The sequence below is a fragment of the Melopsittacus undulatus genome, chromosome 9 (genome assembly GCF_012275295.1).
Source record: "Melopsittacus undulatus isolate bMelUnd1 chromosome 9, bMelUnd1.mat.Z, whole genome shotgun sequence".
Classification (NCBI taxonomy): domain Eukaryota; kingdom Metazoa; phylum Chordata; class Aves; order Psittaciformes; family Psittaculidae; genus Melopsittacus; species Melopsittacus undulatus.
The window spans coordinates 6,923,778-7,063,984 of NC_047535.1; the positions used below are offsets into that span (position 1 = coordinate 6,923,778).

The 140,207-nt window shown below is 44.4% G+C and overlaps 2 protein-coding genes across 4 annotated transcripts in view; one reads left to right on the forward strand and one right to left on the reverse strand.

Annotated features, from left to right (window-relative positions):
- Window positions 1-47,853: 47,853 nt before the first annotated feature.
- Window positions 47,854-121,126, forward strand: AKAP13 (A-kinase anchoring protein 13). The gene is made up of 30 exons (XM_031048621.2): window positions 47,854-47,934; window positions 57,451-57,532; window positions 61,263-61,399; window positions 68,057-68,400; window positions 76,541-76,724; window positions 77,894-78,002; window positions 81,230-81,355; window positions 85,281-85,323; window positions 86,603-86,708; window positions 91,735-91,906; window positions 95,056-95,123; window positions 95,901-95,967; window positions 97,166-97,301; window positions 97,836-97,954; window positions 99,103-99,249; window positions 99,882-100,132; window positions 100,961-101,086; window positions 101,174-101,291; window positions 101,820-102,068; window positions 104,970-105,046; window positions 106,411-106,592; window positions 106,681-106,763; window positions 107,092-107,271; window positions 107,985-108,149; window positions 110,196-110,266; window positions 110,789-110,833; window positions 111,944-111,994; window positions 112,258-112,707; window positions 114,417-114,729; window positions 115,516-121,126. Exons 1-30 carry the CDS (start codon window positions 47,854-47,856, stop codon window positions 115,563-115,565), a joined length of 4,332 nt encoding a protein of 1,443 aa, XP_030904481.2. The 3' UTR covers window positions 115,566-121,126.
- A 6,916-nt stretch (window positions 121,127-128,042) lies between these two features.
- KLHL25 (kelch like family member 25) overlaps window positions 128,043-140,207 on the reverse strand; it is an 18,372-nt gene continuing 6,207 nt past the window's right edge. For 2 of the 3 annotated variants that reach the window (XM_005148766.3, XM_031048654.2), the window contains exons 2-3: window positions 134,392-136,221; window positions 128,043-129,469 (exon numbers count right to left, since the gene is read on the reverse strand). In XM_005148766.3, coding sequence (XP_005148823.2) covers window positions 134,435-136,204 — 1,770 coding nt within the window. In that variant the 5' untranslated portion in view covers window positions 136,205-136,221 and the 3' untranslated portion in view covers window positions 128,043-129,469; window positions 134,392-134,434. Of the gene's footprint in view, window positions 129,470-132,278; window positions 133,594-134,391; window positions 136,222-140,207 lie in introns of those variants that run through there. The other variant, XM_034066048.1, reaches the window with a different exon arrangement.

Genomic DNA, 140,207 nt, shown 5'->3' on the forward strand with positions numbered 1-140,207 from the left:
GTCCATCCCACTGAGAAGGAGGCACATAACACCCTATGTGTTCCTGGGTACCGCGGACTGGTGGTCACATCATTAAAATGATCTTCAGTGGTTTTGTGCATCCATGATTGTTCCTCATATTGCTGCAGCATCACCTCTTATTCTCTTTTCTAACACATTAGTTAAGTTTGACTTTTTAGCATGGAAAAGTGCAGAATTACTGTGGACAAAGCTATGTGAGAATCACTTATGTTTTGGTTACCAAACCAAGGTCTTCATTCTTTAAGAGTTTGTCATTGCTCAAGATTAAAGGTATGGTAAGGTCATATAGCATGTCCTTTCAGCTGCAGGTTAGAAATGTCTCCACAATTACTGGAAACTGCTGGAGGACATTTGCAAACATTCCAGTGCCCTTCTTTTTAGCTTCCGTGTAACCTACTTAAGTTAGCTGTTGCTATCCGACAAGAGAAGTTTGTTTAGCATCAGTAATCTTAATCTCTGAAACACTAGGCTGGCATTACATGTGTTCCTCTGTTATCTCTTTAGACATCATTTTCATTAAAACAAATTGAAAAGAAAATGAGCCTTTTTCTCCTGTTTTCATCAGGGCATTTTCAAAACCCCACTATGTTCATTTGCAGTAGTCTCCCCCCTCACTGTTCTAGAACAGGAAAGTCTTCTATTGCTTAATAAAAAGAAACTGACCCAAAATTAACTGCACTGAACAGCACTGGTTAATCTAATCCTTCCAGCAGTATTATTGTAGGTATTTGGTTATCATTGCTCAAACACAAATATTTACTGATTTGTATTACTCCGGTACAGCATAAAACACTAAATACGTCAAAAGTCCTTAGTTCTTCTCCCAAAATCCATTAAAAAAGTGGACTTGTTTGGACCTCAAAGATTTGAATGAACCCTTTGTGCCAAATTTAACACCAGACTTTGTTTTTGTAGGACTGGGGCTTTGATGACAGGCTTTTTGTTCAGCAGCCAGTGGTATGGAGCATGGTACCCAGCCTGCTCTTGCCATTGACAGTAACACTCAGGTGATGGCGAACAGTGGCTGGACATCCTGAATCCTGATGGAAAAGATCAGAAAACAGAATCCTGTCTCTTAAACCATGTATCAGTGGTCTCACAGGTTTTCCTGCTTGCTTTTCAGTGAAAGTGTAATGCTCTTGAGCAAATTCCTTGTTTCTTTGCCCTTCAGATTTGATCCCGATTTAACTTTAATAAGGTGTGTAGGTAACAATCCCATTATGGAATATTTTCCCCTTTATATACATATATATAAAAGCTATTCTCTCAGACTTCTCATGGCAGCTCAGACAGGTAAAGAGTATGTCTGAAAGGTGCTTGGGCAAGTATGTCCTCACCTCCTCCCTGCAGGTTGCACTCCTCATCCCTTTTGTTCTGGGACAGTTTTATCCTTAGGGCTGTTCTCTTCCCCCAGCCATGCACTGTCCTTCTGCAGCAGGAGATTGCAGGTTCTTGCTCTTAATTATCTGACCATCTGTATGAACTCAAGTGGCATCCACCGTTTCAGAATATCCATAATTAAAGATTACTCGTGTTACCATGGTATTCCAGACACACACAGCATTACTTTCAGGTGCCATGTCATTATGTCCATCTTAATTATTACAAGCCCACTCTAACCTTCTAAAGAACATAGCTTTTACTGCTGTCAAAAGTAGGGTAATTTGCTGTTCTCAGTGGCATTTTTAAATGGAACAGATTGTTACACATTCATATGTAGAAATCAAAATGCAGTATGTATTCTGAGGATCTATGCAATGTAAATACAGGACTGTGATTTTCCTATTTTAAATGTCTGGAGAGAAAATCAGCAATCTAGGAAAGTAGAGCACAGTATTTGGAGGTGTGAGTAATGAGTGTGACTTGTTTGTGTTGCAGTGAGGGGGGAAAAGGCAGAGGAAGAATTAGGGAGGATCCAAGGCTCAGGTATGAAAAGCTTAGAGAGCCTGAGTTACCTAAGTCCTTGAGTTACCTAAATCCTTGCGTTAACTCATCAGTAGTAAACAGGTCACTTTCAGAATATGTTTTAAGTAATTAAGCCTTTGAGGAAACAGTGTTTTTGTCATTAAAAGTAAGTGGTAAAACCCAGAGTTCCAGTGTTGATTGTGTGAGCTTTCTGAGGCTGTCCTTGCAGGAGCTGGTTAATGTTGGCAGAGGGTGGTGGTGATCAATCCCATGGAGACATTCCCCTGGGAGCCTAAGGAGAAGCAGTCCCTTTGATAGTCAGCCACAATTACCAACAGATAACCAGGAGACCATCTCATTAGATAAGACACTTAACAGCTCCTTAACTTCAGGAACACAGTGACTGATGTCTTGAATATGTACAGCTTCCCAGAAGTGCTGCAGAGCAAACATCCATGTGCAGTAAATACTGCTTGAGAAATCAAACTCCCTGAGCTTACCAGATAGGAGGTGTTTAGAGAGGGAAATGCTTTGCCCTGGCTTGAAATAGCCTGAATGGATTTGGGTTAGGCATTCAATAACTTCACCTACAAACCCAGTAGGATTTCAGTATAAAGCACGGGTGTCACCATGATTAGAAATCATTTTGGGTTTTTAACAGAGAGAATGTCTGAAATAGAGACAGTAACCCAAAAAGTGACTTATTTGGAAGAAAAAAGCCTGAAAAAACTCTAAAAAGCTTTCAGAAATAGTAAAAGGAAATCAGATATTTGGAGCTAACACTTTTTTTCCATGGGAGGGTGTTAAAGATAAGCAGCTGATGATGTTTTTCAGATATAAAAGCTTTAATCTGTTCATCTGCTGCACTATTTCTAGTTTTTAGTTGAACCCTTTCAATGTAATGGTTACATGTATTCTTTTGGTTGGGCTTCATATCCTTTCCAAGCTGCCTTTTCTGCCCTCTGATAAAGGACTGTGTGGTATAAATGGGCACGAGCTTCTCTGTGTCAACAGTGCCAAGTGGTCTTTTCAGCTGTAGTCCTTGATAAGATGTAAAAAATCTTTTCCATACCTAAATTGAATGTCCTCTGCAATGGAAAATGGGAAGAAGAAAATCTTGTTCAGGCAGTGTACTCAGATGTACCACTCAGTCTGTGGCTGAGGAATCATCGGCATGAGAGAGCTTCTGTTCTCTTTGTTATTAGTGGGAATGGGGACAAGAAGATCCTTTGGGGTGCTCTGGAAAATTTCTTGTTTACTAGATTAAATAAAGGAATTACCCACACATCTTTTTATCAACAAAACTCATAACTCCAAACACATTATCTGTGCTCTTCAGTCGTGTTGTCTGCTGGAGCCTTCCTCTAGGACATGGGTATTAAGTGATAGCTTGTTTCTGTGTTTTGTTCCCCTTGTTTCTCAAGGATCGAACTGAACAGTGAGAACAGTTCAAGCAGAAAATAAGATCTTGAGGCGAGATTTCATGGTAGATCTCAAAATTGCTGATTATATGTGATTTTGGGTGAACACCAAGTGAAGATCAGCATCACGGGGAGACTAGCAAGAGATGCTAACCAGTCCATGACTGGCTGTTCCTTGAGATGTCACAGGGCATGGAGGATAAACTGTTAGGTATGGGTTACTCCATATATAGTGACTTTTAAAAGGAGCAGTATTTTTCTTCTGTTATTTGATCAGGATTAAGATGAGAGTTTGCACTTGAAGAACAGTTTGTGCTTTCTTGGATGTGTCATACCCAAACTTCTTTTTTTTCCTCCCCTCTTCAGTGCTTATTTGTTTTGTGCTAATAGTACCTCAAACCTTAATCCTTTACCATTAGCACAGTACATCTGACAGGCTTCTGTGGAAATTTTGTCCTTAGTTACGCAGATAAACTGTCTGTTCCTATGTCACAGCTAAAAAAAAGATGTAAAAATAATATATCTGAAGGCCTAGGTTTTGCCAGCTGGATTAGAGTGCCCTGCCATTATGGGACAATAATCATATGTTTCGACTCTTGCCTATTACTAGGAAACAAGGAAGGAACAAAACAACCTTGGCCTTTCCAATAGTGTGTGCCTTGTATTTCCACAGTTTCCTAATTACAAGAAGCTTTTTGTTGATATTCTTGACAGCCATTTTAAGATGAAGAGCTTGTGCTTGATAATGTGGGGAAAAAGAGCTCTCTCTATTGCATGTTAGAGTTCTGGTTACTCTTCCACACCTGGAGCATGCATTTTGCACTGTGACTAGACCCTGAGGTTATTCAGTGAATCTCCAACATTTTGTGCTATAAGCTTTATCCTGTCAAAGTCAGGAAGGCTGCAGGGATCCATGTTCCTCCTCTGCATCCAGCAACACTCTGTACCTGATGCAGACCAACTCTCATCTTGTTCTGAGCAGCACCATCCCCTAACAGGTGTATTTTTGATTATATATTAGTAGTTAATCCAGCCCACAGATGGCACACGCCTTTTTAATCATAGCCATGCAAGTTTTACACACTCCAGAACCTTCTAAGGCCATTGCCTGGGGCCCCTGCAGTTGTTGTATGTACAGTACTTTGTCTCTTCACTGCCATCATCTGTGCCCATCTGTTAGGATGGCCTCATGCCAGTATATATGTTAGGCAGAGCCTTCCAAATGGGCCTGGATAGTGAGCTTGTACGTGTAATATGTTCTGAATGGCAACATGCCATGTCCTCTTGTACAGGTCTTCTGTGCACGTCGTTGCTCAAAGGCATTGGGGCAGGGCCATATTCAGTTCAGTTATGTTTACATACACCTACATCTGAATGCTGGAACTACTGTGTCCAGTAATTAAAACAATCTTTTATGTTGTTTTAAAAGAATGGGAAGAAGGTGGGTTTCAGAAGTTGCAGCCATCCAAGCATATTACATGGGCATTTGGGACAACTGGGAGAAGAGAGCATTTCATCTGCAAATATGGGACTTACAGGGACACCCATTTGGATCAGGGACAGGATGCGTCTTCCAGGACATGCTGTTGGTATCTGTGTTTATTGGTGAATCATGAGTTGGTGAGTAGAAGATGCTTCTATCTAATTGTAAGGCTCTCAGGTGAACTAGGAAGCAGCATTTTGGTCCAGCAACCCATGCTTATGCTTTGCAGGGCTGTCTGTTTTAAATAGTAACATGATTTTCCCTTTGAACAAAGCAGCTAGAACAGGAGATCATGTGCTAGGACAGCTGTGGTCAGAGCAGGGCAACACATCCTTTATTCGGAAGGCAGTCCTGTTCTATAACAGGAGTGCTTTTGTGCTTCCTGCATTTCAGTAGGAAGAGTTGTTCTGCTTTAATTATCCTAATTGACTCTGCCAGTGTACAGGTAATGTGCACTGAGTGTACACTGACTGTACCAGTGTAAAGTACATTGAGTGAAACCTTGGGTGTCTGCTTTCACTCTTTGACTACCTGTATCCACACTTCCTTGTTTTGCAGCCTCATTGGTAGCCTTTCCCTTATTATGGTCTACATGATGTATTATTTTGCATTTTTCTTTAAATTCAGGGCTGACAACCACTGATTAATTACCTTGTTGTGTTGTTTATTTCTAAATCGTTACACTCAATAGCATTTAATACCCAAATACTTGTCATTGCTCTCCCACAGGCTGGGAATTTGCTTCTGAGTGAGCACAGCTATTCCTTTTCTCTCTGATCAGCTGGAACCTCCATTCAGACACGCTCATGTATTCAGGACAGCATGGTTTTGCTTTACGGTAATCAGGAGGACGCTAGCAGGGAAGGATTGGTTTGTAGCCCAGAGACCTAATTTTGGAGTCATTCGGAAGAGGGATGGTGCCAGAAAGCTTTTGGTTCTCGAGTACAGATTAGTTCTTCAGGAATTGGATCAAAAAACGTTGGGAAAAATTGTGTGTCAGGTAGGGAAGAACTGCCCTTTTTGGCTTTGTTTTGCACTGAAGGTCTTAATGATGTCCTTTAAGGAAGCAAGTAAGCAAGAAAAACAACAGTGCTTTCAAGAAGTGATTCCTCTTGGGCATATACTACTTGAGGGGGAAAAAGTTAAATCCTAAAGCCATCATGCACTTGCATTTTTAAATCTGCTATATAGGTTTGGCTGTCAACCAAATTAATAACCAGTAAATCATTGCTATGATACTAAAGGTATTATACCAAGTGTGCTCGCTGGCATGGTTTACTGAGATCCAGTTGGTGCTTTTGTGGTGGTGTTGTTGCTGCCAGTCAATATTGAAATCCTTTGTTAATTAAAAGAACAAATCTCTGTTTCTCACAGGTTGGTTTTAGCCCGCATGCTTTTGCCCTTCATACAGAAATAACAGGCTTTGATCTGAAATACTGTATTTCAGCAGTGCATCTGGAGCTCATTTCTGGTTGAAGCTTTTCAGAGCGTTGTTCTAGGGCTGCAGCTTTTAGAGTAGGGGGATCTGTTTCTGAGATGAAAGCTTTAGGCTCAAGAGTGACTTCTGCCAAATTAGAAGGTCACGGTTATTAAACATAAAAAGCAGCAGTGGAGGTTGCTAGTTTATAAATGCTGCTACTCGGAATGATAGAGCTACTGTGTAAAGCTGAGGAAAGCTGGTCTGAGGCGTAATTAAACCAGGAAAGCAAAGTCCTCACTTTTATTTTGCATGAGAAGTTAAACTGTTCTTTTCGCCAATTGCTTTAGGTTTGTGCTTCAAGTGTAACTGATTTTTTTCATGCCTTAGGACAAATCAGCACCCCACTGATGAACAAAGCCTCTCTGTTTCTAAAACCTGGCCCTGGGTGTGTGAGGAGAAGGCTTGGGCACCTAGAAAAGCCCATCTGACCATGCCAGGTTCTGTTTGGAAGCACTGCAACTTGGCCTTTGCCATGGCTGTTTATAAAACTGTTGTTTTCACATTGACTTCTGTGGTCCTGAGCACCTCCAGTCCCACTGTAACACGTCACTAGCTTTAAACTACTGGTCTCTCCTGGATATTGGCAGGCAGTGTGTTTTTCCAGGTGCTGCAGGTTCCTTGGCTTTCGGGCTGTCAGCTCCATGCCAGCCGTTGTGTGTGGTGTTTCTGGGAGGTGGGATGTGGCATTCACCTCACCCACAGCCTACAAATTCCCGTTTATTTAATTTTCCCCTTCTTGTTTCTTCCCAGAGAACATCCCTCGGGAAACACTGATGCATTTTGCGGTGAGGCTGGGTCTGCTGCGGCTGACGTGGTTTCTGCTCCAGCAGCCGGGGGGAAGAGGAGCTCTCAGCATCCACAACAACGAAGGGGCAACGCCTGTGAGCTTGGCCTTGGAGAGGGGCTACCAGAAGCTGCACCAGCTTTTGACAGAGTAAGGATGGTTTGATGGTTCCACTGCTAGTGTTCCATTCTGTATCATGCTTGTCTTTGCACGTTGTCACTGAAGAGTGCCCAAGAGCTAAACTCTACCCCTAAAGGCAATTTTGGCGTAATTTTGCTTTTACCTTTCTTGCTAGCAACAAGAGAGGCAGGTCCTTGGGGTTTAGGACAAATGCAGTCGTATTGTCTTGTTCTCCTTTTCTGTTGCAGTGTTCTGCTTCCAGCTGTCTCTTAAAGCCCAAAGTGAGTCACTGTAATAGCAACTAATTAAGACCTTTTACAAACATAAGTGAAAAGGCTTTTCTGTGAACTAACACAGCTGTCCAAAAGAGGGGAGGCAATGGGCGTTGTGGTGGTGATTGACTGTTGTGTTCTTACTTTATAGATTGCGAGGTTTTTGGTTAAATGAAATAATGGTAATTGATAATGATACTGAAATAAGGCAGAATCTTGTTAGAGGTTTTTACCAATGTAAGTCAAAAGGTAAGAATTAATGCAAGTATTTAACAGCAGAAACAGTTCTCTTCAGTGGCCTTGAGAAGCAGCCAGATGTTTCACACTCATAGCAAGTAACTAGTGGTGTTTCAAAAGGAATCCCTCAGTAGATGACAAGTTCTTTTTGAATAGCAAATGTCTGGAGATCTAGCTTTAAAAGCTGAGGCTTGTAAAGACAAAGAGCTTAAGTAAGTCCCAAGGGTGTTATTTGTACAGGAGGAAAGACTGCATGTCTGCATGTGTGTTGTTCTGATGCCTGGTTCTCTTAAGCTTTGTAATTAACTTTGTTTTTGTGAATCAGCTTTTCAGATACTTGGGGTTTAGGTTGAGTGACACAGTGTTAGGAGTCTGCTGTGTTGTCAATGTTATCATGCAACATTTCTCCATTGCGGGTTGTAAATTACTCTGCTTTCTATAGTTGTTGGGCAGTGTTAGAGGGCAGAAGATGTGATCTGTGTTGCTGGAGTGACTGCATTTAAGTTTAATCTTTAAATTCAACCAAACACATGTAACATGAGGGTGAAGGAGAAGGTGTGGGGTGGGACAAGAGCTATACTCAAACCTTTTCTTGTGCCACCCTTGGCTGGAATTAATACAGAGGTGATAACAGTGTTCCTGATTTCCCCAGTGAGTTTGACATTCGTGCTATGAGAACACACAACTCTTCCTCCTTCTTGTAAAGCTGAAATGTGCAAATTCATTCTATAACTGCAGCAAAGTTCTCCTAGGTGCAACTAACCACATCACAGCAGGCTTTTCATACTGTCAAGAAGCTTAAGTTGGCCAAAACTTAATTGTAGCAAACACTGCAGTCTGAATATGTGTGGAGCTGGTCATTTAAAAATAAATAGGAAGTAAAAGAATACTATTACAACAGCTATTCATGTATTTGTTGGAGTATTGCACAACTGGTTCCAGTACTGTAATGGCATTTCTCACGTAGTGGAGAAGACGGCTTGGGTTACCTGGCATTGCCATGTGCCATTCGCTTTAATGGATGCTGCTGGTGTATTCCAAGGGATTTCTCTGGTGACCTTTACAGTTCATCTTTGAAAATAAGACACTAGCAACTTAAGTAATGCTACCATCAAAATCCCAGCTCCTGTTCTTCTTAGTATATCCTGTATCTATCCTGTTCTTCTTAGTATATCCTGTATCTACAGTATATGCAGTATATAAACTCATTCCATGCCTCTGAAAATTCTGCTACCTCCATGCAGCCCAGAAAACAGAAATCTATGGATGCTGGAGGTCATGGACCCCTTTCTCAATGGGACAGTAGTGGGAGTACTGTGTGACATGGGGATGGCCGCAGCCCTTCACCATAGGAAGGGGACAACTGCAAAATAGGCACATCCCGATTCCTCAGCAGAGATTTATATTATCATTTTCAGCAATAAGATGGGATCGAAGCTTGAAAATCCCTATTGAGAGGAGAAATATTGAGTTTCAAAATACAGAAAAACAAATTCCATAAAGGGAGTATATGTCATTTATGTGCTGTGAAAACACAATAGACACTGTACAACCTCTTTTCTGTGCTCTGCTTATGTGCACTCAGTCTAATCCATGCACGCGAGTTTGGCGCGCAGCTTGTCCCACTCAGCAGAACACAGAGCAGCAACAATGCATGTTAGCCAGAGCCCATACAAAGGAGTAATTATTTTCACAAGTAATTAAACTGCACTATGCCAAATAAGTGAATGCAGCGAGTTTTGTGCTGCATTATCCTTGGGGAGGTGTGTGTGTTATTGTTCACTTGCTTACTAATATGCAAGCTGCTGTTGCAGTTCTGCTGGGGTTTGGTTGCAAAGCAGCTCACTTCAGCCACAGTGTAAATATTTTTCTCCAAAGCCATTTGCACTGATGACATTGGGAATTTCTGTTTGTCAGATGAGCTTTCCCTTATCAGCTGTTGCTGTTCTTCATGTCAAAAAATGAGACTCTTCCTATATAACTTTTGCAGCCCCAAAGGATTCATTTCTGTAGTCTCAAGCTTGTGCATCCTCTGTCAGGAAAGGTGCATGTGTTGATGCTTTTGAGATGGAACGGAGGAGCTGTGATAGAGTGCACATGGATCAGTGAGGTTGGAGAGCAGGATGCTGGTAGCAGTGTTTATCGGTTGTGTGTCATTCCTGAGGGTGCTTGGTTTATCTTTGAGATTAAAACATGCACCATATGAAGACAGGCTGAGAAAATTGTTCAGCCTGGAGAAGAGAAGCTGTGTGGAGACCTCATAGCAGCCTTCCAGTGTCTGAAGGGGGCCTACAAGGATGCTGGAGAGGGGCTCTTCATCAGGGACTGTATTGATAAGACAAGGGGTGATGGGCTTAAGCAAGGGAAGTTCAGGCTGGATATAAGGAAGAAGTTCTTTACTGTGAGGGTCAGGTGCTGGGAACAGGTTGCCAAAAGAAGCAATAAATGTTCCATCCCTGACAGTGTTCAAGACCAGGTAGGACAGAGCCTTGGGTGACACGGTTTAGTGTGAGGTGTCCCTGCCTATAGCAGGGGGGTTGGAACTGAATGATCTCAAGCTCCTTTTCAACCCTAACTATTCTATGATTCTGTGCACAGTGAACATTACCCTGCAGTGCAAATGGAATAGGGCAGTGCATAAGGGCAGGAGGGTTTTCAAGTGGGTGGAACTTATACGTACATATATATGAGCATTTTCTCTAGGTATATTCGTGTTTCTTTGCTAGCAGCTTGGTTAACAGTTGCTTTTTGTGTTTTGTTTTTTATTTTTTAATACAAATTTAACTACAAATTAAGATACAACTTAAATAAACTATCTTCTATGAAAAAGCTTTGGAAACCATAGGCAGGTTGCATAGCCACCCGCAGTGTGAGAGCCTGGTAGGAGTGAATTCCAAAGTAAAGGGTCCTTCCTTGCAGCCTGTTGCTTCCCTGTGTTTGAATTGGGCAATCTGGCTGCAGGGTGTTGGCAGAGCTGGGCTGCTCTGCTCCTTGGAGAAGGGCTGGCTCTGAAGAGGCAGCATGGTTTATTACCCAGGCGGGTAGTGCGCTCCGTGTGAGTAACTTGGCCCCTGCAATAGGACAGCTGCAGTTTGCAGTCGATGTTTGTAAATGCTCTTTGGTGTAGTAACATAATCCGCCTGCCAGCTCCATGTTCTCCAGTGCTCTGGAAGTCAGGCAAGGAAAATGGCTCCAAGAAATAGCGAGTGTGCAGTGTTTCAGAGAAGTTGGAAACACCGCTTTGTAAAGCACAACGTATGCTGGTTTTATTTCTGACTTCATTTCTGTAGAGCAGAGTTGTGTCTCGTAACCCAAAAGCACCGCTTTTCTTACCAAATGCTTGTATTCCGTCACAGCTGAGAGTGATTCATGTCCTCTGAAAAAGGGAAGGAAAAAGTAAATCCCATAAAAACACGCGTTGCATTTTTCTAAGCCCTGCAAAGAGGCATTTCAGGAGTTGTAACACTGATGTTTTTTACTGTAACACTAGTTCTGCTTTTGCTGGTTTCTCTGCTTGCTTATTGCTATAAAGCAGTTCTGCACAACTTTGGGATTGCACTTCCTTCAGATCTCCCAGTAACAACCAAGTGGCTCAGTGTAACTGTCAGTACAAGTCTGTATTTCCAGAACTGAAGTGCTATAATTAACACACAAGGAATAACTCATTGGGAGCAGAAGGGGTTTGTGGATGTTTTGCAGTCCATGATTATCACTTGCTATTGTTCTGATTTTACATAAGTAACTGGTAAAGTCTGTGCCTCTCAAGTGAGGATGCTTCTTCAGTAACTTTACTTTTATAAGTGCATATACTTCTTTTCTGAACCAGAGCTGCAAGATGACTTGCCTGGTACCTCATTTATTTGCACCCAAATTTAGCAAGTCCTTCAGGTGTGTGTTTAGTTTCAGAAGTGTCCAGTTCATGTTAAATGGAGAGATCTTAGTGTGGTCAGGATGATAGTTAAAGATGGGACATTTTTCATTTAGTTTTGATGTTAGGTTGTTCCATTAAATTCAGCCTTTGCATAGGCAAAGAGCCATCTGCAGTGCAGAGGCTTTTCCAAAAGCACTGCTTTCCTGGGGCTTGAAAACACTGCTGACTGCTGTGACTTCACTGCCAGGTCCTATGTAAACAGGCTGCGTGCACTACTGAGGATGTATAGGCTGAACCCCCCTTTCCTGTATACATCCTTGCCATTACTGTGAGGTCAAACCAAGCATGCGAGGCTCTGAGCCCCTCCATACTTCAGTTCTCCCAGTATTGGGAGCACAAGCAGGATGCAGCAGGGACATGCAGGTGGCCAGGAGGTTGCCACTACCCTGGCAGGTAATGCTGTGAATGTTTTTCATTCTATTTCTGGCTAAGCAGAATCAGGAGCTGAGGAGTTTATTGAAGTGATGCTGATGTTCCTCCCTCCATTCTTTTACCCCAGATCAATTCACAAAGCATCCTGATTGCATTCAGGGTCCTGGGGAGTAGGTTTAGTGTGTGGCTTGCCATGGTCTGAGAACAGAACATAGGAGATGAGAACAGTTGACTTCGTAAGTGCTGGTACTGAGTTAACACTTAAAGGGGGATTCAAAGACCTTAGAATGGCAGTGAAGAGGACTTGATGGGACATGTGTGTGTTAAGGAGATGCTGGTTAGCTACAGAAGCATGGGAGGAGCAGTGTTCTGACAGGGTCTGGTTTTGTGGCAGTGTATTGCTGAACTTCAAGATTATCATTGAATCACCACAGTTCAATTGATCATCATGATTAGAAAGATGCTAAGGTGCTGTGGGTTTCTTCTGGCCACAACAGAGGAGCAGACTCGGAGCTGGGAGAACCTGGGGGAACCAGGTGTGAACATGATGGAGCAGGAAGAGTTTGTTTCTGTTTTCCACCTACTCATCCACTGTGTGCTCCAGCTTTTACTGACTTCCTAATATTTTCCCACATCTTGATAAAGGCTTGTGTTTTCATTGGCTCATTCCTCTCATTTGTTTTGTATGCATCCACCTCTGAATATAGAAGAGAGAAGTGACTTTGCCCGTATGGTGGAAACAGCTTTTTATTATCTCTGATACCCAGCTTGGAAACTGGAAGTTCTGGGAGATGAGTTTATGTGAACAGGCCTGTGAGGAGCAGCAGAAAAAAGAGATTTAGAAGAGGTTTGAGAATAAGATTTGGTAAGATATGAGAAGAAAATGATTCCCCTCCTCAGCAATCCTGATCCAGAGGTGATCCCAGAAACAGTAGGAGCCATAAGCCTTGAACAGCCTTATGTGGTTGGTAAGTGGTGATGATAGATGAGCTTCATATCAGGACATATATAGAAAATGCAGGCAAGTGATTTTCCAGGGTTCTGTTACAGGGTCTGTTGTCACGCTCGCTTGCAGCATATGGAGATGTTCTGCAGAGACAAGTCTTCCTTCCACATCACTTGTCCTGATCTGAGGTGATGTTTTTATCTGTAAAGGAAAGAATTACTTGATGTAGTCTCCATTTCTGCATTTGTATTTAAAATACAACAGATGGCATCTGCTCTTGAGTTTCATAGATTCACCTTAAATTCCTTTTGTTTACTGATGAGACTCCACATTGACATTGAGGTCTGTGTTGGACCTGCAGCTCCACATCCTGACCAGGCTATAGGAAGTGCTGGATGTGCTCTCAGAATAGGTCCATCTTCAAACAGCCATTGAAGGACCAAGCCAGCTTTCTGTCTTGTGTGATTTTCTACTGTATAGTGTGTTTTTGGTGAATGGACTGAGGAGTTAGCATTAAGGATTTTGAATCCAGTTGTTTAATATTTGATCTGATATTGAAGGGCAGGTTATGCAATTCTGAAATCAGTTCAGTGTCTGTACCCACTGCAGTTCATGTTGGTGCAAAGCACCATAAGGGATTAGTCATCATTTCTACATCAGGTGAACTTTAACTCTTTACTTCAACATCAAAAGTATTCAAATTAGCAGGTGATCTATACAATTTGCTTATATAGAAACTCTTTTTTTCTACTTTCCTGGGGCATTTGGAACACTTCAAACACCTGCAGTATGAATGCTGTGTTTGTTAAGTATCTTTACCATCTACAAATGGTCAATTCCTTTTAACCCATTTTAGCATATTCTAGTTGCACGTTTTGTGAGTTTCCTATACTGTGCAGTGGTTACAGAAACAAGGAGGAGAAAGAAAGTGACTGTGTGCACTAGAGCTTTGTGTATCACTGCAGACTGTGTGTGTGAAGTTGAGCAGGCTGTACAAAGCCTCTATTACCCCAACACTTGTGCAAATAGCATTGAAGTTCTGTTCTGTCAAATTTCTAAGATGTGTTGGGTTTTGATCATAGGATCACAGAATGCTTTGGGTTAGAAGGGACCTTAAAGCTCAACCAGTTCCAACCCCTGCCATGGGCAGGGACACCTTCCACTAGAGCAGGATGCTCCAAGCCCCTGTGTCCAACCTGACCTTGAACACTGACAGGGATGGGGCAGCCACAGCTTCTCTGGGCACCCTGTGCCAGCGCCTCAGCACCCTCATAGTGAAATATAAATGAAGATTTGTTTTTTGAAAGGGTTTAAAGCCTTTTATAGAGCATAACACAGATCAGCAGCTTGAATATGAAAAGAAATTGCTATCTTTGTAAGCAGAAGTGATTATTTGATCCTGCCTTCCGTGTGAAGGTGGCAGATTGCAAGAGGGATTGGTGTGCCCAGAGTATTACAGGGCACTCTGCCTCTCATCTTGCTCCAGATTCAAAGGCTTTTGAAGCCACTGAGAGTCTTTTGAGGCTCAAGTCAGGCAGGCTGCTTTGTGGGTGATGACTTGAAGATGCTCGTAAGTGTCCTTGAAGCTGATGAGAAAGTGGAGCAGACTCATTGTGTTCTGTTCTTTAGTCTGGCTGATGCTGTTCCCATGAGTGGGTGAACATAGGATTTGTGCTGACTGCCTTGTTGTACTGAGCTTGGCCCTGAGTACAGTGGTTTCTCATATATGACAGCTGAAAAGGAAAATACTCCAGACAGAAATCTCTGTGTTTCCTTGATAAAGGAAGGTCATTTCTTCAGTCACTTGTAATGGCTCAGCTGACCAGTGCCTCCATGGATTTATACTGATCATCGCCAAAAACTGGACGCTTCCTTCTGTTTCTCTATGGAAATATTGATTCTGTTTAAATCAAGAGTAATTCTGCTGAAGTCAATTGAGTTACATGGTGAATGGCGGAAGTCAGAGATTTGCTTTGTCTGAATTTCCTTGCAGATTTAACCCAAAATGAGTCACAGAAGGGGGAGGGTGGTTGTGGCAGGGCAGAGCAGGGGCAGAGGTTGCTATCACAATTTTCTGCACAGGTTTCTCTGTCATATGGTGAAGCATCCAACCGTTTCCCCATCCTACTCTGCCCATTCCTGTTGCTGATCATAACTTGCTCATTATGCTTTCTAGATTGCTTGGCTTCTCAGAGAGGTAGCTATGTGGTTTCCTAGGTAGACTATTAGAAAGATGAGCTATTTTTACAGTAAGAAACCCATCAGCAAAGATGCTGAAATCTATGTGCAATTTTACCTTGCTGTATATACTTGCTGTATATGTACCTTCTTGAATTCCTGCATGCAATCACAGCTCTGCTCCTTCTAGGGAAATCTCTGGCTGCAAAGAGAGATCTGAGGATACCTGTTGTGACAGGCTGGTCTGCACAATGGGGAAGGGACATCATAGAATAGTTTGGGTTGGAAGAGAACATTAAAGGTCTAACCCCAACCTAGTAGATGCAGCCCTAGTAAAAGGAAGATGGAGAAGTTTCCACTTCTCACACCCCTGAGCAGGTCACTGTAAGCCCTCATTCTGGTAACATTGCTTCTTGGCTCCACGTCTCTCCAGGGGGATGCAGGGTTTGATCTTGTGCTGTGTGAGCTGCTCTGTCCTGGGTCGATGAAAACAGATGTTGGGTTTCCTGAATCAGTTCTGATTCAGAATAAAATCTGTAAACCTGAAGCTTTAGATGAACACCTCAGTAAGTGTTTCCTCACCCCCTCAGAGGGGCAGCAGAGCTGCTGTGCAGCTTAGTGAGACCTGAAGAATTACTGTGTTGAGTCATAAGCTTGTGCAAAATCAGGGGTTGACATTCAAAGAGATGACTGAGTGAATTTCTGTTGAATACAGGTAACTGCTGAGGTATTCTTTCATTCTGACCTGTGATAGCATGTTTTTTTCCTTTCTTTTGACTGATAATACAAGAATGCATGACAGTGCTGCAGGACAACTGCAATATTGAGACCTTCTTGCACAGAGGCAGTTTCACAAAGCAAGCTGAATTCATTTCAGGAGTGAAAGAATTGCTATGATTTGGTGGCTGTTGGGTGTTTGTGAAGCAAAGTAGCATGTGGTTTTGGTGTAGGCCTTATAACATCTGCATCATGACTATCCTCATTCCTTCTAACTTGTCCCTGCAGTTTTGCCTTTCAGGTGTCTGTTGTTCTGCTTTGATGATCTTCACCTACAATAAATTTACTTTAAAAAGCAGTTGTTGTGCCCTTTGCTGCCAGTCTGGGAATAAAATTCAGGTCTTTACCTGAGAAGGACCTTGTGAAATAAAGCTCGTGGCTGCATTAACTCTAAATGACATTAATTTTCAAGACCAAGAAGCATGCGTGTGTATTTGTCTGTCTGGCCTTGGAGCCTGTGCTCTGTTCTGCTCAGACCATTGATTAGATGATGTCCAGAGTGAAGAACAGCGTGCGTGTCCTGCAGTGCAGCATCCCTCCTTGCCTGCAGATTAACCTGTGCTTGTTCTGTTGCAGAGAGGAAGCCAGGGAACCGGACTCCTGGAGCACCTTGTCTCACACAGTGCACTCGGGGGACTACAGCGTGAAGCACCACCGTGGGCTTGATGTTTACATGCTGACGGCTGAAACCAAGGAAGGGGAAGCAGCCAGCTGGGAGAGTGACATACGGCACCTTCAGATGCACATACAGAGCCATCAGCACATGGTGAGGAACAGGGTGAGGTGATGAAGAGAAATGGAGCTGGCTAGTTGCAGCCTGGCATCTGGGGAGGACTTCATATGTAGGCACCCTACAGGGACATATTTACCTGTATGTTTTCTCTGGATGTCACTGTCAAACATCCAGGTGGACACCTGACTATTTTCCCCTCATTTGAGCATGGGGAGATCTGATAAAGCTGCATTAAGCATCAGACTTCGTCTCTCAGAAGAGAATCAGGTTCATGGCTGTGCAAGGCTGGCTCTGCTTGGCCTTGTGGGTTCTCTGTGCTCCCAGCCCTCTCTCTGCATTACGCTGGGACTCGGATGGGCAAGGAAACCTCCCTGGAGGCACAGTGTTCCCCCAGCCTGTCTGGTGGCTGTCATTATAAGGCAGGCTCTGGAGTGAGGCTGGATTTGAGGGGGATCAGCACAGTGGGTATTTCTCTGTTCAGGGTCAGAGGCCCTGAGAGGAAGGTCTCTGGAGCAAGTGATGGAGAAAACAGCCATTTCTTTAGCACCTTGGTGTAGACTGAGAGCAAGCCTGCCCTGACCACATGAAGTGCCTGTCCATAGCGGTCCTCTCACTCTGCTCCTCAGACCCCACAGTAATTGGTCCCCAGGAGCCATGAGGCTTTGGAAGAGCTTCCTCTCTCTGCTTTAGAATCAGTGCCACAGGGTCTTGGTTGGGATGGGAAGGTGAACCAGCAGATCACTTCTGTGCCTCTTCTCAGAAGCAGCTCCATGTCTTGCTCAGCAGGCATCCCCTGTGGGTCTTCCTTCATCAGCTCTGTTACAGAGGTGTGGGATCTAAATAGCATGCCACTTTTGTTATTTTTGTTCCTTTAAATAGGGAAGGGGAGAACTGTTGTCTGCAGGCAGTGGGCTGGGGTGGAGCTTGAGGTGTGGGCCACCCTGAGCTGTTTTCACCCTTCCCTGGGTGCCTGACATGTTAATCACTCCTGAACTCAACAGGAGCTGATGACATGAGTTGCAAACCCAGGCTAACCATGAAATCATTTCCTCTTTCCATCAAAAGACACTAAAGCATGGCTGGCACATCCAGCTTGGTGCTTGTTTGTTCGTGCAAGTGCCAGATGGGTACATTTTGCCTGGCAATGAAATCAGAAAAAGACTTTTTCTTTCCAGCACTGTTTCACTTCACATCTAATCTGATTTGAATTTGGAAAGCAGCCCTGTAATTATTTCATTTAGGTTCATTTCGGGTCAGTTAAAAGCCAGTTGGCTTCCTTTGGAGATGGCTCTATGTTTCAGGCTCTTGGCAAAGTGATTTATTTCACAGTGAAGATGCTGGGGCTGCCATGGTCCCTCTCAAGCAAGCATCACTGTGTCTGTCTGTCTGTCCATCCTGACTGTGTTGTCTGTGTCTCTCTGATCCTGGCTGGGAACCAGCATGTGCTGTGCTGTGCTGCAGGGTTATAGCCATCAGGCAGCCAGCACACTGTTGGATCCTGTTTGTTTGCCCTTGCAAATAATAGCAGCAGCCTGTGGGTACTGTTGCATGCAGAGCCTTGCATCCCGTCTCTGGTGCCACGTGATGGATGGAGATACCATGCTGCCTGCCTCTGATGCTAACCTGTCTTGGGTGGCAGCATAAATGGGAGCTGGATAGCAGGGATGTTTTGATAGAAGATTCTTGGCAGACAGCAGAAGTATGTTTAGTGGTCAGTGATTCAGGCGTGCTCATCACTTGCAAACCTCTGAGCATGGAAGGATGACTAAACACAATATCCTCAACGCAGCAGGGATGACAAGGGGTAACGGGTTGAAACTTAAACAGCAGATGTTTAGACTGGATATAAAGAAGAAATTCTTTACTGTTAGGGTGGTGAGGCACTGGAATGGGTTGCCCAGGAACGTTGTGAATGCTCCATCCCTGGCAGTGTTCAAGGCCAGGTTGGATGAAGCCTTGGGTGATATGGTTTAGTGTGAGGTGTCCCTGCCCATAGCAGGGGGGTTGGAACTGGATGATCTTAAGGTGCTTTCCAACCCTAACTATTCTATGAATATCCAGAAGTTCTTTCTGATGCATCAATAACATGGTGGCAATTTTAGAATTTTGGGAGAAAAGGGGTGCTTAAGCCGGTATTTTTGGTATGAAATTCTTTTTCAACTTAAAATTTGCAGGAACCAAAGTTCAGCTGCTGGGCTGCATGTGGGTTTGGGGAGCACTTTTACAAAGAGATGCAGAAAGCAGCAGAGCTGAAATAGTTCATTGGGGTTTTGTATTTGTGGAGAGTCACAGGCCCTTGAGAAGGAAACCATCATGACATCTGCAAGCTTATGGTGCAGAACCCCAAGTAGATCAAGGGAGCTCTGCAGGGTGTGCACTGAAAGATTGAGGTCACTCATTACTTTAAGTAGTCACTCTTTGTACGATGTGAACATCTGTGTGCTGCAGAGAGAAAATAAAACAAGGAGATATTGAAACAGATGAGGGTTTTTAAGTAAAGATTTGATTGTGTCAAACTATTGTAAGGTTGGGGGATCCTTGATGAAGCAGGCTCTGGAAGGAAAATGAAGACAAGGAATTAAATGTGTTGCTACTGCTCCATGGTAGTGCAGGTAGTAATTTAAATAGTATGTCAGAATTTTCTGGTCTTTATTTCCATTTAGGAAATAAAGTTCAGATATTTAATTATTTGGGAAATAAATTTTAGATATTTAATTATTTGGGAAATAAGTTTCAGATATTCAGTTGTGCATGCAATTACCAGGAATAGATTACACGGTTAGTTCAGTCCTGTTTGGACGTCATCAGCCCATTCCCGTGTCTGAAGTATTGTTTCCATCAAGATGGACAAGAACTGGGGAGTGCCATTGGGCAGGGATCTGAATTTGCTCTTAAGCAGCATTTGCACAAGCCCTTTGGGACTAGGCAGGTATATATTTGTATTATTTGGTAGACTGAATTCTGCTGTTTACTGATCTTGAATTTAAGTGCACTCGAGAAATATGACTGCAGCTGCTCAAGGAGCAGTTACAAATGTCACAGTTCTCAGTGGTGGCAGATGGTGTCACAGGGGGGTACAGGCATGAATTTCACCTTCGGGGTGTTCAGGCTGGCTCATAGGAAAAGCTTCTTCATGGGAGGGTGGCGTGGCACAGGAACAGGTTGCCCAGGGGGGTGCTGGTACTCTGTTATGGGAGGAGTATCTCTGGGGACTTGGCAAGATGAAGACCTGGTTGACCTGATTGCATTGGCAGTAGTCCAGCTTCATGAGGAGGCTGCAGTAGATGACCTCCAGATGCTTTCCATTCTCTTGTTCTGAGGATTTCAGTATTACTGCATAACAAACCAACACATAATGTACTTCAGCATGTTCGTAACTCTGTCCCAGGCAGCACCAGGTAGAGGTTCAGAGGCAGCAGGAGTTGCATGGGGTGGGATTATGTAGATACAGATCTTGTATGTGGTGGAGGCAGAGTAAATGTGTGACAGAGCAAACTAATCTCTTTTTGTTTTGTTTCTGTGCTGTTGCAGAGTTTAAGGCAGCATTCAGAGCCTGTGCTGGGAGATTCTGGAGACAGCTGTGCTAAGGGGGCAGAGCCAGATGGTCACCCGACGACTACTCCACAGAGCCTAGAAGACCTGGCAAGAGAAGGAAGGCAGGAAAGTCCATCCAATCCTGTTCATCTGGACGTTGGGCAGCTCTCAGACCAAACCCACCAGGAGGAGAAATGCAACAGCAGGAGTTTGGGAGCTTTTAATGATGTGCCAAATGACTTGCTGAGCCTGGGGGATGCACAGAACCCAGAGTGCTTCTGTGAAAGTAAAAACGTGACGTTGAGTAAAAAGGAAGAGGAGGGGCTGACCTCCACTGAAGGCTCTGGGACTGCATCGGATGGGAAGGACTGCACAGGGAGCCTGTTTGCAAGCGTAAACGGTGCCGTACATCTTCCGTCCTGTGGAAATACAAATGAGGAAGCTGGAATGACATCTGCTGGAGTTGTTCTGGATCAAGCTGGCTTGTGCGGTAAAGACGGGCCCCATCAGGAAGCGCAAGGTGCTGAGGAGCATTCAGCTGCTTCTGTGGTTGAAACTGCAGGTGAAGCCCCAGCTTCCTTGGAGGGCGTGGATGTGGCTATGGGCCAAACTGAGTGCAGAAACTGTGCAGGGGCAGCAGAGAGGGCTGCGGGCCAGCAGCAGGCAGAGGATGGGGTAGCTGAGGCCGGTGAAAGGCGGACTGCAAACCTAGAACAACAGTTGCCAGCTAAGGAAGAGTCAGCCAGTTCTGCTCAGCCCTTACTGAGTGCTTTTAATGGTACTGAGTGTGCAGATGGAGAGGATGAAGATGCAGGAGTGGTACCAGCATGTGATGATATGAATGCAAATGCTGGCACTGGAGAGCTCTCTGCTGACCTGTGCAAGACTGTTGATAACAAGGAGACTGGAGCAGACTCATGCACTAATCAAGTAAACAATGACTTCTTGGAAAGCCAAGGTGATGTCCATGTCACAGCATGTCAGGATGTTACTGTGAGCACTGGGGCAGCATTGCCAGCAGTGAATGGGGTGAAGGTTCCTGCATGTGCATCACAACCTGCTCCTGGTTTGGAAATCAATGGCAGTGGTAAGAGTGGGGAGCAAGAAGAGCAGGTGGAAGCAGGTTGCATGGACAGGAAATCCAGCTTGCCTTCACTGGAAGACAGTGTAGAAACTGATGGCTCTGATGCTAAACCTGAAAACGATGATGTTGGTGGATCTAATGAAAGCAATGCAGAACCTGCATGTGTCCGGGAGAGCAATAAGATCACTGAAGCAATGGAGGGCAGTGAAGGCCATGAGGAGGAGCCAGTAGGAACTGATACCAGCAGCAGTGGAGATGGAGGAAGCGCAGATTCTTCAGGCGGAGGTCAGGAAGTTGCTAGCGGTTGCCCTTGTGCTGATCAAACTGTTGTTAAAGATGAAATGGGTGACAGCTTCAAACCGGATGCTGCTCAAGAGAGCAAACAGGAGCCTGCATCGCTCCCTCCGGAGGATGCAGGCACATGCCTGACAGAAGATGAGCCTGCACAAACTGAGATAGCAGGAAGTACTTTGGAGCAGGAGGGGCTGAATGGCGACATGGAATCACCCAGAGGAGAGGGACCCTCTGTGAGTCAGGAGGGAGATGCTGCCATGGCACCTCTGGGGCAGGAGGCAGCTCTGCAAGGTAATGACCCTGGATTAGCTCCCTGTGCCAAGGATAATTCAGTGGGCACACCCTCTGCAATTCACATTGGAGAACCTCAACAAAACCAGGAAGCAGTGGCGGCAGCAGCAGGCTCGGCAGGGCTGGCCTGGCAGCGCTGTGGGGAGCATGGCAGCGTAGCTGCTGCTGCTGGGTGGCCTGGGGACCATGCAGGGGATGAGGGGTCTCCAGAGCAGAGCCTTTCACAGCAGGCTGAAGGAGGCAAAGCTGAGCCTGAGCAGGAGGCCTGTGCAAGGGGCAGGGAGCAGGTTTTGTTGGAGGAGTTTCTTGCTGTGGAACCCTCTGTCTGCAGTAAGGGGGGGCCTGTGGCAAGCAGCAGCGATGTGGATGCTGGGCTGAAAGGGGCAGTCTGTGCTGAAGAAGTGTGCAAGGCTGGGGCAGCGGGTGCAGGAGAAGGCATCATGCACAGACCTGCATCAGCAGGTGAGTCACTGGGTGTGGAGAGCAGCCCTGGTCCAGATACAGGGCTGCACCAGGAACATGATCCTGGTCAAACCCTACAGCAAACCTCCCCGTGCAGCGGCACCCCCGAGTTAAAGGATGCTTTGGAAATGGGAGCCCCAAGCGATGCCTGTGAGGGTAAGGAAGCATTAAGGCCGGTGACAATACCTCCCACTGCAGTGTATCCAGAAGAGCAGGAGGATAAGGAAAGTGTGCTTCCCCGCGCAGCGCTTCAGCCCATTGCAGAGGAGCCCACATGTGACAGCGACTCCAGCACTGACACTGTTTGTCCCGTCAGCGAGACCGATGCTGATCCTGCTGCAGAAACAGCTCAGGGGGAGGTCTCAGCTGAGCCCAATGGAGGGCAAAGCCAAGCTGTGCCTGCATCGCCCTTCTCACCGTGTTCGTGCCGTTTACGTGCTGTTGAGTCACTGGAAAATGTGGGAGTGAAGAGTTTGGTTTCGGCAGATGGTGGCTTGTCTCTGGATAAAGGTCCTAAAATGGTGAAAAGCTTTGATGCAGTGGTTTTTGCAGCAGAGACACCTTGTTCCCCTGAATTACCAGCCACAGAGAAAGCAGGGCTTGAGCCCCAGGCGACAGTGGATGTGGGAGCCAGCCTCAATGGAGAAATGGATGTAAGTCTCTCGACAAAGAAGAGGAACGGCAGCCCAGCAGTGCAACGACCTGAGCCTGTTACAGGTAGGAGGAATCAGCTGGCTTCCTGCTTTTTAGTTTTCCCTTTGTAGGTGTACCTCTAGTGTTTCAGCAGCAAAGGAAGGGAAGTAAGAGCAGGCCTGCCTTGCAGAGGAAGTGTAGGTGTTAGGGTTTTTCCTTCTGAGAAGGAAGAAATCTGAAGTTAAAACTTCCTGTTCATGTTGCTTGGCTGGCACTGGAGGTAGGGACAGGACATCACCTCCTGTGAATTTGCGTAGCATTTCTAGCATGTGAATCCTCCCTGGAGAAGGAATGAATGGGAGGGAGCTATTTACATCACTGTATCTTCAAGTTACAAGCTTCCCCACCGGGCACGAGGGTTGATTTGCTTAGCTTATCCTTTTGCTTCTCCCCTTTACTTTTGCTCACGTGGAGTCAGAGGGTACAACTGTGCGCTGTCGCGTTTCCTTTGCTTGTCTGCTTGAACCAGCTGCCAGTGTCCTTCTGAACTACACAAAGGCACTTCCCAATTGGCAGTATTAGGTCATTTCAACCAGCCAGCCCTACCCCCCGCCGCCTTTTCCGGCCTGGGAGGCTCTTTTTCTGTCGTGCAGAGCAGCCGGTGGTGTTTTCTGCTGCGTTGAAAGCAGTGCTGGAGCTCGGATGATGAGTTCTTCCCACTGCTGGGAAGCGGGACCTGTGTTCCCTGTGGATGAGTGGTGGGATCTGAGGGGCAGCGTAGAAGCCTTGTGCAACAGGAGCTAATAGAAAACATCACCAGGTAACTGCATAAAGGAGTAGATTAAAGAGGAATGGGTTTGTTGCTCCAGCCTGGGATTAAATCAGAGGTGAATTTGGTGCTGGAGCATGGGGCTAATCTGATCTCTGTATTCCACCTGTTCAGGCAGCTGTTAAATGGAAGCAGCTGAACTTTTTCAGTTCCCATTTTTTTTCTTTGCTATGAGAAAATGATTCAATGCTTCTTGCTTCCCGTGCACCAACCAAACAACATTTAAATGGGTAAAATGGAGTCTGATATAAATCAGGAGGTTGTAAAGCTGTAAAGCTATTCCACTGCTTTCACACTGAGAGCTGTTTCTTCAGTCTAAATGCAGAATGGGATGCTGGCAGAGGATTTGTTCTGATATGTGATAGCAGAATAACTAGGGGCAGGAGAAGAGATTATATGGGGGGACAGGGGTGGGTCCAGCAAATCCTTTTTGTGTTAAGTTTGGTATTTTAGGAAGTTTATATGTCGGGAGGTCACTACTAAACATTATTCAGGAGGTCATTAGTAAATAAGCAGGAGGATTTAAAGGTGGATTAGAAAGCTGTTTTCAGATAGGACATATTTCAGTGCTGTGAGAGTTTGGCAGTTCAATGGGATGGGAGTGGATGTCAGTCAATACCTGGTAGGGCCCCTTCTGGGAGCCTCTTGTGATGCTGGGGTCATCCATACAGTCCAGGTCTGTAACTCTGGCTGGATTCTTGGAGGCATGATGCTGTCTAGGTGAGGTTTTAAAAGGGGAAGGGACTAGACATTCCAATAAGATAGTGACTGAAGTACAAAAGTAATACTAAGGAATCATTCTGTGTTAGGGTATGGAAAAGGGAAGGAAAGGAGGTGATCCTGTTACTGATTTAAAGTAAAATGTCTTAGAATATAACAGTCTGACCTCTCCATAAGGAACAATTGTTTGTTTGCAATGTGATTTCAGTTAGAATATCTTCTCTTTAAGAACTTCTCAGGCAAAATGTTAGGGAAGCCCAAATCAAATACTGGCTTAAAGCAGAGGCAAGTGACTGCTATGAATCCAGGCTCACTGTTTGAAACATTTGTGCAACTCACCTTCTATAAGGCAGCATCTAGAGCTCTGATGTGGCAGTAATTCAAGAGAACAGATTTATTACTTATTGTTGCTGCTGTGTACATTCTCCATGTCGATGCCAAAGCTTTGGGTAGTGCATTCCATGTACTAGTTCAGTGGCAGCCTGCAATTGTCTGCTGTGTCAATGCCAAGGAGTTTTCCCTACAGCCTGGGTCTGTACAGGGTGTTTTGTAGCCATGCAGGAGCCGTCAGTGCTCAGAATGAATCAGATCTTTTTTCAATAGACTACAATAAAGCCTTCCCAAAGGAAGGGTAGGTCACAAGGCTGTTTCTCAGGAGCATGTGTGGTCAGAGGGTTCTATTGTCATTCTGATTTATCAGAGAAGTAACTGGCTGATAATTGCTGGTGCCATTACTCCAAATCAGCGAGGGTTTTTGGTTTCTTATTTATATTGTCAAACTGCTTTCAAATATTTACCTGTTTCTCTCATTGCCTTCACTTAGTTTCAGCCTACCCAAAAAACAGACTTCAAAGGACTATTTCCCTTATCCAGCCCAGTGTCTAGTGGCTGGTCACAGCGCTGAAGGAAGGCAATGAAGCTGGAAGGTCCTGCTTACATAACACAGCTCCTCATGCCCTTAGCTTTAGCCTCAGAACTGCTGAGTAATGGGTTCTGCAAGCACATTATTTGCAAGTCAGGCAGATAAATGGCACTCATTAAAAAAGCTGGCAGTTAGGATATGAAATCATACCACAGAAGGCAGGCTGGGTGGGAAGAGACGGCGTGTGTTTATGCTGACAAAACACCTCGGAGTAGATGCAGCTTCTTAAGAGAAAGCGACCCCAGCGAGGTTTGGTTGTATGGTTGGGGTTTGGCATCTTTAAGAGTTGTTATAATCAGTGCTCCCTTGGAGAAATATCCCTAGTGTGTCTCTTGGAGATCTCAGCATTTAAAGAAAATGTTCATTGCGAGATAGAATAATAGCATATCATTTTGAGTTTTATCAGTCTTCACCTCATTCTCATCAGTGGCATTTTCCCTATGGAAAAGCACTTACTCCAGCTTCCTTCCTCTGTTAGAACAGCAGGATAAACCGGTAGCATGTCATTAATGAGATCACACATGCAATGATAGCATTATAGTGCTTTTTGTTTGAGATAGAAGTTTAGGAAGAAGTGGCAAGAGTGCAAAAAATCACCCCCTTGAATTTCATTTTGAGGACACATCCTCATTCTCCAGCTCTTGGCCAGCCTGGTGTATCACTACATCACTTGCTTCTCTCTTAAGTGCATCAGAGGTTTCTTCCTTGTGTGTTCTGTCTTTGCACCAAGATCTGAACCATCACAGTGTTGCTGTGACCCTGAGCAGATCTCCTCATGACCATGGTCACTGCTTTGCCAATAAACAAGACTCAGAAATACGTAGCATAACCTCTGATTTGTGAGAGTCTGACCCCAAACCCATCTAGTTGAGACAAAATCATACCTATCTGACATAATGATGTCGGATTAGTTCATCCATGGAACACTGCAAAACCAGGTGGTCCCAAATCAAGGGTGGACTTTAAAACCCTTGGTAACAGTTGTTACAGCAATATCCCTGTGAAGCTGGGAGGCTTCTCTTGCTAAATCCCTGAACGGGTAAGCTCACCACAAGCATACATTGCCCGTAAGAAGGTGTTGTCATCCATCCAGTGTTTGTTTTTAGTAGAAACAAGAGAGGGAGCAGGATTAGAGAGGGTTTAACCCTAACACAGCCATTCTCCATCTGGGTGGCTTTGGTCAACTCTCTTTACTCCTCTGAAAGTATCCAGTGTGTTGTGAGAGTCGTAAGCTTAGGGTTGAAAGAGCATTAGGACATTGACTTCATGCAGGAAAAGGTACACAGTAGGGAACTCCAGGGGGATGATGACTAAGGAAAGCTTTGGGCAGAGCAGGCAGGTGAGACATGATGTTTGTATCACTATAGTGGTGGCACCAGCAGGAAGGAGAAAATGAGCTGGGACTTCCTAGTCCAGGGGCCTAATAGTGATCCTTGAGGCAGTACAGGTGAACTTTTGAAGCTTGTGATGTATTTTTCCTTCCAACACTTCAGATACCTGTTCAGAGAAGGCAAGGCTGGTTTCTTGCATTATCGTTGAGCTATGGTCCTTTAACTAGATGAACGAGAGCAAAGAGAATACACGGGCAAATCCATGGGGATATGTGCTCAGCCTCACCTGGAGCTTTTCAGGAGCTTTATCCTGTGCTTGCTGCTGTTTCATAGTTTCCTTCAGTCCCAGACATGATAGTTGTTAAAACTAACAGCAAACAAGCAGCGAAGTCGGGAATGAAACCAGATGTTGGAGTCAAGCAGACTTGTTGAAGGGGTTTTGGGGCTGGGTTTTCTCTTTCCTTTCTTTGAGGCTGGTTTGAATAAACAGAAGAAGATCAGCGGTGCTGAAAGGAGTTTGTTTTTCAATTGCCTGTGCAAACCCTCTGTTTCCACAGGGAACTTGGAAATGAAAACTGAGGACGAGGTGGATTTTCTGAAGGATCACGAGGAGCGTGCAGTCCGTGAGGCAGCGGTGAGTGCCACTGATGTGTTACGTGTCACCTTGCCTTTTTTCCATGCTCTTTAAAGAGCTGCCACCACTGCTGTGTCCGCTCACATAACCCCTTTCCTTTCTGTAGCATTTGCAAAGCTGAGCGGCACCCATCACCCTGATGTTGGTTTAGCCTTTTAAAAATAGTCTGGGCTTTTTTAGACCTCGTGGTTTTCAACCACTCGATTAAGCCCCATTTGTCTCAGTTGGTGACAGAGAGATTGACCCAAGAGGTTCGTCCTGAGGCAGGTTTGCACCAAGGTTTGTATATTACTTGACAAAAGCCATGCCCTGTAATGCACCTGGGGTTAAAGATGCTGTGTGGAGACTGGCAGCACCTTCCATGTCCCGGCTGCTGTCTGCACGGTTCTGGTGTGTTTGTCCATCCCTTTCCATGTATTGTCCATCTGCGGTTGTGGTCCATGTTTGTGTGTGCTGAGAATCTGAGGTCTAAAGGTGTCACTGGCTGAGAGCATGAGTGCCTTTGCTGGAAGAAAAATTGATAATGGAAGACATCCAGGGATTTAATGTGGGGGGACACCCTCTATTCCTCATGTTGATGAAACAGTGTAAAAAAGCCATGCCAGGAATCAAAAATCCATTTGCCATATTTAAGGCTTGTCTAGGATAAATATGTGAATATTCTGGTTGACAGGAACATAATTTTGCTTTAAAGCACCCCTAATACATACTCTGCTTTATCTTATCTTGCCGAGCTGGATTTGCATTTGCTCTGATGTTTATATATAGTTTCTTGTTCCTAAAGAAGAAAGCGTTTTATAAATGCCAAGTTGTCAGTGCACGTTGCTGCTGAGCAGCTGTGTTTGTGTGTTAGCGTACCATTATGAAGCTGTTAAAAGAGAAAATACTGTGGGGATGAGCTAACACTGCAGGGTGGAGCACAAAAGACTTTGCTCATCCCACAGTAAAGCTCTTTAGGCGGCAGAAGAGTCTTGCCAAAGCTTGTAATAAAATCAGGTTTATTATGTTTTTAACAAGTTAAGGCTTCATTTCTGTAGCTGTTTGCTCGGTGAGTTAGCCAGTGACTAGAGCAAGGAACTTTCCAAGCTGAAGTTTCTGCTGTCTGATAAGTAGGTCTTTCATTACTGGAGTGCATTAGTGCGAAGATGCTGATGATTTGATTTTACTAACCCTTTAATAAAGATAATTCTCATGACTAATACTTAGGTATCTAGTCATAAAGTAAGATATCTTTAGAAAATGCAAATTAAGGCACTGTCTTTTCCTTTCAAACAGGGGAAAGCCAGAAATTGAACATACTGAATTTGGCTTCCATTTTGCATGTTTTACTGGCATTTTGATTCTCTGTGTGTGTGCTTGCTTCTCTTCTTCCTCTCCCTCCCATCCCGTCAACCACCTCTTTGGAAATCTGGCTTTTCTGGTGCAGGAATGGGAGTGCCAGGGGAATGGAAAGTTTGCTGCAGGACTGACAGGGTTTCCTGTTGCTAAGTTCAACAGAAACAAAATAACAACTGCACTATATTAAGGTCACTTAAAAAAAATACGTATCGGTGGAAGACTTATAAATAGAGCTTAATTCACACGTGTAGGTTGGGCAGGGAGCTGGCTGCTGAAGCCATGGCGAAGTGTGCATCTCCTGCCACGTCCTGTCTCTGCTTTATTTAGTGCTGGCTTTCTGTAGCCAGAAGTCTTTCAGGTGCTCATTGCCTTCTCATTACAGAGCCATTTTGTGGTTAGTAAAAGTGGTTTCTTAACTGGTTGCCAATAGAACTGTTGTTGCTTGTACCTGGTCAGGAGCTGCAGGGATTCAGCAGTCTCAGGGGTGCTGTCAGCAGCTTTGGACCTGCGGAACTGCATTAACACCTGGTTTGTGGGTGAGGGTTTTGCATTGTTGTCCACCTCTATAAATATGCAATGTGGAAAGCTGTGGACTGTTAAAAAAAGATGTGGTTTGGGGCTTAAAAAGTTCAACTTCATGTGTGTGTGTGTATATATATATAGTGCAGTCAGACTGGGTGACAGTAAGTTTGAGCACACCGGAAAGGGAGAAAAGTACTTCTCATGTGTTGGCTTCTGAAGGCTGAGACTTAGCTGAATTTGTGATGCCAGTGTTCCATGTGCTAGATTGCATGTGCTGTCCTCTGTAGTTGTTTCAGAGTTTGTCTGAGTGAGGCTCGTGTGCATGTCAGAAAAGCTGCAGCTGAAAAATGTGTAGGAAAATAATGTTTGTAGGGTTATAAGCACTGAAAACAGTTAGAAAATAGTTGTTTTTTCAATTAAAATGGGGTTTGAAAGTGTCTCTTTAACTCTCCAGAATGTTTTCTCAGAGGTTGTATTTGTCCAGCTATAGATATTCTGGAACCAGCATTTCTCAAGCTCCTTTCATGTTGAGCGGTGGGTGCCCATCCTGCTGGAACTCCTGTAGTCCTTTTCTTCCTGTTTTGGAGATCTTGGATAGAGCTGGGTCAATAACTTGATGTGATCCATTAACATTAGACTTGAGCATTTTTTTAAGTGAGTAACTTTGGATTCTTAACTCTGATGAGAAATCTGGTTTGGCTTCTGCGTAGTGTGATGTTAAAATCATTTAGAAACGGTGCTCCAGCATTATGAAAGTAAAGTGACAGTGTGAAATGAGCTGTGCTCTGATATACTTCTCTTCTTGTGTTGATCCCAGAAATCAGTTATGATTCATTATTTGCTGAATCCTTGTCTCCATGTGGAGGATGGATAAGGTTGTGCTGCTGGGTTCATCCGAAGGCTTCGGTTGTCTGAGCCTGTGACTGACAAATTGTAGCTGGCTGACCCCAGAAAGAGAGTTCAGTGGGAAGTAGCCTTCTTATTGTATTTATAAATCCCATTAGTTAGTTCCTATTAAATTTAATGCATCCTACCTTTATCACATGAATTAGCCTTTAATTAATGTATTTCCAGAAGTTGTAGCCTACCAGCTTACAGTGGTATTTCTAATACCATTGATCCACGTAGTGCAGAAACGTGTGATGCATCAGCAAGGTCACTTTCTGGGGAAAGACTTGAAGTATTTTCAGGCATGATTTGGAAGATGGAAGTATGTTTATAACACTCTCGGATGACATCAGGTTGGGAGGGGTTGCAGGCACTTGGGAGAACAGGGTCAGGGTTCAGAGTGGCCTTATGAAATTGGAGAGTGCATCCAGATAAGAGATAAAAGCCACCACAGAGTGTTACATTTGCAAAATGAACTCAGACAGCACATTTGTTAAGTCAGGTTTAAGCTGGAGAGGGCTGAGTAGAAAAAGACTGAGGGTTTTTTAGTGGACCACAAATGAATCGCCAGCAAGAGGCTATTGCAAAAGAGGCAAATCTTGTTTTGATTTCTATTGAAGGAGTGTCCTCTGTAAGGTGCAGGAGGTGATTTACTCGTGTGTGGCAGTGCAGAGGCATCATCAGTGTCATCAAACCAGGGGTTGGGTGCCCTGCTCCAGGGAGGACACAGACATACTGGAAAGTGTCCAGAAGGGAAAACAAGAAGATGAAGAAACCTGAGCAGAGGTTGAAAGAATTGAATTTATTCAGTGCAACAAAAAGAAAACTATTGTGCAATCGAGCGTGCTGCCAACATGTAATAGTGGTTATTAAAGCCCCAGATTTCCATGGCAGCTTAATTTACTGATTTGCTAATTTGCCAGGATGATTTAGGCTGGATGTTGAGAAAACATCCTGTTACCATCATCAAACTGTTGCAAGACCACCTAGGGAGGTTAGGAAACCTCCTTCCCTGGAAGATGTTATGGATAAGATAGATGGTGCTCTGTCAGGATACAGCCCCAGGCCTGTTGTTGCCCATTACTTTTGCTTTGTAGAACTCCAGGTCTGTGTTTTGGAGAGAGAAGAGTAGGGAGCAGTGTGTTCAGGATCCAGAAGGGTGTGCAAAGGAAGGGGACAGAGATGGCAGGGCTGTATGGGATGGGCTGGACTGAGTGGAAGAGGGCTTGTGAGAGAGAGACCCACACAGCACTGGGATGGGTGTTGGGATGCACAATAGGTGTGGAGGATGCAGAGATTTTCCTCCCCACCTCTCAGCTGCAGTGTTCCAAATCTATCTTCTCTGAGTCAGCAGGTAATAGAGAAAGTTATGGCCAAGGTGTACAGTGTCACCCCCATCTAGTGGCCTGTCCTTAGGAAGAGAGCCTTCATGGCTCCAAACTGCTGAACCTTGTTGGTGTTGCAATGCCAAGGGGCTGTGATAGTTCTGCAGGCTCCAGGTTGTTTTCTTAAGAAATAACTCTAACAGCATTCAACTTGTCTGTGTGCCCTGAAGTCCATATCCTCCATCTGCATGTGTGTATTATGTACTATAGGAGGGTGACTGCAAATCCCTGTTTCCAGAGGGCCTGCAGATCAGCGTGGGAAGCTTCCCAACAGCATGGGCAATGTCAGAGTGAGTGTGGCTGATTATGTGATTGGGGTCTGGTGGTGGAAAGTGCAGCCTTAGCAATAGGCTGTGCCTCTTTAAGGTCGCTGTGTAACTCTCTCTTTGTAAATGTTGTCCTGTAACTCCAGTAAACATGGAAAAACCCAGCCAAAAAAGAACCTGCCCTAAGCCTGGAGTTAGTGCTAAAGGGTGACACACACAAACCCATCAGGACAGGGCTAGTCATCCGTGACGCCCTTTCTCACACCCACCAGCATCCTGTGTATGCCCTGGATGATCAAAGCAGGGGCTCGAGAGATGTAGGAGGAAATTATGTCAGACAGTCGGTCCCTGAGTAAATTCATCTCTGTGCAAGAGACATTGCTCTGGATTTTACCATCTGTACTGTGTGTTGCTGAGTAAGCTGCTCAGTCCACGGTATGTGCTGCAGGGAGTTAGAATAGGTTAGAATAGAATAGAATAGAAGCAGGGGGAAAGAAAAGAAAAAGAGATTCAGAGCAGGCTGGGATTCTTGTTTGGCCTTTGCTATTACTCATGCATTGAAATCTATAGCAGGAAGGCGTTTACACAGTTATTGTGGCAGGTTTTTTGTCCTGTGCTTAATTGCTTTGGTGCTGCAGTTCCGATGCCTTTTTCTCCTGAATGCTGCTAATCCTCAGCTGAAGACAGTTGTTTCCAAGCCCAGACACAGGATTCACGGATGTTAGCAAGAGAAGCAGGAACGCAGACATCGAGCCAAGTCCCCAGTTCAGCGCAAAGATGCTGTTCCCAGGTTTGGCTTGGTGTGAGCCTGCAGCAGGACGGGGCAGGTGAAGGTGCCCATGCCGTTCCTCTGGCTCATGCAAGGCTTGTGCTAGCCCTTGGTGATCTCTAGAGATGGTGAGTTCCTTCTCCTCCCCTGTGCCTTCCCCTTCAACCACTACAGTGTTGCTTAGAGGCAAAGATTGCTGCATGTAGCCCTGGTTTTTCCATCATTTCCTAATTTCCTCTAATAAAACATCTGACTCTGCCATCTTCCCAGTATCAGCTGCAAAGGAAGTTTATCTCTCAGCTTTCTGTTAAAAGCATCAAGAGCTACCTATGATTTTATTTACCATCTGCAAATACTGTTGCCTAAAAGGCAGAGCTGTGTATATATTCCCATTGTAGTCTAGAGATGGATGCAGATGAAAGACAACTGTTTAATATTTACAAATCTTCTGTGATGTTTGCTTTTGGCTTGCTTTAGAGGGATTCTGTTGTACAAATTATTTAGCATCAGTGTATTAAAGTCATTTTCTGAGGCCCTTTTTAGGATCTGGACATAGAAGTTTGTAAAACTCAGAGCTAAAGGATTTCCAGCATAGAAAATCCTGGTTTTTGAGTTCTCTTCCAGTGGTTAGATGCATTCATTCTTTTTTTATGCAGCCCTGAAAGTATGGATCCATAAAATATGGATGTATGAAACTGTTACTGTAGCAAAGGAATGGTGGCATTGAGTATTGTACCTTGAGAAGGAAAATACTGTGTTGGTTTTGAACGGTTCAGTCTCCTGTACCATATATGTGCTTTGTGTTTGAATCTCCTAAAGCACTGTGGTGTAACTGTTGTATGGTAGATGTGGTTACTGCACACTGAATTCCTGGTCTAAATATAGAGGAAATTAAGGTGGTAACATGGGAGACCAAATGTGAACTTTTAGATGGAGACTGTGTTGTTACAAGTGGGTGCTTCGGTGTATCACATCACTGGGGTTTTATCCTTCTGAAGGAATCTATGTAGCTCCATTCTCTTACTTTGCACCCTGCAGTGTAGAGGAGCCAGCACTGATGTTTTTACTGTAGACTTACAGTTGTTGCAGTTCAGTGGTAGTTACACTGCCTTGGAGGCAAACTTCATTCATATGAGAAATAGGTTATTAATCATATTCCCATAGATGTATTTTGGAGTTTGGCGAGGATTCAGGGACTGGTGCTACACTCACCACTATTCGATGTGGCAGGGTTTTTTAAGTATCGTTTTTTAGGATTTGGGAAAGCTGTTTGCTTCCAGTGTTGCCATCAGGAGTAAATGTCCTATGAGTGATACACTGCAGCTCTACATCAACAGCCAAACAGTGCTAGAACTGCTGTGGGGTTACATTGCCTGGCCTCTGTTACACTGGAGGTCTGTAAGGGCTTGCTGTTTGTGCGATACCTCCACATTAACAGGTGAGATCAAATGGTGCAATCTCAGAGACCCCATACAGAGACAAGTGTCTGAGATGAGCAGGCCTCTTGGCTGCTGATGAACAGTAACAGGCTGTAGCAGTATCCAGGCATGGCATTTCTGATTTAATCTTCCAGCAAGGGATGAAAAGAATGCTGTGAGTAAGAAGGAAAAAGTAAAGGACAAAGGAGAGAGAGCTTTGTGTAGAGCTAGAGTGCAGATTAGAAGGAATACTTGTACTTAAGTGTTTCCATTCATGCAGTGTGAATCGTTATGAAAACTTATTTGGCGTTTTACCCAGTACTGTTAAAAATCTTTCCATGGAAACATGGAATCAAAAGCATTTAGTCTCATGGTAGCTGCACAGATTCCCCTTTCTGTTATCGTTCTCAGCCTTCCCCTTCCACACACGCACCATTTTAGAAGGTCCATCTTCCTTTATTATACCATTTTAATGCAAAGATGGAAATCTCAGATTTGTTTCACTGCTGTTAACTGCTTGGTGTCCTGCACACATCCTGGTGTGTCCCAGAGTGACTCAGCTGTGTTATGGAATGTTTCTGGTATCAAACTGCTGTTAAAACGTCAGATGAGGTAAAAGCCTGGATGCTAACTAGATGTTTCTTTCCATGCAGCATCTTTGCTCACATTGAGCAGATTGATTTCTCTCTGGCTTTGGCAGGGATATCTTCCCTGCTGCCTGGTCTGTGCTGTGCAGAGCAGTAGTATGGGGCAGTTTGGTGGTGATGGAAAGGTCTTTAAGTTGGGATTGTGAGACAAGAATAGATGGTTAGTGTTGCAGTAGATGATTAAAATATCTCAGTCTACAGAAGGACTGAGCGATACGGTATCTGAGCATACGATATCTAAAAGAAAAGCACTTGACTGGTATGGAAGGGATTGGGTTTGGCTGAGCAGAGGCAGCTGCAAGTCAGAATTAAACCCCTCAGGGACAGAGCAGCGCGCTGTGTTGTGTTTGGCCGCCGTCAGCCGTGGCTGTCTTTAGTGTCACAGTAGCAAATTCATCAAAACTTTCAAGGAAAGGAAACATCTGAATTTGGTAGAAGATGTGTATTAATCATCAGTCACACTGGAGAAGGGGTGGTTGTCTCCAAGTGCAGATGCTGTAAAAAGCATGGGCAGTAGTGATCTTTCTATTAGGACCCCAAAGCAGGTAGGCATAAGGGATAAGAAGAGAGTTTCTTCTCACTGCTGCTTACCTCCTTCCATCGCTGGTTTGTTGTTTTTACTCCTGTGGTCTGTGTTTTGGACTTCTGCTTTGGAATATCCCCAACATGGAGGCTGGAACAAGAATGTGACCAGGTTTTGCAATAGTTTAATAAAATATACTTCATCAGCTCTATACGAATTAGCAAATGGGAGCAAATTCTGAACCGGGCCTTCTTTTGCACTTAGTCCCTCACAGCTAATAAGGTGGCTCTCCTTCCACCTTCTCTGCTTCGCTTATGCATTAAATTTATGCCTAAATAAGCATGTATTTGATGGAGCTAACTTTCTGATTTCCTCTTAAGCAATGGTGAACTTAGCTGCTCCCTCCCTTCTTGCTTACTTTGTTTATCATCTTAGTGCCAGCAATTTACTCAGTGAAAATGAAGGCGGTAGCTGTGCCCAAGAGACTAATCCAAAAGACAGAGCCAATATTTCTGGGTTATCTTGTTTGCTTTCTCTTCTGTTTATGTAGCTCTAATCAGAGGAACGGCTGCTAGCCTGTGTTTAACCTGAGTTATGCTGCTGTCTTTTCAGATCTGCAGAAGACTGATGTGTGGCTTTTGATTTTCTCAGCCTAGTTAGCTATTTCTTCTGCCTAAAGACTTTACCTTGATGTATACCCTGATAGCATTACAGCCACGATAATAGTAGTTTCACTGTGTTTATGCACTTAGTTATTTGGGAGCATATTCTTACCTGTGGGAAGTACAGCACCTTTGTCAAATACTGCATGCCTCTCTCTCCTGAATCATTTCCATCTTCCCTACTGCAAACACTAATCCTGTGTTTGCAAATACCATGGTGCTGGGCCTGCCTATCTTTTACCAACTGGCTGTGTTCTCCCTTCTTATGTGTTGTCCTTCCAACTGGTGAGATAAGAGGCAGGAACGTGAAGCCTCGCCCTAACTAACTCATTAGTCTGAGTGCTGGTACCAAGTCTGCTTAGCATCAAGTGACTTGTTTTTCTTCTGTCTGAGACTGTACTTACCTCCATAAATCACAAGAAGATCATAATCCTGATTTACTTGACACTGAACTTTTGCTTGGTTTCTTAGCACAGCTGGACACATTAAATGCTGAAAAGTGGTTGGGAGGGATATTGTTTCCAAAATCCACATTTTCAAAGGCTGGAGGTGCAGTTCTCCGAAACACTGGTTTCAATCTGAGATCCTGTGCTTGGGAACGCAGGAATCGCTTCAGTCCCTCCAAGGCACTACGGTGCAGATTTCAGTGGTTCTTACCAAAGGCATGGACAGGGGTGGACTGTTCGAGGCTGCTGACATTAAAGAAGTGTTTTTTGGTGGTTTGTTTCACTTATTTTAACTCAGTGACCATGACAAGGTGAGGAAATGCATATTTAACCCTTGCTGGAGGAGCTGGACAAGTCTTAACTTCAAATCCTTGCATGTAATGGAGCAGTAATGTACCTTTTTTAAGGCTTTTAAAAAGGAGGAGGGTTTCTTACTCCATTTCTTGATATTCCTACCTGCAGATGCCTAAAAGGAGGCATTGCCTGTAAAGTTTGAGGTCCCACAGTGTTAAAAAGGGAAGGGAAGAAGGTGAGTCCTTTGCTCCCTTCTGCATGGCCTAAAATGGGTCTTAGGGCATTTTGCAAAGTGGGGTTTAAAATGTGTTTTAAAGAGACTTGGAGAGAAACCTCTGAAGGCTTTTTTGTTCTTAGCTGGGTATTTGGGGTTAGATTTTGCCTAGATTTGGACCCTAGATTTTGCTTGTCAAGACTTGTTTGTTATTTCTTTTCTGTCTTTGAGGAAGCTGAGGTTTACATCATATGTTGTAAACGATGCAAAAGGCACCCAGAAGAGTGTATATGGATCCTCTGCCTTTGTTATAAATCTCAGTATATAGACTAAATAAATAACTTCTTTCTGGGCTTACACTGCACCAGACAACAAAAATTTGTGTCTTGGAGTAGCTCCTAGAATTCTTTAATGCTGAAATATCTCCTCTGCTTGCAAACCTGGGGCTCTCCCTCCTTTAGATGAGTGGTTTCTGTTTGAACTGGCTTTTCTTGTGACTGTCCTTTCGGGCTAGGGTTGGCAGGATTCAGTCAGTACCAGCGGTGACACTTGGAGTGCATGGCAGGGAATAAGAAGGTTTGAAGGTAAGATTAAACAAATCCTCTCTGTTAAAAAGAGCAAGGAGGGGGGGAATCTGTGCTCGGAGTATTGGCTTTCTCTGGCTCTTGACAGTTTGAATGTACACTGAAAAGTGACTTTTAGAGAACTTTAAGAGCTTTATAAGTTATTTCTTCTCTTTCAAAACACCAGAATTTATAGAAAAATGTTGCTTTAAGTAGAAGCTGAATTAAATGTTGAAAAATAGGGTGTTTTTGCTGAATTTAAGGTTTTTCTTCAGGTAAGCTTTAGTCTCCCGGGAAAAGTACATTCTGTTTTTATGCGTGTGTTATTGTGAGCAATGCGTGTTCTGTATCTGATAAGTAGTACTATCTGGAGCATCAAATACCTTTTGGCACCTAAAATATGTAGTGTGTTATCTTTGATGGAGGATGTTGGCCGATGTCTGTACCTGGCAGGGGAATAGCAGGAGGGGAGGCAAGGCAAGCCTGGGGTTTATTGCAGAGCACTGTTGGAAGTGGGAAGGGGAGCAGGGATATGGGCAGTGGAGTGTGCTGTGGCAAGGGGTTTAGCTCCTGTTATGTGGAGCAGAAAGGGGATGTTTTAAGCTAGTACTTAGGTGAATAAGTGAGATAAGATGTGTCCCCATTTGGGAGCTGTATTTCCTTTATTTCTAGTGTGAGGTTTGTGAACAAGACCAGACCTGGGGGACGTTCAGCCCTTTTTCTCCCGAGCTCCCAAGACAAGGGAGGGAATGGGGTGCTGACTGCAGCAGCTAAAGAGAAACCAAAGTCAGGAAAAGAGCCCGACTAATGCTTTCTTCCAGTCTTACCGATTGACCTAGCTAAAACCAGCATAAAATAACAACAGCTGTTGAAAAGAGTTTAGATTGTGTGCCTGTATCCACAGATGCTTCCATAAGCCATTGAATTTGAGTTTGTCTCAAATACAGCATGGGGGTGAAAAGGGAGGAAAGGGTAAAATATATCTAGGAGATGTTTCTCTCCTTTGTAAGCTGTCAGTGAAGCTGTAAGCAAAGTTGCAGGAAAATATATAGTGGCTTTTAGTTGAAATTGTGTCTTTTTGCTTGTTACTGGCTGCTTGGGTTAACAAAGAAAATATTTTTCTTTCAATAGCTTTCAGATCTTTCGCTGGGTATTTTTTCTTATGCGTCTGCATTAAATAAGCCCATTTAACAAAACCTGATCCTCTTATAAACATGGAATAATGACAGTCTCCCACATATGGGTTTCATTAATTTTTTTGCATGTTTTGAAGTTGCCTTTTTTTTTCCTCTCCGAAAGGCAAACTTCAGAAACAGCAGAGATTAATGCTATATAATAGCCAAAATGACTTGCTAAGCAGTCAGCAGTTCTAACTGGGGATAGTTAAAACATTTAACCATTGCATAACGAAAAGGATTGGCTTTTTCCCCTGTTCAGAACGATGCTGTGTAATGTGTACCCCTCCCAGTTGCTGTTACTGGTTTGCTTTGATTGAACTGGCATCAGTTCTGCTGATTATCTTTAAAACTTTCTTGCTTCCGAGTCTTGGAAATGTTTGGGATTTTAGCCTCGAGGGAGAACTTCAGGACATTTCCACCTTTCTTGCTAAGAAAACAAAACCAGCCCTTTGCTTACAGTCACTGGTGAGAAATTTCAGATGCTCCATTTTCCTTATCCCACAGCATAGTGACTTTTGCAGCTCCGGGGATAGTCTGAATCAGAAGGATAACCCAGGGAAATTACAGGGCTCTCAGATGTATTAAATGCTATTTTTTGACATTCTGGCCTCCATTATCGTAGAATCATAGAACAGTTAGGGTTGGAAAGGACCTTAAGTTCATCTAGTTCCAACCCCCCTGCTGTGGGTTGTCCACTGGCTTGTATTTCTTTTATCTATGGATCGAAGCTGTTAAACATGTGGAAGTGGAGCAGCTTTGCCGGTAGGGAATGAAAAGAAGGGAGCACTAACCCTAGTGACGTAAAGTTTTCCTAAAACATCTGTACTGGCCTGACATTCCCAGTGTTTGCAGGGACATTCCCTACTTTTCACTGAGTGGAGAAGAATGGGAGCAGGGATTGGATCCATTATTCCAGTTAGGAATTATCTTTGTCAACAGCAAATGTTATTGGAAAGGGATCTTTGATAAGTTGGTAGAGGAGATGCACCATATGTTAGTTTATAACCTTAGAAATAAGTATGTCATTATCTTCCTGGGGTAGTGTCATCAGCTGAGAAAATTACTCACTGATGACAATGCTTCCACATATCTGGCTGTTAATTATACATGTGTTCTATGTCCTGGAATTCCTTTAGGAATGTTTTCTAAATTGGGGCTTAAGAGGGGAACATATTCAGCATGTATTGGTATGGCGGTCCTTAATGATGGCTTTTTGGACGCAATGAATGCTCATCCTTGCGTATACATCTATAGACCAGAGGGATAAAAGTAGGGTAAAAAAAAAAGGTAAAACCAGGTTTCTTCCACTGGTTCAGCATTCTTTGCTGGGCTCTTGAGCTGTAAAGACATGTTTGTTTAATATTCTTTACAGAAGACTACCAGGGAAACGGATAAAACAGCAAGCAAATGAATACTCATGTGGTCCTAACGCAGACCTCCCAGGCAGGAGCTGGAATCCAAATGCCTCCTCTCCAAGTTTGCATTGGATTTTATTTCAAGTTTCCAAATGCATGTAGAGAGGGCATGAAAATATTGGTTGGATGAGAGTGTAGGTAGGAGAGTGTGCTGGAATATCTGTTATTGCTGGGGAGAGGGGGGCTTGGCTGCACTCAGAGCATCTCACCCATTGGGTCTGAGATGCTCCTCCCTACAAAGCAAACAGAAGCATTGGAAGGGCAAAACAAATACCACAGTGTCTTCAATCCCTGGCCTTCACTAGCAGCCAAGCAAAAAAACTGACCTGGAGATATGATGGGTGCCTTTGTACAGTGCTCTGCTCTCCCACCACCTCCCCTCCCAGGTTTTCAAGTTACAAGATGAAAGACGAAATAACTTCTTCCCTTTTGACAGAGTGCCCAGCCAGGACAATACACTGGGTCGTGTGTGCTCCCAAGGGCTGAGTCCTGGGGACTTCAGTTAAAAGGGGAAAGGCAGAAAAAAAAGAGGAGGGAAGCTGAATCATTTTCTGGCATGGTTTATTCGTTTGAATGACCCTTCTCTGTTTTTCACTTAGATTACAGGGCCTTAAACTGGAGGCATGAAAGAATGGTAAAAGTTGAATAATTTCCTCAGTTCAAGATGTGTCATTTTTATATTGTCTATTAATTTTCCTCACTGATGCCATACGTCATTTTTGTTGCGCCTTATCCGCCAGTTCATCTATGTAATCTGTTATCCTGTCTCTGTTTTTAGCTAAATACATAAGTTCTTTAGATAGAAGCATCCATCAGGCATATGATGGCACTGATGTCATGTTGTAGTGAGGCATCCCGGAGTGGCCCAGGCGATATCTGCCTGCTCCTATGCCTACAGAAAGGTATATCACGCTGTCATTCTGGAATACAGTGTGATGTTTTCTGCACTCTGCAAATGTGAGGTGGTCTGTTTTCCTGCACAAAACCTCATCCTGATTTTTAACCTCATATACCTTGAAATCTAAGGTTTATTCTTGCTGGAATTTGTTAGTCTGGGATAATGGAACATAAGTTTTTGTTTGAGTATATCAGTGCTTTCTTGTATCCTGTATTGATCCCAGTGATGTCAGAATATGCTTTTCTTATTACACATGATATAAAAATGAAAAATCCTTTTGAGTTTTGCATTTGTGAATGTTACAGATAATGAAACTTTTGCTTTTTCTTGCGTGCAAGACAAATGCAATGATCTCCTGTTGAACTCCTCTGTAGCACAAGTTGCAAGACATTGCTTGTTTGGGTATCCTGTGGATTTAGCAGGCCTTCAAATATTTGGTAGATAGCCTGTGCAGATCAATTTCAAGTGGCTTGTATAATATTTAGGGTGGTTTGAAATTCCTGTTTTAAATACTTCTATTTATATCATTATCTTTCCAGATCCCAGCAATTGTAATCCTGCCTTGAGAGGGGGAGGCTTGAATCACCATGATTAGCAGAGATGATTACTCATTGTTTGCTTGTAAAATTTGCATGTTAATTATCATCATCAGCTAAGATAATATGACCAACTGTAGTGCTGGATGAGGTTAAGGGAGTGAACATCATTTCTGATGACCCCCCTCAGCAGCAGCTTCAGGCTGGGTTGAGCCAGCTGTGAAACCAAAGCTGTATCTTCCATCCAGGTGTCTTGGTTGAAAATGGTATTATTCTTTACAAAATACTCAATTATTTTTGTGTTTTGCCCAATCTGTAGATCATTACACCCCATGCCCTAGTGGGAAGTGCCTGAGCATGGGATCAGTGTCCCACAGAACACAGGTTGCTTCTGGGAGACTGATTTGCTTCTGCAGTTCATAGCTCTGGTGCTTCTTGGCAGCCTGTTTTGGGGGCTGTTCCCACTTCATACATGCATGTTTTCCCCTCCCCATTTTCAGGATGCTGGAATTCAGAGGGCGAAACAACATGTCCAGTGTTTGACAGCATGAAGTACAACTCCCATAACAGGCTAAATAAATATCTGTGGTGTGGTCCAAAATCCCACAGCGCTTCAGCCAGCCAGACATCTCCATTTGCAGTTATTTTTGGTAAAGGCAGAACTGGATGTTGCAAACTGATGTAAAGTCAGCTGAGGGGTTGCTAATCTCCTGCGTGGGATGTGTTTCTCCTGTAGTCATTTGGGAGCAGTAAGATGGGCAGTTGACTTCCTCTGGAAGGATGTTCAGGCATTCTCTGTGGCAGACCAAAGCTGCTGCATTTTTCCGAAGGTTATTTGGACAATAGAAATTCCTGCAAAATGTGCACCAAGTCTCTGAGAAATATTAGAAAAGAGAAGGTCAGGAAATGGCTGAAGGTCTCTCAAGGTGGTTTTGTATTTTCTCAGACCACATTCTCCATGTATCTGTGTGTCCGACAGCTTTCCAAGCCTTTCCCGTTCCTCCCTCATGGATCTTGAGCTGTTTGTTAGAGGATTTGCCCCAAGGATTAATTCAAGCTGGTGGATATAGCGATGGTTAAGGACCAGGGTTGTGAAGGTTTGTTGCCTGCATCTCTGATCTTCCCCCTTAAAACAAGCAGCGCAGTGCTTGCTACAGATGGGATCCCAGTGAATCTAATCATGGGGGACTGCCCACATCCTCTCCATGACTCCTTTTCACACCCTGCCTCATAGGGGAATCCACAATCACAACCAGCCTTTTGGAGCCACCTCATGAAGATGATGTTACTTTGGTGGGACACTGGTGGATTGTGCTGTGGCTGGAGGGATGCGGCCCTGTACCAGTGTCACTGCAGGGATGTGGATGGACAGGCAGGGTGGGAGTTGGTTGGTCACAAAACTCAGCCTTGCTGTGCTATAGCAAAAACAAGCAATGCATTATCTAACATCCAGGGCTCCTTACCAAGAGCTGCTCGCTAGCGTTCAGCAACAGCCTGGCCTTCAAAATCCACATTCAAGCATCCATCTTTAGTCTTCTCTCTGCAGTACTGACCTGCCTCCCAGCAGACACGATGGATGTGAGCTCCCTTCCAGATTGGACGCGCTCCTCTTAGAGGTTTTGCAGTATTAGAGTGCAGATTTCCTTTGCCTTATTTAGTTTTAGGGGGAAAAAAAAGGGTTTGTTTTGTCTGTCCTTGCAAGTGCCAGAAACAGAAAAGTTTCAAAAGCCCTTTGGAAAAAGTTGATTTCTCTTCAGAAAAGAGCAATCGAAATTGTAATTCTTCCCTCTTACTTGTCTGATGAATTTATTATCTCCTGTGTTCAATGGCCAAAAGTGGGGTTTGACTTGCTTAAACGGGGAGGATTTTTTCCTTTCATCTACTGCTCCATTAGTTTCTATCAGAGCCGCAGTTGAAAACGTTAATACACCCGAGTATTTCTGCAGATTGCATCATTTTCAGTGTTTCATAACGATATGGCAAAAGTAATTTGAAACAGATAACAATAGTGCAGTCTGTTTCAGGATAACCATGATTTCCTTGTCATTAAGAGGTCTGTTAGCGGGTAGGGAAGGAGGAGTTTCGTCTGGATGAGTTACAGATCATATGGTGCGATCAAGTGCCTTTTTATTTCCCCCCCTCCCTTCTTTTCCTTCCCTTGAAATCCACAGCGCTGGACTTTGGTTTGGATATGAAACGATTGGATAGTTTCAAACTGCTGTCTGCACAAAGCGGCTCAGCGCTTCCAGATGTTTCCAATCAGGAACCCAGAACTGTCGCATCAGCAGCTGGTGGCCAAGGCTGCTGCTCGTGTCTCTGCTCCATTTTGAGCAACTCCATATAAAAAAGGGAATTATTTACTCATAGAAGTAGGGGTTTTTAATCCTCTTGTTTGGGGCATTATGTTTCTGAGCATAAATACTGTACGCTGTGTAAACTTGTGTATGGCATTCAGGGACTGCCTTAAATAGATGGACAAAGGAGACTTGGAAACCTTTGTTCTGCTTCGTTCAGGCTGAGTCTGTCTTCACGTCTGCTCAGTGCCCCTGTGTGTATATAAGGCTGTGTGCAAGGCAAGATTTCTAGCCTGAAACAATGCAGCCAAAGCCCCACCTAACGTGGGAAGAGAGTGATGGTCTCCCGAGGGAGAGTGTGTCTGGCACATTATCTTCCATTTGTTTATATTCCATTTCTTCCCTCCCCCCTGTCCTTTAACAGTAAAGTCTGGAAATGAGGATGAGATGGACTTTGGGTGTCTGTAGTCATCACTGGCCTCCTGATCTTGGCTGTGAGTCAAGATCATAGCCACAGAAAAACTCTTGGAACAAATTAGGGATTTGGAAGCTTAAATTGGAAAAGAAAAAGAGAAGGAAGAGGAGAGGATCTTTTTTGTTGGTTTGTTTGTGTTGATTAATTCCCTCTGTGGCTGAAGGTATAGGAGAATCTGGAGGGATCAGTTGGCAACTGTTACTAGGCCAAGACATGTAGTGATGGAGGAAGGTATGTCATTATCTTGATTCATAGGAGGGCATGGACATGGTAGCCAGCTCTGGCTACTTGCCTGCCTCTTCCACCTGTACGTTCTGTTCCCTCCTGCTCCATGAAGGCACATGTTGAGTTAACTGTGGCCTTTGGCCATACCATGATCCAGGAAAACTGTCCTCTTTTTGACTTCCTCCTGTGAAGGCTGCACATCTCCCACTGTGTCTCCCACCTTCTTTGATTAGAGATGTTTCTCATTTCTCCCCACCTGTAGGAAGGGTGAGATAACATGAGTCACAAAAGGCTGGGTGTTGATGCAGCTACAAATCAGATCTGTCTTGCATCTCTCTGTATCTCCATGGAAGATGCGCTGGTGCAGTAGTGATGCTCACATGGCAGCCTCCTCTGCAGGGTGGGCATGTTTTGAGCCCCACAGCTGAACATCTCTTTCTGGTTACGGTTCAAAGGTGAAATGCTTTACAAGGAGTGACTGGACAAAGCTGTGCAGTTGTCATTTGGATAAATCTCAGCCTTATACATCAGCAGCTGTGATTAAATGGGTTGGAAAACAAAATCAATGTTGTATCAGTTAAAAACATCCAGGTGCTTCATAAGGAAACTTTAGAGCATCCTTAAGGCACAGCAACTGGTGCAGATCCGTTTACCTGAACTAAATTCACACACTTTGTTTATAGGTTCCTGTCTGGTAAATTTAGATTTGAGGAAATCCCTGCCTTTTATGGTAGTGCTTGAAGGGCTGGAATGCTGTCACAGCCATTTCTGATTCCTCATCTCAATGGACACATGACTGCTGGGATTCATTACTTGTGGAGAAAACTGGTGGCTCCAGAAAGTCCCCCGAGTACTACCACATTTTGTGTGTGTCCTCATCCTGAAAGCAGAAGGAGAACAGAATCATTGGCTTACATCTTGAGTGGGGGACTGTAGCTGTGAAGGAGCCTCATAGGAGAGATCCTTCTCCCTTCAGCTGGTGGTGTGATGGAGATGAAGCTTTGGGTTGTGAGGGAGAGAGACTCGTAATGGAAGTGGGGGCAGATACTTCACATTGACTAGGTAAGAGCGTACCTGTGTCACTTACTCATCTGCTGCGAGTCCCCAGCCTCCTCCAGTGCATGAGGATGTGTTCATGGTGCCCAAAGGTGGATGTTTGAGTGCTGGCTGTGCCACCAAGCTGTGCCCTCAGCCTGCTTACTGAGTTGCCAGTCCAGAGGGTTGTTATGCTTTTGCATGTCTGACTGTATGGATTGGGGATGTCATATCCAGGAATAGCACTAAATGTTTCTATGAACTCCTGTTCTTTGGTGTTTTACCAAATAGGCACTGAGGGAAGTTAGCTCCTTTGTTACTCACAGGCAGTGCTATGTTCTTGGTCAGCCACAAGACTGGTTAGCACTAGGAAGAGAGGAACTGGAATGCCTGCTCCCACCAGGTGGGTTTAAGGAATAATAAGTTCTTTACTGTGAGGGTGGTGAGGCACTGGCACAGGCTGCCCAAGGAAGCTGTCAATGCTCCATCCCTGGCACTGTTCAAGGCCAGGTTGGACGGGGCTTGCAGCAACCTGCTCTAGTGGAAGGTGTCCCTGCTCATGGCAGGGGTTTGGAACTGAATAATCTTATTGTCCTTTCTAACCCAAACCATTCTATGATTCTGTGACTCCTCTTGTATTCAAATGCCGAACACTCAGTTTTCATGTCAGCAAGCTGCAGGGTCTGAGTCACCTTTGCCAGAGCTGGAGCTGGTGGTTACAAAGCACCTCATACAGCCTGGGGAGCAGGGCCACCCTATAGAGCTGGATGAAAAGCCCTACAAACCCTTCACGAGTGGAGCAAATCCCAGCAGCGGGAGGTGGGCCGGTTCACCCGGGCATTTGTGGCTCTGCAATTAAACGTTGGGTTGATAAGCACTGCTTCCGATGCCTCTGTTTCCTGCTTTGCAATGCAGGATTAACAGCTCCGGCCTTTCCCTGCTTTTCTACCCAGAAAAGGAGCAAGTTCTCGCTACAAGCTCCCAGCCAGAAACCTCCCCTTCCCCTTTTCTTCTCTTTAACCGCCCCCGTTCCCTTTTGAATCGGTGAATGAGAGAATGTCTAAAGCCAGGGAAGTATGGAAAGATTTCATCCCCGGAGAGGTCAGGGTGGGGTGGAAAGCAGAGGGGGCTGCAAGGGGGCAGTTTGAAAACAGGAAACCATGTGGCAGTGTGCGTGCAGGGCCCAGCTGATGTGAATGGGCTATTGAGAGGGGAGAGACGCTCTGACTGGCTCAGATGAAACAAGTTTAGGGTTTTTTTTTCTTTAAAGGAAAAAAGCTCTGCTTTCAGGCTGATAGAAAGAGGGAAAACTGTGTTTTCTAGGCAGCAAGTTGCTGAAAACTTTTGCTCTGCGTTGCAAACAGACAAGAGAACAACTAAATGGCTGATTTCCCTTTTTTTTTTGGTGTGTGTGGGTATGCACTGATTAAATCATAAGTTTCCATTCCTGTTTTGGGGAAGCGTTTGTTAAGCCTGAAGTTGTCTTTCATTCACCTGGCCTGGGGGAGAAGAGGGAAGAGTCTTTTTACATCCCCGAAAACACGTCTCTGCGCTTCTCAAGTCTCTTTCTGGACTGAGCAAACACACCAAGTGCCTGCAGCCGGAGGTGGAAGAAGCTGGCAAAGAAAAGCTGCTGCCTTTTCTTCCCCCTTTCCCTCCTCTTTCTTTTTCCCTTCCTCCCTCCGAAGGGATGAATCATGCTCCCACAACTGCAAAGAAATGCTGAAAGCCGGGAGAACACTGGTGCAGGACTAAAAAGGCAAGCGGTGACGTCCCAGCCCCAATCAGGAGGGAGTGGCTTTATTTCAGTATTTTCTTTTCCTTTTGCCCTGTGCTGTCATTAGAAACTTAAACTTAACGCAAACCCGAGCCCTGCTCTCTGCTGAGCGGTGGACTGGCTCGAGAGGAAGAAAGTACCTTTTTGCATTGTTCTTTCAATGCGTGAGGGCATGAAAGAGCAACGCCGCTGGTGACAGTATTTACACGGGATACGGTGATTGGCTTTGTGTTGTTCCCGAATTAGACCCATCGTGGCTGAGCCTACCTTCTGCCTTCTGTCTGGGAGCATCACGGTTCCTGCTGCACACATCTGGCTTTTGTTCTCTCTTCGGGCAGGATTTTCATTCTGGTGCTTTTTGGATATCAGAGTTGTCTGGAAAACCTTTTTGATTATTACTCTAACAGGAAGGCTGATGCCATTCTTAGCAGTTGCAAACCAAAATAATCCTGTATGTATAGAGCTCTCTTCAAATACCTTTTGTTTGCAATAAGTTCCTGCGTTGCCTGTACAAGCAAATCAGCTCAGAGAAGACTTTATCAGCTGGTCGCAGCTTTGGGATTTTCTCTTTCCTGCTAAGAGGCTCGGACAGGCTGAGACACGTATGTGAGAGGTCTGGAGCGCGCCTGGCCGTGGTCAGCCCTGGGTTCATGGTGGGCTCTGCTGCTCCATTCCAGCCTTTTTGGACAAAATGTACGAGCGGCACAAGAGGCGATACAGCTTGTGCGACATTTCCAAGGTGGACAGGACTGTAGATGTTGTGTTGTTAAAGGTATGGTATTCATGGATGCTTCTTTACAGGTTCCTTTCCCCATCTTGCAGCAGATCAATCTACTGCCTGCTTTACCCATGCCCCTAGCTCGACAGGGCAGAGCAGGGGAGCAGGTGGAAGAGCACTTGCCCTTCAGCATGAAGATGGTCTGAGTGCTGTCAAACCATTCCATGCCAAATGTTACCATCCCTGCAACCAGGTAATGTCTTGTGGCATGCAGACAGATACTCTTTCAGAGAGCCATCTTCCCTGTCCTGTGCCATTAAAAAGTCCTCTCTTTTGAACCTTCACTTGCAGGTGGGTTTTCTGTGTAAGGTGCAGTTAGTTTCTTATTTCCACTGGCCATTTTGGGGGTAGAAATGCATGAAAGATGTATTCAGCCAAAAAAGGCATCGTGGATTCTCCTTTGCCTCTGTTTTTCATTTGTGTTTGAAGGGTGTTGCTGTTGGTCTTACTGTTTGGGTGTGAGTTTTGTCTGAAGATGGGTTGGAGCAAGAGCCAGGAGTGGCTCTTGGCTAATTGTCCCAGTGTGTTCCTCCTCTAATCTAAAATTAGCAAGTGCTCCACCAAATGGCACAATGGCAGTCTGGGAATGTCCTGTCTCCGTAACAGCTTTTTGGAGCTTCAGCAGTTTCCTGGCAAAGTGGATGGAAATAGGAAGGCAGCCAGAGGGGCTGCAAAACACAGCCTGACTTAGAGATCTGAACTTCTGGAAGAGCATTTCCCTTCCATCTCCCCTTTCCTCTCTTTTCTGAGCTGAGGCAGTGGGTTTCTATATAATCATATGGCATCTTTTTTTGTGCTTCATGCCCTTATTTCTGAGTCAAGATAAGAACATGTATAAAAACTTACTTTAAAATTATTCTTGTTCTATTTTATATGCACTAAAATAGACCTAGCACTTGTGAACTTGCACTGTTTAGGCTTGAGTGTTTTCTTCTTTTAATTCAATGTATCTTTTGGTTTTTGGTGACACAAAAACTGTAACTTGTTTTCTCTATCACCTGAATTTCCTAGGTATTTTGAACTCATCTTAATGATGCTGGTTGAGGATTGAATCCCATAGTATTCAATCTTCTGGGCACCCTATGAGTCACTGAACGATATAGACACACTATGCACACACTACTTGTGTGAAATGACTGCTTAATAATTCTTAGGGCAAGACCTGGTACCCCTGACAACCTTCTTTATACAGAGTATGTGAATGCCTGGATTGAAATGTAATTCACTGTAATCATCTGACTTCAGTATTTCTGATGTCATCAGGTCCTTAAATTAGTTTTTCTTCAGCAGAGCTTGGATTTTAAAGCAAAATGTGGCTCTTGTTAGTTCCCACTAGTATTTTCCTAATGGAGTTTCAAAACTGTGGGTTGCACTGTCTGTTCCTCCAAGTGACTCAGTGTCCATATATGTGTGCATGTGTGCACACATTGCTGTCCCGAACATAGGCTCTACAGGCTGCAGATGGTTGAAATTGGAGGGGGCTTGTGACAGCTGTAGCTGCAATCGACTTTAGCTTGATTTTCAGTCATTCTTCGTGTTTTAGCTGGTTTCTGTATAACAGAACAGACAAAATTAAGTTTCAATGATCTGGGGATCCAAGCCAGCACTTGAGTGCGTCAGTGGCCGATCATCTCTTGACGTTACTGGGAGTTGGAGCAGACCCTTAATGATGGAGTTGGGGAGTGGCTTTTTTGTTGGGTTTGGTTTTAATTAAAAGATTTAAATAAAACTGTACCTTATCCTAGGTCATTGTATTTTGGTGAGTTAAGAGGACAGGGTTTCTTCACTGTCATGTGTTGAAAAGCAAGTAAATGTCCTTACAACAAAAGCAAACTCAAATGGGATCCATTAAGACTGTTCTGAACACATTTTAAAAAGGTACCTGCAAAATACTGCACTGCTTTCAGCTTAGCCTATAGACTGACTTGGACAATCTGTCTTTTCTTTGAGTGGTAGATGCATATGTTCTTTGCTTCATTTCAAGATGGGGAGCTCAGTAATCAGAGAATTGTTTAAGTTGGAAAACACCCTTAAGATAGTCGAGCCCCACTGTTAATCCAGCACTAAACCATGGCTCTCAGTGCCACATATTCACGTCTCTTAAATACCTCCAGGGATGGTGACTCAGTCATAACATAGGAAAGAAAAACAGCTGGTGGAGAAGGACAACTGGAACAAGCTGTGAACAGAGAGCATCTTGTGTCATTTCAGTTACTGAATGTTTATAGATGGGATTAAATTTGCATTGATTGCAACCATTCTTACATACAGTCGCACAAGGACTTTGGTTCCCACTGTTTTGCAATGCACGTGTCTTCTGAAGAGCCGGTGTGATGGGACTCAAGTTTTCCATGTTTAGATTTTTGCCTGAAACAGTGGCTTGTGAAGTTACCATAAAAACAACCCTCAGCAATTTAGGGAGATGATGCACAAATTATTTTTAGCTTTAACATTGTTGCTTCCTCCTCCCCACATAAGAAAAAAGTAAGACACAAAGGGAAATTAATATGGTAGATGCTGTGTTGGAGGCAGGACTTCATCTTTGCTGTAGCTCCTTTTGCTGCTTGCAGCAATGGAAGCACAATCAACATGGTTACTGAGCATAGTGCTTTGCTATTGTAGAAGGAAGCCTGGATGATGCAGAAATGGCATAAAAAGTTGCCATCATCTTTCTTGCTGGGATTGCATTGTAGCAGATGAGGGATATGATGTGAGACACGTGGGGTATCTGCTTGTAGGAACAATTTACTGAGCTCTGGGCAGCTACGTGCAGAGTAAAGCAGTCTGTTCTGTGTTATTCCAAGACCCAAAATGGGAAATCTCAGTGTGCCCATGTGTGAGCTGGCAGCCTGGTCTCATTTTTGTGTTGTGCCTGCTACCACAAATATAACTGTCTAGGGACAGAATACGGAAACCACACTGGCTGGCACCTTGCAAATGCATGTGAAGCTAGACAAACGCTCAAGTCTGGATGAACAGGCTGTGCTTTCCAGAGTTAGAAAGCAAGAAATGGGCTTGCTTTGAGAATGGGAGATGGAGCAATTGCGACTGGAAATGGTTTATAATTGCTCATTGCCTATATCTACATTTCACCTCTGTACCTGAATGCTCAGACTCTTTAAGTGCAGGCAGAAGGTGTAAGGTTTTTAATGACTGAGGAAGCAGTGTTTGCTTTAGCTGCTCTTCAGATGAACAGATGCCAGTCAGCTTCCAGTTAAAGATCAGAACTTGATTCATGAAATTAAAACCAGCCCAATGCTATAAAAATAATTAAGCCTTTCTGAAATTAAAGGGGCAGCATTATCAATTAGTTATTTGGTTCCTTAGCAGAGGGCTGCATTGGTAATTCTGTCCCAGCACTGGAGATACTCCTCTGGAATGAACCCTGTCCACCAATGACAAAATGCAATTTGCAGCATCCTCAGCTAAAAGTGGTATGGGAAGAAGGTCCTTAAATTAAATGAAGCTAAGGCTTCTTCCATTGTTTTATGCCTAAAATGCTTTTTCTTCTATATGTTTTTGGTTATTTGACCCATAAGCATCTTCGTTCCTTCTTTGGGGTTCTTCTGAGAGAAGTATGCAGTGTCTCATCGAACTTTGTGGCCATAAAATGACTCTTGAGCTTTAATCCTGTATCTGTCTGCACCAGTTTGGTTATTGAAGGAACAGAGCAGGAAAGAAATGTATTTATGATGATGTGGAGAACTCAGTTTTGTGTCTTGCATAGAATTAGAACTGGAAGGACAACTTCAATTAGATTAATGTGTTTTCACCTTAGGCACATGCGTGTTTGTGGGAATTTTGCACCTATTTTAGTCAAGAGATGGTTTTTATGAAAAACCATTGCTGTTATTCATAAAGCTTAATTAAAGTTTGTTGTTACCAGGACTCATAACTCTGCTGGGGAAGGACATCCCAGTGCCAAGGGCTGGAAAATGTTCTTGGGGCACATGTTCCTTTCCCCAGTTGGGACATTGCCAGGGAAAAAAGTGCACTCTAGGAATTCTGCATTGCTCTTACACCACAAAGTGCTAATTTATTCAGTCATTTGAACTGTCGTATGGTTGTAGGAGCTTCTTCTGGTGTAATCCTGGTGTAGTTCTCTTATAGCACTGCTCAGTTGTTGCTGTGAGCACAGTCACTTTGGACCTCCCTGAAAAGTTGTCCTCCTAGTGCCACTGATTCCATAAAGGTAAAAGGCTTGATGTAGCATATTCATTGTGCTAGAAGGTGAATCTCTATAGAGGTCATTGCAGAAGTGCAAGGGTTGTCACTTAGTTCCTTTTGATGTATGTTGGAGAATGGTCTTTGTGTTCCTCATCCATGTGGTATAATCTTCCTCTAAAACTAGGAAAATGCACAGTAAGATTAAAAAAATAAATTAAAAAATCTGGAATTTGCAAACAAATTGATAGGCCTGCTCTTAATAATATCAAATGATTGCCAAAGCAGTGATTTTTACTCTTAATAAGAGTTTTGTGTATATGGAGTGGTTTTGCATCAACAGCTGTTGAGGGAAGGCAGTGGAAATTCCTTCCGCCGGTGCCCCATCCCTCATGCTTCCTTTGAAAGAGGTTTGGAGGATCTTGAAAGGTGGCTTTTGTGAAGGGAGTGAATCAGCTGTTGCTTTAGTTTCTAGTTCAGGAATTAGAGGTGACTGGGTAATTCCATCGTAAATGGAACTGGAAATTTTGAAGTTGTTTGGAATAAACATTGAATTCCAGCTACATGTACAGATTTCCTCAGTGAAAACTGCCCTACAGGAAATCTTAGAATAATTAGAGAATAATCAAGATTTGCATTAAAAATAGAGTTAAAAATCATTGTATTATTCCCAATTAAAGTATTGTTTTCTGCTATTCGTGTTCTCCAGTGGATATTTCAAGTCTTTCCTCATGTCAATTACTGCTCAGCAGGATGCACAAGAGCTTAATGATAGACCAAGCAAGCTAGAATTACTCTGCTGCGTTTTTTCCTACGTGCAATGGTATTTGGTTTTAGCTGCAAGGTAAAACTCAGTCTGGAAGCTGGGGTGGGAGAAGAGAGAAATGGAAACTTGTAAATTTAAGGACAAAGTTGAAACAATGAGGGAAGATGAATCTCCTGAGGTTTGCTAGGAAATGAAAGTTAAAATCATCTGGTTCCTTCTGCTCTGGAGAAGGTGATTTATATCACTGCCGGTAAGGTTGACAAGTGCAGGCTTTTAAAATAGCAGAAGATTTCCTGAGAGGTCAGGTTGTTTTCTTTATTGTGAAATGGAAGGCAGGAAGAGTTAAGATTAAACCAGAGGGACAGAAAGAGGACTTCTCCATGGTGGAAAGGTGCACGGGTAGCAGTGACTAAGTGTTTCTAGCAAGGTTTCTGCTGTGCATTTCAAATGGCTTCTGAGAAGAGAGGTCCTGATTCTGGTTTTCATGGGCAGAGGACAAGTGCTGGAGGGGTTTAGGTAACTAAAGGGAGAGGAAGGAAGAGTCTGGGAACAGAGGTTTGCATCTCTCATTGCTCCCATATGATTGGAGGCATCCCAACCCTGTTTGCCTTGCAGGTTGTCCAGCACTGTTCTTTCCTTGTGGAGGGAGGTTTCTGCATTAAGTCCCTTAAGTTTCATATTCAGTGTCTGCAAGAAGATGTCTCTGAGAGTCAGGAAATACGTGCATGTGTGCCCAGAAAGAACAATCAAACTCCAGCTGGTGAACTAAAGCCCTCTTTGGACATTCAGTCTGCTAGTGTTTCACAGGCAAACAGAAAATCCTATGGGATTCAGTTTTTGGTGCCTGGGGATGTGCTTCCATGATTCATTCTGTGTCTGAGCTGCAGATAAACACATTCAGGCTTCTGCATGGAAAAATATCTGGTTCTCTCCTGGCGCTTTTTCAAAAGCTGTGCATTGAAACTCTGTTCCCAGAGGCTGTTTCGTATTCCCTTCTGCCATCTGAACACTACTGCATCCTCTGCTCCCACCACATCTTGGGATGCACAGAGTTGATGGGCTATAATCAGTGTGGGCAAGGCACAAAGCACATGGGGGTTTTATCATCTGTGGGCATGAGCCTGCGGTCCTGGTTGGGCTTCTCTTAGCAAAACAAGAGACTAAGGGAAAAAGGGAGGAATGATTTTGTTCCATCTAATGCGCACGTGTGCAAAATCCCAAGACAGCTTCATCTTGAATTTCTTCATACTGGTGCCTTCTCCAGCCCCTGATGTGCAGGTGCTCTTACTGTATATTATTGTATATTGTATATTACTGTATTTCCCCACAGCCCCAGCTGTCTCTACCTGCAGTCACTAGTCCTGTGTAAACACAAGTAGAATTCAGTTGTTGAGGAGGGATTCCAGTATTCAGTCTTAGGCTGTGGATAGAGAGGGGTTTGTGTTTCTGAGTGTCTGTGGACCACCCAGTTTCCTGAGAGCAAGCAGTAAACCTCCCTCAAATCCTGTCTGGGCTCGTTTTGGCATAGGGAATACTTGTATATAGTAGTGGTTTCCTTTGTTTGTGTTTTGATGATGATGATTATTATTATTGCTGAATTAGGGCTACTGAGATAAATATTTAGTTCCTAATGTTTTCTTTTGTGCAGAATCAGGTATATCTGAAACAACACCTTAAACCTCAGCGTTACCGTCTCATTGCCTTCTTTAATAGAAGAAAACAGACGTTTTCTGTACTTGGCAAAGGCACAGGGCTGAGGAGAGAGCTGGCTGGGTGATGGGAAAAATCCTCAAATCTTTCTTGAAAGAATGCCAATGTCTATAATGCATTTTCAGTGAATGACTCAATTGGTTCTATTAAAGGAAAAAATATATTGTTAATTCAGCCTAATATAGTTTTAATCTATTACCAGTCAACTGATAGGCTTGAGCCGCCTCATACTTTGCTTTCTTACTGCTCATTATTGAATAAGATGTTTCATTATTGATTGAATATCAGTGTAAATTAGGAGTAGTTCCCTTAAATTCGATGGACATGTGTTGGTTTAAAAGTGAGGAGACTCAGGCTTCCGATGATGAGGAAGGAGGTAGGTGCAGGCCAGCCAGAAGGAGGCAGAATTTGACTTCCTGTCTGAAACACATCGTTCCTTCATTTGTGTGGACTTGAGCACATTTACATTTCTCCTCTCTGTCTTCAGGCCTAACCTCTAGATTTGCCTTTAATAAAACACAAACTTGTGTGCTGCAAAATAGATTCTGCTTTGTCTGGACAGAAAGGAATATTAACATATTTATTGACTTTACAGTCATAACGTGATTTTTATTGGCTCTGCAGCTCTTTTGAGACAAAGAAAGTATGTCTAGATTCTGCAGTATGAAGTTTAATTGCTAAGGTTTGATACACTCAGCCTTGCTGGGAACAGGGGTATCTTTCTTCTGTTGAAAGAATCTGAACAGTGAGCCACTGTCCATGCAGCAGTTAAAATTCAACATCTTTATGTCACTTTGGAAAACAAAAAAATCATTGTTTTTAGCATTGGCTTACAAAAGCCTTTCTCAGACTTCAGGCTGCCTCTTTCCCTCTCCACCTCTCATTTAATGCACACGTCCTATGTGTAAATTGAGAAGATGGGTATGCAGGTGTGTGTGTGTTTGTGTGTTGAGGAGGGGTGCAGGGAAGGGTGAGATCTTAGATGTATTTACATATAGGAGTCTGATGAGATCTGGGATATGTGCATAATGCCTATATGTGAGCAGAGGCAGCAACATCATATATGTACGTCATATCTGAGAAAGCCTATAGAATTTGCACAGAGGTGGAGAGGTCACCCCAAGACTTGGCTGGTAGATAGAGCATGAGGTCTCCTTCACCTCTCTTGGGACACTCTGTCTCTTATTCCCCCTCTCTTCTCCTTCCCTGTCTCCCCCAGCAAGAGCTGCTGACTGGGGAAGGTCACATCATCCTAGCTGCTGGAGGATTTTAAGGGCATGTTGGATTATGACCTCTCATATTATCACTGAGCCTGACTTGGAGCAGCAGAAAGGGACTAGTTGACCTGTCAAAGGCCCTTCCAACCCCGTTTTGTCATCACATAAGTATGGAGGAGGACAAAACCTAAGGAAGAAAAATGCGCTGTAGAAAGTAGCTGATGGGTTGACTCTGCTGGGTGATGAGCAGAGGTGTTGGCAGGAGCCGCTCCACTGAGGGACAAGGGGATACAGCCAGACTGGTGGGTGAGGAGCACCAGCCAACTGCAAATAAACAGTTCCATGATCTCAGCAAGGAAATGAAGAAGGACATGGGTCATTAGTCAAAGCAGTAAGTCAGGTCAGGGGTAGGAGAGTGTTGTTTTTCTTTATTGAAAGAAAAAAGTAATAAAAAGGAAAAAGCAGTGAACTTCATAATGGGGGAGAAAGGAGAACAGTAGGGGGATGAGAATATGACAAGGGACTGCAAAAATGGAGCAGGGTCATGGAGGAGATCTGAGGACAGGTCAGAGGCAAAAAGGAAGTAATAAAAATCCCTGTTTGACAGAGAGAGGGAAAAGGAAATTATTGCAGAAAAGGAAAATCAGGAGGTTAGGAGATAGGAGAAATAATTTGCATAAATCAAAGTCTTCCATTTCCAGTAGCTTTATTTTAGCTACAACATAGCATGCAAGGTCCTGTGTGTTGAGGCAGGTCAGGAGGGGAAACTACCTCTAGATTTCATGGTGTGGGGCATGGGATTGTCCAGGTGAGACTTGCTTGCCTTTGACAAATAAAGGTGTTTGGGTAAGAGAAACCACGTTGCTGCTGAAGCAGAGAGAGCAAAGGGGCATCCAGGGGCTGTAGACAGGATTGATGGGAAGCATGCATTGGATGAGCTAAAGGTTGTGAATAGTCTAGCAGACTTCAGAGTCAATGTGTTGGACAGCACAACATGAGAAGGAGTAAAGCACAGGCAGAGAGGGAGAAGGCTGAGATCAGTCATCCTTCCTGAAAGACTGGATGTCACAGAAGGGCTGAGGAGCAGGGTGACATGATAAGGGCTTATGTTGAAACAAACCATGTGATGTGACTTAGTGTTAAAAAGGGGGTTTCTAACAGCATCATCATTTCAGTTAACGACAGCACAAAGTGCTTTGTGTTCTCACCATGACCTGGGCACTTCCCTAACCCTCTTTTCCACATTATCAGAGCGCCTTATTATCTTTAAGGTAATTATAGCAGTATAGGTGGTAGGGAATTGCTCTTCTGTAGATAGTGAGCCAAGGCGTAAAGCAGAGGAGTGTCTTGTCTGCAGTTGTGCTACAAATGGCAGTGAGAATTGAAGCCAGGTTTCTTCAATCTTCTACTAGCAGCTTGAACATTGTCTCATCCTTCCTCTGAACTCCTGCTTTGAGCGTGAGCCACCCTGAAGTCATACTTTCCACGGAGAAATGAAGTCTTTTGGAGTATTTTGATGGTTTATTTAGCGATGCTATAAAACAGAATTAAGCCACAACAATCTATCTTCTGCTCGATACAGAGTGACACTGCAGAAGAGGATAATGTTGGCCAGAGTGGCCTCTGTCTGATTTGCTCTGCTCTGTTTTCCAGATAAACCGTGAAAGCTGGTGTTCTCTGGAGCCATGTACTGATTCGTCCCTCCTGGAACGCAAGCGGACACAGGAGTCTCCAGGTGAGCAGTGTACCAGTGACAGTCCTGTGGTTCTCTTCATCTTCCCTTCCCTTCTTCTTTCTGATGTATTTGTCTCAAGGGAGATAAGATGTAAACTAAAGAAAATGTGTCATGGATCTGCTGTGAGTCATTGCCTTGCACATGGCTGCAGCACTTGACTTGCAGCGAGCTGTCTGCTGTGTCACCTTCTGACATAATTATGTTATTAAAGTACCTCGATATTTCATCTTTTCTATTAAAATGTGTGATGGGGCACACAGATGTGTTTTTTAGCTAAAAGGATAAAACAGCAAAAGCAAAACAACAGAAGTTTAAACTCCTCAATCCGTATTTAGATCCGAATCAGTGACTTGATTTTTTTCCTTCTTTTTTTTTCCCCTTCTGAAAGTTGCCATCATTTCCAGGCTTCAGGAAGCAGGAAGGCTGTTAAGAGCCATCATTCCCACACCCTGCCCACCAGCCATGCTGAGCTCCCAGCCCTGCGAGCTGGCTGGTGCTTTCTGGCTCTTCCACTGGGACAGAAAATCTTGTCTGGGCAAGTTTCAAAGAGGGATTGGTGTCCAAGATAAGGAAAAAAGCATTTCCTGTCATTGAATTATGCATGTTCAAAACAAAAGGAGTAAATTATGAGGGCCCTGAATAGGGACTTAGCTTGGACTGTTCACAGAGAGGACACTTCTTGCCTTGCTGTCATTACGAGCAGGGGTCTCGCATGAATCTCCTTCAATTTAAAGACTTGAAAACATCACTGAGTGTCAATGTGAAATTCAAACCCAGTCTTTTCAGGGTGTAGGCTAAGAAGGGATGATGCAGGTGACTGACCCGAGGGACTTATTCTAGGTAGAAAGTCTAGCTCCCATCAAAGATAAAGAACTTTTTTCATTTAAAAATGAATAGTGCTGTTTAGACTATTCATGAAGAATGAAGAGTTGTTCCAGGAGTGTTTTGCAGGAGAACCTGTGGAATCACCATACTGCTTCCTAACTGTGTCTCCAAATTATCTTGCCTCATGGTATGATGTTTTTACGCTTCAGGCAAGAGTTACTTGCTCCATTTGGTTGCAAAATGACGTGCACTCATTGACATGCCAGATTCGTAATCCTGTATTCATATGGATCAATATCAGTTAGATACTTATTATCTAATCCAGTATCATACAATAGAAATATAATATTTATTATGTAATCAGGTAGCCATATATAGCTATATATATTCATAATTACAGTAATATATGTCTGTAATGCAAGCAGAAAAAGGCAGGGTTTAAAGTTGCTTAATGTGCCCTCCAGTCAGACTGAAGCAGCAGTTCTGCAGGTTCTGGCCTTTCCAGAAATCACGTTGTTACTGCACATGCATCCCTCCAGCTGCAATGTTTTGCTGTGCAATATAGAGGGGGCAAGAAGATCTGACAGCACCTTACAGCAGTAAAACCATTATCTGTTGTAATATGGCTAACTTAAAACCATACCACTTACTAGAGAATTGGACCTTTTTCACCTGCTGAATAATCCAGCTGAAATGATTGTACGAGCAGAGTCCTCAAATCTCAGAAGTTAACTCCATAAACTGTAGCTTCTCATCTTCTGTCAGTGCTTTTGAAATGAAATGCCTTGGAGGGGAGTGTAGCAGATACGTAGCTATCAGCATGGAATTGGAGGGCTCAGCCCTGCCTTGGAGGATGCAAGGGTTTGGAAAATGTACGTAAGAGACTTGCTTGGAAAGTTTCTTCCTAGGGCTTTTTACTATGTAATTATTATTTGCCTCTATGTTACTTATGTGCAGCAGTGTGCTACCATCACCATTTTATTTTCCCTTGCACTTACACAGAGAGGAACAGATAAGCACAGTTGTGCTGTAAATGAGCCAGGGGTGTATGTGTGATGGGATTCACAGTCCCCATATCGTGGCAGTGCTGTCACCAGGGCTCACCAGGTCACAGGTGTGGGAGATAAGAGCTCAGTATTGTGCAATGCCCATACAGTTTAAAGCAAAGCAAGTAAACCCAATGAGCTAATAGCAAAAAAAAGGGAGGAGGAAGACTCTCCCCAGACATCCAGAAATAAAGGAGAGTGGAAGGAAGAGAGGGTTTGGGAATTGATTTCTCAGCGCAGACAGGTTGAGGTGTGGGGGTCCCCATCACACTCGTCCTCATCATCCTTCCCCATTTCCTCTGTCCCTCAGAAGCTGATGCAGAAGAGGCTTCACTGCCTCTTGTGATTTATCATCGGGGTGAGGTATCCGTCCCTTGGAGGAGCTGGACCATCCCCACTGATTTTCCACTGGAACGTGGCTGGAGCCCCTTTGCTTTTCAGTCTGGGCTGTGGAGATGCTGTGCCCGTGCCAGCTGGACAGCCGGCACCTCACAGCCTGCCCTTCTCTTTGCTTTTCCCTTCTGGGTTTTTTTCCCCCTCCCTTTTTCTCTTCCCCCTCCTTTCTCCTCCTCAGTGATGGAAAAGCAGTTCAGATTTTCCAGGTTTACCGAAAGGGGAACAGGCCCCGGGAGCAGCCGTGCTGCCTCCAATAAGTGCTTTTCCAATTCTCCGTGGTGTGGAAACTCCTCTACGGAGTAATGGGGTTTCCGACTGGCTTTGGCTCCCCTCTGCCCTAGACGGGGGCAGCCCCACTGCCATCAATAAGTTCCCATTATTTTCTCCAGCAGCAGAGTTGTGTGTTTGATAACTCCTGTCAGGAGCAGGCTAAGGATGGGGAAGGGAAAAAGGTGACTTGGAGCTACCTGTCATCATTGCATTGATGTCTAAGCTTGATGTCGCCAAGGATGGAGTTAGGTGTAATTTAAGAGTAAACCCAGCATTTTATTGCCCTGGCTCCTCTCCAGGGAGCTAAGTGTGGTTTGGATCTACCGAGTTAGGGGAGGTTGCAAGATAACACCTCTGGCTTTGAAATAAGCACTAATAATTAGAAAATATTTTAAGCTGGGAGCAAAGAATGTTCAGTTATTGCCAAAATTTTCATTAATGCTTTTGCCTGAAGGCTGAACAAATGAAATGACATCCAGGCATTCTTTATGCAAATACCTGTCTGTTAAGGGTTGTGGAGAGGGAGGCCAGTAGTGTTTTCTGTGCTGCTGATCCTAAATACAGAGAGCTGGAAGCATTTTGGTAAAAAGAGATGCAATGTGTTTGTATTTCAGTATCAGGAGTTATGAAAGCTGAGAATTAAAACCAAACCCACTTCATTTTTGAATCTTAAGAAAGTAAAGCTTGTCATGGGAGTCATACTGCTGATTTTTCAGTGACAATTATAGAAGGAGGAGTGAAATAATCATCCCAATGTGCATTTAAAGCACCTTGGCACTGAGAGGGAATTGATTCTTTAATTGAGAAAGCAAGCAAATATCGAGTTGTATTTATGTCTTTATTGAATATGACTCCAACTTTGTACTTGTTGCAATCAGTGAGAAGCATCCTGTTATTTTCAGCGTGGGGTACCTGATAGCATATTTATTAGCACTTCAAGGAACAAGCATGTATGCCTGTTTAGTGCAGAATCCTTGTTTCCACCATGTACTTCAATGATGTGCATTACAAAGGAGTTTTAAACTCTCAAATTAATCATTAGTAAATTGCAGGCACAGTTTGGGGAGATGAACATTATAAAGCTGTGTTTGCTCTTGGGTTTACATCCTTGAATTTACAGAGAGCCTGTGAGTTGGATATACTGGTGCTATAGAAAGCATCAGCTCATAACTCTTTCTGCTTTGCTCCTATAGAATGTGAGAACTTCTTGGAGGATGGGCTGAGTAGTGTCTGTGCCTCGTCACAAGGTGGTCTTAAAAGAGAGTCTGGGAGCGAGTCTGACCTCTTTCCCTTGCCTGGTGATGGGATGGAAGACCTTGTCTTTGGAAAGGTAGGAAACCCGGGTTGGGATATGGTTAAAAACATCTCCAGAGCCTCATTCAGTAAACCTATACTGCAGGTGCAGATTGTCTTGGTGAGCTAGAAACCTGGAAGCAATTATCCTAGAATGGATAGATGGGAAGGATCCGGTCCCCTCTTTGGATGCAGCAACAAAGGGATGTTTTTACTTGCAGCAGAATTCCAGAAATTTTGCAGCCCCCAATGTGAAATAGATAAAAGTAAATCTTGACTGTCCAGAAGTAAATCAGGCACTAGAGGAAGTCGAAGAAAAGGTGGATTGTCTCGCAAGGTCATTAGGGATTGGATAGATGATATGAAAGCCATCTTTAACTCCTGTAACAAAGAGCTTTTCTCTAGCAAACGATGACCTCTGTGCTGACACCTTCAGATTATATACTGTAATTCTCAGAGGAACCAGTGTTCTTCTGTAAATTCAGCGTGACTCCCTGGATAGGAAGGAAATATACTGAATACTGAAGGCAAATTCCAGTGAATAGTTTTGTTGCCGGGGTGACATACCTCCAATTGCGTGCAAGTAAACGTTTTCATGTTTGCTTAAAATCAACAGCAGAAGTTATTACTAACCTTAGTCATTCCTGTGCCCTTTGTGTTGCTCGCAGCTGAGAAGGGGAGGGAGGAGTTGGTGAGTCCTGTGATCCTCCTGAACAGGGGTTGCCATCCTGTAGCATCAGTCTTTTGCTGGTTGCATCAGAACAGCCTGGATTTATTCAGTGTGGTTCTGTTTTGCTTCTTAACAATCACCTTGCTGGTAATTTGGACTCTTCTTGACATGGGTAGGTTATGAAAAAACACCCAGAAAGAACGTAGTGATGCAGAATCAAAGGGGACATGAACCTTCTTTAGAGCAGCCATCACCATTGGCCTCCACTCCATGAAATCATAGAATCATAAACCCCATGCTTAGGTTCAGCTCCAGCATGGTTCCTGCTCTGAAAAACTAAACTTTCAGAGTAGTTTTCACACTTGTTTTCAGAGAAGTACATTTAACAGAACAAAATTCTGTTTAAATCAAATCAGATGATGGAGAATATTTTCCAGCGGGACGGGAAACACCACAGCCCAAGCTAAGTGATCTCATGGGCTATAAATGAACAGTATAGTCATCCTTAATGCATGTGGTAGGGCACAGAGCTCACCAGCCTCTCCCTTTCCCATCTTACCCTCAAAGTGATGTGGGACCCTGCATTGTGAGACTATAAGGCTGTTTGGCAGAGCACAGACTGTCTTCAATTTCCTTGTGTAGAGTGGCACGAATTATGACAGCTGACTACCATTTGAGCCTGATTTAATGCTTCTGTGGGGATGCGTGGGAGAAGAGAGCTGTGGGAACACAGCGCATTTTATAGTGTGCAGAATTCCACCTTTTCCCTTTCTTATGGGGAAAGCTTTGTTCTCCAACGGTGAGAAAGGAAAATCACAAGTTAAAAAGAATAGGTAGTGCAATGTAGTAGGGATGCTGCAGGGAAAGGAGGTGGTGGTGGGGAAAGCAGATCTTCAATTGCCAGTGCAGAGTGGGCAGAGGGAGTAAATTACTCTCTTTATAGAAAGAGAATTTGTTAATTTGGCAGCATTTGCATTGTTCTCATTATGCAGTGGATTGCAGACTTCATCTACAAGTGGGTTTGAAAGGTTGCTGAGTTGAGTTTAGGAAGTTATTCAAAGCTAATCCGGTTGCTTTTTCTTGTCTTGCTTTGCTGACTAACCTGATCCCTTGTCTCCTTTCTCAGAATTCATCTGAGTACCTTTTCTACAGTTAAAATCAGTTCTCAAAGGACCCGAGACACTAGTTTAGTCAAGTGAGCTCAGTCCTTAATTCATCTTTTGTTTTTAGACTACTGAGCCCAGCTGGTAGAAATGCAAGTTATAACTGTTCTTAATAACCACTAAAACAAGTGCTGGATGTAAGCTTACTTCTGAAAGATACTAAAAGATGCATGTCTGGGTCATAGTGGGTTAGTTCTAAGCCTTTGAAATATCACAATTTTCATAGCAAATTGGGAATTTAAGGTGTTGTTTAACAAAAAGAGGATCTCAAACCTTCCAGTGTCATGCTGATTGTTGTTATTGCTAGTCCTGTTCTTGTTTCCGTTTTGTATGGAGCAAGAGTTGAACCTTTCATCTATTAAGGTTGTTTTTTATCTTATAAATAATTTCTCTGTTAACTGCATAATAGATAAGGAGGAATATGCCATTGTTTGTCCAGGGTCTTTGGGCTGCTTCCATAAACATTGCTTGAAATTCAGAGATTCTAAGTCCCGGCTCTCTCCCAGGACCATGAAGAATTTGGGGTGTTGGGGTCACAAAATCTGCAGGTGCCTTAAGCGGTCCCTGGTGTTAGGCGTGTGCTCTTCTCCTTACCGTCTCCTTGTCATCTGTGTCTGTCCCATTTCCTTGCTCTGAAGGACATGAGCTGCATAACAAGAGCTGCTGGGTTCAGTGAGCGTTAGCACTAAAACTTGACTTGGTTTTTTCAGGCTTCAGAGACTGTCACTGAAATACAGAAATCACTTCCAATGTGAGGTCTAAGGCTTCGGCAGAAAGGTTTCTTCTCTTCCATCAGTGCTTTATCCCCTTTTCCTCATTATCCTGCTTTTCCTTCTCCATCTGGGCAGCCTTTGCAACACCCTCCTTTTGGAATGATTAATGCTGCATAAGGTCATTTCTCACAGTCATCTGGCAGCATCCTGGGGCGTAGCCCATGCGCTTTGCTCATCTTAACTTTTAACCTGCCACTGAAATTCAGTGTTACTGGGAAGTTTTTCAGTGTGCCTCTTGGGGAATGATTCAGACAAACAGCCCTCGGGAAGTCAGGAGCCCAGAGATCATTGTCAAAGAAAGGGGTTGCAGCTTGACCCCTTGAATGTTGTTTGATTTCTGCCTTTGTTTTGGTTTGCTCAAGGAAATGCACAAGGACATAAATATTTTGCATTTATTTTTGTCGGAATGACTGTTTCTCTTTCAAAAGCCAAACACAAAAGCCCAGCATCCATGCAAAAATACCAAACCCAAAGGAATAAAAGTTTGAAGAGAGTTTCCCTTTCACCAAGGGAAGACTCTTACAATCCAGATCACAAAATTGATGATAAATAATTAATAGAAGGCCACTGTTGAAGTTAATTTTAGGGAGCCTGGAGCCATAGACAAATGAATTAAAAAATTACTCTGCTAGATTATGTATCAGAGAATCATAGAATAGTTGAATTATAGAGTCATAGAATGGTTTAGGTTGGAAAGGACCTTAAGATCATCCATTTCTAACCCCCTGCCATGGGCAGGGACACCTCACGCTAAACGATGTCACCCAGGGCTCTGGCCATCCTGGCCTTGAGCACTGCCAGGGATGGAACATTCACAGCGTCCCTGGGCAACCCATTCCAGTGCCTCACCACCCTCACAGTAAAGAATTTCTTCCTTATATCCAATCTAAACCTCTGCTGTTTAAGTTTCAACCCGTTATCCCTTGTCCTGTCACTACAGTCCCTAATGAATAGTCCCTCTCCAGCAACCCTGTAGGCCCCCTTCAGATACTGGAAGGCTGCTCTGAGAGTAAGCTTGTGTCTCAGCTCTTCAAGTGTTGTCATCACGAAAATGAGTGAAAGAACATTTTAATTCCACTTATCAAGGCCTCCTACAGAGGGAGGGATTTAGTTGAAGTTATCTTATACCCCTGCCATCCCAGTGATTTCACTTATCCCTATTCTTGAACAAGTACAAATGTTCTTTCTCAGAAAACTCACTTTTATGCCTTATTTAGTTTCATTTTAGTAGCTTCTCACCAGCTATTGTTTCTGAGAGCAAAGCAAATGCCCATTAGTGCATGTCTGTAAAGGTTTTTAGCCATGAGTTTTTTGGTCACAGTTAAGGGTTGAATTCATTGAAGTCGCAATGCAGCAAGCCTAACTTGAAGAAAATATTTCTGTAACGTTTCTTTTTTCCTGTATGAAAAGAGCACATTAGAGAACCATTTCCATGCTGCAAACAGGGTATTTTCTTACTCAAATAGGATTAAAAGAGCAGCGCATATTTACTGGCACTTGGCCAGATAGCTAATTTCTTGCAGAGGTGGCTGCAATATAGATGTTTCTCAGATGTGTCAGTCACACTTGGCATTGTGCAGGCAGAGTTCTGGGCTTTAACTGTTACAGACCAGGATTAACTCTTGTGCTTTGTTTCAAACAAAACACCTCAAACCTGAAAAATAATCTAACTGAAGACAGAATATATTTAGAGGAATAGGCATGGGCCACAAGTTCAAGGGAATTGTTCACTGTGTTCTCCAGTCAGTCTGGTACTCGAGGTAGAAGTTAAAATGGACCAAATGTATTTCATATTTTTAATTACATCTCTTTTAATTGCACTTTACAATAGAAACCTTAAATCTTCCCTGCTAAAGAAGCAGGTTTTGTTCTGTGTTTTAAACTGGAGCCGTATTCTCATGTGGGAAATAAAAATCCCTCTTTTCCCTCTAATTCCTCCCTGTAGAATTTGACATTTTACGCTGCTGTTGCTAGATTTGCATCCAAGTTTAATGTTTCCAAACTCTCCCATCCTTCCACTGTACAGCTGGTGGGTAGTCCTCTCTCCTCCTGCTGTGCTGCCCTCATGTATAGCAGGATTTTCCTGTGTCTCAGAATGAAGCAGACTGTTTCCTCTACTGTTATCCAAATAATGACTACTTAATCTGTCTGGATTTAAGCAATTCAGTCAGTGCTCATCATGACTCACATAAATATCAGATTATCTTGAATAACACTAAACATCATCAAAAATTTTACAGGGCATCCATTTCAGCTCATTCTTGTTTTCATCTACTCTTCCTATTCAAATGTGTGATAAATCCAACACTTTACAGTGTGAGTGCACTATGAAAGTATTTACACAAATTCATCATTGATATTTGACATTCTTACCATGATACGAGTGCTTTTGGAAGGATATATTCCAATATTTTGTGTTTAAAAGGTAGATTATACTTTGGTGCTGTGCTGTTGATGCTAGGGTTTTGGTTTTCTTTTTCCTCTGGTGGATGAGAGAAAGGGAATAGTGTGACAGCGTTTATTTAAACCACATTAGGGATATGGTTGTGTACCTGTTCAACTGAAATAAGAATGAAGAATAGCCAAACTTGAAATAGGGCTTTATATTTGAAGTAATAGATTAGAATACTTTCTGAACATCTTTTTGTTAAGTTTAACAAAAAAGCTTTCAGTTATAACATGTGCCTGTCAAAAGATCCATGGAAAAGCAAAAGTGACTGGAGCGTTTAACACTACTGAGCCTGAACGAAGCCATAGCAGCAGGTTCTGAGTGAGGATGCCTTGGGGCAGCATCACTCCTGTGCATCCAGCCCTGTGTGGGTTTGGGTGCCCATCTGTCCCTTCAGAACTGGGTTTTGTAGCCCACTGTCTTATGCCAAATGAGAGCTGAAAGCCTGCAGCTCCCTGAGCACTGAAACCCACCGAGCCTGCTATTTGAAAACAATTAACTGCTGTGGCTTTGCTGAATAGTCTGTTATATGTGGTCTGACGGATCATTCTCCCTGTTATTATTTTAAATGATAGAGCACAGGACTCTGCAGGAGAATAAATTGAAACTTCCCATGTCAGTCCCTTGAGGCAAACACCATTTCAGACTGAAGGTGATGTCAGAGAGGGGCTTGTGTTTTTTCATGCTAACCATGTGGAGCACAGAGGGTGCACAGGCTCTTCTGCTGTATGGTCAGCATATGGCCTTTGGCCAGAGGGAACCAGTTTGGCTTACACTTACTGTTTTTGGGGCAAACTAAACCAGAAAATGGCAGTATGACTCAAGACGTGTAATACAGAGTGGCTGAGCGTCTGGAACAGTATTTGTCAATTACAGTTGGAATTGAAAAATGCTGCAAACCCTGGCATTAATTTCCTGCCTAATGGAAAGTAGTGAAGGATGAAGATTTAAGCTTTTAGGGTTTTTTTTTCCTGTCTGTTTTCTACTGCTCAATAATTGTCCCTTTTGTGCTGCATGATGTAGTGGAACAGTACATTGCCTTTGAGCTCTTGTGGCTGAGAGCTACCGACTCATCCCAGGTATCACAGAAGAGGCTGGAGTTTGTCATCAGGAGTCATGATGACCCAGTTCCCCATTACTTGCTCTCCATAAACCTTTGGCAGTTTGCTAATGCCTTGACCAATAACAGGTTTAGCCAGAAATGGACAGAAAGGCACAGCAATTGCTGTGTAGGATGGCATATGGAACCGGTGAGAAAGGCAGGCAGAGGATCCAAGCTGGGAGTGCAGGGTTATGGCAGCCAGGGATTTGAGGGCTGGAAGATTACTCTATAGAGCATTTCATCCCCTTCTGAAACTAGAGCAAAGCATCTCACTTTATGATGGTTAATTTGCATCTTACTATCACCTAGAAAATAGCTCAGCTCATGTGAAATAGAAAATGTTTTAATTCATTTAACATGTTAAATGTGCTCACTTTATTGGAACTATTCAAGGTTGGGTTGGACAGGGCTTTGAGCAACCTGATCTAATGAGTCAGGTCCAGGCCCATGGCAAGAGGATTAGAATAGATGATGTTGAGGTCCCTTCCAACATAAACCAGTCTATGGTTCTACTTTACTTTTTCTCTTCCACAGCAGCCTGAAGAGGAGCACTCTGCATGCGATGTCACTAGCTCCAGTTCCTCTGCGGATGACACCATGTCCCTGGAGAGGAACTCATCCCTGGGCAGCGACACATCCCTTCCTTTCCCACCGATGGGGAACTTTGTCCAGCCCAAGGACAGGCACAGCCTGGATGGCAGCTGCACTAACATGGTGTCCACAGAGGGAGGAGAGAAGGAAGAGGAGCTGGACAGTATCACAGATGTGCCCACTCATTCCTCTGTCTTAAGAAACTCCATGCGGCCACTGTCACCTTTCCGTCGACACAGCTGGGGGCCAGGGAAGAACGCCACCAATGAAGCAGAAATAAACCAGAGGAGGTGAGTGAAGGCTGCTTTGGTTTACTTTGCACCCACTCATAGATATTTATCAAAGCTTTAGACTCAGAAAAAAACAGATAAAAACAGATAAAACAGAAAACTGAGGATGTCACTTCTGATTATTTCTTTATCACTCAAAGGGGTGAAGGCAGTCTCCTAACCTATGTCTGTTTGTTTTCTTTAAATTAACTTTCAGGATTAAAGTACTTAATGCCTACAGTATGCTTGAGCTTTCCAGATAAAATGGAGTTACCCTGGGACAAGTCTTCCATTTGAACTGTCACTACCCCTTTCTTTAGGAAGGGCTTTGTTAAAGGAATTATTGGAGTGTTAAATCTCATTGATCACAAAATAAACACAACCCTGATTGCTCTGATTGTATTAAGAGATAGCACAGGCACCAGTGTTGTATAAATGAGGTGTGGAGCCTTCTCATAGTGGTGAGATGGGTGGTCCCTGTTTCACAGAACTGATTCGCCTTAGAGTCTCTTGAACAGTAACCGTCACCTAACCCATCACTGTTGTCCTCAGTGGTGCTCAGGAAGATTCAGAAGGGAAGTTCTTCCATTTGTTCTTTCAGAAGGTATGAAGGAAAGGTGCAAGATCCACTTCAGCATGTAGATAACACTGACTTGTGTGGGGAAAAGTGACCGTGGGGAGAAAAGGTGCCATCTAAGCAGGGAAAAAGAGGAAGCAAAGGGAGATACACACCAGTAGAGTAGTTGGTATAAAGGTTCCCTGCCATACTTTTCACCATTCAACATTTGGGCTGATGGACATTTGAGGTTAAATCCTGCTTGTTCAGAAACCAGTGGAGGTTTGGCCAGTGGTTTTACTGAATTGCAGTGCTTTTAGAGCAGGAATGGACAGTTTCAGCAGGGTCAGGGTGCTATATCCTCTGGTGTAGACTTGCAGCTTACAGAGGCTGCAAGCTGAGATGTGCAGCGCAGTGCCGCTATCCACACTGCCTGCTGCTGTCTTTATAGCCGTGGCTCTGCTTCTAAGATAAATGGAGCTGTTGCATTTGGTGATGCTATTGAGTTAAAACTGGCCATTTGCAATGGGTTCCTAATAAATTGTTAGTGACCCATTTGGAAAATCCTATGCAAGGCAGTAGCCTCCCATCAGACATGTGCATCCCTCGCATGTTAGGAGCTGTGGGTATCACTAAAGGAATATCATAGACCCTTCAGATTTTAAAGCCAATGGTGAGAAACATTCAGGACCCTCTAAGTAACATAGGGTGAAAGTTTTATTATCACTATTATTATTATTGTTGTTTACCACTGCCACCTTTTTTTGGCTTCATTCCTAGTCCCCAGGTAATATTTAAACACATAAAGTACTTTTTAAAGCTACCAAAGAGTCAGCAGAAGGTATACATGCAGGTTTTGTGATAGGATGAGTCCATAAGCTCATAAACTCATTTGGAGAGATTTAAGTATGGGACCTGTTTTATACAGATTTCTGAGGATAATAAACTGCATAGCTGGCAATTACTGCTAACAGTTAACAGCTGGGTTAAATTCTCCTGTGTCAGACTTTGGAGGCTGTTCCCAATATGGGAAGATCCATTCATTGTAAATGTAAGAAGATCGGAGTTAAAGGAAGAGTAATTGTTCTCGTATGCTCTTAGATGCAGCTGCTGCTACATAAGGATGGTTGTCACAGGTTAATTCAAAACGAAAAGCTGGGTGGGTCTCTGGTGCTGATTTGGTTCCTGTTTGCTTTTGTTTCTGTTACAAAAGAATTTGGATTGGTTGGGGGGGGTGGGTTTGTTCTTTTCATACGTGGCTGTTGTGATATGATTCTGGTTGCTTAGCGAGCAACAACAAATAGTGAGGAACTGAAGCCCAAATAAGTGACTTTCATACAAATCAGTTAGATTTGGGGTGGTTTTTTGTCATTTATTTCACATGCTGTAGATAGTTTTCCGTTTAAAGGAGAAATCCCGTTATTGTAACTTGACTTTAAGGAACCTTTGAAGTGAAACAACATGGAGCACAAGGCTTAGCGAAGATTTGTCCTGCTGATGGACAGGACTGTGCTGCTCCCACCACCTGCCACCTTTTGTCCATACCCCCTCTCATCCTCTGGGCACCTGTGGCAAATTCTTTGCACCCTGAGTGAGCAGGTTGTACTCCCTGAATGAGTAGAAAATTAACTAAAGTGTAATTACCACCAAATCCATTCCAAGGTTTAGAACTGGGCTTCACAGCCAGGAAAAAGATGGGGTGGCAGCTCTAAGAGGTGCCTCCTGCCCTAGCAAAGACTTGGTCCAGCCCCTATCCACACCAATAATAGTCTTTCCCCTTTGGCCAAGCTAGCTAAGTCAAGCTTAAGTAGAGCTGCTGATACAGAACTCAAAGGACGTGTGGAAAAAGAAAGTCAGTCTTTTATAGGATTTGGTCTTTTCCATTGTTACGTGTTTTATGTTTGTAAGAGGGATGAGCATAAATGTTCACAGAAAAGATCAGGAAAAATGTAATAATCTTGAAATGACAAAACACGCTCAGTTCCCCTCCGCTTCCCCCTTCTCTTCAAATGCACTTCACAGATAATCCTCATGTCTACATTTTGCTATTGGAGATGCAAAGAAATGTAACAGGACTGCCACAAAAGGATGTTCATCCTTCAGTTGATTCCTGACATTCACAGCGGATTTGCAATGCCTGTCTTTCAACAGTGATGCAGTGTTTTTGTGGTTGGTTCTGAGGAAACAGATGCTGCCATTTCTAACTGATGGATTAAGCTCTGCAGAACTAGAACTGGTGTTAAGCATGGTTGTGAGCAGCTTCTGTCAAATACTTGTCCTTATCTCAACTTCAAACCGACTTGGCTTTGGCAGCAGTGAAGTTGCGATAGGGTTGATACCTGTGAAACCTCCTTTCTGTACAAAAAAAGCCCCAACCAAACCCTAGATTTGCTTGTAAAAGAGAGAGGAAGAAAAGAAAAAGTCATTATTCCCTTTAGTGTCTGATTTTGTTTTCCCTGTGCATCCATTCCCTCTGCTGTTCATGTTTTGGGGGTATTATTCCTTCAGCTGCCGTGTGTTCTTTTCCATTCAAGCTGCTGACCACTCTCCGTGATTCATTTTCAGTTCAATGCGAGTTCTGGGGGATGGTATAAAGAAGCCTCCCATTCATAGGAGAAGGTACAAAGCCGATTAACGTGACTAACTGTTTTGTGTATGAGTGTCTACTAACTCCATACTGCCTGGTTAGTAAACCTCTAGTAGTACCCCTGGAAGCATTGGCATTAGAGCTGTGCATCCCGCTTGGTTGCTTTCCCTCTCCAGTCTGACCCAGGGCAGCTTTTCTGACCCACAGAGCAAATGCTCAAGCCATTTTCCTCAGGATATGCTACGTTAATAATGTGGAGAAATCTTAGACATTGTTTTGTTGGCCTTTGCCATGTGTAAGATTTGGAGTTGTGTTAAAATGATCCATTACTTACAAGTATTACGTGGCTGTAATTCAGATTTAAAGCACATCAGAGATTCCTGCCAAGACTTGCAGGGGGGTTACCTTGGGAGGGGATGCATCAGGCACGATCTCAGAGTTGGAGAATACTCTGCAGATCTGAAGCTGCTTGAATTAAACGGCCTTAATTTTACTCTTTTGCTGGTTTGGGGGAGTTTAGGGTTTTTTTTTTTCATAACCATCTTTCACATTTACTTCCATTTGTGTTTTTCTTCTGCACAGCACACTTTTAGGTTCTCGTCCATCACACAGACATGCAGGTTCACTCACTTAACCTTTGTGGTGTCTATTAACATATACAATAGGACATTTAATTTTGACATAGCAGACACATGAGCCATCTACACTTACACATTTTTAGGCTAAAAAAAGAGAAGTTTAACCTCTTCCCTTTAGTGGCTCAACCTCTTCTCGTCTCCCCCATCTCCTACCTCTGCTCCTGGAGCGTGTTAAGTCAGGATTTCACTTCCCGTGAAATGGATGGGGTTATGTGCGTGTATAAACAAACTACCATATTTCCACATATGGAAAAGTTGTTACCATTATATTATTACCAAAGAAATCACTGTGTCTTACCATGCATCAGCATAAATGAAGCCATATGAGCAGTGCTGTACAGTTCAGGAAAGGGCTCTTAAAAAAAGACTGTTTAAAACACAAGCAATAGCATCTTTTTTTACTTCTATGAAGCCACTTTATTTGCATCACTCCGTGCTCTGGAGGAAGTGCTCTTCTTCTCACCTCATGCAAATGAACATCTTTTTACCCGTTGTCTCTTCAGGCTCCTCTGTAGGAGCTGTGTTAGTACTCAGAGTCATCATATCTTGAAACGCTGAGCTTACAGTCTTATACAGGCAACCTAAAATGCCTCATGATATCTGAAATGTGTGGTAATTCTTCCATAAGCATTCTTTTAACTTTTCTGGCCTCCTAACTCTTTTGGTATAATCCTCTTTAACCCCAGTTGCAGAGTAACAGCCTGAAAGTCATTCCAAGTTTATGCTCTCCAACAAAGCTGATGTATATAATAGCTCATCCCCCCCCCTCCACAAGTGATCTCTTGTAAAGGGGTTTTGCATGCCCTGGTTGATGGTTTAGTTGGATGATGATGGGGAAGTACTTGGAAATACTGGCATGTCATGGGAAGAAGGTATGTCTTCATCAAGGAGGCTTGTGGTACTATGCTGAGAGCTACTGTTGGAGCACACCTGGAGCTTTGGGATGCAAAGCACAGGTACTTCAGGTGCATCCTCTCCCAGTTAACATCCTTAACAAAGCAGGTAGCAATTACCTGAATCCCACTGTTGAAAACAACCTGTCACACCCTTCCTGAATGTTTCCAGTGTTGGACTTTGCGTGGAAACTGTATGAGGACTTGGTATGAGGTGATGCAGTCAGTGGCTTTAAACCTTCCTCTGTGTCCTCTGAGGCTTCGGGCATTCACAAGTCCTGGCCATGGGGTGCTTATACTTGTTCTGCCCTTTTCATAGGCTCCTGGCCATGTGGATTGCAGGCCAGGGGCTGGGAGCAGGATTTGTGCAGTACTGCTCTGGTATATATGTGTTGATGCAAAATTCCCTTCAGACAACATATGTTTCCTGGACAGCTTTTCCAGGATTTAGGGATCCTTTATATGTGATAGCTGACAAGAAGATTGATTTCTCCATGTCTGCAAAACCTGCAATTGGGCCACAAGCTGGCAAAGAGAAAAAAAAATAACAAAAGCAGTATTTAAATTAACCACCAAACTATTTGCATCCTATATTTGCATTTCTGATATCTTTCAAGATGCAACTTGGGATTCTCTTGGGGTATGGGAGCGGGAAGGTTTTATAGGCAAAGTACTATTGGAGGACTTGATTTAATCCCAAGCTAGCAGGAAGACAAGCCTGTTTTTTTTTTCTTCTTTCATGTATTTGCTATGTAGCACTTAAGAATGTAGCTCTCTCCTTTTTTCCCTAGTGTAGCCTCAGGTTATTAATACTTGTATGGAGGGGACTTGATTAAATCTATGTGAAGGATTCTTTCTCTGATCTGGGGATGACAGGTCCCAGAAGAATGCTAATCATTACTAACACAACGGATGCATGTGATTACTTATGCAAAATTGGTTTGGGTGCCTTTCAGCCTTGTTTTCCCCCAGAACTTCTCTCCCTACAAGGAGCAGTTTCTCCGATAGGTTGTATGCTCACTAAGGGGATCGGTTTGGGGGAAGCATGGGCTGGCCTGCTACCCATTTGGTGGTCACCTTGGTCACTTGGGGCACACTGGGGTGTTGTGGCAGCCAGAAATATGCCATAGTTTCTGCATTATTTATGAGTTTGGGTTTTTTTAAGATATGCAAGAGTGAGAGTCGTTTAACATTCCCCTATTCCATAACAATCCAATAATCACAGCCCTTTTCCTTTCTTTGCCTCTTTTGATGTTCCTAGTTTGAGCTGGTGTCCCTCTGGCGTACAGTTCATTGCCATGGGTCCTGACTTTACTTGTAGAAGGTACAGTATAAATCAATGTGCAGCAGCAGCAAAGGAGCACTGCAAACAGCCTGTCGTCAGCTTTCTGTGCGTCACCTTTTCCACTGCTGCTCTGGCTGAAGCATGCACGTGTTTGTTTGCTTCGTCTGCTTTTCCGGCACTTAGACCTGGGAATGGGTCTTTGGAACTGGGGTGCAGGTGAAGGTGGTGGCTGCTTTTTGTTGGCCTCGGGCATTAAAGAAGCTGCATTGTTGGTTTGAGCTGCTCTATTCCATGATGATTTTAAGGCGTGTTTTTTCCACAGCAGTGATCATAATGATAATGGTGACAGCCAAAGAATCAAAACAAGAGCTAATGTGATTCAGTGCCACTTTATTCTGGATGGATCTCATAAAGGATTTGAGTTCATACAGACATGCTCTTTGTAAATGGAAAGATCTATTATTTTTCTTCAAAGGGCCTCATCATGTAAAACTTGCAGTGAAAACCCAATCTAGCAGCCACAGATGACAATTTCCCAGGCACTTAAAGCTTGAACCTTCTATAGAAAGTCCATGAGCTGAGATTGGTGCTTGCAGTCAAATCTTTACCTGATGCTGCCTGGAAGCCAGCATCCCTGATTTCATAGCTTTATAGCTTTCCTCTGGCAATTCTTGCTGGTTGTGGGTAGAGCTGTTATTGAAGTCTTTTTCTGAAGACTAGATATTAAGAAATTAATCTGTCCCTGTTGCATATTTGATTATGTTTGTCTGTATATACAAGCTACACATCAGGATCACCCACTGTCAACTGTTTTAATGGCTGATATTTGCAGTTTCAAGCTGTTTGTGTCACAACAAACTACATGATGGTTTTTCTGTACTGTGTGACATCGCTGTTAACATCCTGGGTTGCAAGGAAAATAATACTCTTCTGCCATAAATAATAAGTAGAAATGGGACTGACTTCTCTCTGCAGGTGTTTTAGAATAAACTTATAATGCCTGCTATTGCTATACATTGTTGAGTCAAAATCTTCTTTACAATTTAATATGTTCTAGCAGATTAAAGTGTAAATGCCTCAGCTTGTTTTCTTGCTCTCTAATTACCATTAAAAAATCACTGAGTCTTCTTATTCAAGGTTTATTCCTGTTTTTGCGTTGGTGATCAGCCACTTAATGCTTCTAAAGGGATGCAGAACATTAATCACCACTGTGCAAGTCTACCTGAAGTTAAAGCTCTTTTGGTTGTTTAAATAATCTGCACAGTTTATAGTGGTTTTTTTCCTTTCATTTGTTTAAATGCCAGGTTGTTGGCCACGGAGATGTCATGGTTAGCCTCAGGTTGAGATACATATCCAGGATAGGTCTTGCTTCAGACAAGCAGGACTTTGAGAGCATCAAATCAAACATTAGTCGTGGAGCTGTGCTAGTGTACCAGGAGGTGTACCTGTAACTCTTGCTCTTTAACCCAGACTGGCATTGGATTGGGCTTATTAGTGCTTTGGGATAAGGAGCAGGAGGGCTGGAAGCAAAGATAATGTCAAGAAGATATATCAAATTGAAATAGTCACGTGTGAAAGAGGGGGTGTTTTGTGTAGGTGAGAAGAGAACATATTAACCTCTTTCTTTGAGGTTGCTTGTCTATCAACAGAAAGAAACCAGCTTTGCCAGAAAGAAAGACATTATCAGTGCCAAAGCTTTGTGCAGTGGCAAGCGCTAAACCAATTCAGAGGATGGGTCTGCAGAGGTGAACATTGGGTGCTGGTCCAGGACAGGCAGCACCATGCTAATACAAGGTAGTTTAATTTGAGTGGCTTTATTTCAAGGGAGAGCCTAGTAAAAGCTAGTGAAGAGAATATGTGGAGCTACAGAAATCTTAAGGTGTTTCTAGATTTTCCTGTGCTCCACTCCAGGAGGAGAAAAAACCCAGTAAGAAGGGCAGTTGACCAGGAGTATGAACAGTTGTTCAAGCAACTATTGCGTCTTAGAGGTACAAAGATGTTGCTGTTTGGTCTGAAAAACAGGAACCCCTCCACTGCTGTCTTCACTTGGTCATTAAAACAGTAACATGCTGAGGAATAAAATCAGTATTTCCCTGCACAGTTTAGTGACTGCCTTGTGTTCTATACTTGAAGGTGCTATGTGCTGAAAGACACTGGTCCCTAAGAGTTTGTCAGCATCTAACCACCATGCTTTCTCTTCAGTTACAGCCTAGAAGGCCTTGCTGGAGACTCTGGTGAGAACAAGAAGCCCTCTACGAACCTGGAGGCAGCTTCTCTGAGCTCCAAAGACCTCAGACGGAGTCCACTTGCCAGCAACCAGTGTGGGTCCTTGGTCTTGCTCACTGAAGAACTCGAGCAAGGAGAAATGAGAGAGTACGATCACCAGGTAAGGCTGCCCAGCTATTGGTGGATGTCTAGATAAAACTACCTCAGGTTTTCCCATGTGAAGGCTTCCACCCTTTATATATGTATGATATTAAAATCTTCCATCTCTAACATGTAAGAATTTCCACTGTGTTAAACTTGCTGCTTGGTTCTCTGGGACAACATGGTTGATGCGCAAAGTCTGAGGGTTTTCTTCCACTGATTGCATGAATAATCGTGGAAGAGTTATGCACATTTTAGCACAGATGTAGGGATACCATCCATCAGAGGTGTTGTAAGGCTACAGCAGTGAATGCTTACACTCCCTTTTGCAGTCCTGAAATGCACACAAAGTACTGAGTAGTAATTTGTCTGCTGAAGTTTTCAGGTTTAGTTTCATAGTGTAGGAGGAGAATAAAGATCCTTTTTTTTTCCTTTCAGAGTCATAACCAAAATCAAAAGGTCCATTAAAATAAACAACAGCTAAGCAGAATTTTAATTGCATATTAGGAATATTAAGAGTGTTCTTTCTGGGGTGGAAGTCTGTGATAGCTGTTGGTGTGCCGCAATGCCATGAGAGTCTCTGCTTTTTATATTAATGAAACAATTACAGTCTTAAATACTATAAATACCCTGGATTTCTGAGTTTGAAGTTTCAGCCATAGTATTTTCTGGGTTCATGCCAGAATCATTAGCCAGCCAGTCTGTTTACCTCATAAAATCACTGCTATACATCAAGGCAGTGAACAGGTCCTACAAGATCTGGCCTGCAGAGCTATCATGTCATGACTCTCATGTCTTCTTTTGCTTTGAGGAATGGCATTTTTGGAGAGCACACAGCTAAGCATCAGATTTGTTACTACCATCTAGTTATACTGAGGCACTGGAATCACAGCAGTAATTCAAGTAGCCATCGGACAGTTAACAATATCTGTCTTGTAATACCTTGCAAGAAGATCAGGCAGCCAGAGTCTCACCATTCCTTGCATAAATAGTTATCTTACACTTAAAATGTTGCATTTTACCTGTGTGACACTGTTCATATTTTTCATGGTCCTTGCATTTCTCACCTATTAAATGGCATCACTGGCATTTTCCTCTGTTTGAAGGCGAGAATTTCAGTAAATGTGAGCACTGATCTGAAGCTGTTCTTCACATATTTGCTCAGTGTGGTTATTTTCTGTTCTGCAGATGCACCAAACATCACCTCCACAAGGATTTAATTTCCGCTCTTCTGCTGTTTCATCTCCACTGACCAAATCTATGTCTCTAATGTCAATTAGTAAACCAGTGCTGGACAGTGAGTAACACAGTTTTTCCTTGTCCATTCTCTCATCTGTATTATTAAGTGTATCTTGCTACCTTCCCAAGGCAGAATTTGCTAGTACCTGCTCTTGCTTTCCTATATTATGTGAAATGTTTCACTGCTGCATGGACTTGGGGGTGGGAATGCAGAATTCACTCAATTTAGGTTCTTCTGAACGTTGATAACATGGAAACTTGCAACTCCTTGTTGTCCTTGGGGGGCTTTGTTGCTGTTTATTTAGAGTTAAATGTTTGGGAGCAGTTGGGTGTGATTTATTGAATCTCATTCCTGAAGAAAATAATAAATGGTGACGAGGTGAAATTTTCCAGTTTAGCTTAATTGAGGCAATCACAAGAATTCACTCATTGCAGTGAATTCAGCAACATCACTGAATGGATCCTTGCAGCTGAAAAAGTCATTCAGAAGCTTGCAGCTGGATGTGCTTAGAAAGGCCATGTTACACATGCGTTCATTATGTTAATTGCCAGCCAGAAACGGTATTGACATTTTAGATCACTCTTGTCAATCAGGGATAGTCTCTGATTTTTTCCTCTTTATTAACATACTTCTTCCTTGCAAAGCTGAACAAGGGAAAGGTGCTGTTAAGAAGGGCGTTTTATTCATTCAGGAGGAAGCTCACAGAGATTATGCTTTGTAGGAGATGTTTTATCATCCTTTGCCATCGTTCTGTGATTAATAAGCACGTGGCCTGACGGATGGGCTCCTCAGCAACGGTAACCAAAGCACAGGCAGATCTGTCCCATGGAAAGGCCGGCTCCTGCTCTGTGCAGTGGCTTTCCTCACTGAGCTGAAGACATTCATTATTACTTCTATTAAGCAACCAATTTATTGCTGTTGGTAACCAAACACTATGAATAACTTGGCTATCTCCCAGCAAATGGGCTGTTGGTGGCTGAGAGAGCTTGGTGGCTGAGGTTCATCTCCCTCTCCCTTGAGACTTCCCTTCAGTTCTGTGGCAAGGCTTATGACAGGGGAGGATTTGTAGCTCCCTTTTGGAATTGGATGACCTTCCATCTGTCCACTTCTCTGTTCTTTGACTCATGTTAAAATGCCAACAAGGCCTGAGCTGGTGGTAGACAGGTTTGATGACCCCATCTTCTATAGATGGCCTAGGCACGATGGTCATGAAGAGAGGGAAGGAACAGATGCAGTAAGATTCCAGAGGGGCTGTGAAAGAAATACCAGGTTTAGTCTGTTGCTTTGAGGCAGATGTGTCTGAGTTTCGGACACTGAAGTTAAAAGTTACTAATGCTTCTGTGAGGTTTATTGTCTCAGTTGTTAATTTGTGACTCCGCAGAAGGGCCTCAGTTTTATAGGAATGTTGTTTCTGAAAAGTAATGGATTTTGGGCGGTTGATGTGAGCAACCAAAAAGATTGCTCTTCCCAAATCTGAGACTCTTTTCACAGGCCATGGACTCTATTTCCAGCTCTGACAATTGCCTGAATTTGAAACATCAGTAAATCACTTGATTCTTCCTCAGTTGCTTTCAAAGAGGAGTAAAGTTACTTGAGATGTGACCATAATACATGTGAAGCAGCTTAGTGCCTTTTACAAGAAGGTCCTGTATAAATTCCCTTGTATCATCTAGGTTTGACATTGATATTATCACCACAGAATACTTGAGAGATATGCAAGAATAAATCCTTGATTTTATGGAGGTGAATTCTAGGAAGACTTGCATAATTTTGTGGTAGGTGTTCAAAACCAAATGTGTCTGAATGGGAAGAAAGCAGCACGTTCTGCACAAAGCTTCAGAAACTAAACCCAAATTAACAAACACAGGGAGGGCTTTCTCTTGTTTTCCCTGTTTATTGTCATGTGAACTGAGGCAGGAGCTGCTTCCAAGACCAAGTTTCTAGCCTGCACTCCATCTGATGTCTCAGATGTTCCAAGAGCTGCTGTGGCCATTCACAACTGTTAATCCTTCAGCATTTTATAGAGAGAGGTCACAAGAGCTGTTGGCTGGAGTGCTCGGAAGACTGCTTTCAGCTTTGGAATAGCAAATTTCCAGTGTGGAGCATTGTTATAAAGCCAGGAACTGCTATAAATAAAACCACTGAAATGGAAGTTGAGTTGAACTGTGCTGGAGGAGGTGGTTCTATTTACAGTAAAGTATTATTGTTCATCTTGACTTTTAGTCTAAATAGACAGTAGACTACAGAAGAAAGAAAGCAGTGTTGGCCTGATCATGTTCTTCAGGTCTGGGACACTAAAACTGCTCCTTTGAAAGGCAGTCTAAACAAAACTAATGCACCACTCTTGCTTTGAATTGTTCAGTTTCATTGGGTCCCTCTAGGGTTGTTCTGCTTACATTGGAAAAGTGTGCATATAATTGTAGTCAAATCGCCTCTTGGCATTTGTGACTTATGGCTGAAGGAAAATTTCAGGGGAGTTTGCTTTGCCTTGCTTGAAGTGCACTGAATATCCTTGAATAGTATTTTTATATTATATCCTGAATTCAGTTTGGGGTTATGATACCAGCAATACAAAAAATTCTCTTTATATGTGACTGAATATTATATGTTTTGCTCAAAGAGAGTAATCATTTCTATTTTCTTCTCTTGTAACTTTAATACTGATAAGGTCTTTATCCTTTACACCCTGTTGTGCAAGTGAATTGATTTATCCATGCCATGGAATGACTTAAAAGTGCCTGAATATATGTGCTGAAGGTGTTTGATGTAGTTGCTTAATGTAGAACCCTTAGGTCTGACCTGTCCCTGGGGCAGCATTTCCCCAGCCCTGTCCCATCCATCTTTCCTGAGGACACACTGATGTACCATGTGAGTGATGGGTACCCAGTAACCTTGAGTTGTTCTAGTTAATTCCCTGGCAGTTATTTCAGGGAAGCAGATGCCCTTTGTCCAGAGATCCACTATGTTGTTGGTATTCTGTTAGGGAAAATAACTGTTCAAATTTAAATCTCCATTAAAAGGGCCTATAAAAAGACACCAGCAAAAATAAGGAAAGCTTGAACCTGGAGTTACTCATGCAGTGAGACCTGCATCCTCTGAAACCTGCATCCTTTGGAATTTGCACGTTCTCAGTTCTTTGTTTCTTGTGCCTTTTCTGAAGCCAGCTGCTTTGCAGACATTTCCTTTGCTTTGGTTTTAGTTTGCTTTGGCCGCTTTCCTCTCCTTTATGTTATTAAATGCATTTTCAAGCATGCTCTAATGTCTGCTGTTAACCCACTTCTCAGCCCAGGGCCGGACTCGACCATCGAGACGAATTTCCTTCTCCTTCAGCATCTCTCCACTCATTCCTAAGTCTAAAACTCTCTTTTCTATTGGCTCTTCTTCCAGTGATGAGGAGGAGGAGGTGGATAGTAAGTAACGGTTTTCTGTGCATTGCAACCATTATGGGTGGAAACGAAGAGAAATCTGGTTTCCTGCTTGAGACCTTGAAGTTTCACCTTGCAAACTTTGAATGAACCTTTTCACTGCATGTTGTCTAACAGCATTATCTTAGTCCTGTGTCTGAATGCTAACTAACAGCAGAATAAAAGGATTGCAATCCAAAGTCTTGTACATCAGCACCGCCACGTCTCATCTGGTTAGTTTTGGTCTGTATCCATGTGTCAGATACCATTGTTTGCCACTCTGACCATTATCTTTTTATTAAAACCAAAATACTTGAGATTGTTGCAGTGCATGGAGTTAACAGAAGAGGTAGATCCTTGCCCCTCCATAGGTAAGAACGAGTACAATGCTCAGTGGAAGGAAGGGAAGAGAGAAGCCCTGATATTAAATTCTAGAAGTCTTGGTTGCAACTCTTACTCCTGAGCAAAAGCAGACATTGCAGCCCAGCACCTTGTATCATCCAGGTGCTTGTGTCTGTGTCCTGATACTGGTTTTGTTGGGAAACAGGCAAGTGTTACATGGTGGAGTTTTTTTGCCTCCTGTAAACTCCATTGCTAAAAGGAGCCCACCTAATGCAAACGATTGAATTCAAGTCATTTAGACTCTTCATGGGTTTTTTAAACAGTCTTATCAATGGTAATAGAAAAAGTTTCCCAATTTTGAAGTGTGTTTAGACTGTTGAAGGAAACCAGAACAAATAATTCTCTACTTAAATAAAATTCAGAGTAGCAGCATTGGTTGGTTCATATCAAAGGTTTGCAAGGAAACTATCCCACATCCCTTCTGCCCATACTGGGATGGGGGAAATTGCTTTCCAGTCCAACAGATTTTGGTTGCTTCCTGAATTTAAGAATTCTACACCCCATCCACTTAGATACCTGTGCTCCATAGATATCCAAATTCTCCTTCTTTCCATTCCCACTGTTTCACTATTGGTCCCTTTCTACAAGAAAGTCCTGTGCTCTTCCCAGGTGTGATACAACCCATTTCCATATTTCAGCTTCTCCCTCCTTTCCCCTTTGCTCTGTCCTTCTCTTCTGTCTTCAACAAAGCGCTCAGTTCATGGTCCTCACAAAGTGAATTGCAAACACACAGCTGTGCATTGGTGTCCTGCTCCCATAGTTGAAAGTACTCTTGGCTAAACTTTTTGGTGGATTTGCTTTTCTTCATGGGTTTTTGCTTGTTTTGGGGGGGTTGGGGTTTTGGGGTTGAATTTATTTTTGTTTGGTTTAAGCATCCAACCAGTTGAATACTTCCTACCAGTCAGGTCAGGGTATAGAAGTTTTAGGGGTGTTTCTGTTGGCCAGTATTTATCCTCTTTCCCTCAACCAGTGCTGCTCTTAACAATGAGCATTTAAAATAATGCCAGATATTGTCTCAAACAAAAATGCTGCTTTCTTTATATGTGTTTTATTCCCTCATATTTGAGGGTACTGTGGTGACTTTATAAAAAGCTGGGTTTAGCCACAGCTATTCATAAGACTGCTTTGGCAATGGGCATTTTTCATGTAGTAATCCCAGACCAGTTTGTTTATTTTTTCACATGTTCTGGGTTCATTTCTCATGAGAGGGTGGATGTGTGCATTAGCATTGAGATTGCACTTGGATTTCAGTTTCCGCTCCTCAGCCTCTCCATGTCTGTTATTCACTAGAGCATTAGTTGAGTTTCTTCGATATCATGGTATATTTAAGCTGTAGATTTCAGGTGGCTGAACAAGCCAGTTTGTGCATTTAGAAAACTATTGTGAAGCCTTTGAATTTCTTGACTCACAAATGTTTAATTGCTGTCAGCATTAATGGGTTGTGAGCTGGTTTCTTTGGTCTGCAGCATCCTGATCCAGTTGCTGTTTTCTGCATAATGGACCTTGATTAATCATTTCAGGTCCAGCTACCATATAAAATAATTGTGGTGGGTGATGCTTAAAAGGTGCTCAGATAATACCATGAATATGTGACTGCAAGCCCATTTTCATTGCACACAGAAAGCAGTCTTGTCCCTCCAACAAAAACTATTTGTGTGGGTTATGAAGTCAGTTTTAGTATTTTAGGTTTGAACCTGGTCATGATAAGAAAAGCACAAAAATTGTGCTTCATTCCCCTCTTCTGTAAAAAAAAAAACCTGAAGGTGGGAAAATGTGTTGTTTCCTGTGCTTATCTTCATGGGGTTTACGGCTTGCAGCAGTGTTGATCATACGATGTTATACTGTAAGCCAAAACATGAGATCATAAACAGGCTTTTGCCTTGATTTTTGTCTGAATCTATTTTGCTTGAATCAAGAATCCCCCATTTTAAAGATAACACATTATTGCAGTAGAAGATAAATAGTACATAATTGAAGTTCACATGTAATGTACTTTGTTAAGGTGCTGACAAAGTCACAAATATCAAGTTATTATAGCTCTTGATTCAGTGTTCATATTTCTTACACTGACTGCAAAGACACTGAAGGGTGTATGAGATATTTAAATCCAGTCAAATTGATGAATCTATTAAAGAAAGGAAAGACTAAGGAAGTTTGCATGTTAAAAGCGAACTAGAACTGAAATGTGAACCAGAGTCACTGGAGCATTAACCAGGGATTTGGAAGTCTGTGTGTTGTTCGTGTGATCTTACTAGGCACTTAGGTAGTGGATGTTCTATAAAATCCCAGCACAATCAGGAAAGCAAGTACTAGACTTCATTTGATGTATGTTACAGTATTGCTAACTTTGATGTATTTGGCATAGATCATTAAGTAGATGAAAGATTTTGCAAGGGAGAGATACTAACAGAGATCCCCAAGCAGGGATTAGGTAATGGGGTATGCTTGTATTTTAGTTGTCTCAGTGCAAAGAAGTGATGTTTCCCAGGCTGTGTTGATGCTTGAATCAGTGGTTAGCAAAATGTGTATTTCAGAATCATAAGGCATAATATTATATGCAGAGTTTTTCCTAATGCACTTACTGCTTTTGGATAGAGGACCCTCGCTGCCTCTGATATCACGTGGCCCTTTTGCACTCAGCCTTAGCTTTAATATGTTAGCAGAATTTGAAGCCAAAGTATTGCTTTGCTTACAAAGCCTAATAAGATCATCAGTCATTCTGCTTCTTGAACTTCAGATAGGGTTGCAAACAGGGCTTGCAATGAGGGTATTTTGGAGTCCTGACAAGCCCAGTTAACCTGGAGAGTGCCCTTGCTTCAGTTCATCCTGGTTTTTCAGTATTCTTTGATGGTTCTGGTAAATGGTGTCAGCTACCTAATCTGCTCCAAATGCATTGTGCAAGCAATGCGTATAAAGAGAACTTGTGTCATTGGCAGGGCTTCAGCTTCATGTTGAAAGTCAGACTTTCCTCAAGCACAGTGTTTTGTGACTAAGCCCTAGGCTGGTAATGTTTCATGGAAAATGGAATAAGGCTTCCCTTGTTTCCCTTGCTCTTTATGAAGTGCTTCAGGATTTTGAAGGGAAAATGTACTATAATTTTATCAACTAGAAAAGTTTTATATGCGAAACGTGGATGTGTTTTATAGTAGGTTCTTTCTAGTGGTGTGTAAATTAAAGCATTGTGGCAGAATGATTCTCGTTTATACCTATTGTCATTGAATTGGCAGTTTCTTATTCACATACCCTGATTTACCAGCACATTTAACAGATGCCCATCCTTTGCTTAATAGCTAAAGAACAGTAAAAATACAAAGCATGCTTTCACCTCAGCACCTAATTTGAGAGCACCTAAGGATACAGGGAGCTGGGCTTTATCCTGAGCACATGAAATCTATTCTAAACACTCACTTCTGGAAAACATTTCCTCTTCCTCTTGAACCATCCAAATACACAAACTCTGTTATTAAACTCAGTGGAATAAGATTGCAGTCTAACATATCCTCCCCCCTGCCCCTCTGATCTTTTCCAGGTACGCAGGCATTCGGCGGCCCCACAGCTTCCTCGGTTCAGAGGTACAGTATTCTGGGGGTACCACGTCTGTGTTGGTGGGACTGCTGCAGTGGGCTCTGCTTCAGACACCCAGAAGCCTTGCTGGCACCAGTGCACTTCAGCTGAATTCACGTTGTCAGGCTGGTGAAAACCAGTCCTGTGTGTTTAAAGGCTTAAGCATATTATAGATCATAGAATATGAAAGTCTGTTGTAGGTCTAACAAGGCGCTGTGTTTATTCGTAGCTAGTAACATACCAGATTATCTGTTATCAAACAGTATCAGTCTACCCTGAGTTATATTTTACACTAAAAGTAGTTGTTCCTCCTTTTAGTCAATTCCATTTACATTTCTATGATGAAGGCCAAAAAGATCATGTTTTTGTCTGTTCCTTTTCATCCTTGCAAGCTGTAGAGAAGAGATAGTCTTTCTGGTGGGTGCCAGCTTTAAAAGCACTTCCCTGGGGGAAGGACATTTGTGGCACTGAAGGAGCTGGGTGTCTGGTATCTGTGTCACTCTGATAGCTTTGGCTTCGTTTTGTGGCTGGGAGGCTCTTTGCTTCTGCTCACTGCTGTTTTCCTTGATTTCATTTGTCTTTCTGTTGTTCTGCTTTGGGTTTGCATTGTACTTCCTATTGACAGACTGTGTGTCCTTTAATTCAGTGATGCTTTCCTCCATAACTTCTTATTCTTTTATAGAGGATGAAGTCATAAGCTTGTGCATGTAGAGACAGGCAGAAAATATCTGGCTTCCCAGAAATGCCTCCTTTGATACAAATAACTGTTTATTACTTGGTATTGGTAATTCTCATTCCTCAGGGGAAGCTTTGCAGTGTGGTTTCTGGTAAAGACACTCACTGCCTCTTAGGGCTTATTACATGTCGTCCTCTAGAAGGGGATTTCTCTTTTTAAAGGATGTGTGCACGTCTAGCCCTTTATGTCTAAAATACTGAAGATTAAATGCCAAGACTCTATATCTGCAGTATTTGCCATGTAACAGGCTGATGCTGAGCTGGTTGGTGGTTATTTGACCACAGGAGCAGCAGAGGGTGCTGTGGCATGGTTTGAGAATGGAGATTGCTTAAATAAAAGGATTCCTTGAAATGCATGACAAGCTACTGGGCTGGCATTTTGTCTTCACTTTGCCTTCTTTGGTAAAAAGAAGCATAAAGCAAGCATAAAACAACCCATCACTTTGTTGGATAATAAATTCATTTGTCCCTTAAAAAAAGGATCTATCCATTTAACAAACACTTTGGGATGAAAAGAATAATAAAAGCAACCTCTTTCTTCTTTGATTTTAGCATATCTGAAGAGAGCAGCAGTGTCCCCGCTGGTAAAGGTGCAACCAAAGTCAGTCGCACCTTCAGCTACCTCAGGAATAAAATGTCCAGCAGCAAGAAGAGCAAAGTAAGTGCTTCTTGTGATTTATGCAGCTGTGAAGGCTGCATAGGTAGCAGAGATGAATTGTGTGTTTCAGTATGTTCCCATAGGATGGTATTTATCTCTTTGCCTGACTTTTCCCCTTTTCCCTGTGGGGTAATAGGGAATAGCCACATGGGAACTCTTAGCACCCCAAAATTGAAGTGCACCTGAGATGAGTTTTCCTGTGCAATGGTTTTGCCTCTTTTCCCCACAGAATGAAGCTTCATTCATTATAGAGAATAGATTGTTCTCTGGGATGAGTTATGGCTTTGCAGTGATGGATGGGTCTCATTTTTAGAGAACCCAAGAGGTGCTTAATAAAATGAGGGCAGGAGCTGTAAGAAAGGACTGGCTGCTGAAGGCTGTGTTGTGTTTCCCTTTTATTTCTGCTTTTTGCCACAAAATCCCCATGCACTGCTGGAGAAGATACCCAAGCTGTGACCTTTAATGATGGCCAATATTTACATTTTTCCCTTTTTTCCATCCCTGAAAACCTGGGATTTAATTTGCTGAAGCTCAAGCGCTGCTCAGCACAGCCGAATTTCCTGGAAACAGCATTGGTTACAGAAATAACTGCATTAATGCTGAATACTTCACACACACAGGCTGCTGTTGCCTTAGGTTGTTCCCTGGAGATTAATATATGTTTGAGGAGTTTGGCTTGGTTGGATTTTTTACTTGAATCTCACCTCAGTTCATCATGTCTGACAAGCTCACTTCACTGTACCTCACAATAGGCTGTGTGTATTATGCAGTTAGGTGATGTGAAGCTAATATGTTGGTGAATACTATTGGAAGGCCTCTGAGATGCATAATTACATATTCTGATGAGTGTCTCAATAGAAAACAGGAAACAAAATGTGGCATAATAAGTATTGTGTCTATAGTGGAGTAAGGCTGTGGGCTGAAGCATACACATATGGAAGGAGACACGTTTCATCTGCACAAAATAACTTGATTTTAACCTTTTCCAACATAAGCGCTTGATGTCTCAGCCTGAGGTTCCTCTCACATAGCTGGGTTTGTGTGCTCTGATGCTCCAACGCACATTTGGATACTTATTTTTGGAAGATTGCATCACCTTCACAATGAGGTACCAGCTCTAGTGAGATCAGTCATTCTGATGCACAGTTCCTCTTTATGGCTCTGCCTTTCAAGATGCGAGCAAGAGCTGCTGCTCTGCAGCTTTAAGACAATGCTGTTCCCTGCTGCACAGTACAGTGTAAAATCTGTCTACATAGAAACCTCTGTGCAAACCACTAGTGAGAAGTGAAGGAGCACGTTGCACAGCCTCTGAAGGAGTGCGGGAATTCATTCTTGCACTTCAGATGTGTAATCTCTAAAGCAAGAACTGTAGAGGTATATGTATGTGTATATATATATGTTATACACGCACACACGCAGAGATAAAAGAGATCTGGTTGGGACAGGTGAGAAGATAAAACAGAAGTGCTTTGAGATACTTGCTTTTGTTAAATAAATGTACTCTTGGTTTCAGCAGTTTCATAATAGTGACTGAAACGGTTCATACAGAACTGCTCCAACAATAACGTGCACTGCAAAGCTCATACTGGTTCTGGTGATTTTACTAAAAAGCCATAATATTCAAATCATGGTTTCTTCTCTGCTTGGGGTGCCGTGTTTGCATTGCATGCATTTTGAAGGCTTCTGCTGCATATTTAAGTGATTAAGCCTGAAACGTCTTGGGAGCACTGATTTCTGAGAACATTCTGGCTGATGGGAACCTGTAAGAGTTAAAAAGCAAAAATAACAAACCTTGAAAGAGGAAGTTGGACAGGAAGAGTCGATTGCTGCTGCTGTCTGGGCTGTCAGGAGGGAGGGAGCCTGCAACTTCTTTCCAAGTAGGTTTTACTTCAGACCTGCAGAAATGCACTGTTTCTAAGATGACCCATGAAATAAAGCATATCTGAGGCTACTCATGGCAACAGCCCTTTAAAAATGGTGTAGAAAGTTGTGTAAAAACCCCTAAAAATAAAAGGGATGTTGGAGTGTGTAACTGCAGGGGATACTGATAGGAGTTTGTGTGAATTCACCCATGTCTGGAATGCACTTTGTTATTTGGAGATCGGTCAGGGAATCTCTTGAAATCAGTAGCATGCACAGATTCTTGTTTGTGAAGTCTAAATTCAAGTTTGTGACAGTCTTTCTCTGTCAGACAAAAAAGGAATAGTCATTTTCTTCTTTTGGTTGAGAGTTGCTGGGAAATGACGACAAAAACCCTAGTATGAGTAATTTCTGTCGCCTTGCACAGTTATTAGGCAGTGCTGTACCACCAACAGCGCTTCAGTGTATATAGTAAGAGTTGTACGTGTTTGAAAGCACTAGGAGACAGGGAGGATTTGTGACCTGTAGGAGAAGCACAAACACATGAAGCCTTTCTGTCTGGGAAGTCTCCTGCAGCACTTTGTTTAGTGAAGCACTGCACAGCAGCACTGAGGTACGTTAAAATTCACTTTTCCTGTATCCTAAGCATCACAGAGGGTTTGATTTGCCACTTTCTGCCTTTTAAATCAGTGGTCTCCTATTGGCTTTTGCTTTCTATAATATTAATCCCATCTTTTTCTGCCTGCAGTACTTTCTGAATGTGTTTTTTAGCAGTGGAAGCTGAGGTAGGGCAAGATGAAAGCAACAGCAGAGTAGCTAAAATCATCATCAAGGAAGTTAGCAACAATCATTGGGCCCTCCCCCTTTGCTCAACTGCTTTCCAACTGCTGTGCTGGCAGCTGGGTGCCGTTGCAATGGGCTGATGCTGGTGGGAAGCAGCTCTCCTGCCCCCAGGGGAAGGATGTCCATTAAATGGAATAGATTCGCTGAAGTACCTCAAATAACAGTGAAGCTGGTAGGACTTAAGCAGTGGGAGGTAAGAGCTTCATGGTTATTTCGGAGTGGGATCTGCTGCTGCAGGCCTTGGTCTCCTACAACCAAGCTGCGGTACCTAGCCCTGTCTGTTAGTGCCCGTGGCCGCTGAGCTTCAAGTCACGGTGGCAGCTTCAGTAGCACAGGAAAACGGGTTTGTTTTTACAATACCTTTTTACAGAAGTTCCAGTAATTTGTCACAGAAAAAGAACAGCAAAGAATAAATGCAGTCTCTTTCGACACCTTGTGCTTCGGTGCTGCGGCTGGCACCCTCTGTATGAAGTTCGCTGTTTCCGCCTTGAAAGTGGTGCATGCATTTCCTGTTTTTCCTGGGGTTGTTCAACTTTAATTAAAATGGTTTTTACAGTGTTTTTTACGAAGACAGGGTGTTATTCCAGACTGTAGAATTACTGGGCTTTGCAGTATGCACCACGTATGTTTAAAGTATAGGACAATGAATCTCCTTTTGGCATTTTAAACATGAATGCCGTAAGATCTTGCCTTGAGCATAGGGTGATCTTTTTTCCTGGAGCTTCACAAATCCTGGGAATAGACTTGGTCAGCTTGGTACCATCAGCATGGACTAAACTGCAGCGTTTTAGCACTTGGATCCTGCCAGACTGGACATGGTTAAAGGTGGGAGGTCAGCAGATGGACAATGGGGCTGTGGAGTTTTACACAGGATAGTGATCTAAGATGATGGCTTAAAGGAGGCGAAGATGTGCCACAAAGCAGGCTCTTCCTGGCAGGTTTTCTGCTTCAGACAGGATTATTCCATACAGTAATGCTCCTGGTTTTGCTTATTTGCAGAACAGAATAGCATTTGAGGCCAGTAAATAGACTTTCTCTCTATGAGGCTTTGCAGGGAGAGACTCCGACAGTGGCATTTTGCCTGGGATGTGTTAAGAGGATAGACCTTAGGCTGAGTTACTTATTACTTGAGTGTGTCATCAGAAGTTTCGCTGCTGAGGACTGCAGAGCTCAGTACCTCTTTTAACTGCTTCATGGCAGTCACTCACATAGGCTGCTCTCTGATATTTGGCTGTGACAGTATTTAGCAAAGGGCATGTGGCATATCAATAACAAAATGGAAAGATAAGCTCATAGAAGCCTGTACCAGTTTCTGGTTAAGCTTCAAATTCTGATGCCATGAAATCTGCAGTAACAGTTAAAGTACAGATTGTATGGTAATTGTTTTGTAGAATGGTACATAGAAAAACAAGGTGTTGTTGGTATCATTCAAATTTGGAGCTTTTCTATGGTGTTTCCTTTAAAAATTGGTTGGAAGAATTCCAAATCCACAAAAGGCTTCAGGTAGAAAATGCTCCTAATTTTCAGTATTTAGCATTTTCTTTCCCTTTTACAATAGAAAAGTAAGCAAAAACTCTTCTAAAAATGGGGGAAGCTGGCTGTGCTTGACAGCTTTCCGGAGCTGAGTAGCCCAGAGGTTGAATGTGGCTTCTGGTCCACGAGATAATCTTTTACAGTGTTGCTGCTGTTCCACAGCCTTTCTGTGGTGCCATATTTCAAGAGTTTGTGTAAGATCCATATCCCCAAAATGTTAAACAAGGTTACTGGGGGTTGCATGAAACTGATGAAGAGTTGGCAGTCAGAAGGAAAATGAAGGTGAAAATACTCTGGCAGTGATGCTGTGCAGGTAGCCAGGAAGAGCTTGTGTTCTCCATTAAACATGCAATTGCTAAAGCATGAGTTTTACATGTTGGCCTTAAAAATTACCTGTGTTGTAAGTTTGATGCACATTACACACAGTATTGTATTTAACACAATTCATTGAAAGTACTGAAGAGATTCATGAGAGCCCAGAAGAGGTACAGAGTCATTACACTAAGCAAATATTACACAAAAGTGGAAGAAAGTAGCTGCCTTCAGAACAGAGATTCATCTCTGTTGGCGAGATCCCCATGCAGAAAGGTCTGCAAGTCCATGGTATGTTAATCCATATCCATGGGGCTGAAAGCTGAAGTTTCAACAGAGCTATGCACACACATGGCCATTGTTAAGGTGTGCACTGATCGATATTGTCATAGTGCCAAAGGCAAACACTGAAGAATTTGTAACTAGAGAAGAGACCTCTGCAAAGTAATGCAATGTTTGTTCATTTTTCTCTCGACAGGAAAAAGAGAAAGATAAAGAGAAGACTAAAGAGAAGGACAAAGATTCCAAGGAGAAAGAAAAAGATAAGAAGCTGTTAAATGGACATCACTTCACTGCAACCTCCGTTGTAGCCCAAGCAACCTGTTACCACTGTATGAAGCCTTTCAATAAGGATTCGTACTACTGTGCAAGTAAGTCGGGGTTTTTTCCTCCCTTTCCTTTTGTTTTTCATTAAATCTGACATGGGAAATACAAGTGTTACCCTTTATTTTCCTCTTCCTTAAGGGTGTGGGGTGGGAGGGTATCTTTGGAGATAGTGTGCTCCCTTATGGAAGCTGGACTGAAATGAGTTGTGGCTGTGAGGAAGTGTCTCTAAGTGTTCCTAACCTGTGCTCTGACATTACAGCACCCACGGGGATTTCTGCCCCTGGTTGTTGGGATGTGTCAGTCAGCTGGAGAACTTTGGATATTTTGGCTGCATCTTATGGCTTGTGGCTAAGGTGCTGTGTTAAGATGGATGGAGGACAGGCAAAGCTGGCTTGTACCATGGCTTTTTATTTCCAGTGAAGAACAAATACCCCATCCGTGTGTAGTGAATTCAGTGTATTGCTTTAGTTCTGTGAAACCCTGCTTTCATGAGCCCTCAGTGAGAACAGCATCACATCCCTTTATACATGAAATTGTAGCACAGTTCAAATGGCAACTACCTGTGTGCATGTGAAGTACATTCAGTACAATGCTGGCAGTGCAGGAACCATGGCACAGGGTTCCTGCGAAACTGGTGATTCTGTTCTCTTTTCTTATCAGCCAGTTTCACATGCCTATGGCTTGATAAGGTCAGTGGCATTTGTGTGGTCAAGAACAGAGTCTTGGCTGGGTTACTCAGTGCCCAAAGCTACAGGATCTGCAGACAAATAAGACATTTTCTCACTGCAGCTCAGAGCTCTCCATTCCTCACTATTAATAATACTTTTTACTCCACTAGCCTTGAGATGAGTAAAAGCATGTATGGGAACTGCTCCCAGGCTGCAGCAGGAGGCTCTGTCTCTTCATTCTGGTAGATTAGCAGCGTATGAAACAACTTTAGTGAGCAGGGAAAGGAGCAGCCAGCTGAATCCCAAATGGCAGCTTGGAGTTTCCTGGAAGAGATTTCAGCAAAGTTGTTTGCATGAGACACACTCTGTGTCAGCCTGATGGGAACTGGAAAACATCAGTAATTATCGGCTCTCAAATGCATCCTCACCCTTTCCATGCTTGACTTTCTTAACAGCTTCTGAAGCCACTTAAAAAAATCAGATATATCCCAGTTTAAATCTCGATATCCCAATGAGTTAATAAATGTAATCCAGCAAGATTGTATGGTTTAGCATAGATGTTCTTTCCTTGATTTTTGAGTTACAACAGAAAATTACTGTAAGCTTTCTGTGTTAGCCAGAAAATGAATGCCATGGGAATGTTTGGTCAGGCCCAGACTAGCTCACATCCAAGAGTGGTCTTTTCTCCCACTGCAGCTTAAAATCAGTCATTAAATGCCTTGGAAGTGACTGATAACCAGCAGCAGAGGCTGTTGTTCCTGTGCTGTAGCAGACTACTTCTTTACTACTGCCATTGCTGCTCTGTCTACCTGTGGATGACTTTTTCTTAATGTTTTTTAAACACTGGATCATTTTAAATCAATGTCTGCACTTTTCAGGGTCACCCCCAGCTTCATAAACCAGGTAGTTAATGCTGAAAGAATTAGCATGCTCTAAAGCAAATGAGCAAGCAAAAAATTCCTCATTCTTTATAGCTGTCTGCCTGGCCTCTTTTATGATCAATGATGCAGAAAACAAGTGTTGGGGGTGGGGGTGGGGTTAATTCTTAATGCTAGAGGTGTTAGCATTAAGCATTAACTCTTCCTGCCTGCTGAAGAGTTAAACTGGAGGAATCAAGTCCCTGAAACCAGATTTTCAGTCTAAAAAAGATCAAAATGCCTTACTGCTAAATGATACATACAGGCTTTCAAAGCTTGAGTGTGAATTAGTGGGTCTGAATTGTCTTACTGCCTCTTTTCATGCACCAGGTTCTATCCCTCTTCTTTGTTTGATCTGAAAAATGATACTTCCTGTGAGTTTTTGCAAGAACATGCAGGTTTCTTCTCTTGCACAGGAAGTTGTGGGACATCAACAGAATAGCAATGTGCTGTGGCCTTACCCTTACCTCTCTCAAAATATCAGACCAGCTACCGGCTTCTATTAAGTAGACTCAAATGCTAGGAATATGAGCAGATTTTGTCATTCTGAGCATCAATTTCTATTTTCTTTCATATTTCCTCTATAAATAATTTAGAACCTTATGCTTACAGTGTAATGTACTCTTAAAATTCACGATCTGTGTTAAAATGTGTTTCCATGAATGAGTGGAAATAACAGGTTTTCTCTAAGCTACTGAATCTCGATATACTGAGATACTGAGAGCTTCTGAGTTGTCTTTTATCTGTCAGAAGAGGTAATGTTCCAAGCCCAATTAAAACTTCTTTTTCCAGAATTGTTGTTAATAATCTTTGAAAATTTCCCAGATTTCTTCCCAGAAAATTTCCCAGAAATCTGCTGGCAGGGATCATGGGCAGACTCAGGGGGTTCTGTAAAAGACAGCAGCTTTTGCTCTGGTGTATATGCAGCAAAGGGTGGGGGTAAAGCATGATGCTTTTTGCATTAGTAAATGTGGTTCTGGACTAAACCAGTGGCTTCAGTCTGGTTTTGAGCAGGAAGTCCCAACCTCACAAACACAGGCACCTGGCAGATGCTCCTGTTACTTCTCCTGCTAATCTTGCAGTACAGCAGCACTTGGTTCCTGTACTGTAGATCTTGGCTATGATATGTCTGAGTTGATGTAAATGAATGTTCCTGTCCTTTTCCTGTCTTTTGGGTCCCATAAATCTTGTCTTGATGAGAACAGTATTTGTGTTTTCAGAGAAAATACTGGCCTTACAGTTGGGTTCTGTTTCTGCCTCCTGCTTCTGCTTTCCACCTTTTCTTTCAGAGGGGTAACTCCATCTTTTTTCTTTCTCTCTTTTTAAATGTAAGACCCATTGGAACCCTGGCAGCTTAACCTTGTATTGATTTTTAAACAGAATTTCCTGTTAAATTCCATGAGGAAACCATGTTAACAAACAGTGAGCTAATTAACCAGGAAAGCAGCCCTGTCTCACTATCTGTAGCTGCTCATGTAAACCGCAGTGATGCCTGAAAGCTATAATTCTCAGTTGGGCAAGATAATAGTTCAGATTAGAAACGGCAAAAACTGACCTGTTTCTGTGTTTTGTTGTTTAATCAGTGGTGGGTTTTTATGTTTTTGACAGACTGCAATGCAATTGTTCACAAAGGCTGTAAGGAGAGTTTTGCTTCTTGTGCAAAGGTCAAAATGAAGGTAAGAGATTCATCTACTTTACTGAATAAACAAAAAGGTTTAAACAATTTAGCATGCACATACATAACATCCTCTGCCATACATCCCAACATTTCCAGCTTGTTGGAAAGAACTTTGGCCCCTTTGCTATAGTAACATCCCTAAGTTCTCCTGCAATTCCCCAGAACCACAGTTGGCCTTGTGAGTGTGTGAATGCTGCAGGTGAGCACCACAGGGTGTTTGTTCCCTGAGGTACATAGGAACCTTATGGTCTGTCCTATGCTTCAATTAAAGGAACCCTAAAAATAACCAAAACCAAACCCACAAAACACTTCACTGGCAAAATTCAGGGGTGTCCTGTATCTTAATTCTCAGATGCTCTCATGCCACATTAACCTCTTAAATATGTATGCTGGTTATATGAGGAATGTGCAGAATTTGTGCTTGCCCCAGATGTGAGGAACCTATTGTGCAGATGGTTCTTCAAGCTGGTGAATGTTTATACAATTACAATTTTCAGTTCTTTTCGGTATTGTCAGCACTTTGTCTTCTCATTTGCTTCACATTTCTCCATCTTATTTTGTCCATTTCGTTGATGACAATTAGTGGGGGGCTACAAGTGTGTGTGATTGTGATTGTGTGCAGGTAAGTGTATAGGTATATTACAGACACATAGAGCCAGAAATGATCTATTGTGAGAGGATTCAGAAAAAAAGCACAGCTTTTTTATTTTACTTATGTGGCAGTCTGATGGGAGAAGGGAAGAAGAAATTACAGTGAATTTCATTTTTCTTTCAGCCACAGAGAGGGATGCCGCAGGCACATGATACCTCTTCATTACCCACAGTAACCATGAGAAACAAAAGTAAGAAAACTTCCTTTCCCTCTGCTTTGGTGATGATCTCTATCTGCTATTCTTAGCTGTTCTGACAACTCATATCCAACATTATGAAGGATGAGCATTTATTGAAGCAGGGAGAATAGCATTTTCTGTGCATGATAAGCAGTGTCTGGGGTTTCAGTATTTGTACTGAAGCTGCACACAGTTCATCCACTTCTGCAGTGTCCATGTAGCTGTAAGCAGATGTAGTCATATTAGATCTAGAACAACTACTAGACTAAAAGCCTACAGCTGATAAGTCCACAGAATCTGGAAGATGAAGCCTATGTCCATCATATCTGACATTGGAAAGAATCAAACTAGGAGTATTATATTAACAGAAATTGTTCATAGTACAAGTTGTAAAGATCCTTGCTCACAATACTTTGTTTGGTTTGTTTGGTTAATTAAATAGTCTTAGGCTTAGAGATAGTAAAACCAGAAAGTTTAATTTTGAATAGGAGCAATACTGACAAACTCTTCCTGGCTGCACTGAGATACACACTGCTCTGTGGACCTACCCAGTGTGACTGAGGTCAAAGAATAGGAGTGAAACAGCCCATATGGGTTTTGTAGTGCCATGATTCGATAAGCTTACCTAGTAATAGCTCGGAGATCACTAGATGGAACCACACGGTATGATACAGATGTACCCACTGTGGTACTTACCATCAAATTCAGAGGTATAGCTCCAGGAGCAGAAATGCATCTGAAGAAGGGAAAATCTGGAATAAATATGGAAAGATTAGTTCAAGGTATGTTATAGTATAATGAGATAAGGATTAGCATTTCTCTGTGGTATGTACTGATAGAGAAAGCTGTCTCAAGAGTTCGACCAGAAGCAGGGAGACATATATAATTATAGGATCTGGGAAACTAAAAACCAACATAGTAGATTGTTACATATGGTTATTTGTCAAATAAAATTAAGTTCTAGTTCTCAAGTGTATGTTCCTGGACTTGCAGATCCCACCTAGATCTTCTCAGTGTACTGCAACGCAGCCAGCTCTGCACAGGGGTTGATGTTTTTGTCTTCTGTATGGCTGCTCCCAACAGCTGAGATCTCCTGATGATGGCTCTAGAAAGAAAAGGAAGTGAATTGCAGAACCTGGTTTAAGTCATCATCCTCACAGTTATCCATGCAGTTACACGAACTGACTTTTCTCTGATGCTTCCCTTCCAGGCTCGCAACCGAAGGAGCGCCCTCGCTCTGCAATACTTGCTCCTGATGAAAACACCGTAACCTCAATATTCAATAACAGGAGATCACAACAGCCTACAGCACTGTCCAAAAGTGTCTCAATACAGAACATTGCAGGGTAAGGTTGCTCCCTGCCTGCATGAGTGTGTGTGTATTATCTGACGCTGCGAGCATGGAGAAATTCAGATCTCATTAAATTTGTGCACTGTGATTTATGTTAAAGGTACAAAAAGAGCATCACAAAACCAGAAATAACCATATTATGTATTATACCATCAGCTGTATTCTGCACAATCAGATTGTCTGGGTTAGTCTAGTCATGGCATGACTTCAGAGCCATGTTAGTTGGCCTGGTTATATTCAAGGCCACTTCACAGAGATGCTCTGTGCTCGAGGAGGGAGTTCCCTTGCCTTGGGCTGGATACAGAGCAAGCACACATTTGCAGCTCAGGTATGTTTGTGTCCATAGCCATCAGGTGGAGGCACAGAGCTGCAGTCTTCATGGTGTTTCAGGACTGTATTGTGCATAACCATGGAGTGTTTGCTTTGGATTTCAAGTCATATTAAAAATGCATTTCTTATGCATTTTTCAAAGTACATTTGGCTGGTTTTTATTGTCGTAAACAATATTCTGTGTTCTGTTTTTCTGCAGAGTTGGGAATGATGACAGTTTAATACACACTTGGAAATTCCTGTCTCAGTCAACAGACTCCCTACATAAAATCAGCCGGGTGAATGAATCTGTGGAGTCCCTGGTTGATGAAGGTAAGAGCTCCCTGTGGCTGCTTTCCAGACATAGGAAATCCATTCTGTCATTTCAGCAAGTGTTTTCTTTTCTAATGGACAAGTAAATGCATTTACTTTAATGTTGGAATGTAGTAATACATAGTAATTTCTTTAGCTTGTTGAACTGCGGGAAAACATGTAGAAGGTTTCACTTACAGTTAAGTTACATGGAATTTAGCTCAGGGGCATACATTTCCTCTTCTATTCCGCACCTCTGGCCCATTCATATAGCCACAGATTTGCACTCTGTCACCTTCTTCGTGCTAATGATGATGCCTCGTGCTTTGTATTTTTCCCAGAATGGGGAAGGAACTGTTTAGTTTTGTGGGTTTGAAAATGAAATCAGTTAAATTAATTTCTTAAGTTTCAATATTTTTATATATAGTGCTTTTTTAAGCTATAATTACTATTTTTACATCTTAGCCAATATTTGCTTGAAAAGAGCAAAATGGTCTTAATTTACTAAAGACTAAAAAGGGCATGCTTATGGTGACAAGAGAACATTTCCTAGTTCTGGCACAAATTAGCACTCTTTCTTAAAGATAGAATCATAGACTACTTTGGGAGGGATCTTCAAAGGTCATCTCATACAACCCACCTGCAATGAGCAGGGACATCTTCAACTACATCAGGTTGCTCAGAACCACATCCAGCCTGACCCTGGATGTCTCCAGGCATGACTACATGCATGTATGTAATGTACATAGTGTTCACTTGCAGCTGCATCAATTCTGGCTTTCCAAGTTTGAAAACACAGATTTCACATAGGCCTAAGTTCCCTCAATTCAGTGATGTAAGTGAAGGAAGATAAACTGGGTATTGTGGGTTTTGTTCATCTGTGATGTTGCTGCTTTGTAGATAAAGAATCCATTGTCCTTTCAGCTGAGCTAGAATTTGGTCTGTGTGAAAATGGTGAACTAGTTTTGTGCAAATAGCATTTAAAAGTGGTTTTTATAACCTAGGCCTTATGTGGTATAATTCCATAGGATCATTATTCTGTCAGTAAAGCAGAGTGTGATGTCTGTGGTATGACAGAGAAACTAAATGACTGAAGTTAACCAAAACAAATAGACAGGAATCTCAAACAAGACAAGCTACCCACATCCTAATGGCACTTACATTGCTTTGTGAAGGAGCAGACATGAACGAAGGACAGCTGATGGGAGACCTGGAGTTAGATTCCAAGCAGCTGGAAGCAGAGTCCTGGAGCCAAGTAGTGGACAGCAAGTTCCTACAGCAGCAGAACAAAGATGTTGTCAAACGGCAAGATGTCATTTACGGTGAGATACATGCATCTTAATTTCTCACTTGTAGATAGCTTCTTGATATACTTGCAAGCACGGATTGGGGAAGCTTTAGGTCAGGGAATAGGAACATTGTCTTGGTTTCTTCAGAAGCCAAGTTTCATTGTTGAAGTTCTTAGAAATGTAATGTGTTTGGGAAAGCTTGCTTTCTGCATTTCATCTATCTGGAAGGCATTAAAGAAAAAAAGGAACAGGAATAGCCTTGGCTGGGGTTAAGCCATGACCTCATTTGTCTGCTGATAACATTTGAACTCTGTTACAACAGAGCAACTTCCTAGGAAGTCTTTTCCTGCTGGATGAAGAGCCATCCTGTACAGCAAAAGCGCACTGTGTTGAAGCTGGCAGTGAGGTGTTAGGAAGAAGCAGATAACAGTGCTGAAGGTTCAGACCTCAGCAACAGTGTCCAGAGCTCTTTACTGTGGGATTACTCTGCTGCCCTGTTTCTCCCATACATGAAACAATTGATGTTTCAATACCTAACATGAAATTTTCTGAAGCCCCTTAGAGAACCCCAATTATGAAAGAGTTTTCTGATGGCAGCTTTTCCTTATACTGTACCATGTACTCTACAGTGACCATGGTTTTGCTCTTGTCCTCGTTCTATACAGAGCTAATGCAGACAGAAATGCACCATGTCCGCACCTTGAAGATCATGAATGATGTATACAGCGCAGGGATGTTAAAGGAACTGCAGTATGATCAACAAGTTGTGGACAAAATCTTTCCCTGCCTGGAAAACTTGCTGCATATCCACAGTCACTTCTTCCAGCGGATTCTGGAAAGGAAGAAGGAGTCACTGGCAGACAAAAGTGAAAAGAACTTTGTTATCAGGAGGATAGGCGACATCCTGGTGAATCAAGTAAGTGCTGGGAAATGCTTGCACTTCTGAGAACGCAGCTGGAAACCAGGCGCTCTTCTTCCCTCGTGTTTATGCCATTCAGATAATCACAGCTGATGGCACCTTTACTCTTCACACCTCTAAAAATCTCTGCCTCTGTTTGTTGAAGCACTCTCTGCTCTTCCAGAGAAAAGTTTAATGATCAAAATGTATTCAGTTTATATTGTGGGAAAGAGAAGCACAGAATGGTTTGACCATAACCTGGAGGGTTGGCAGTTGGTAGCAGCCCACAGCAAAATATGCCCCATGTGTTTCTTGGCTGAGTTACTGACCTGCTGTTTAACTTTGGGCAGGTCATTTCCTTTATCTGCACTTTCTCCTTTTTTTGCCTGTCTTGATTTTTTTGTTGTTAGCTTTTAAGCCCTGTGAGTCATAGACTCACAGAATGGTTTGGGTTGGAAGGGACCTGAAATTCCGTCTAGTTCCAACCCCTGCCACAGGCAGGGATGCTTTTGTCTAGACCAGGTTGCTCAAGGCCCCATCCATCGGCCTTGAACAGTTTGAGGGATGGGGCAGTCACAACTTCTTTGGGCAACCCAGTTTCTCACCACTCTCATAATGAAGAGTTTCTTCCCTACAGCTAATCTAAATCTACCCAGATTTTGTGCTGTGAACTCAGTGAAGTCCCAAACTCAGCTCTTTACTTTCTAGAGATCTGCTTGCTTGGTTTGGGATGCCTTGGACTAACTTGGTTTCATTCAGTTCTTTTGAGAGTCTGGCAGGCACTGCTGGGATGTCACAGCAGGAGCTCAATGCAAACTGGACCCCTGTGCCTCATGTCTTTTGCAGTTCTCCGGTGAGAGTGCTGAGCGAATGAAGAAAACATATGGCAAATTCTGTGGGCATCACAATGAGGCAGTAAATAACTTCAAAGATCTGTACTCAAAGGACAAGCGGTTTCAGGCATTCATCAAGGTAGGACCTGGTAGAACAGGCAGAGTTGATGCAAAAACCATGTGAGTGTTTTGCTACAGAACTGAACTTACCCTCTCTGTTCCACAGAAAAAAATGAACAGCTCCCTGATGAGGCGTCTTGGGATCTCTGAATGTATCCTGTTGGTAACACAGAGAATCACAAAGTACCCAGTCCTTTTACAAAGGATACTGCAGTACACCAAAGGTGGGGACCAGTTCCTCTATTCTAAACATGTATTTGTTCCTTCAGTGTAAATCTCTTGGATCCTTTTCAGCTGAAGCAGATTTACTTGGAATAGGCCAACTCATCTGGTCATTATTGCCTTATACGGCTGTAAGGTGATAACTCAATTTTGTATCTCCATTTAAGATTACTTATTCAGGTGCCTTGATTTAGTTGTTATAAGTCTGTCTGTAGCTAATTATGGAGCAACATGCTTAAACTCTAAAGTCTCTCAGCTGACTGATTTGGTAATGGCTAAAATGTGTGGTTAATCTATGCATTTCATCTGTACCATCTCAGTTACAAAGTATTTGGAATATTCCCCAGCCATATATGTGAAAGGTTTTATGAAACTTCCCTTAAGGTGGAAGAATTAGGCTGTATCATGAAAGTATTAAAAAGTTATAATGTGAGAATTTGGGATAGAGAGAAGGAAGAAAGGAAAATTGTGAAGTTAAAGAGTTCACAGGGATGAATTGAAATTGAGGTGTTTCTTTTTGTTGTTCAAAGAAAACGAAGTGGAACATGAAGACTTGACTCAGTCATTAAACCTCGTTAAAGATGTGATTGCTGCAGTCAACAGCAAAGTCAGCAATTATGAAAAGAAGATGCGTCTTGGTGAGATTTACAGCCGGACGGATAGCAAGTCCATCATGAGGATGAAGAGTGGCCAGATGTTTGCAAGAGAGGACTTGAGGCATCGGAAGCTCATCCGAGATGGGCCAGTTTCACTAAAGAATGCAGCTGGTCGGTTAAAAGGTAAGACTAACGTGCCTTCAGCCGAGGGAGGATACAGCTCACCCTCTATGGATGTAGGATTAGTGCTCAGATTGGTGTCTCTAGCCTTTATTCTTCTGCTTTGAGAGATTTTGATAGCAGCTTTCCCCGTGCTGTTCACTCACTTCCCATCGCAGCATTTCTGATTCCTCATGTTGTTTCTGGGATGATAGATACCTGCTTTTCCTCCTGGTGACTGTATGCCTACTGAAGTCTTGGTCTGTATTGACACCTCAGTGCATCAGCTAAGGAGCAGAGTTGCTGAGGGCTCCTTTGGGCCAGCAGAACATGATGGGGCTGTAGTTACCCCAAGCACTGAGTCAGATCTCCATGCCACCATGCACATGTGCAGTGACTGGTTTCAGGAAGTGTGCTTGCTGCATCTGAAACCCAACCTCAGCTTCCTGGTGGCCCTGCCCACCAGCAGCACAGTGTTTCCTTTCCTCTAAGGTCTGCAGAAGGGCTGCCCAGGCTCAGCATCACCATCCCAGTTTCACTGGAGGTGCAGAGAGGTGTGCCAGGCATCTGTTGCTCTTGAACCTCTTGAGCTGCTGATGCAAACTGTTGGGGAGAGGTGTCCCTGCAGCTGCCTGTTGTTAGATCAGTGTTTTCTTGAATTACTTGTTTGTTATCAGGTGGAAACAGTTTTTCTAAGGTGCTGTGCTTTGCTGAGCACTGCAGTTCTCTACTGAATGAAACAATCTCCCAAGGAAGCTTTCAGCAGGGACCACAGTAGGAGTAAGAGCAGACAGGGCTGTGTCTCAGGCTTGGTAGGAAGGCTGGGCTTTTCTTCTGTCATTCCAGCTGATTAAGCTGATTAAACTACGGTACTTGGGCATGAATGGGAACTGGTAGCCTGATGCTGCTGGGCAACGAAGCAGTGATAACATGAAATTCCACATTGGGTATGATTTACTTCGAGGTTATGGCAACAGGAAGTTTACAGATGGTTTCTAGGCCCCCGAGAGTATTACTAACTTTAGATGGTGGATGAAGCAAGTTCTGCTGTTGTGAAAACTTGCGAGAAGTACAGGTTCTACTTGCATTTCTTAAGTCACAGAAATGCATAAATAAACCTCTGTCTGCAGTGCAAGCTCCCAGTGAAAGCAGGGCCTGCAGACAAGCTGCAGAGCCCAGGGAGAGAGCAGCTACTTCATACGTTCAGGCTGTTTTGCAGGATTTGAAATGGAGCGCAATAAAAGCATACCAAGAACTTTTCTTAGAGGGTTTTAGCATTTCCCCTCTTGCAAAGTGTGCAGGCAATAGACAAGCGTAGGCAAATGTCGACTTCAGCAAACATCCCAGAGCTTTGAGTTCATTTTGCAGCTTTAATTAAAGTTTGGTGTTTCTTCTATTTGGAACGGATCCTGTCTTCCCAAAACAAAATGGAAGGGATTACCCACGGGATAGTTTAACTTTCTGGTTTGCTTCCTCTCTGTCACAAGATTTCCAAAGTACATTACACAAAACCCCTTTGTACTGAGGGCTTGGGGTGGAGCATTAGAGAATAGAATCATAGAACCATTTAGGTTGGAAGACACTTTAAGATTGTCAAGTCCAAGTGTTAACCTACTACTGCCAAGTTTACCACTAAGCCATGTCGCTTAGTGACACATCTACTCATCTCCTAAATACCTCCAGAGATGGTGACTTTAGTGCCATGAGCAGCCAGTTTCTCCAGGAGAATGCTGTGGGAAATGGCATCAAAAGCTTTACTAAACTCTAGGTAGATAACATCCACAGCCTTCCCCTCATCTACTGAGTAGGTCACCTTGTCATAGTAAGAGATCACATCAGTCACACAAGACCTGTCTTTCAATAGGCTGACTGGGCCTGATCATCTTGTCCTGTACATGGTGGGTGGTGGCACTCAACGTGATCTGCTCCATAACCTTTCCTGCCACTGAGGAAGTTATTGTCATGCCTGTAGTTCCCTGGATCCTCCTTCTGGCCCACCTTGTAGATGGGGGTCCCTGTAGCTCACTTCCAGTCAACTGGGACCTCTCCGGTTAGCCCGGACTGATGATGAATGATGGAGAGTGGCTTGGGAAACACTTGATGCCTCCCTCAGTACCTTTGAGTGGATCCCATCTGGCCCTATGGATTTGTGTGCATCTGAGTGGTGTAGCAGGTCACTGACCTTTTCCCTTTGGAACATGGGGGCTTCATTCTGCTAATGAATATACTTGGCAGTTGCTGTGTAACTTTATGATATGTCATTAAGAGACTTGGAAGGCTGTACATGTGTACTCTGGGAAGATGCTGTATTCTGATTCAAAATCTTCTGTTGGCTTGGTGTTTGCTTCCTTCTCCCATGAAACAAAGCCAGGTCCTACATCCCATGCAGGCTCTGTCAGCTCCCCTTGGAGCCAGCAAGCATTGTGTTTGTCTGTGAGCAAAATTAGTGGTGCCTCCTCAAGTCAGTATATCCTGGGAAAGAAGCTGCAGCTGCCAAATGTTGTTATTGCATGATAATTGATGCTCCACAAACCACTCATCAGGAGAGCCATAAAACCCAAAACTTCCTGTGCAGATATTTTGCTCAAGGGCTAAAATATTGGTTGTTTGAGAAAAGAGGGCTTCTCTTTAGTGTCTCTGGCTGTTGCTGTTAGGCAAGCCTGTGGCTGCAGAGGAGCACCCCTGCTCTGACAGATGGGAGAAGATCCCACGGGTTTCCTGTGTGCTGTTGTGTTCTGCTTAACCCAAAGTCAGCTCCGAGATAACCTGGCATCTCCAGGAGCTGCCTCTGCTCCTCTTTCTAACTGGGAGGTTGACCCTGCTTCCAGGCTTTGCAGAAGCAGCCCTATCCCTCCCAGGCACTGGTGTTATTAAAAGGGGTGGATTGCATGGTTATACTGCACTGGTGTGCTCTTTCTTTTGCAGAAGTCCAGGCTGTTCTCCTCTCTGACATGCTCGTATTCCTTCAGGAGAAGGACCAGAAGTACGTCTTTGCCTCACTGGTAAGGCTTCAACCTGTAGTCCCCCTTTGTTTTCCATGTTAGAGACAGACACTTATGTGTTGCGCAGTGAACAAGCTGTAGCCTGCTAAACAACTTAATTTTCTTGCCTATAACATTTCATTTGCTGAACAAACTGCAGTCTTTTTAATAGGAAAACATGTCTTCATGCCCAAGCTCTCCTTTCTGCAGTGCTGTGGCACAGCTGATAATTGGCCTTGCAAACCTGCCTGTCACTTGATACACTCACTCCTTTTCAGTTTGTGCAAATTAAAGCAGTGATTGGGGTAGGAGGGAGCAATGGGATAATACAAACATTGTAAAAATGAATCTTAGCAGAAGGAATATATTGTGAGCTGCTGCGGGGGTGGGGTGCTGAAATGCCACTGTTGTAAATTCAACAGAACAGCTTGAAAAGAAATGTCAAAGGAATAGATTTGTAAGGCATAAGACCAAAACCATTAGCTTTTGAAGACAGGCCTCATCAAAAGACTAGGCATACTGACCTGCTAAAGCAAGCCTAGCACCTAATTGACTCTGCTGGGGCTGTACCTTGCAGGCATGGTCTAGACTGGCTAAGCCTTATGACCTTTCCACTCCATGAACATTTTGAAAGCTGATGATTTGTTATTGCAGTTCCACCAATGATCAGCACAGACTCAGTGCCCTGCAGGGCTGGGGAGGGGGGGCTGACTTACAGACAGGTCTCACTAGTGAACAGCCACCAACTCACCCCAGTCATAGCATCCTATAGAAGGCACAAAGGAGCTGACTCATCTGCGGATGACACAACAGCAAAAGGTCCTTTCAGCCGAGCAGGCTGGTTGCACAGAGCAGAGCATACAGTGAACGTCATCTTACACACACGTCTTCTCCATCCGGAGTGAGCTCTGAGCTCAGAACAGCAGGGGTTTTGTGGGATTTGAAAACAAGATCTTACTCCATCCTAGGGAGAGATCGTGAAGATAATGCCTGTGAAGCAGGCACTAGCAAGCTGTGCTAAGTCTAAGGAGCTCTGATATTAATGACAGAGAGAGTGTGGGCAGGAGATGAGATCAAAGGTCTGCTGGAGTTAGAGCAAAACATGGTAGAGTTTGCAAAACCACAGAGTCAAAGTTAAATTAATTCCTCGTTGAAATGGAACAAGGTGGAATTGCTTTTCCTACAAAACTACTGGAGGAAAGCAAAACCCTTCCCTGTTCTTTGGATCCCATTAAAATGATTTATTTTGTTAATTAGCTTATAGGTTCAGAAGACGTTTACAACCTGAGAGAGGCAGTAGTATGGTTATTGGTTATTCTCAATGCTAGCTTGCATGTGGGAACTAGCACTATTCACCCTCCTCACCTGTTTCTTTCCATCTGAAGGACCAGAAATCCACTGTGATCTCTCTGAAGAAGCTGATTGTACGAGAAGTGGCTCATGAAGAGAAGGGTTTGTTCCTCATCAGTATGGGTGTGAAAGATCCCGAAATGGTGGAAGTCCACGCCAGCTCCAAAGAGGAGCGTAACGGTTGGATACAGATCATTCAAGACACAATGAACACCATGTAAGCCATGAAGCTATGCTTGGTAATGCAAGGCAGGTGATGCACATGGTCATGCCCTGGTAGTAATTGAGCTATGTCTGTTGTGCAGGGATAAAGATGAAGACGAAGGAGTCCCTTGTGAGTCTGACTTTGAAAAGAAGGTGTCAGATGCAAAAGTGAGAGGACTGAAAGGTAAAATCCTGCCTGGAACAGAGCTGGGGAGTGGTTCTGGAACATTTACGGGAATTGTTATGTTGGAATTTGTGGTTGAGCTATGGCTCTTTTCAAATGAGGGAGAATCCAGCATCCAGCAAAGAACTGAAATCCTTGCTTGCACCTTACCTTGCTCACATTACTTACCATCTGAGCCTGGTGGATGCTGTTGCTGTGCAGCATTGCCCAAGGCATGGTTGTATGGTTCCTGAGATTCCACTAGATGGGGCCAGTATCTCGGGAATCGCTCAGTTTTCTTGCCAAAGCTTTTATTTTCTTCATCTGTGTTTTCTGTTCACCCCCACAGAACAACTTCAGCAGAAGGATAAGCAGATCCTCCTCTTGCTGGAGGAGAAGGCCAAGATCTTCCGGGACATGGCAGATAGCTCTGTGCAGGAGGACATGCCAGGCTCCAGGCTGCTCTTCAGAGCCAACACAGAAGAGGCACCAAAAGGAGAGGCCATCATGAAAACTGCAATAAATGAAGGTGAGCAAGGAAGCATGACACATTAATTGCACTGACCAATGGACCCACCTTCAGTGAAGCCATCCATCCTTAACCATCAGTTTTGGAGGGCAAATCTTCTCTATATCAAAGCAAAGCATAGATAAGGAGATATTGCCACTCACAGCATTGTCTCAGGTACAAAGTAATGAGGATCAGGAAAGGAAGCAGATATTGATGGCTGCTGAAAGAGGTCAGGAAAGAAATCAGCACAGAGAAGAGCCATGCACAGAATCTGCACTGGGGTCAGGAGCAGAGCAGGATTTATCCTTGACTGAAATTTAGTCAGGCTTTTCTATGCTTCAGGCTCAGCAAGGCGGGAGAGCAGGGCTTGGGTTCCAGCTATTGCACCTTGATGAGACACAGATACCACTATGCTTGTGGTATCTGCAAGGAGTAAGTCAGTCTTTTGACAAAGGTGTGATTTTTGGAGAGGCTAAAAAATATTAAACTGTGTTGTCAGAGCACACCAGGGTTGCCTGGAGGAAGAGAGGGAGGTGTAAGCCTGCGCAGAGTGGAGTTGATGATGAAGCAGACTGAGGTTTTGCAAGGAGAATGCGTACTGTTCATAACATTGTCATAGAAACATGGTTTCTTAGTACAGTAAAGCATGTGAATTTCTGATCTGAGCTCAGATGAAGATAGCTTAGAAGCCCAAAGTGGTCTTTAACAGAGATATTGTTGCTTTTTATCAGTTGAACTGCTGCAAGACCTGGTGAACAGGAGCCTGGGCACTGCCCTTGGACAGCAGGTCAGCAGCACTGCCATGGAACAAGAAGGAGGAGTTGGCCCCATCTCTCTCCCTAGAAGGGCAGAAACGTTTGGAGGATTTGACAGTCATCAGATGAACGCTTCCAAGTGTGAGTAGTTACATGTGTGCACATCGGCATTTGTTAATAATACATGTCATCGTGTCCTCTTGCTTCAGAAGGACTCCAGCAGCTGGTCATTTGGGTTCCCAAAGTCATCTCCAGTGATAGTTGATTGATTAAATAACAGATTAAAACCAAAAAATGCTTAGGTACAGGTGGAATGATGGTGCTGAGAACCTGTGGCTACATGAGCATTAAACATCTAAACTCCTTACTCTTCTTTTTCCATGCATTCTCTAAATGATCCTTACTCCTTTACTTACATTCCACATGAAAGCATTTGTCTTCTTAACATTTTTATCGTATTATTATGGTTGTATCTGCAGCTCTGTTCTTCAGTTATTTTCCAGCAGGAGCCTGGTGCTGTTGTTTGTGAATGGATGAGGATACTGCTGAATCAAGCACCTTCTCCCCTGGCTCTGTTCTCTATGCATACAACTGCATGTGTTACTCCTGCAATTAAGTCTACCCCAAAGAAACGTGTGAATATTTATTTCAGCTGCACAATTGGCTGCTTCCCAGTGCTCTCTTTCTTTGCCCTACTCACCAGAAACTTTCCTGTCCTCAAATTCCTTTCTTTGTGGTCTCTCATACTCCCAGTCCAGCCAGTTTTGCTGCGCTAGTGTCTGTCTCAGCATTGGGATTGTTGGACCTCGTCTGACCTTCTGCATTAAAGGAGCAGTGTTAGCTCCAGACAGTCAGACACAAGAAGTATGTAGAGGTTTTCCCAGCTCTATTGGAAAGCTGCAGAGCCCTCCACAGGCCTTGTCATCATAATGACAAATAGATCCACACTGGAGGGGGTTGTTTAGGGTTCTGCCTCCCTGTGTAGCAGTGATGAATGGGACAACCTCAGGCTATCCAGCTCTAGTTTTTCTATAGAGATGTCCTCTTTTGGATTAGATTGTAATTCAGTAGTTGTAGGGTCTTGGGAGAATTTGGGGAAAATATGCAGGGTCTGTTTGTTCAGCTGGAGGGCAGGACGCATGAAACCTGGCTTTGATCTCAGATCTTCTGTTCACAACCTTGGGCAAGGCTTATAACCTGACTCCCCTTCGTTCTCCCCTCCAGCAAAGCAGAAGGGAGGTGTTTCCTCCTGCAGAGAGGTGGAAGGTCCCAGGACGTGGCGCAGGAGAGAAGGTCTGTTAGGAGGACTTGAGGGTCAGCCTTTAATAGCAAAGCCTGCCTGGGGGGTGGTGGGAGGAGAGGGCCTTTGCACTAGATGTGTTGTCCTTCACATTGCTGCAGATGCAGGTGTATGTAAAGTCTCTTATCATTACAAGAGTGACAGTTGGGAGGTTACCACTGCAGGTGTTGGTTTTCCCCATCTCAGCCAGTAAGGGAAGTGCAAGAGTCTTGGCAAGAGCTTGAGGACTAAGAGCTGTGTCGCTCCTTCACTGTCCATTAGCAGAAGGGCAGTGCAGATGGAGGGTTGCAGCCCTCCTGGCCTCATAGGTCAGTCAGTTCAGTCCTGCTCAGAAGCACTGATAGTATCCATCCAGGGAAGTCAGAGGTACAGATATCCCTTGACAGATACAGATTGAAGATAACTGAGGTTAAGGATAAATTAGCATAAGATTACACAAGGGTATTGCACAGCAGTATCTGACCCAGTAAATTGCACTTGCACAAGAGAGGCATTGAAACTATACTGCAGTAATATACCCTGATATGATACTGTTGCTGTTCTCCATCTGCTCTTACTCTGCCTCATGTCTTCTCAGCAAGTATTCTTTGGTAGCAGACAGCAGCACAGGGGCTGGACAAAGCACCAATGAATGAGTGTGCTGAATGCATCAGCACATTGTGTGAAACCAAAGTCAGTCCTTATCTGAATTCACATCCACTATTTCGGGTGGTGCTGACGTGTTCCATATATGTAGGGAGCAAATGCATTTGGTTACAAGTGTCAAAAGCTCTGTGCCCCCTTTTGTGAAACATCTAAGTTTCCTGTATTAAATTTCTCCGACATTAACAAGTTCGTATGGCTTAAAATGTTGAATAACCAGTGGCAATGCTGGCTTCTTCCTTTAGGTGGAGCGAAAGATGAAGGCGAGGATGCTCAGGACCTTCGGAGAACAGAGTCAGACAGCATTTTAAAGAAGGTATCCCTCAGTTTATCTGTCTGCTGACACTGAGTTCAGGTTTGAAGAGGCTCGCAGTTTTAGGCTTGGAAAAGCCTGAATTACTTGATAATTAGATGTATCCTAATAAGTCAAAATAAAACAGAATTGGAAGTATGCAGCCAAAACTACTTTGCTGTAGCTAAAATCCTGACTTGAAGATCATTGCAAATCAGTTGTATTCCTTTGTGGCACAGGTTATCTGCCATCTGTCTGCAGATCAGCTGAAGCATGTGTTTAATTATGCATCGTTATTGAAATGCTAAGGTCAACTATAACCTTGCACCTATTCTTGCTGTGGATTGATGCATCTATAACTAGAAAATAATCCCTAATTAACATTTTATTAGATATGATTTTAACTTACCTAAAAAACATGCAATGAATTCTCAAGAATGGAAGATGGGTGCAGGGGAGTTAGTGGGTCTGCCATTATTTCAGCTTCAGAACACATTTGCTGTGATTTCTCATTGTCCTCATATTAAATCTGCGATCCTTTTGTAGGGTGGAAATGCTAATCTGATGTTCATGTTGAAAAGGAATAATGAGGTAAGAATTGATTCCGTTGCTCAGCTGTTTCCTTCATTTAAGTGGCAAGTGAATTTGTCTCAATAGGTAATAATGTAGAAGAAACACATTTCATTTGCGGAAGCGCATGTAGACTTTTAAATACATTAAGTTAAACCCACTGTGTCATTTATTTGTTTAACCTTGGATGTTCAGACAGGGAATTCACTGATTGTCATCTGCTTGCCAGCAGGATGATAGCTGCTGATTATAGGCAGCAAGGGTTAATTACCACTAGGATGCACAGGGCTGTATTTATTGTGCATCTGCAGACAGAGGGAGTTTAATTTTGTTGCAGGTGCAGTGAATGGGGCAATTAGATTCCTATTTTCCCTTTGATACACATTCATAACTCCCAATTAGAATTAATGGCACAATGAGAAGCAGTTCTCAACGCTGGCTACCACACCACTACTGCAAATACTACAGTGGGTTTTCTTCTCCTTAAAAGTAATTGTAGGATAGGACAGATTCAGGGAAATTTTTAGCCAGGAATAGGGCATCACTTTGAAGTAGCTTGCTCAGTGTTGATGCATGGTGTGTTCACCTTTACCTGTGTTTTCAGAGAGCCTCCATGAGCATACCTGCTACACTTGTGTGCCTGCTGTGTTACAGTTTTTCTGTTTAATGACAGGGGGACTTGTTTGGGTCAGCCAAGGGTGGGAGAGTACAAATAGTCCATATCCATTTTAAGATATCTTGTTTAGCCCCTGAAGTTCTGGGTTACATCCCAATTACTCTGCCTGTTCCTGAGCAAGCTGATGCTGTGGGAAATGGTTTGCAGAGACAACCCCAGAGCTCCCAAGGTGTCTTTGCTGTTCAGTGCTTCTGCAGATGTTTTTTACCCTGCTGAACTGATGGCTAGGAAAGTGAGGAGGATGATGTCAGGCACCTCTTAGAGATGTCCAAGGGATGTATTTGTGTACTGAGGGATGATGCAGTCATTGCAGGTGAACAGTGAGAAAAAGGAAGGTGCAGAGGGGTGGCTGTACTTGTCAGACCCACCAGTGGGTCGCAGTAGGAAAGCAGTAGGCTTTATGTGTACCCTGGCACACAGTGAGATCTAATAGCAATGCTTTTGTTTTCTCGCAGCAGGTCCTCCAAACCATTACCAGCCTCCATAAGCTGCTCAGTGCTTTGCAGGTAGGCTTAGCCATTCATCCTGCTTCTGCATGCTGTATGCCCAAACTGCACATCGTGCTTCACCCCCATCTCCCCTTCCCCTTTGCCTGTCACATCTCTGTGCAGCTGAATGCTCCACAGCCAGCATTGCCAGCAGGTCATAGGAATGAGCTGCTGCCTAAGTGGGAGAAGAAGGGGTTTGATGCAGCACCCTGAGGTTTCCAGGGGTGGAACTTCTTTCTGTGGAGAGGGCACTGCAGTGATTTGTGTCCCCTCTCTCCTAGGGTGTTGTGCTGCAGCAGGACACCTACATCGAGGACCAGAAGCTGGCTTTGAGTGAGAGGGCTCTGACCCGAAGCTTCTTCCGGCCACCCTCACTGCTGGAGCAGGAGAAGCAGCGCAACCTGGAGAAGCAGCGCCAGGAGTTGGCCAACTTGAAGAAGCAGCAGACACAGCACCAGGAGGAGAGGCGGAGGAGAGAGAAGGAGTGGGAAGTTCGGGAGAAGGAGCTGGCGGAGCAGGAGGCCCAGTTGGCCCAGCGAGAGGAGCAGGTCCAGAGAGGGTGGCAGGATCTTGAGCGGGAGCGAGAGGAGCTGCAGGTGAAGAAGGCCTCCTACCAACTTGACCTGGAGAGGCTTCGCACGGCACAGAAGCAGCTGGAGAGGGAGAAGGTGCAGTTCAAGCAGGATGTGGAGCGGTTAGCTCAAATGCGGCAGGAGTCGGACCACAACCAGGTGAGTGATGCCAATGGCCAGGCTGCTGGGGAACCATCCATTCCCTGCTGGGAGCTCCCAGCTAGCTCCTAAGCCAATGGCATGCCAGCAGGGATAGACATGCACCAGCCCAGTCCTAGACATGCCAGGCCTGGTATTAAAACCGGCTCTTCACTTGCATATGATGTGTAGGGCTGCATTTCTTGCATCTCCAGAGCTGCTGGTGTTGATGAAACATGGTGTATTTGGGATGCCTGGCCAGTCCTGAGCAGTCAGTGCTTAAAACAGCCTGAGCTCTGCTCACTCTTCTGTGCTGTCTGTTGGTGGATGGCAGAGCAGAGGTGGCTGGCTTGCAGAGAAGATGCCGTAGGCAGTCCAGTTCCTAGAAAGTCAATACTGCCTTTGACATTGGCCTTCACCCCATGGGGTCTGAGCTTCGGGGAGCAGTCAGGTAGATGAGATGTACTTCTCAGCCTGAGCATTGTGGGTTACCTGCACCCTCCAGCTGCCACAAAAGCAACTTGTGAGGCTTTTACCTGCAGGAGAAACCTGTTTGCGCACTTACATCCATCTCCAGAAGTATTCTTGATACCTAGCAAAGTGATGGGCATTGTCTGTGTCCTGAAGAGACTGGGCACCTGAGCGAGCAAAGGTTCTCAGCTCTGCTGCAAGAGGCTTCTAGTACCTGGCTGCCCATAGATCTTTGTGCAGTTTTCTGCGAGCTGGGGTCCATCTTTCTTAGACCTGTGTCTGGCTGAAGAGAGCAAGCATCTGTAGGCAAACATAGGTTGAATTTGATCCTTAAGCCTGTTGTTGATCATTTGTTTGTTTGTAACTCGCTAATCCTCAATGTAATTTGCTTACAGCTGTAGCAGAATTAGTTTATAAACGTTGGCTTGTGGAATGGAAATGATTTTGGGTGCCTGAATGGATTAATTGCAGAGCTCAGCAGTGAGCTCTGAAAAGCAAATCATCAGAGGAGGGCTTGCTCCCTCCCACCCTGATTCCTGATCAGGCCAGTTGTTTTCTGAGCACAGTGAAGCTGTTCCAGCATCCAGCACACAGAGACATGCGAGGGGCATGGATGCTATGGGAGAGGCCGAGAGGTAAAATAGCTGCAAGGGGGATTAGGAGAAGGAAGCACCTTTTTGAGGCAGGTATCTCGCTGACATTTCAGAGCTATTAATAGAGGGTTTGGTGAGGCTTTGTTGCGCTGTTGTTTTGATCTTCCCTTTGAATGTTGGGGCTCAATTACATCCTGAGACAGCCGTTAGGGGAAAAAAATAGCAGGGAAACTGTTTTGCTTTCATGTTTTGCTTGGGAAGGCTTCCTTTGACACATGCCGCTCCAGTGCTGTGTGCTGGCGTTCCCCTCCTGGAGAGGCACGCTTCTCCTTGGCCTCCTGCCACTGTCTGTGTGCACAAACGGTGCAGGGTGAGTCTTGGTATTGAGATCTTAGAGAATGTTTGCCCTTGGCTTGTTGATACATAGCATAGTACATGTAGGAGCAAAAGATAACTGGAGCATTACTCTTTATATGCCTCGTTTGTCTTAAACTGAGAGGGCTCCTTCTCTCTTTGCTTTGCATGGATGGAGACCACTTTTTTGCTGGTGAATGGGATGGATGTTCACAAGAATAACCTGTTTCTGAGTGGTCTGGGACACACCTTTCCTATCTAGTTTCTCTGCTAGCCTCTTTCATGGTCTAATGGAACATCCTTCCTTTCTAGGTTTCAAATCTACATGAGAAACTTGCAAGAGTCTCCTCCCAGTCCAGCATCGATGAGTCCTCCAAGCAGAAGAGCCCTTCCCTTCCTAAACAAGGGCACTTTGATGCAGAACTGTCTGTTTCCCCTAAAAGGAACAGTCTTTCAAGGACACACAAAGAGAAAAGCACTTTCCATTTGCTTAGCACAACAAACCAGACTAACAAGGCAGCTGAGGAACAGCCCCAGATGCCTACTCGCCTCTTCAGTTTAGCCAAACCAAAGGACAAGAAGGAAAAGAAGAAAAAGGGCCGGGGACATCGCTCCCAACAGTCTGGTGAGTGTCAGGGGAGGTCAGACCTGTGTTTTGAGGGTTGCTGAGCTGGTATTTTGCTCCAGCCATTGAACTTGTGGAAGCCATGAACCCTTGGATGTAGATGATAACACAGGGATGGAACATGATCAGTTGTGATGAATGGAGTCCTGGCTTGAAGTGGTCTTGTGTGGGCTTTCCTCTGTTCCTCAGCCCCTGAGGTTGTCAGCGGGACGCACTCTGCTCCTCACTCCTTTCTTGTTCCATCCAGGCAGCCTCCATGGGCTGGATTCTCCCTTTAGTTTTCAGCTTGCTCTGCTTTATGGAGGAAAATGTCCTGCTTCAGCATATGGGATTTCATGAGCTGCTGCTGGGATGCTCCCGGCCATTGCTCCCCCTGAGGTGTTACTGTCTGCTTTAACTCTGTTGTAGTTTGGAAGTGATATCTGCAACCTTTCTGGTGGCTTCTCCCATCCTCTCAAGCCAGTCTGTCTTGTCTCTTGATCTGAAGAGACAGAGATGGTGGTTTTGTATCCCCTTAGGACTTAGTTCTGCACCTCAAACCTCTGACCCACATGAAATAAAATCTCAGGCCCTTAGCTTTATCTTTGTAGTAACTCACTGTTTTCTAACCTGTGCACAGGGAAGATCACCAGTTATGAGATGTTATTTCATGGTAGCTCGTCAGGGAACTGGACATCTTTTAAGGTGCCCAGTGGATTTGGCAGCCAGTGGGGTTTCCATGCATGTGGAGTCCAACTCTGCTGCTGTATTCCCATAGTGATTCCCACTTGTTCTTTTGTGCTGCAGATTCTCACTCGTCAGAAGCACCTCCAGAGGGTGAGGAGATCTTCTGCTGAGCATGGAAGGTTCCATTGGTCACTCTCAGCATTGGTACATCTCCCTGCCTGCTCCACAGCACGGTGCTGCTGCCTGCATCTGACGAGCATCTGGAGGTTTTATATATAACACGTTGCAAAGTCTGTTCAGTGGTGGGAAAGGGCCTCTCTCCTGTGGTTTTGGGTGAATACTCACCTCAGAGGCTGACTGCATGGCAAATAGTACTGTCTCTCTGTGCAAACCTTGGGTTCAATGGATTGGGATAGATGTTTCCTGTCTCTTCTTACTGCTAAAGGATGAGAGAACATAGCCTTAAGGGGTCTGTGCCTTCAAATTCCCCTTTTCCAGGGAACATAACCAAAACCAAGCATTTAGCAAAAGATTAGGACTCTACAAATGGTGCGTACACACTGGCATATATAGATATATTGTATATGTACATATATGTATCTATGTATCCACTGGGATATGCTTGCAGTCTGTACAGCCAAGCTTAGCTTGGCCTGTGGGGATAGATACCTGATGACTTTCAGGAAGCATGTAGATATTAAATATCTTGCCCTTACTGCTCCTGTTGTAATGTCACTGACTTGCACACCTCTTTTGTGCTCGTGGTATAGGGACTGTTTGGTTTCGGAAAGCTACTTTACACCGGGAAGCAGTAACAGCAAAAAATCAGAGGGAAAAAACTCAAATTTCAAGCAACTCCAAAAGATTTCCATAGGGCAGAGGGATTTAAATGTCAGACTGCTTCCAGAATCAAGCAGAATGGCTTTGGGTATATTTAAAACACTGCAGAAAAGAGCAATTTGTTAGGTTTGTAAGGCAACCCCAGGGAGCCAGAGCAGACTGTGCTCAAGTGGGAACAACTCTAAGCAGCATCTTTTTTTATGCAATCCCTTTGAGCTCCAGGTCACTCCTTCCCATCCCCTAAGGGTTTTCTCTTGCCAGGATGCAGTTCTTCAGTTACATTTGACATCCGTTCATTAGGAGCCTGATGACTTGCTGCAGAGATGGCTGAAAATCTGTTTTTAGGGACCTTTGCTCTGTTACTTGTATTTTTCCTGCCCCGTTTCATGTGTTACTGTTGGGCTTCTGTTTCTCTGGATTTTGTCAGCTTCTCTTGCTCGTTTCTCAGGCAGAATGAGACAGCAGCAGTTTCAGAGCACTTCAGTGGGACATCACAGGTCAGGGGCCTGAGTGCTGAGAGTGAGCTCCAAAGAGGCAGCCCCTCATTCCTATGCCTGTACAACACCGTGCACTTATTAACCATTTCTAGGGAGAAAAATCTATTCTCGTGGACAAAACCACTGTGGGATAGGTCCAAAGGTCCAGCATGGCAGCTCCATTTCCACCACTAGGCTGAGGGTGTTGCCATGGGCAGAAGGGGAAGATCCAAGGGTGGCTTTTGCTGTGCTGACTGTGAGGAGTTTGTTCAGCTCTTGGATACAGGGATGTGTTCAGCGGGGGAAGAGGAGTGCAGTGAGCCAGACTCTTCCAAAGCTGTTGTTCTTCCAGACCCTTTCAGGGGGGTTACCCCAACGAACTTGTAAATGGTTATGAGATGCTATCAGCTTCAGAATAGCCTAAGGGTTTGCTCAGAGTTGGAAGCTTTTAAGTGCATTTCCTTTCCTACCAGTTCCTCTTTAAAAAACAACAGTATTTCTCTCTTTGCACTATTGTTTGATTTCAGTTTGCTCTCTGGCTTCTCACAAGCTCGGCCCACAGCAGTGTTCAGAGCTTGGTGCTGATGAGTATCAGTGAGGTGGATGCTTAGACTGGTCTGTCTTGGTCAGTGCAGGAATCCTAAACTGCCTGCTTGCTTTTGAAGCTCTCTAAAACGTTAAGATATAAAGAAGAACAAAAGGAAGAAAGGAAAAAGGTTTGAGATTTATTTTTATTTTGCTTTTTTTTAGCTATTATTTGGTGCTTGTTCTTACTTGCAAGCAGGGCTTGCAGAAATATTTATCTTTCTGTTTATTTGAAAGAGTTCTTTTTTAAAAAGAAGTTTACTTGGCTTTATTTTTTTATTTCTTTTGACTTTGGGTTTTGTTTGGGGGTTTGAGGGATGATTTATTTTGGTTTTTTTCTTCATTTCCCCCTTGTTTTTTTTGTTTTCTTACCAAGAGCTTGGTAAACCAAATGTTCTTATCTCTGGCTCCTACAAGACCAGGGTTTGGGCAGTGCTGCTTTGCAGCCGATGCCATGCCCAGAGTTACACAATGTCATCTGAGAGCTTTCTTTATGGCAGAGCATCTTTGGGGCTAAAAAGCCTGGATAAAGCAATGACTTGAGACAAGACTCCTCCTATTAGTTAGTTTCTTTAAGTATTTTATTTAGGCTTTCTCATCCCTCTTGGAGGCAAAGGAAGAAGTAAAACATAGAGCATCTCACAGTGATGTGAGGGTCCAGTCGCTTCTCCAGTGAGATACAGGCAGCTCTTCTGAACCTGAGGAGAGCTAAAGGAGGCAAGTGCTGGTGTTGTGCTGTTACCTTTTCATAAGAAAACCACCAATTTCAGAACATCTGCCTTGCTATTTATACACCTGCAAAAAGGACTGTGCCAAGCTGGAATCTTTGGAAACCAAAGCAGTGCATGGCTCATTACTGCTGTGCAAACACAGATCGGGTCCCTGGTGTTTCTTGGAGTTCCGCTCAGTCTGTAACAGCCTTTGCTAGTATGAGCTTTTCTTTTTATCCTTTTGTCCTCTCCCCAGTCCCAACACATCTTGAATTCACAACATGGAGATGTCCCATGGCTTTGAGAAGGGCATCAGAAGGACTTGGGGCAACAGGGATCTGTCTGCCTGGCTTGAGCATCTCTCCTCATCTGTGCAAATCAAAAAGAGCATTCAGTGCCCTAAGTGTGATATCCTGAGGTCCCAGTGCTTCCTTGTCAGAGCAGAGATGTGACTCAGAAATACACTGACCAGAAATACTTCAGATCAAAGCTGTTTGTGTCTTAAATTCTGGTGGACAGACCTTTGTCCCTGAGGGATGTATGTTTCTGTATGATTCACTTTTTTGGAATGAAGCCTTTAGTCCCACACTGCTTCCTCCTCCTTTCACCTTTAGGAAAGGAAGGGCTTGTTTTTATCTCTCCAGCCTTTTATTTTTCCCCCTCTCAGATTCTTTGGAAAGGCTTGGCAGAGGTTTCCAGAGTCAGATTCCCACTCTGATCCCTGCAGGTTGTCTGCTAGAGCACGGTCCCAGCTTGACAGCACCAAAGTCTTTCCTCTTCCTGGCCTTAAAATTGCATTTTACTCCAGTTCCATGCCTGGCATCCATCCTTCAACTGTTGAAAGTTATTTTGTCAGCCCAGCCTGATGCTGTATCTAGTTCCCAGAGCCAGTCCTTTTATCCCATTTGGAGCGCCCAAACCACCCTGATTCACTTTGGGTTCCTGGGACACAGCGAGCTTGAAAATGTCTGTGCAATGCCATGTTGTTGGAGGGAGAAGAGAACCCTGAGAGGGGTCTTGGAGCTTTCTGTGCTGGTGCTTCATGGAGGGGAAAAATCAGACTCTTTTCTTGGACATTTCTTTGCCTGGTCATCTTCACTGCCCAGCAGAAGGGTTTCAGTGACCAGGTTGCAGGGAGCACAGGCTCAGATGAAGGGCAGAAGTGGTCGGTATTGCCTGGGGGTACCAAAATACCCCAGGGATAAAGAGTAGAGCTGTAGCAAATGGTGTGAGACTCGATGGAGTTGTGTGGGCTTGGCCTTCTTTTAAATGAAGTGATCATCTCAACATGTAACTTGATATCAGTTTGATGCCATAAAGCACTTTAAATGGAACTGGTCTTGCCCCTTGTTATTTTGGTTACGTGGAGACAATCAGCTTTGCCATTGCTCCCCTCCTCTGCATCCCCAGCAAAATCTGAGCTCCAGGTAGGCATATTCCTGGTTTGGTTTGGCTTTACCCCAGGAGGGGAGGAAGGGACAAGCTTTTTGTGTTAGTTTTAGACCAAAATGGGTGTGAATCTGATTACAATCCCAGTGCAGACAGGGTGAGTGGCAGGACCAGTGAACTGGCTTCTGATGGCTCAGGTATATCCCCTGGAAGAGCCCATGCTGGTGTCACCATCAACCATCCTCACAGCGAGTACTGCTGCCAGTAGGGAAGCAGTCCCACAAGTGGTTTGCCTTCACCTCTTTCTCCTTGGAGAAACCCAAAGCAAAGGAGATGTAGTGGGATGTGACCAAGTGAAGTGAGGCCCTTTCCATGCACTATTTCCATGCACTGTCCAGGCCATTGGAGACCTCCCAGGTACCATCCCTGGGGCAGGAACTCTCACCACTCCTGAGGGTGGACTCTTGAAGTTTGACCACTGCTGAGAAGCACAGTAATGCCATTAGCTTGTGCAGATCTGTATTGCCTTTTGAAGGCAAGAGCATCCATGGAGTCCGATCATCTTTGCACCTTCTGGAGGCACTAGGCTATCTCAAAGCTGTTGAGGAAACACACAAATCCAGTCCTTCCAGAAGCCACCAAGTCAGAATAGGTTCACCAGGTGCCAAATCCCAAGGAAATGTCTAGGATATGTGTGGCACGGGGCAGGGGAGGACTGGGCAGGGGGCACAAGAGAGAATCTGCTCAAATCCCACAAAACATTCCTTGTTAACCAGAACTCTGGAAACTGTTCTGCCTGCTGGCCAGGTTTGGGAATTTAACATAATTTAAGGCACCCTTTTAAATACAGAAACCTCCCTGCTGCTCATCACTCTTGTTTCATTTGTCAGAAGGGGCAGCAAGCAATGATTCTTGATCCGGTGACACAGCTAAGCTTTAAAGGTAGGTGAGCTGAACTGGCTTTTAACCCCATACACCTCGTGCTCTTCAGCCATGGGAAGCGTGATGCCAGCTCCCTTCCCAGCTGCATCCTCAGGGCTGGGTGCCCTTCCTTTCCACACACATTTCACTGACACTGATGCTTTGCCCAAATATATCCAGCTTCCGTTGCTTGGGGGGGTGGGGGGAACAGGATAACAATCACTGCTTCGCATAGAGCTACGAGCTTGGTATGTATTTAAGCTGTCTATAGGTATCCATCCTTTCCATGGTCTAAAGTATTTTACTGCTTTCTTTATTGATATTAAACACTGTCTCAAAACCAAACCCCATGAAACCCATGTCCAGTTCAGCTTGCCTATGGTTAAAGTTTAGCCTGGAGTTTAGTTTGTACTAATACGGAATGCACTTGAGTAATTCCCAGAGCGTTGAGGAGGTGTATTACAATAACCTGATATACCTCTGCTTTTGGTTTGTTTCTAAAAAAAAATAAAATAAAATAAATAAAAATGCTTTGCATTTTCATGTTGAACCTGTTAAAAAATGTTTAAAAAAAAGTTGAAAAAAAAAGAATTTTTAAAGAAAAGGGTAAACCCTAATTGCTGTATGTTAATTTGTAATTATGTACAAAGTGAGCAGGTTATTGACTGTAAAATTCTTCCGTTTTTTCTGTAACTTGCCAGAAACCATTAGGTTTTGTAACAAGCTTTTATTTATCTTCCTTTTTAGTTATCGGCATCAACCTCTTGTAAAGTCATTTTTTTCCTCTAAATAAATTTGATTTTAAGTCTGCGTTTTCTGCCCCGTTTATTTCCACACCTTTGGTTTTTGTGCTGGTGACTTGGTTGTACTGATGCTGAACGAGCAGACATAAGCCTGACCTGTGATCAGATGTTTGCCCTGGTTTTATCATCTCTGTGCCCATTGGACTCTTTATTTCCCTTCTCCTACAAGACTTGTGTTTTGCTGAAGGGCTCGTGGCTGTAATGATGCTGAGCTCCTTGGGGGGCTTTGTACAAGAGGAAGTGTCATAGGCGCTGTCTCGGCCACTTCAGCTCTGTAACCTGAGATAAATGTCAGTCTGGTGGCTGCTTGTGCTGTCTTATGGCAGAGAGCGTCTGTGTCTTCAGCAAGCCCCAGACACCAAGGGGTTTATCTAATTTGGTGGAGAGAACTAAAGACCATAGCATCCCAGACTGGTTTGGGTTAGAAGGGAACTTCAAGCTCATCCAGTTCCAACCCCTGTCACAGGCAAGGACACCTTCCTCTAGAGCAGGATGTTCCAAGCCCCATAGAACCTGGCCTTGAACACTGCCAGGGATGGGGCAGCCACAGCTTCTCTGGGCACCCTGTGCCAGCGCCTCAGCACCCTCACAGGGAAGAGCTTCTGCCTAAGAGCTCATCTCAGTCTCCCTTCTGGCAGGTTAAAGCCATTCCCCCTTTTCCTGTCCCCAGGCCCTTGTAAAAGCCTCTCTCCAGGTTTCTGTTAGGGCCCTTTTGGCACTGGAAGCTGCTCTAAGGTCTCCCTTGAGCCTTTTCACCAGATGAGATGCAGATGCTGCGTCTCATCACAGGGATGGGGAGAGGAGGGATGTTTGCACACAGGATGCTTTGTGTATTTCCTCATCCCCTACAATGGGAGGCCCAGCAGAAGCATTCTAGCCCGTGGGGAGGTGAAGGTACGTGGTGTTCCAGTGTCTGCAGGCATCTGTCCAGGCAGAAGAGGGTGCCAAAAGTACAGAACCAATGCAGTTTGCTCTGCAACGCAATGGGGAGGACCTGTGCTTCAAGCTTCTCCACCATCATTTCCTTCTCTCTGTAAAAGCAATCTCAGCTGCCCCTGTGCTGCTGGTCCTGCAGCATCATCTCCCCAGTCAGAAGGAGCCAGGATACCTGCACCTTTCATCATCCGTTGCATATTGATTGTGAGGCCAAGGAACTGCTTCATTTCCATCTATGATTTCACTTGTCTTCAGAGGTGAGATAGGGAAAGAGAGAGGATGCTTGAGGAGAACCAGTATTGATCAAAGCCTCCAGGTCACGGACACAGCCTTGGCAATACTGGGTTGTTTAACAGGCGCTGTTGGGAAACCCCAGCCTGCCCTCGCGTGCCCCATTAGCCAGCACTGCCCCGTGTGTGCTTTTCCCTTCCTCTCCCCTTGTGCCACTCTAAAAGCCTGACTCATGTCAATACACCCAACCCTGTCACGCAGTGCTCGCTCCGAGACGGGCGTGAGGCAGGAGATGAAAGAGCCAGGTTATCTCAGTGGGGCTCCTCGTGTTGTTTGTGTTCCCTTCGAGCCAGCTCTCGCCTGTTTACTGAGGCAAATAAAGGCTTTCTCGGAACCCTCGCCTCCTGTGAGCGGTGTTTAAAGAGGGTGTTGCCCTGCCACCCCTCTTGGCTCTGTAACTGGGGTGCCCATCAAAAGCACCGCTCTGGGTACCCCAAGCTGTGGTAAAACAAGGGTGGGTGCTGCTGGCAGTGCCTGTGTACCAGGCTGCCATGGGACAACAGGCACTGGTTATGGGAGGAGGGAGAGCGCATTTATTGATGGCAAATTGCATGTAAGACAATCAAATTCCTGCTCAACCAAGCTCCTAACAGGGCAAGGCCGGGGTGTGGAGCAGACCGGGCAGCCTGAGCTTCTCTGGTCTTGCACAGGACAACCAGATCCTCTCTGCTTCTATGGGCCAGAAAGGAGCACACAATGCAAACAGCCTTTGGCAGAGAAGGAAAGCAAGGACACCCCCCCGCACCAGGCCATCTCTGTGTGGCAATTTGAGTATCCTAAACCAGCATCCCACATTTTCATCTGCAGCCCATACTCTGAGCCTCTACAGCACAGCCAATACATTAAATGGGTGTTCACCCCACGTGGCTCAGGTATTTCAGATGGTCCCCAAGCAGTAGTGATGTGTTTATGAGCATCCCAAGTTTCTTGCCCAGCCCCAGCTTTTCCTTAGCAGCCAAGAGTAGCACAAAAGATCCCTGTGGGTCCATGTGATGGGACATGTGGATGTGGATTGATTTACACTGCCACTGTCACCTGTAAAGGGTCAGAAAGGATCCTTACATTTGGATGGGGCTCTAAAAGGACACTGACAGGCACTGAAGAGGTTCTTTGGAAATGGAGCTTAGTGACAGCCTTAACACCTGCATTATCTGTGCTTCCCCTTTCCTGCCATTGCTGGGTTTAGTCCTAGCACTGTCTCCAGGGTGAGAACTGGGTGAGCTAGACTGGGGCTTGCAGACAGGCTGCTCATTCATGGAGGCTTTATTAGGAGAAGGAAAGGCAAAGCCTTAATTAGTTCAGTGAGTGAGTGAGATGCCCTGTGATCAGACACCAGGTGAATGGTAAAGGAATGACTTAGCTGTAGAAGGTACGTGGGTTTTGTAAGTTAGAGGGATGTTAAACACTGCAAGTGTGTTGATTTGTTTGGGGATGGAACATTAAATGAAAGAGGGAGTTGGTACTTGACACTAATAACTGACATGAGAGCCCATACAAGTGAGTACCCTCAGCCCTCACAGGGTGGGCAGAGAGCGGGTGCTTCTTGTGGTCCCCCAAAAGCTTTCTTCACACCTCCTGAACTACCCCTGTCACTGTTCAATCCCACCCCAAACCAGGACACCCCAGCAAGGCTTTGCTCCAGACCCTGCTCCCCTGCCCTCATCCCAGAGCATCCCATCTAGGGGAGGATGCTGCAGGCTCAGTACCGGCTCCCCCTGCCCCACTCCATGTTGGGGCTCCTTGTGCACATCCATAACTCGTTCAGCAGGGCTATAAGCATCCATCACCAGAACATCCCAGCACCTCAACCAGTGGGATGGAGCCAAGGTTTGCTTCCTGCTCCCCAGTGGGGCAGAGCTGACCCCAGTGAGGTCCCCAATGGGGTTTGTACAAGTCCCTTTGCTCTCTCCTTTCCCTTCAGCCTGCACAGATGTAGTTGAGGTCCCGGTACCCCCTGACCTCTCTCTATTGCCTGGCGTCTCTCCCTCTGGCGCTTGGCGTCTCCAGACGCTCTTTCTTCCCCCTTCCCTTTCACCAAAGAGCTGCTTCTCACCAGCCTCATCTTTACAGTGAGCCTAATTAGACAGGAGCCTAATTAGAGCGGAGCAGGAGCGGTGAGTCATTAGCAGAGCCCTGTGGGAAGCCCCAGAGCAGGGGCCGAGGCGCTCGGCTGGGTGCTGTGGGAGGGAAGCAGCCCCTGTTTGTGTTGTGTGCATGGGTAATGCCTCCAGACAGTGACCTAGAAATGGAGGGGTTCCCATCACCCTGCATTGGCTGGAGAGCAGAACAGCAGCACACTGTGAGCCCCAGTGCTGATGGGCTCAGGGGGTGTCTGCCCATCTGACACAGCAAAGTTAGAAACCAAAAGGGCTTTTCCTGGTGGCCCTTAAGCTCTTTTCTCTTTGTTTGGTTTCTATTCATCCCTTTTAATACACATCCATTCCCCACAATGACCTGGAGCCAGCCTACTGAGACTGGCTGAATGGAGAGGGATCCCTGCTGGGATGGGAAGAGAGAGTAAAGAGAGAAGCAAAGGGCAGAATTGAGATGTTTTCCCTGACAGAGCCACAGGACCAGGGTTAGGTGTGATGCTGGGACTGAGAGAAGGGCTTCCTATTGGTACTAAACCATACCCTGGCTGAAAGTGCCAGCAGCTTTCTCAGGAGCACATCCTGGCATGGTCCTGGACCATTCCTCCTGCCTCAGCTGGGCAGAGAGAACTTCCCAAGAGAGCCAGAACTGAAATAACACAAATCATTTGATTCCTGAGCTCTGTGGTCCCTGGAAGGAATGAAATGACACATCGGATACCCCTCGAACCATTCCCTTATCTTCACATAGATACAGAGGGCTCCTTGTTTGTGATGCCTGTGGGACACGGCCATGAGTGGGAGTGGGGCAGGGAGAGGGAAGTGAGATGCCCAGGCGCTGACAGCGTGAAAGCCAGGCTTTCTTCCACCTAATTGGATTCGTTACTCAGCTGAGGAGTGCTGAATGGCTCCGGTGGGCTCCGAGCCTGTGAGTGCAGTGAGGAGGTGGGGATGATGCGGTACAAAGTAGGTCACACTGCTGCAAACAGGGCTGGTGGCTCTGCACAGCTGCCCATGGTGTTAAATGAGGAGGTGGTGAAATGGAAAGAGAAGGGAGATTGTAAGGAGGGAAGAATATATGAGCTCAGTCTCTGCTGTTCGTTCCCACCGGGAGCCGCTCCTTCAAGGTCCCATCTCAGGCACTGGAGCAATAGGGATTGGCCCAGTTGGTTGTAGGGAGCTGGGGGCAGTGGTTTCTCCTGCTTTGGGGAGCTTAACTCCATTTCTGAGCAGTGTGGGGTGGCAGTTTGTGAGCCTGGACCTCTCAGTACTAAAACTTACTGGGTTCATCCCAAGAGAGAAAAGGAATAGGAAAACAATTTGACATGGGACACTGGGAGAAACTGTAGTGCTGGGGCATTCATTCATGTGCAGGAGATGACAAGCCAAGGACATGAGGCTTCAGTGCTCTGTGTAGACAACAGATGAATTTAAAAGCAGGTTGGATGGCTGGAAAAAACACTCCTTCACTCCAATTATGTGTTTAAACTGTTAAATGGATGGATGTGGAGCTTCCGCAGACACTGGAGGTATTAAATCACCAGCTACTCTGCTTTTAATTGACTGTAGTGACAAAGGGAGAGTGAGCTCAGATGGTGATGCCCCGGAGGGTTTCGTTGCACAATAGCATTATTTCAAGGGCAGCTGGGGTCAGGCTGGGAAAATGCATACTTAAAAATGAATAAGGCACTATGAGCTCCACTTAAATAAGACATAGGAGCAGCAGGATTTGCATCTGGGGAGGTTCAGCATGGTCAGTCCCTGCGGATGGAGGTCCCCAGACCTGGGCTTGGGAGCGGTCTGGCCCCATCTCTGAGCATCTCCCTGCTCATTCCTTAAATCCCTTTTGGAGTGTGAGAGGCCCCATTACAGTGAACCAAGAGGACAGTGCCCATGGGAAAGCTCCAGACTGGGCCAAGGGATGCGCTAAAGGGTCTGTGTCCTGTCCAAGTTCTCCTATGGGATTGGGTGTCTGCAGAACAAGGCAGGAGCTAGGAGTGAGAAGCAGTTTGCTGCCAAGCCTGGCTCTGAGCAAGGGCTGGACCGTTGCAGGACCCTGCACCTCATGGGGATCTCTGTGCCAAGTCCTGGCTTCTTAACACCCAACAGGGCTGTCTGTGGTATGTGGATGTATCCCAGGAGCCTGGGAATGCACAGCCCCTTTGGTACCAATGCACAGGACCCTTTCCCAAGTGCCCATCCCAGACAAAGCCAATCTCGACCTGCTGCAATGGGGAAAAGACTCTTTCAAGAAAGCAAAACAAACCACACTGGCATTTCTTCCCAGTTAAAACCCATCCCCGCTCTGTTTGTAGCCTTATTCTGACTGTTCCATCCCTTTCCATCCCCTTTTGCTTCGTTGCTGCTAACCAAGAAACCTTTGTATTTTGCATCGCATTTAATTCCATAGCAACAGGTCGCTGCTGTCGCAGCAGCTGCTGATTGCTTTTGAATTGTCTTTCAGGCAAGCTCCAGAATAAACACAAAAGAGCAGGTCTTTGCATGGCTCATATCAAAGCTAGCCAGTGCAAAGCCTCCCGAGCTGGTATTTAAAGTCCCAGAGTCCCATATAAAACCTGAATCAACAAAACTGAAAGGGATTTTATTCACACACTCCATTTTCCCCTCTCCTGCTCATCAAACAGTCGTTTCTCCTCTTTGGTTTCCCAAAGGGCTCTTTAATGAGCTTTTTCTATGGCACTTTACACTCTTATCTGCTCAAATCACGTCAGATAACGCTCCTGCCCACCCAGCTCCCGCTGGCAAGGAGACGTGTTCCAGTCTCATTTATAGATGAGATATTCAGGCTCCAAATCCCTTTGAGACTGTGCATAACCCATAGGAAGCTTTGCTTCCCAAGCCCAGCGGTGCCTGCAAGTGAGAGGAGGCAAATACCACTTTGCAAGGTGGTTCTGTTTTGAGCATTGGTGCCCATTATGTGCTCCAAGTGATGCTCTCACACTCTCAGTCCTGAGTAAAGCTGGAGCTGCTGCTCTTGTAACAGGGAAAAGCCCAGCACCTTCCCAGAGCAGGGCTTGATCATTCCCCTGCTCCTCTGGGATAAGGAGAGATGCACATGGAGGGGAAGCGTGACCAGGAGCCCCAGCTGGAAAGCCCATCTCGCCTGTCAATGGGCCCCTTTCTTGCGAGCTGCAGCAGCCAAGAGAAGGCAAATAAGGAAAACAGAAGTACAAATTCTTCTCGTCTTCCTTAGGAATGAGTGGCTTTCCCTGCAGGAGTAGCTGTGGCTGGCCTGGGCCCCCTAACCCATTTGGCAGGTATTAGCATTGCAGACTTGCAAGCTCTCCTGCAGTCGTGGCACGGTCAAGTGAGAACAGCCATGGAGACGGAGACACGTGATGTCCTCAGGACGTGAGAAGCCCTGGACTTTATTCCCAGGTCTAGCACTAACCTTGGACAAGACACTTGACATTGTGCCTCAGTTTCCCAAGCGCTGAAGCAATCATAATTACAGCCGGGTAGGTTGCTTAGGAGGTTGTTTGTGAACCACCCCACTGAGTCCCAACCCTGTTATTATTCCTCATCCCTGTTATTAAAGCTAAATCCAACTTGCTTAAGAATGAAGAGTCCTGTGAAAAGCACACAGACCGTTTCCCAGATCATCATTTTTATTAAAGTTCACAGGCAGCCGAAGGAAGAAAGAAAATACAAAGACTGGAAAATGTAAATAAACGTCACTCAGAGCATCGCAGGCTGGCTGTGCACAACGTGTGCTCTTCCTGGCAGCGCTCGCTTGCTCCGAAAAGACCTTTGTTGTTTGAAGCTGTGTCAAGGCTTTTCATTGCATTGCATCATTCATCTGGCCAGGCTACAGCTCAACCTAATTCAGGGGCAAAAGGCAAGCCTGGAGCATCTGCAGGACCAGATCTGCTGCGGAGGGAAGGGGGATGCTGGTGCAGGCTGATCGGGAGATGCGTCCGTGTATTGACAGCAAAACCCATGTGTGTTCCTCATCAGCGTGAATGGGGAATGACTCGGGCTGACAGCTCTTGCAGCGAAGAACCCAAATAGAGTCAGCCAATGTTCGTGGGTAACCTGGGGCAGCTGCAGCCCAAGCGTTGGCAGGCAACATGCAGTCAGAAACGCTCACATCACTCTGAGGTGAAGCCGGGATGTGCGGTGCAGTGGGAACAAGGAGGATTCCCACTCCAAGAGCCCCATGGTGCTCCCCTGCTATGCTCACTAAAGGCACAATGCCCCTTCCCAAGGCTGTGTCTGCTCGTGTGCTAATTACCCTTCACCCACACTGCTGGGTGAGCACAGGAGCTCAGCAGACCGGCTCCAAGCAGGCAGCCCAGGGTTTATCTGGTGACTATCTCGGCATCAGTGCCGGGGCCTTGGCACGCTCTGTGCTCTTCCCAGCAGCTGCATGCAGGGAGCTGCCGGCCCCCGACAGAAGTGAGGGAAGAGGGGAAAAGAACATTAATAAGGCCCAAAGTGCAAAGCAAAAGGCACCTGCCCTGTTCCACCGCAGCACCCGGCGCTGCTGGCAGCTGGCCCGAGCTCCCACGCTTTAGTGTTTCAACAGCCATCGCCTCTGCGGAGCGGCCAAAGGATGGGGAGCCAGGGGCTTTCAATCCCTTTTCCCTTTAAAAAACACTTCCAAGTCACCCAGACAGCAGCTACTGCCAATGGCAAGTGCACTGCCTTTGAATAAAAACTATTAATGTCTTTTAACACCCCAATCGAGCAACAAAATGCACCTAACGGCTCCAAATGCTGCTTGCTGAGGGATGCAGCCTGGTGCACATCCTCTGGCTCCCCAGTCCCATCAGGTCACTGGTACCCATGAGTGTGCTTGTGTCCAGCCCCAGCCTGGCAGCCAGTGGCTCCTATATTGCAGTTGGTGGTGAGGCTGGGTGGCCCTTGGTGCTCCCCCTGGAGTGATGCCTCCCACTCCTGGTGCTGGGAAGGGATGCAAAAGGCTCCTCAGAGTTCTGTGCAGGAGGACCAGCGGGGACTCAGTCACTGTGTTGGCTCCAGCAGTGAGACTGGGGATATGGATGTGGCATCTGGGGATGGAAAGAGAAAGGTCATTAACAGCAAGATGCCCATGCAGGGAAGCACCAGAAAAGGGGTTGTGTGATGGCAGATACTGGGATAAGAACCACCCTGAGATGGGTGAAGGTGGAAAGGAGGTGGTTTATTTGGGATGTGCTTTGCTTTTGTAGGAAAGGGCAGGGAATATTCAGCTGGGGAGGGCTCAGAGCACTGGAGCCAGCCAGGAAACTTGTGTGGACATAAGGGAATGAAAAGTTGTGGAAAATGTAGTTTTAGCTTTTTTATTTAGGGCAGGGAGGACAGTCCAAGAACTGGAACAGACAAAACAAAAAGACCTTTTTTCCCCTCTTTTTCCACTGGTTCCTCCAAACCCATCCATAGGACTGACATTTCCAAGGGGTTGATCAATCCACTCTGGAGCCTTGCTCAGACTGCATGTGTTTCCATCTGCCCAGGGCTAGGAAAAGCCTGATTTCCATCGACTTTCCTCCCCAGGCCAGCCACTCCCTCCCAATGCTGCCTGATAAACTGGCTTCAGAGACAACCTGCCAAAGGAAAGAGCAGCAGCAGCAAAAAACTGCAGTCCCTGCTCATCCAGCCTCAGTATTATTACACATGCAAATGGGTTTCCCTAGGAGCCACCAAGGGAAACCAGCTGTGACTCTGCTCCTGTAACAGGTTGCAAGGAACCAACCCAGCAGCACACAGGTGAGCTGCAGTGATTAGGATCCTCATTATCCTGAGGGGTTTTTAAGCCCTGCTTGCAGGCACACAGGTTTTTTGCATGGGAAGAAGCCTCTCTGCAAGCAGGGCTTTGTGGATGGAGCTGGGACTGATGCACAGCAACACAACTCTGCAGCTCCTTCAGAGGTAAGTGCTGACCAAGTGTTGCTCCATGTAGATGGGAAGTCAAAGCAGGCAGCAGTAAAATCCTCCTAGCAAAGGCTTGGTATCCAGACTGTAATTGAATAGTCAGGTCAAGTCACTGAATGCATCCAACACTCAGTGTGATGTCAGTATCAGAATATAGCTCTGGGCATGGCTTGCTGCTTAAAGCCTTGTAGGAGCTTTGGAGACAAAGTTCAGCTTTTAGGTGCCATAAAAGCCTCAAAAACTTGCAGCCTTGGCTGCTTGATGCCCACCCAGCGGCAGGTACCAGCTGCTCGTGCCACCTCACAGGAGCAAATCCCACAGACACCAGTGGGAGCCACAAAATGGGTGCTGAGCATTCAGATGAGTCCAGGAATAGGTGCCTGAGCAATGTGTGACCATCAGGCTCCATGAGGAAGGTCTTGCAGGAGCCAAAACCCACCAGGATGTGAACCCCTGGCTCCTACCTGCCTTGGGCTTTGGCTCATCCCCATTTATTTTGAGATGGGAGCTACAACATCTCCATCTCAGGGGAGTATTTAAGGCTCAGGAGACAGCACAGAGGCATTCAGGGCTCCCCTCTCCATTTCACCTTCCCTGGCTGCACCATACATTCAGCAGCTTCCTCATCTGCAGCAGCCATCCCAACCCCAAGCTGATGGCTCATCTCTCTGGCCCAAGCCCATCTGTGACTCTGCCCCATGAAAATGAGAGCATCAAGTAGGACTGGTAGTTTGGAGAAGCCACATTCAATCTGGAGACAGACAGCTTGAAGAACCTGTTCCTGGCATCACCTGAAGTCACTTCCTGAGAGGTACAGACCTGTCCCAATCAATGGGCCCTGCACAGGATTGCAGCAGTGATCAACCAGCATCGTTCCCTGCTGGGATGTCCTGGCTGGGCTTTGCTTGTTCCTATGAACACAAAGGGTCTCTTATTTCCTTTTTGTGAGGATTAACCTTCTTGTGGCCCTAGCTCCATAGGTGGGAGGAGACCAGGCTTTCATGTTGTGTATTGCTAACCACGCTTGATGCCTGCTATTAACTGCAGGTAATAGGCACTAAATTAATGTCAAACAGCATCCTTGGCAGGGGCCCTGGGACCTCTGCTGAAAGGTGCCCTAGTTCCAGCTGGGAAGGGTGAAGGCCATGGCCTCAAGGAAACACTTCCAGCTGATCAGCTCTTTGCATTAAATGAAAAGCAGGCTTGGTGGTTGGTTTATGATTCACATTTGTCAAGGATGTATTATTTGGGTGTCAGGGCTGGTATAAATGCAGCCTCACCAGCTTATAAGGCTGGATTTTTTCCTGAGTACAAAGTGTGATTTCCTGCCATGTAACTGCCCAGACCTTTCCCCACCAACCCAGATCATTGTGCTCCAAGGGCACCTTGGATAGGCCCTCCTGAGTCTTCTCCAGCTGAGGCAGGTTTCCCATAGGATTAGCATTCTTAAAGCACATCAGAACCTGGGCATGTGCTGGTCAACCTGCCTTCCTGAGGAAGGATCCCATAAAATCCATGTTGCAGCAAAGACTTTACACAGTGGGGGCTGGAAGCCAGAAGATGCTCCAGCCAGGCATGCTACAGGATGACAGGGTCATTGCAGGACCCTATAGCCAGTTACCCCAGTTGCTAAGCCCAGTTTTGGCACTGGTGCAGCCAGAACAGCCAAGGCAGATGGGACATGGCTGATGAAGCATGGGCAATGCATGCGCATGGGAGACATTTGGATCCGACCTTCACTCATCCATCTTGGTGCTTTATTTAAGGAGCAGTCACAGTGGCTGGGACCATAACAATAACTTCACTTAAAAAAACCCCAACAGCACAAAATCTCTAGAAACTGACAAGAAGAAACACTGTTTGGCAAGAACTCATGTATATTTTAAATACTTCTTTTAACTGAAGAGTGGAAGCGAAGCCAAAAAGGCACATAAACCCCTCACACAATGACTTTTCACCAGTTTTATTTGCAGGTTGGCATATTACAGTTCCTGGTTTTCTTGTGCTTGTGCCAGATTCCAGATTACATGGAGGGGAAAAAAGAAAGCTATCTATACAACCCCAACAAAGCTGTTTATCAGGTCTGGAAAACCCAAGCAGATTATAGAGGAAAAAGGGAAGGAGAGGAAAGTAAAATCTCTGTGACTTTGGAGACTGCTTCTTCTTCGGTGGCTGAAGAATCAACTCCCACCTTCAGATATTCCCTATTCCTATTCCCAGCAGCACGGCTGGTGTTGAGCTTTAATATTCAGACACATCTGCTACCAGAGAAAATTAATTTTCAGCTCTAGGATGGTTCTTAAAGGGGGGTCCTATTGACCCGAGTTGAAAATGATGGAGTCCTCGCACTCTTTGCTGCAATATTTAATAGCTGAGTGGCAGTTAATTAGGTTACCAAGCCACTGTGACAGATGCTAGGCAATGCCTGAGGAGGAGAATTTGGAAAGGCCATTATCTTCCAGTGCTGGGAAAGCTCTCAGGGATCGCATTTTAACCCTTTCCACTCTTGCCCTGCCCTCGCTGTGCTCCAACCCGTGTTAAACCCAGGTGTTCCATAAATCAAAGGCCAGCATAATGCTCTGGGTGCTTTTTACTTCCCACCTGAGCAAAGCAGATGGTCACGTTGGGCATATGCCTGGCAGAGGTGCCAGGAGCTCCTCCTTGGTTCCCAGCTGGCATCAAAAGAGATGATCACTGGGAGATGCCAGTAATTTCCCCCGCCGGGCGATTCCCAGGCGCACCAACCACACCAAGTGGGAAGCAGGGAAGCGAGAGGGTGTTAGAGGTTTTGGGCAGCATTCTTTCTTCCCTGTGTTAAGTGAAGTGGATTTTGATGAGCCTATGAAGAATTTCCCTCCCCACACTCTCTGTTTTCCAAATACAACCGTTAAGTGATGCTCGGCAATCCCGCCCCTGTACACATGGGTTTCCCAGCTCCTTCAGATGTTGTCTCCAACCACCAAAGCAGGACTCTGTGTTGCTGGCACTGTGAAACCTGCAGACTGAGCTAGCAGAGGTGTTACAGACTTCCTGGGAAGATGATGCTATCCAAGTGTTGCCCTTATCAGTGTCTGCTTTCACAATGCAAGGTGAGAAGAGTTCTTGGCCTTTGCCTGGCCAGCTGCATCTCAGCACCGATCAGTGAAGGCATCCAAAGCTCTGGAGTGGAACTGGTAACCAGAATGGCAACCAAACATCACACTGGGAAGGAGAGAGGAGGAACCAACAGCCCTGTCCCCGTGGCACTGCAAGATCACCTTCCCTGAGCAAGCACCAGAATGAGAAAGGGCATCATGAGATTCCACCAACTTTCCTATTCTCACACACCCCAAAACACCGATAAGCACATTCTTCTTCTGGTTACAAAACCCCTTCCCTCCCACTCAGATCTCACACACAAGTCTCAGAAGTTCTGATTTAACAAGCAACCATTTGGATATTAAATAAACACCAGGACCATCAAATGAACCGTGGCTCCTAAGCTTTTGCTTCTGCTACCCACTGAAATGTAAATATAGAGCACAGAAAGAGATCAGGATTTGCTGGCATCCCAAGGGTCACTTGCCTACAGATTCATCAGCTCCGAATAAGTCACCCAGATACTGTGTACAAATTTTGCCCTAGTATCTCCCACAACACAAATGCAAGTGCTTTTAGGAACCTTAACTCCCTCAACCGCATTGGGACAGGGTGTATTCCACGGTGACAGCCACAAGAGCAGTTGTGGACACGTCTACCCTCTGCTACCCACCCACCAAAGGTGTATCCAGCTAGCCTGGAGCAGAGGGAGAGGAGCTGTGGCCTCCTTGCAACCATCTACATAGATGTGTCTCTTAAGCTACTGGAAGGATCATCTGGAAACAAGAGAAACCTGGGAGCTAGCTCGATGTGCAACATCACAGAGCAAATTACTCCTTTCTAGAGCTGCATCTCACCTTTAAGTGTATGTTCTCATAACCTGTGAGCATCCTGGAATGCATGGCTTCAGCATGGTATGTGCAGAAACAACTGAGGCACACAAAAGATAGCAAAATTCAGTTTTAGAGGAGGAGACCCTTACCTTATTGACCTCCTGGATACAAGCCCCTGGGCCCTGACCCTCATCATGATGGCAAGTGCTTCCAGGTGCTGACAAAAGCTGTGGGAATGAGCGAGTAAGGCACTGTTGTGATACAGTTCCATGTGTCTGACGTAGGGTCATAGCAGTCCAGCGTTTTGCACCTCTGAGTGCCAAAGTAACCCCCCACCACATAGAGTTTATTCCCCGAAGCCAAAGCATGGCATGACATGCGCTTGGCTGTCATGTCCCCAATGCGTGTCCACTGGTCCGTCTCGCAGTCGAAGCGATAGGCAGAGGCTGCCGTGAACTCGGTGTCTCCTCCCATGATGAAGATCTGGCTGCCCAGGACAGCAGCTGCTGTGTAGCGCCAGGGCTGTGGGCACTCGGCTTTGATCATCCACCGGTTCTCAGCTGGATCATAGCACTGCACTTTGGACACCATGTCTCGGTGAATGCTGGTCCCACCAAAGACAAAGAGCTTGAGCCTGGCGCTCACCACCGCAGCGTTGCTCACTCCATCTCGCAAAGGAGCCACCATGGTCCATTTGTTGGAGATGGGATCGTACTTCTCTACTTGCTTCAAGGAAACAGAAGGAGATGCAGGGAAGACTCCAGCTACCGCAGTGTGTCCACCAACCACGTACAGGCAGTTTTCCAACTCAGCTGAGCCATGTCCAAACCGAGCTATTAACATTGGGGCAGCTTTTGACCATTCCTCATGAACTGTATCATACACCCATACATCTTTCGAGACCCCGTTCTCTGAGCCCCTGCCTCCAGTGATATATACTTTGCAGCCAATGGCACAAGCACTAAACTCCTTCCGTGGACTCGGCAGGTCTGCTTTGGGGATAATTTCCTTTGCTTTGTGGTCCACTTGGTAGATCTTATCACACATGAAGGTCTGTCCTCCCAGGATGAGCAAGGTGTGCCCAGCTTTGCGAGGCCTGGCACAGGGACTGGTCACTACCCCATCATTCTGGAGGATCTTCTTTTTGCACTGAATAGCTTCATCCAAGACAAGCTTGTTCCTTTCATCCACCATGATCAAGTCCTCACAAGCCAAAGCTTCCTTGAGGCATTCAGAAGGAAGCAAGGCCAGACGAACGTTCCTTAGAAGTTCTGGGAGATAAGCCTTCCGCTCCTCCAGATCATATTTTACCCATTGGATGACAGCCTTAAAGACCTTTTCTTCATCCTCGATTTCCAGCTCATCACTGGAGATGAGGTCCAGCAGAGTGTCCTTGGAAAGGTTGTTGAAGTCCTCACTCTTGTGAACAGTCTCAAAGTTAACCAGGCACATCCTCCAGGAGAGCTCATAGAGCCGGCGGCACTGATGAGCATCTGAAAGCAGCATCATGCCCAGGCAGTTGGAAGGGTAGAGGTTCTTCTCCAGGAACTCAGCTGCTGCATCTCGGACATCATGGAACTGCAGCATATCTCCAGCCTCCAGGAGGGACTCGGCATTCTCCTCATTGATGATGATCCGAGAGGAATAAGCGAAGTCCAGCAGTAGCTCCAGTACCTCTGGATGGAGGCTGTCATGGAAGTTCACCTCATCATCCAGGCTCTCCCGGAGGCCATTGCTAAACATGGCTTCGAAGTACCTGCTGGAGGCAGCCAGCACTGCCCGATGACATGGGAATGACCTGTTTCCTGCCCAAAGGGTGACATCAGTGAACATGCAGTGCTTCCGCAGGGTGTTCAGATGCGACAACACGCAGTCCGGGTGGGAAGCTTTGTGAAAAAGCAGGATGTTCATGGAGCCGGTGCTCGTCCGGGATTTACGGTTCTCGTGCACGCTGACTGACATGATGACAGAGCTCTTGCCTGCAGAGGAACAAACAGGAAAACCATTAGTCTTGTCCTTATTGGTCTGAGCCATGGAAAATTGATGTATGTGCTATCCAACCCTGGTACACTGCCAATGGACCTCAAATATGAAGTACCTGGTCACATCCCAGTGCTCCTGCACCCTGGCTTGCAGAGCCCATGCCTCATGCACCCCACTTTAACTCAGGCTGAGTAGGGTGAAGGGGGGAAATTCTGCACTTGGCTTTTAGCAATGGAGCAACGAAGTGAAGTAATCAAACCCCATACTGGAGGGTAAATTGTCTCAACAGCCCCTAGAGGGTATTGGCAAACCACAGAAGAGTTATTTTTCCTTAGAAAACAGCATTAAGAGAGCAAACTATCCCGGATAAAGGGCATCGGTCTGCTCTTGGCTCAGCAGAAATCAAGCTTGGCTTCTGATTTTCAAGATTACTGCTGGTTTAGGAAAGGCAATGGCTACAGGTTTTATTTATATTTGGCTACCAACACAAGATGAAAGTTTGGAACAAATTATAGCAATCCCTTTCATTGTAGTTTCTGTTGATAAAACTCACCAGACACTTCATGTGACTATAACATTCTGCAGGACAGAGTCACATCAGAGAATAAGACAAAAGAGACAGCTAAATTACACTTTTTAACAGACAGGCAGAAGCAACCACAAGGCTTTTATTAGCTACTATTTCATTTAAGTGCTACCCGATACCTATTCTTCCCCATAGAAGAAAAACCCTTTGGACCCATCAAATTAATATTACTTAGATTATAAAATCCAAGTCATTTACTCCACAGTATTTTAGCTGCTCAATTTTGTTCCCCATGTAACTAAAACAGATTGACAGATACGCACACATGCTCTGTCCCAGAAGTATTTTGGCACTCAGGGCAGGAGGATGCCCAGGAGCATCAAGGACTGACGGCCTCAGCTCAGCTTCTATGCCAACACGAGGGGCAGCCATAAAAAATGGCTACAAGCTGGGAAAAAATGGGCCCAATTCATAGAAAAAAGGAGTTTGAGAAACACTGTCCAGCTCTGCTGCACTTACTCTTCAACCCAACACTATTTTTCTATCCCCTTTCTACCTTCTCCAAACGACTGCAATTTTGCTTTGCAGGCTGGAGACAGCAGGGCTGAAACCCCACAGCATCCTGCTCCAGCCACTTAAGTGCTTAGAAATCAGATATACACAGATATAGTTGGGGAAGGCTTTTTGGTTGGATTCTTTTTGTTGCTACTGGTTGGTTGGGTTTTTAGCTTGCTCATCATAGCCCAAGGGTTCTCAAGGGTCTTTCTCATCTAAAAGCACAAGGTCTATGGATTAGTCCTGTCCTGCCCAGCTGGGTTTTGCTCACCACGACTCAAGGTCCTGGGGGAAACCATGGAATGCTGAAAGAGCAGACACAACACACCCAGGCTGCTGACAGGTCACAGCCTTGACCTGGTGGAGACCTGCATCCAGACAACCCTCCCATGCTCCATGGATGGATAACCTCAAGCGGAGGTGGATGGCCAGATAAGCTGCCTGACTCACGCTCTATTCACGCATTTCCTACCCCCTGCTTCTCCAGCGTATCCAAAAGAGTCTAAATTCAACAAATAGTTGTGGGCACATCCCTCCTTCCCCAGGCGCTGCCATGAATTATTGAGGTTGGTCTTCCTGAGGCCTCAGTCATTCCTCAGGGCTGTGTCACAGCCCTGGGAAAAGGTGTTTCTGTGCTTCCCTGTGCAGAGACAGCTTGCCCAAGCAGCCACAACTCATACTTGACCTTCGAGCCAGGCAGGAGCACTGATGTGGGTACTGATGTGCATGCTCATCACCAACATCTCTGCAGCCTGGCACTGAGGCCTCCAAGCTCATTTTGCTTGTGATCGGAAGCTGCACAGCAACAAGGCTCCAAAACAGGAAGGAGAATGCCATTACAGAGCTGCACTTTGATGTGCATCTGAAGGAAATGGTTTTCAACATCTACACCCAGCACAGGGACAACACTAATTTAAGAGGTTATATGGATTCCCTTGTCAAGGCTCTATAATGCCGAAGTGAGGAATACAAATGAAACATTTATGAGTCTGCTAAAAGCTATTGATTTAGGTTTCCTATTCCCACAACCTCAGAAACCACCCTGCCACTGCTGCTGCTTTCTTTGCTTGCAGCTCAGGTCAAGCTATTCAATCTTAACCTTTGATTTGCTTATGCACAAGAAATGAAGCGATTTATATAGGACAGCTATGGAAACAAACAAAAAGATTGCAGGAAGGCAGCCTCATTTTTTTCTGACACTAAGATTAGAAAAGCTGCTACTCAGAATGGAAGAAGGTCATTTAGAAACTGAAAATGCCTATATAAAGCTGCAGCTGAGCCATCATACACACACACATATATATATAAGTATATATACAAAAAATCTCAGGCTTCTAACATCAACCATCTCGCCCAGGGCACTGGGTAACCAAATAATATTTCTATCCAATAGGTATTGAACAGTATCCAGGGAATAAATTTGCAGGTTCTATTCCAGTCCCCATCAGCACTGCTCTTCGTATCACCTTGCCTTAGTACAGGCACCAACTGGTTCCCAGTACAGCTGCAAGCCTGTCTCCCCAGCCCCTTTACTTGGCCTCTTCTGGAGCTGGATTGTAACAATGGATGTCACTGGTCACAGGTCAGCAGAGCTAGACAGACCGTTAAACTGGAAGTAAAGCAGCATCTCAACAGTGATGTGCAGTCACCTCACCAGCAATAGGCTTGCTGGTGGCTTCAAACAGCTTGTTTTGAGGGTTTCTTGAGTCCTGCCATAACTGGGCACAAGCAGAAGTGGCAGGTATAATTCTTCCCCTCACAAACACACCCCACTGCATCTCTCAGTCTACAGAGAACTTGGCATCATCCCACCCATGTCTTATAAACAGAAACTGCAGGCAGCAGCTATTTCATCCAATGGGTTCCTTCCAAAAAACCTAGCAGCCTTCAAGTCTGTTACTAAAACTGCACTTCTCATGATGTGCTTAAATGTGTGCCTCAGTCTAAGCAATGGTTTAGCTGCAGTGGCAAATGGGCTGGACTCATGAACGTGCTGTTACAGGCACTTCTCTGTGCATGCAGAGCAGGATTTGGTTGCTACCGCATTCCTCTCTTCCCTTACCAGCTACTGAGCTTAGAGGGGAAAAAACAGAACCACTCCGAATAAGGACTTTACACAAAGAAACCTGTCAGTGGCTCCTGCCAAGCTCCCACCTGCTCTGTGAAAGCTCAGGGGGTTATCAGAGTTTCCAGCTGCATCTTCCATCATGCAGGAACTATGAGCAGACACATCAACGTGAACAGCGGGAGCCATGACCTGAACAAACGGGCTTGGATTTTTCCATGCTCCATTCTTTTTCTTTTTGCCTTTGAAAGGCAGTTATTGAAGAAATATCTATCTACTGAGCAGCCTTTTAGGAGGATCTTACTGCATGCAGAAGCAGATGATAACCCTTCTATATGGGTGAGGGCTGAGGGGCATCACTGCTTTGACAGCTATACAATACTGGCTGCTGGCTATAGTGTTTTCCTGGCTGTCTGCAGCCTTTGTACATCAGGTAAAGGAAAGACAGAGGTTTTTCCAGCATAGCAAGATAAGGGTGCTTTGGAGAGCCTTCCATGCACACGCAGAGGGAGGACAGCAAACCCAAAGGAGTTGGCTAAGGGAGAAAAGACCCCCTTGAATCACAGTGCATGAAAAACCACCCCAGCAAGACTCTCCAGACAGGAAGAGCTGGTAAAGAGGAGACAAGGGGAAAAACAAAACCTCAGAGTTGGTCAAACTCCCAACCGAACAATGCCACAGTTCTCCCCTCTGAGCATCTCTTGCTTCCTACAACCCATGCCCCCAGCAGAAGGCTGACCCTTGTGGGCTGGTGGATGGCCATGTCACAGCTGATGCTATGGATCACTTAGGAGAACCTCATTCTATTACCTCGTGAAAATTCCAAGCAGCACTTG

Coding starts and splice junctions, on each gene's coding strand:
- AKAP13 (XM_031048621.2), top strand. CDS start 47,854: ATGTACGAGCGGCACAAGAGGCGATACAGCTTGTGCGACATTTCCAAG. Junction 61,400..68,056: donor AAGACCTTGTCTTTGGAAAG/GTAGGAAACCCG, acceptor CTTCCACAGCAG/CCTGAAGAGGAGCACTCTGC. Junction 101,087..101,173: donor GGTTTCAGGCATTCATCAAG/GTAGGACCTGGT, acceptor TCTGTTCCACAG/AAAAAAATGAACAGCTCCCT.